The sequence below is a fragment of the Elephas maximus genome, chromosome 3 (assembly GCF_024166365.1).
Source record: "Elephas maximus indicus isolate mEleMax1 chromosome 3, mEleMax1 primary haplotype, whole genome shotgun sequence".
Classification (NCBI taxonomy): Eukaryota; Metazoa; Chordata; class Mammalia; order Proboscidea; family Elephantidae; genus Elephas; species Elephas maximus.
Window position 1 is genome coordinate 166,503,225 of NC_064821.1, and position 144,179 is coordinate 166,647,403.

The following is a 144,179-nucleotide window of genomic DNA, read 5'->3' on the forward strand; positions in this document are numbered from 1 at the left end:
ACCTGTCTTCCTCAGTTGAAATACACTCATTTTAAGGTCAGGATCCTTGTCTATCTGGTTCACAGCTCATTCTCAGGCCCAGGAACAGCTGTGTTTTCTATCACAGACCATGTACCCCTCACTGGGCCTGGAGGTAGGGTGGGTACCCATTCCTCTGTGTCACTTTCAGACTATTTCTTCTCATTCCTCCCTAGAATCCCCTAGCTGCCTTGAAGCACAGACTATATGAGATTTTAGTACCCAACATCTTCCCTTTGTGCAATTACTGTCCTTTTAAACACTCCCCCAATCACTATTTTATCCCCAGGCTTACTGTTTCCTCTTTACTTGTCATGATTCTTGGTGACTTCCATATCCATATACACATCCCTGGCCTTTTAGCTCCTTGACTTGCTCACTGCCCTTGATCCTGTTGTCCTTCCCTTCCTTAGCCACCCATTCCAATTGTCATTAACTATATTACGTACATTTGCCACTAGTATCTTAACTATCTTGCATACATAATCAGAACCTTCAAATCATGACTCTACCAACTTTCCACTCTCCATTGCCCTGCTCCTGTCCTACTGCCTTCCTTAAAAAAAAAAAAAAAAAAAAAAAACTAGTGCCATCGAGTCGTTTCTTCCTTACTCAGTTTAAATTCCTACATCCATCAATAAAATTACTGTTTTGCATCATTATAATCAACCTTCTTGCCCCTATCTCATTCTTGATATTTGCCTAGGAAAATTCCAATCTTGATTAAATTCGACTCTCTGCCTACTCCTCACCTTCAATCCTACCTGCAAAGAAATATAAAACCATGTTGATTTGTCTCATTTTAAATTCATGACCACAAACCTCTAGTGAGCCCTCCATGCTGCAGGGCAGGCCTCCTATGTCCACCTAGTTAATTGTCTCTCCTGCTTTCCAAGAGGACTATGTCATGTTGTCTCCTCTGTCCTCAAACCCCCTACACCTATGCTCTCCTTCTCACTCTCAACTGATAATCTAGCATCTTATCTCACCGGAAAAATAAAAATTCCCACTAATGTATCCGTCAACCTGCCTGCACACTGAATCCATAGAGCCCACCTCCCTCCCGTTACAAGGCATAAACTGGCTATGGCCCCATCCAAGGCCAAACCCTCCACTACACTCCGGATCTCCTTCCTTCTTACCTCAAGGTCGTTGCTCTTGCACTCGCTCCTCTTTCTTCTACATCATCATTTCCCCCCTCCCCAGTGGATCATCCTTAGCAGCATACAAACATGCTGTAATAGGTCTCATCTTAAAAATAATATTTTTCCTTAACCCTGCAATCTTCTCCAGCAACTGCTTCATTTTTTCTGTGCCCCTTTATAGCGAAACTCCTTGAAAATTGTGTCCATTTTTGTTACCTACACAGCCTTACCTACTATTCTCTCTTGAATGCTCTCTGATAATGTTTTTCTCCCAACTCCTCCACTGACAGAGCCATTGGCAACATCTTCAGTGAGTTCCATGTTGCCAAATCCAGTGGTTATCTCTCAGATCAGTGATTAGGCCCTTAGATGATTTGGTGCAGTTGATCCTTCTTAAAACAAATTTTTCACTAGGCTTCTGAGGCTCCTCACTCTCCTGTTCTCCTCTTATCTCACTGAATGCTCCTTCCCAGTTACCTTTGTGAATTCTCCTATTCTTCCCACCATCTAAATGACACATACCCAGGGATCAGTTCTTAGACCTCATCTCTGTGTCTCCACACTTTCCCTGGATGATATCATCCAGTCTTGTGGTTTAGCCCTGACTTCTCCTGCACTCCAAACTTCATTATTTAATTGCTTCGTTGTATCTCTGCATCTATGTCTGTAGGGATCTCCCACTCGACATATGCAAAGTAAATGTGTGATTTCCATACCACTCTCATCCTTACCAAAACTGCTCTGCCTTGGGAATCTCCAGCATATTAAATGATATAGGAAGCATTGAAAGAACACAGAAAGAATACATAGAGTCACTCTACCAAAAAGAATTGGTTGGAGTTCAACAATTTCAAGAGGTAGCATATGATCAAGAACGGATGGTATTGAAGGAAGAAGTCAAAGCTGTACTGAAGGTGAAAAACATGTCTCCAGGAATTGAGAGAATACCAGTTGAGATGTTTCAACAAATAGACATAGTGCTGGACACCCTTGCTTGCATATACCAAGAAATTTGGAAGACAGCTACCTGGCCCATTGACTGGAAGAGATCCATGTTTGTGCTCATTCAAAAGAAAGGTGATCCAACAGAATGTGGAAATTATTGAACAATATCACTAATATCACATGCGTGTAAAATTTTGCTGAAGATAATTCAAAAATGGTTGCAGCAGTCCAACAATAGGGAACAGCCAGAGATTCAAGCCAGATTCAGAAGAGGATGTGGAACCAGGGATATCATAGCGGATGTCAGCTGGATCTTCACTGAAAGCAGAGAATACTGTATTTTCTCTGCTTCATTGACTATGCAAAGGCATTCGACTGTGTGGATAATAATAAGTTATGGATAACATTGCTAAGAACGGGAATTCCAGACCACTTAATTGTGCTCATGTGGAACCTGTACATAGACCAAGAAGCAGTTATTCGAACAGAACAGCGGATACTGAGTGGTTTAAAATCCGGAAAAGCGTGCATTAGTGTTGTATCATTCACCATACTTATTCAATCTGTATGCTGAGTAAATAATCTTAGAAACGGACTATACAAAGAGTGACACAGCATCAGGGTTGGGGGAAGACTCATTAACAACTTGCAATATGCAGATGACACAACCTTGCTTGCTGAAAGTGAAAAGGACTTGAAGCACTTACTGAAGATCAAAGACTACAGCCTTCAGTATGGATTACAACTCAACATAAAGAAAACCAACATCCTCGCAACTGGACCAATAAGCAACATCATGATAAATGGAGAAAAGACTGAAGTCCTCAAGGATTTCGTTTTACTTGGATTCCACGACCAATGCCCATAGAAGCAGCAGTCAAGAAATCGAAAGATGTATTGCACTGGGCAAATCTGCTGCAAAAGATCTCTTTAAAGTGTTGAAAAGCAAAGATATCACTTTGAGGACTAAGGTGCTCCTGATCCAAGCCACGGTATTTTCAATTACCTCATATGCATGGGAAAGCTGGACAATGAATAAGAAAGACCGAAGAAGAACTGATGCCTTTGAATTATGGTGTTGGTGAAGAATATTGAACAAGTCTGTCTTAGAAGTACAGCAAGAGTGCTCCTTGGAAGCAAGGATGGTAAGACTTCATCTCACACATTTTGGACATGTTGTCAGGAGGGACCAGTCCCTGGAGAAGGACATCATGCTTGGTAAAGTAGAGAGTCAGCAAAAAAGAGGGAGACCTTCAACGTGATGGTTAACACAGAGGCTGCAACAATGGCCTCAAGCATAACAACAATTGTGAAGATGGTGCAGGACTGGGCAGTGTTTTGTTGTGTTGTACATAGGATCGCTACGGGTTAGAACCAACTCAACGACACTTAGCAAAAACAACAACCCAATTCTCAGATCAAAAACCTGCAAGTCGTTGTTGATTCCTTTCTCTCCACATATTACAACTAATCCATCAGCAAATTCTTTCAGTTCTACCTTCAAAACATACCCAAAATTCAACTAAGTCTCACCACCTCCACCACTACCATTCTGGTCCAAATCTCCATCTCTGAGCTTATCCACAGCTTCTCCTGGCCCACCCTGTTTAAGACAAACCTCAGCATCGCTCTCCAGGGTCCACTCTCATGAAGCTCTGATTTGGTCGCAATAACATTTTATAAACTGTCTCATTTGTTTCATGTTTCTTTCTGTTTTCTGCACCCTATATGCACCTCATTGCATTTAATTTAAAATCACCCATGATGAGGAGCAGGGAGCCATGTGGACCTTGGATCCAAGTCCCTTCTCCAGTTCAGCTTCACCTGTAATAAAGCAGATATTTGATCCCTGTCTAATCCCCACGTCTTTCCTGGTTCAGAATCAGGAGATGTGAATCATTGGTCCTGTTCAAAATGTCACCTCTTCTGGAAGCCTACCCTGGCTCCCAGAAGGCTCAGTGGCTCCCTCCTGTGGTTCCTGCAGCTCTTTGCCCTCATTTGCCAAGGGGCTTAAGACATTGTTGAGGCTATCTTGCTACCAGACAGTGAGCTCCTGCATCACCCGGACTGTGTCTGTTCCTTGCCTGTTCCCCCAGCTCTTAGTTCAAGAACAGGTGCCCAATCATAGTTCCTTAAATCCGTGAATGTAAGAGACAGTCACACCTTCTGAGATAGAGACAGTATAAGGGCTTTGGCAGAGCCCCAAGCCCTGTAGGAACTTTACTCTGGTTTTATAGTGGTCTTGTGAGTCCTATCCCAGAGGACAGCTATTATCACATGACAAAGGGTTATATTTCTCTACTCAGGACTCTAAGGCACATTGCCAAGAAATTCAAGCTTGACACAAAATTTTCTGGGGCTCAGTACCTGTCTTGAGAAAACGTAGGATTTTCCCTACGTACCCCATATATATATATATATATTTTACTTCATATTTACCCCCACATTACTGACTGCCTGTGCCTGGCTGCTGTTAAGTCATTCCATTGGGTCACCAACCAAACCCAGAACCCAAACCTATTGCTGTCAAGTCATTTCCAACTCATAGCAACCCTGCAGGACAGAGTAGATGGCCCCATGGGGTTTTCAAGGAGCAGTTGATGGATTTGAACTGCTGACATTTTTGTTAGCAGCCAAGCTCTTAGCCACTGTTAGCGGTTATAATATTTACATATGTAAGGTCATATATATTTAGAGCCATATCATCTCACATACATGCAAAAACTGGACAATGAATAAGAAGACCAAGGAAGAATTGATCCCTTTGAATTATGGTGTTGGTGAAGAGTATTGAATATACCATGGACTGTGAGAAGAACAAACAAATCTCTCTTGGAAGAAATACAGCCAGAATGCTCCTTAGAAGCAAGGTTGGTGAGACTTAATCTCACATACTTTAAACATGTTATTAGGGGGGACTAGTCCCTGGAGAAGGACATCATGCTTGGTAAGGTAGAGGGTCAGCAAAAATGAGGAAGACCCTCAACGAGATGGTTGACACAGTGGCTGCAACAATGGGCTCAAGCATAACAACAACTGCGAAGATGGTACAGGACTGGCAGTGTTTTGTTCTGTTGTACCTAGGGTCACTATGCTTTGGAACCAACTTGATGGCACCTAACAACAACAACAATGTACATACAAAATTTTTTAGAAGTACATGCTGAAGAATTGACAGGTGAACAGATACAATGTCTGGGATTTACTTTAAAATACTTCTGGGGAAAAAAGATGGAGTGCGGGGAAGGGATGAAATAAGATTGAGAGAATGTTGATGATTTCTGAAGTTAAAAAAAAAAGGAAGTTAGGTGGGATTAAATGGGATTTCATTTTACTAGTCTCTTTACTACCTGCTTTCGTATATGTTTTGCATATGCTTTTGTATATATTTGATAATTTCTATTAAAAAAAAATCAACCTCTTGGTTTTTCCCCTCATAAGGCTGCCAAATAACCACAGTTCCCTCAGGCCCCAGAAGGCCATGCTTTCATCAAGTGTTCCGTGCTCTAGTTAGCTGGAATGCGTTTGTTTCTACCTATCAACTCACTAAAGAACCCACAGACACATTAGCCTGACAGCTTTACCTATAACCTTCAGGCTCAGTTTTGTAAAAACTGAGCTGGAGATGTTGTCAACAAGCTTAAAAGAAGGAAAAGGTGATTTTGCAAAGGTCAAATGGATTAAGCGAGCCCAAAGGGGCCAGCCCCTAGACTAGGGTGTGACTTTTATCACAGAGAGGGAGAGTTTTCCTGCAGCAGAAATAGCCACATGAACCAGGGCTGATGAAAGCCAAAGCTCTGGGCCCCGGGCTTTGCTGGCTGTGAGCAGAATTTGCCCCCTGGGGCCTAGCACCAGAGCTCAGACCACCCAGCAGTGGGAGTAATTAAGCTAGGAAAGGTCACCAATTCATAATTTATGGCTAAAGAGCTCAGTTTAACCACCAGCCCCCTCCCCAACTAGTGCCTACCTCAGTGTTGAGTGAAAGTGGCTATCTGAAAGTTTCTGGCCCAGCAAAGACACCTGCTTACCTTACCTGGGGACAGATTACTCTGGTTGGAGCAATTTTTATTGTGTGGGCATTACTGTTCTCATGGTTATCTACTTCTGAAAATTAGCCAATAAAAACCTATGGATCACAACAGAACATTGTCCAGCTTGCTTGCTTTGAATGCATGATCAGGAGGGATCAATCATCCTCCACATCATGTTTGGTGTAGAGGACCAACCAGGGTGAGGAAAACTCTCAGTATAATACAATGGACTCAAACATGCCAATGATCGTGAGGACGACACAAGACTGGGCAACATTCCATTCTGTTGCACGTGGGGTCATCATGAGTTGGAGTTGACTCAATGGCAGCTATCAAGCTCTATCTAACAGGGGACCTTATCAAGACCATCCCTTTACATTTGAGGTCACCTAGTAATCACTCACCAATTCCAAATAATAATTAGACCTACCATTTATTGAGCACTTACCCTGGTGGGGTAGTTGTTAAGTGCTACAGCTACTAACTAAAAGGTCAGCAGTTTGAATCTACCAGGCGCTTCTTGAAAATTCTATGGGACAGTTCTACTCTGTCCTATAGGGTTGCTATGAGTTGGAATTGATTCGATAGCAAGGGGTTTGGTTTTATTTGTTTTGCTGTATGTTGGACTTTTTTCAGGCATTATCACATTTAATCCTTCTGACAACCCTGTTGTTGTTATTAGGTGCCGTCAAGTAAAAGACAGACTCATAGTGACCTTATGTACAACAGAATGAAACACTGCCCAGGCCTGTGCCATCCTCACAATCTTGCTATGTTTGAGACTATTTTTGCAGCCTCTGTGTCAATCCATATCATTGAGGGTCTTACTCTTTTTCACTGACCCTCTAACTTTACCAAGCATGATGTACTTGGCCCCTCCTGATAACATGTCCAAAATACATAAGAAGAAGTCTCACCATCCTCCCTTCTAGGAGCATTCTGGCTGTACCTCTTCCAAGACAGACTTGTTTGTCCTTCTGGCAGTCCATGGTATATTCAAAATTCAAAGGCATCAATTCTTCTTCTATCTTCTTTATTCATTGTCCAGCTTTTGAGTATATGTGAGGCCACTGAAAATACCATGACTTGGGTCAGTCACACTTTAGTTCTCAAGGTGACATCTTTGTTTTTTTTAACACTTTAAAGAGATCTCTTGCAGCAGATTTACTCAATGTCTGACAACGCTAATATCCCCCAAAACCCACTGCCGCTGAGTTCATTCCAACTCCTAGTGACATTATAGGACACTGCCCCATAAGATTTCCAAGGCTGTAAATCTTTATGGGGGTAGACTACCACATCTCTCTCCTGTGGAACAGCTGGTGATTTCGAACTGCTCGCAGTTCGCAGCCAAGCACTTAGCCACTGCACCACCAGGGGTTCTGACTACTGACTACCCTAATAGGCGATCATATTATTTCCATTTACAGATGAAGAAACAAAGGTTTTAGAGAGTTATATACATTGGGTAAATGACGTGGCCGAGACTTATATCCATCTCGCTAACTCCAAGTTCCACGCTCTTAACCTCCTTTCATAGTGACCCTATAGGACAGAGTAGAACTGCCCCATAGGGTTTTCAAGGAGCGGCTGGTGGATTCGAACTGCTGACCTTTTGGTTAGCAGCCGGCCTCTTAACCACTGTGCCACCAGGGCTCCTAACCTCCTCTAAAAAAAAAAAAAAATTTTTTTTCTGGATTCTGGCAATTGACCATTGTCTTGGCTTGAAAATAAGGGTCACCCATCTCTCTGGACGACAGTTTACCATGGTCTTCTTATATGTTTTATCTGGAAGGATGGCATGGTTTGAGCAGCTCCAATGATGACTGGCTATGACTAGACGAAAGTAAAGTTTTCTGCCCTGTCTCAAATTCTTTAAATTTGCTCAGGCCACTCAACCATACAGCGCACTACCACCAGCCCATAAAGGCAGGTTTTGAACATTCACAAGTGCTTGTGAATTGCCCTGGGACCTGACCTGCTCTGTGTTGATCCTACCCCTGCTGGCCTCTGGCATTTTCAGTCTGCAGCTGGGATGTCAGCTCCCACCTCCGGTCCTGGGTGGCCTTTAGCCTTGGTCTCTCTGGTGTTGCACAAGTGATCAGCTTGGCTGCTCCTCCAGGACTGTAGTAACTGCCGTTCAACTGGGGACCTCTAAAAACTCAGCTCCAGCCTCTGCCTCACTGGCTGAACCTCGCCAGGCGAGAACACAGGTGAGGCGCCTGTGAAGTGGTACCCGCTCTTTGAGCCAGAGTTTATTGCTCTAGGATCAGAAGGCTGTGCTTTGGGAATCTGAGTACCCAAAAATTATTTATATGGTCTGTAATTCCTTCTTTCTACTTCTGTCTTCCTTTTTCATTATCCACCTGTGCATATGAGGTGATTGAAAAGATCATAGCTTGAGTGAGTTGTGCCCTAGTCATCAAAGTGACTTGTTTGATGTTTAAAACTTTAAAGAGGTCTTTTGCAGCAGACAGAAGAAAAATAGTTGGGTTCACACTGTGGTGTTGGTGAGTAATACTGAATATATCATGGACTGCCAAAAGAACAAACAAATAGTCTTAGAAGTAATACAACCAGGACGTTCCTTAGAAGCAAGGATGGCAAAACTTCGACTCACTTAATTTAGACATGTCATCAAGAAAGACCAATTGCTAGAAAAGGGCATCATGTTTGGTAAAGTAGAGGGCCAAGAAAAATGAGGGAAACCCTCCGTCAGTGGATTGACATAATAGCCAACAATGGCCTCAAAGATACCGATGATCATGAAGATGGTGTAGGACTGGGCAATGTCTTGCTCTATTACATATAAGGCAGCCATGAGTTGGAGCCAACTTGATGGCAACTAACAACAACAATTCCTCCTTAGTAGTTCTTAAGATCCTTTTTCAGCATGCCACCCTGACATTGCATGCTGAGGGGAACCAAGAAAGAGGATTTTGTCTTCATCTGAGTGGGAGCATTACGGAAGGGAGCAACTCCTCCTAGAAGCAGAACATGGAGGCGGCAGCAGGAACCAGAAACAACTCCGAGGGTGAAACTAAGAGGAAGAAATGAGGCCAGTGGCTCAATGAAGAGGATTTCTGGTCACGAAGTCAATCAGTCAGCACTCTGCTGTGAGGTTCTCCTTTGGTGGTACCTGGTGCTTGTGCCAGGGGAGATCAGAGAAAGACACCTAAGACCCACCATGGCCCGGTCCAGACAATTGAGCTCTATAGAAGATCTCAAAGCTTTACTTGGTGGATCTTAAACGGAGTTATTCTTACCATGTGGCACAGTTTTTGGGAATTTCAGGTTCAGGAGAAAGGCAAGGCTCCCGCTCTAGAACTCTGTGGATGGTGAACCTCCCCCTTTGCCTGTAGACACTTCATAGTTATTCTTTCCTCCTCTGGCTAGGAGGAATTGATCAAATTAAAAACAACTCCTTCTCAGACCAGACTTGTTGGCCTGACATAGACTGGAGAAACCCTGAGAGTATGGCCCCGGAAGACCCTTTCAACTCAGTAATGAAGTCACTCCTGAGGTTCACCCCTCAGCTAAAGATTAAACAGGCCCAAGGAACAAAACAAGACTAAAGGGGCCCACTAGTCCTGGGGCAGGGACTGGAAGGCAGGAAGGAACAGCAAAGTTGGTAATAGGGAACCCAGGGTTGAGAAGGGAGAGTGTTGACATGTTGTGGGGTTGTTAACCAATGTCATAGAACTATGTGTGTACTAAATGTTTGATTAGAAACTAGTTTGTTCTGTAACCTTCATCTAAATAAAAATAAAAACAACTTCTTCTCCCATATTTCGAAACTCCTATTGCAGTTAATTGATTTGTCCAATTAAAATTTACTGAGCACCTACCAGGTAATAGATACTGTGCCAACTTGAAAAAAATAAAAATAAACAGATGTAAAATTGCCCTTCCAGTGCCTATAGTCTAGTCCTTGTGTGATCTAGGAGACAGATAATTAAATAAGTAATTACCATAAAGTCTGGAGGCTGTTCAATCAGCAGAAATAGAGGGTTTTATGAGAGCCTATAAGGCATTAGTGACTCAGCAGCAAAATTCTTGCCTTCCATGTGGGAGACCCAGTTTCGACTCCCAGCAAACGCACCTCCTGTGCAGCCCCCATCCATCCATCAGTGGAGGTTCGGGGACTAGGAAGAAAGGCCTGGTAATCTACTTCTGAAAATCAGCCAATGAAATCCCTGTGGATCACAATGGTCTGATCTGCAGCTGATCATGGGGATGGCGCAGGACCAGGCAGTGTTTTGTTCGTTTGTGCATGGGGCTGCCATGGGTTGGGGGCCTACTTGAGGGCAGCTAACAACAACATGGGAGTCTAACCCAGCTTAGGAAGATGGGGCACTCCTCCAAGAGAAGATGCTCAAAACAAGGGAAGGCTCAATGTGTGTGCCTCTAGGCCTAGCCCGGTGGGGAATGAGAGGTAGTCAGGTCTGAGGGATGCTCAAGGAAGATGTTTCTCAGCCAAGGAAGTGTCTTATCAGGGCTTTAAGGTAGCGGAAAGGGACAGAGGAATGCATTCCCCAAGCTTTGCTCACAAACCCAAAGGCAATGTGAAGTCACTCTGGGCCTCCTAGGACAACATCTCACTCACAAGCTCAGTTGACAATTAAAATGACTTTTCAGAGAAAATGACTGATTTCCCTTTGTTGTGCTGTTTGGCTCTAACAGTTTAATCCAATGAATAATGGAACGTCCCCACCGCCCTCCCTGCTACCCCCTACCCCAGGTGAGCACAGCTGTGAGGGAAGTGATTGGTTTGGGGCAATTTTCATACAAGAGAATCATAAAGAATTGGAGGTGAGACAAGCCAGGCCATCCAAGCCACCTCCTGCTGGGGCTGGAAGCAATCTCGCTCTGGGGCTTCCCCAAGCTGTGGCACTGCTGTTGGCTGCCACTCCGAGCCCGCTCTCCCTAGGAGCCTCCCCAGCACCCAGAACCCACTTCTCAGTAACCTCCTGCCCCTGATTCCTCCTCCTTAAGTCATAAGCTTAACCATTTTCCTTGCTCTCCTCCCTTCTGCCTCTTCTGCCTGCCCTCTTCTCCTGGGCAGTAAGGCTGGACCCTATCAACCACTGCTAAGTTCTCCTTGCCAGGTCAGTGGGCGGCTCTCCAGCCCAACATCGAGTAGCCCGCTCAGGAACAGAGGCCTCCAGGGGGCTCTGGGCCTTCTCTCTACCTGATTCTCCCAGCAGCTTTCAAACTTGCTCCTCCACACCCAGCAAAGGCTGCTGAGGTTTCCTGAAAGTGGAGTCGCCACCCAGAGGGAGAACTTGCCAAAGAATCTGTCAGGTGCTTTCAGGAGCATAGCAGAAAAATCCCCCTGGGGCGTGTGTCTGAATGTGGCTTATACTTGTGTCTAAGTGCCTGTGTGTGTGTGTGTGTGTAGGGAAAATAATTGCTCAGAATGAAACAAAATATTTTCCCATCAAGCTTAGCTGCTGCTCCTATCAGCACATAAACAAACACAGCTTCTCCCACCCACAGTCCCATTACCTGGCCTCGGCATTGGCTGTCTCCCTTCTGCCAGGAGCAAATCCCCTTAATACCAGGGCACTCGACGGAGTGTCTAGGGTACAGCTCACTGTCACAGACCCTGGAGAGCAAGTTGCCCTTTCTTTTTAGCTTTACAGATGTTCTCATCCCAGGGCAACCTCTCCTACGTCTTCTTCCTCAATACTTTGTTCTCTGCCACTCCCAGGCCTCTGTGCACTTTGCTAATTTGGGAGGCCTGAGGGTCAAGACCCAATCTCTGACAGCAACCCCCACCACTCCCCGCCATTGCTAGGTCTGGGGCTGGGAAGGAGGGGTCTGAGAAAAATGAGAAGCCTGTGTGAGGAGAGGAAGAACCCAGGGGTAAAAAGGGAGAGAGGCAAAGCGTGGGAAGCAAACTTTGCATTCCCTGTTAGCAGAGCTAATTGCACTGTAATGACTTTGTGTTACTGTCAGAAATTTATCCTGGAAAACAGTTAGCTGTCCCAACAGGCACACGCCGGCTTCACAGCGATGGCGGATGCTTAACAAAAAGGAGCAATTTCTTTCCATAAAGAAACTTTTCTGATCCAAACTCTGGTGTGCTCACAGAGGATTTCTGAGCTGCTTCTTCCCTGCTTCCTGTGGCTTCAACATGATCTTCTCAAGGTCAAGGGTTGGGTCTTCCTCCTCCTTGCCATCTGACTGGCCAGAACAACCTGGGCTCTGGATAAAAATCCAGTTGAGCAAGACCGAGTGTCAGAGCAGTGAATATGTGGAAGGTCTTTGTCCCTACTTGGTGCTCCAAACTGGAATATTTGCTCACTCCTCCTTCCAGGGATATGTTTGTTTTTGCCTAAAAGCCTTGCCACAGGCAGTTCCTGCAGCCTGGAGTGAAGGTGTTTCAGTCCAAGTCTCCTTTCCAAAAGCAACGAACTTAAAACTCTACTCCCCCCCAGGAAGCCTTCCTGATTTGGTCCATTTAACTGAGGCTCAACCCCTATTCTGGGATTCCTCCAGCACTCGCTTTGCACAATGTTACATTCACATATTTACCTCCCTTCAAAGCAAGAGACATTCACTGGATATGGGTCAGGTGGGAGGTGCTGAGGGCATAAGGATGAGTAAGAGACAGATCCCCCAGCTCAAGGATTCTTAATACTGTCTGGTAACAAGCAGGCAGCATGGTTTGCTAAACTCTAGACAAAGCTAAGCATTGGGTGCCATGGGCTGACAAGAAAGGGGCCTTGAAGGCCAGGGAAAGGGCTGTTCTGAGTGCTTCCTGTATATCAACTCATTTAAAGCTGCCAGGAAACTGATGGGAGAGGTGCTACTATTATCATCTCTATTTCATGGGCAAGATAACTGAGGCACAGAGAGGTTTAGTAACTTGCCCAAGGTCACAGAGTTACTAGGTGGCAGAATCATGATTTCAACCCTGGTTCCACAGCTCACATTGTTAACCTCTATGCCCCACCGCGTCCTGTAGGGACCAGCCAGGTGATGACGGAAAGAGAAATGATGTTTACGGAAGAGGGAAAGCCATTGCAAATTTCCAGAATCTAGAGAGTACGCAGGTGGAGGAGAAGGGGACCTGTGGACCATACTGAGCAAAATGTGGAAAGTGGGGTGGGGAGTGAGGAGGAGAGACAGGACTTGTCATTGTGTGACCGCAGCTCAGGCAGCCTGCTGGGGACACCAGGAGTGTCTGAAGAGGAAGTTGGAAAGGTGAATGGAGGCCAGGTCTGGAAGGGTCTTGTATTCCATGCTAGGGAGTGTCAACTTCATCCTGGAGGCCCCAGGGAGTCTATGACATGAATATGATGTAATCATATTGTCCCATAAGGTGACTGCTGTGGTCCAGGAGGGGGATGTTGAGCGCCTGAGTGAAGGCAGTGACAGTGGGTGCAAGGATGGCGGGGAAGATTCAAAACATTTTAGACATAAAAACAAGAGGATTTGCTGACCAATAAGAAGGAAACATCAAGGAAGGATCTGAGATTTTTAGTTTAAGCAACTAGTATGGTTAATTATGTTTAGGAAGGAAATATGAATTCTATCTTGGATGTTTTGGGAATCTGGAGGTGTGAGGTTGAGTGGTTCGGAACAGGAATTTATTAATGCACAAGTGGAACTAAGGGGAGAGAGATGATCCAGAGATAAAGACTTGGAAATCATTAGTGTGGGTTCTGGAGTAAGAATGCCTGGGTTCAAATTCTGGCTCTATCACTTAATACCTGTAAACTGACAGTAATTGTAGGGTTGCTGTGAGCATTAAATGACATCATTCATTTCATCAAGTATATTAGCACCTGGAACAGAGTAAGTGTTCATAAATGTTCAATACTACTGCTATTTTTAAAAATATTTTTTATTGTGGCAAACACATTGGTAACAAAACATTTGCAATTTCAACAATCTTCACAGGTACCACTCAGTGACATTAAATATGTTCACGTTGTTCAACCATCACCATTAACGGTTCCCAAGTTTTTCCATCACCATTAACAGAAGCTCAGTGTCCCCTAGGTGTTGTGTCTTCATTTCCCCCATCCTCCCGCCTGCCCTTGGTAACCACTAATAATCTCTATACACTTGCCTCTTCTAGATATCTCATACAAGTGGGATCACACAATATTTGTCCTTTTGTGACTGACTCTTTTTTTTCCTTTTTAAAAAAATTTATTTTTATTTTTTTATTGTACTTTAGATGAAGGTTTACAGAACAAACTAGTTTCTCATTAAACAGTTAGTACACATTGTTTTATGACACTGGTTAACAACCCCATGACATGTCAACACTCTCCTGTCTCAACCGTGGGTTCCCTATTACCAGCTTTCCTATTCCCTTCTGCCTTCTAGCACTTGCCCCTGGGCTGGTGTGTCCTTTCAGTCTCTTTTTGTTTTATGGGCCTATCCAATGTTTGGCTGAAGGGTGAACGCAGGGGTGGCTTCATTACTGAGCTGAAAGGGTGTCTGGGGACCATACTCCCAGGGTTTCTCCAGTCTCTGTCAAGCCATAAAGTCTGGTCTTTTTTGTGTGTGTGTGCTGTAAGTGAAAGTTTACAAATCAAGTCAGTCTCTCATACAAGAATTTGTATACACCTTGCTATGTACTCCTAGTTGCTCTCCCTCTAACGAGACAACACACTCCTTCTCTCCACCCTGTATTCCCCGTGTCCCTTTAGCCAGCTTCTGTCCCCCTCTGCCTTCTCATCTTCCCTCCAAACAGGAGCTGCCCACATAGTCTCATGTGTCCACTTGAGCTAAGAAGCTCACTCCTCATCGGTATCATTTTCTATCTCACAGTCTAGTCCAATCCCTGTCTGAAGAGTTGGCTTTGTAATGGTTCCAGTCTTGGGCCAACAGAATGCCTGGGAACCATGACCTCCAGGGTCTTCCTAGTTTCGGTCAGACCATTAAGTCTTGTTTTTTTAAGAGAACTTGAGGTCTGCATCCCACTGTTCTCCTGCTCCATCAGGGATTCTTTGTTGTGTTCCCTGTGAGGGCAGTCGTTGGTTGTACCCAAGCACCGTCTAGTTCTTCTGGTCTCAGGCTATTGTAGTCTCTGATTTTTGTGGCCCTTTCTGTCTCTTGTGCTCATAATTACCTTGTGTCTTTGGTGTTCTTCATTCTCCTTTCCTCCAGGTGGGGTGAGACCAATTGATGTATCTTAGATGGCTGCTTGCTTTTTTTATGCCACTCACCAAAGTGGGATGCAGAATGTTTTCTTAGTAGATTTTATTATGCCAATTGACCTAGGTGTCCCCTGAATCCATGGTCCCCAAACTCCCACCCCTGCTACTCTGGCCTTCGAAGCATTCAGTTTACTCAGAATGCTGAGTTTAGTCCGGTTGTGCGGACCTCTCCTGTATATGTGCTGTATTTCCCTTCACCTAAAATAGTTCTTGTCTACTATCTAATTTTCTTTTTTTTTTTTTCCACTATCTAATTAGTGAATACCCCTCTCCCTCCCTCCCTCCTCACCCTGTAACCATCAAAGAGTATTTTCTTCTGTGTTTAAACTATTTCTTGAGTTCTTATAATAGTGGTCTCATACAATATTTGTCCTTCTTGCAGATGCCTAATTTCACTCAGCATAATGCCTTCCAGATTCCTCCATGTTATGAAATGTTTCACGGATTCGTCTTTCTTTATCGACACATAGTATTCCACTATGTGACTATACTATAATTTATTTATTCATTCATCCATTGATGGGCACCTTGGTTGCTTCCATCTTTTTGCCATTGTAACAAGTGCTGCTGTGAACATGGTTGCGCATATATCTGTTTGCATAAAGGCTCTTATTTCTCTAGGATAAATTCCAAGGAGTAGGATTGCTGGATCATATGGTAGTTCTAGCTTTTTAAGGAAGCGCCAAACCTATTTCCAAAATGGTTATACCATTTTTACATTCACACCAGCAATTTATGAGTGTTCCATTCCCTCCACAACCTCTCCAACATTTATTATTTTGTGTTTTTTGGATTAATGCCAGCCTTGTTGGAGTGAGATGGTGTCTCAATGTAGTTTTGATTTGCATTTCTCTAACGGCTAATGATTGTGAGCATTTCCCCATGTATCTGTTAGCTGCCTGAATGTCTTCTTTAGTGAAGTGCCTGTTCATATCCTTTGCCCATTTCTTAACTGGGTTATTTGTCTTTTTGTTGTTGAGTTTTTGCAGTATCATGTAGATTTTAGAGAACAGGCACTGACCGGAAATGTCATAGCTAAAAACTTTTTTCCGGTATGTAGGTAATCTTTTTACTCTTTTGGTGAAGTCTTTGGACAAGCATAGGTGTTTGATTTTTAGGAGCCTACAGTAATCTAGTTTCTCTTCTGGTGTTTGTGCATTGTTACTAATGTTTTGTACACTGTTTATGCTAGGTATTAGGGCTCCTAGCATTGTCCCTATTTTTTCTTCCATGATCTTTATCGTTTTAGATTTTATATTTAGGTCCTTGATCCATTTTGAGTCAGTTTTTCTGCATGGTGTGAGGTATGGGTCTTGTTTCATTTTTTTTGCAGATGGATATTCAGTTATGCCAGCACCGTTTGTTAAAGAGACAGTCTTTTCCCCATTTAACAGACTTTGGGCTTTGTCAAATATCAGCTGCTCACAGGTGGATGAATTTATGTCTGGATTCTCAATTCTGTTCCATTGGCCTATGTGTCTGTTGTTGTACCAGTACCAGGCTCTTTTGACTACTGTGGTAATACAATATGTTCTAAAATCAGGTAGTGTGAAGCCTCCCACTTTGTTCTTCTTTTTCAGTAATGCTTTACTTGTCTGGGGCCTCTTTCCCTTCCATATGAAGCAGGTGACTTGTTTCTCCATCTCATTAAAAAATGTTGTTGGAATTTAGATTGGAATTGCATTGTATCTATAGATCACTTTCCATAAAATAGACATTTTTACAATGTTGAGTCTTCTTATCCATGATCAAGGTATGTTTTTGCACTTATATAGGTCTCTTTTGGTTTCTTGCAGTAGTATCTTGTAGTTGTCTTTGAATAGGTCTTTTACATCTCTGGTTAGATTTATTCCTAAGAATTTTTTTATCTTCTTAGGCGCTATTGTAAATGGTATTAATTCGTTGATTTCCTCTCTGATGTTCTTTTTGGTGTAGAGGAATCCAACTGATTTTTGTATGTTTATCTTGTATCCTGATGCTCTGCTGAACTCTTCTATTAGTTTCAGTAATTTTCTTGAGGATTCCTTTGGGTTTTCTGTGTAGAAGATCACATCATCTGCAAATAGAGACACTTATACTTCTTCCTTACCAATCTGGATGTGCTTTATTTCTTTATCTAGCCTATTTGCTCTGTCCAGGACATCCAGCACGATATTGAGTAAGAGTGGTGATAAAGGACAGCCTTATCTGGTTCCCATTCTCAAGGGGAATGCTTTCAGACTCTCTCCATTTAGGATGATGTTGGCTGTTGGCTTTGTATAAATGCCCTTTATTATGTTGAGGAATTTTCCTTCTATTCCTATTTTGCTGAGAGTTTTTATCCTGAATGGGCTCTGGACTTTGTCACATGCCTTTACTTCATCAATTGATAAGATCATGTGGTTCTTGTCTTTTGTTTTATTTTATTGGTGGATTACATTGGTTGTTTTTCTAATGTTGAACCATCCTTACATACCTGGCATGAATCCCACCTGGTCATGGTGAATTTTTTTTTTTTTGTATGTTATTGAATTCTATTGGCTAGAATTTTGTTGAGTATTTTTGCATCTAAGTTCATGAGGAATATAGGTCTGTAACCAAAAACCCATTCCTGTTGAGTCGATTGTGACTCATAGCAACCCTATAGGACAGAGTAGAACTGCCCCATAGAGTTTCCAAGGAACACCTGGCAGATTTGAACTGCCGACCTTTTGGTTAGCAGCCGTAGCACTTAACCACTACACCACCAGGGCTTTTTGTTGTTGTTTTTGGGAGTTTTTTAATTACCTCTTCAATCTCTTCTTTTGTTATGGATTTATTTAGTTGTATTATCTCTGTTTATTTTATTTTAGGTAGGTGGTGTGTTTCTAGGAATTCACCCATTTCTTCTAGGTTTTCAAATTTGTTAGTGTTTTCTTTTTTGTGGTGTCTTTATCTGGTTTTGGTATCAGGGATATGCTGGCTTCATAGAATGAGTTTGGGAGTGTTCCATCCTTTTCTATGCTCTGAAATACCTTTAGTAGTAGTGGTGTTAACTCTTCTCTGAAAGTTTGGTAGAACTCTGCAGTGAAGCCATCCGGGCTAGTGCTTTTTTTTGTTTGTTGGGAGTTTTTTAATTACCTCTTCAATCTCTTCTTTTGTTATGGGTTTTTTTTAGTTGTATTACCTCTGTTTATGTTAGTTTAGGTAGGCGGTGTGTTTCTAGGAATTCTTCCACTTCTTCTAGGTTTTCGAATTTCTTAAAGCACAATTTTTCTCAGTAATCTGATATGATTCTTTTAATTTCATTTGCGTCTGTTGTGATATCACCCATCTCATTTCTTATTCGTCTTATTTGTTTCCTCTCCTGTTTTTCTTTTGTCAGTTTGGCCAAAGGTTTATCAATTTAGTTAATTTTTTCAAAGAACCAGCTTTTGGTTTTGTTAACTCTTTCAATTGTTTTTCTGTTTTCTATTTCATTTAGTTCTGCTCTAATTTTTATTGTTTGCTTTCTTCTGGTGCCTGAGGGTTTCTTTTGTTGCTCTTTTTCCATTTGTTCAAGTTGTAGGGATAATTCTTTGATTTTGCCCCTGTCTTCTTTTTGGATGTGTGCATTTATTGATATAAATTGACCTCTGAGCACTGCTTTTGCTGTGTCCCAAAGGTTCTGATAGGAAGTGTCTTCATTCTCATTGGATTCTATGAATTTCTTTATTCCATCCATAATTTCTTCTATAACCCAGTCGTTTTTTGAACAGGGTATTTTCCAGTTTCCAAGTGTTTGATTTCTTTTCCCTGTTGTTGATTTCTACTCTTATGGTCACAGAAGATGCTTTGTAATATTTCAGTGTTTTGGATTCTGTTAAGGCTTGCTTTATGACCTAATATGTGGTCTATTCTAGAGAATGTTCCACGTGCGTTGGAAAAGAAAGTATACTTAGCTGCTGTTTGATGGAGTGTTCTGTATGTGCCTATGAGGTCAAGTTGGTTGATTGTGGCATTTAGGTCTTCAGTGTCTTTTTGAACTTAACAACAAAAGTGGTGTGTTGACATCTCCCACTGTAATTGTGGAGCTGTCTATCTCAGTTTTCAGTGCCATTGGAGGTCATTTTATGTATCTTGCAGCCCTGTTATTGGGTGTATAAATATTTAATATGGTTATATCCTTCTGGTATATTGTCCCTTTAATCATTGTACAGTGTCCTTCCTTATCCTTTTTGGTGGATTTAACTTTAAAGTCTATTTTGTCAGAAATTAATATTGCCAGGCCTGCTCTTTTTTGATTGTTGTTTGCTTAACACATTTTTTTCCATCCTTTGAGTGTTAGTTTGTTTGTGTCTTTTAGTCTAAGGCATTTCTCTGCAGGCAGCATATAGACGGATTGTGTTTTTTTATCCATTCTGCCACTCTCTGTCTCTTTATTGGTATATTTAGTCCATTTACATTTGGCATAATTATGGATAGGTATGAGTTTAGTGCTGTCATTTTGATGTCTTTTTTTCGTGTGTTGTTGACAGTTTCTTTTTCCACTTACTTTTTTTGTGCTGAGTAGTTTATCTTTATTTATTGTCTTTTCCTCTTTGTTGTTGATTTTGCTTTTGCTGAGTTGTTATGTATTTCTTGTCTTTTATTTCAATGTATAGGATTGTTAGTCTCCTTTTTGGTTACCTTAATATTACTTCTATTTTTCTAAGTTTAAACCTAACTTTTGTTTCTTTATATTCCCTTGAGTTCCTCTTCATGTGAAACATCTATGACTACATTTTTAGTCCCTTCTTATTGTTTTAATGTTGTCATCTTTTACATAATGACATCACTGTTTCCCTGTTTTGAGTGTTTGTTTTTTTATCTTGATTTATTTTTGTGATTTCCCTGTCTCGGTTGATATCTGGTTGCTCTGTCTCATGTTCTAGTCTTGGGCCGATAACTGATATTATTGATTTTCTAACCAGAGAACTCCCTTTAGTAGTCCTTGTAGTTTTGGTTTGGTGTTTACAAATTCCCTAAACTTCTGTTTATCTGGAAATGTCCTAATTTCACCTTCATATTTGAGAGACAGTTTTGTTGGGTATATGATTCTTGGCTGGCTATTTTTTTCCTTCTGTATTTTTTTTTCTGGATATTTTATATAAGTTATCCCATTGCCTTCTTGCCTGTGTGGTTTCTGCTGAGTAGTCCGAGCTTATTATTGACTCTCCTTTGTAGTGACTTTTCATTTATCCCTAGCCTCTCTTAAAATTCTTTATCTTTGGTTTTGGCAAGTTTGATTATAATATGTCTTGATGAATTTCTTTTGATATCTACCTTAGGTGGAGTTTGATGAGCATCTTGGATAGCTATCTGCTCATCTTTCACAATACCAGGGAAGTTTTCTGCCAACAAACCTTCAACAATTCTCTCTGTATTTTCTGTTATCCCTCCCTGTTCTGGTACTCCAGTCACTTGTAGGTTATTTCTCTTGATAGAATCCCACATGATTCATAGGGTTTCTTCATTTTTTTTAATTCTTTTATCTGATTTTTCTTTTAATATATTGGTGCCAAGTGTTTTACCTTCAGTCTCACTAATTCTGCCTTCCATTTCCTCAATTCTACTCCTCTGACTTTCTATTGAGTTGTCAAATTCCATAATTTTGTTGTTAACCTTCTGAATTTCTGATTGCTATCTCTCTATGGATTCTTGCAACCTATTAAATTTTCGTTATATTCTTAAATAATCTTCTTAATTTCTTCAGCTGCTTTATGTGTGTATTCCTTGTCTTGTTCTGTGTTTTGTCTGATCTCTTGAAGAGTTCTGTATAATAACCTTTTGTATTCTGTATCTGGCAATTCCAGGAAAACATTTTACTGTACCCTAGCTTCTTGTTTTGTTTTGTTTTGATATGCCCAAATAGGCTGCTTGAGTGAGCTAGCTTGATTATTTGTGCCTTTGAAGCTTTATCGTCCTGTCACCAGGTGGCTAGAGTTGTTACCAGGTACATGAGCCTAGGAGTCCATTCACTTTTCTTGTATGGATTCAGATCAGGTGTCAGAGTAGTTGATCATCAAGTGTGTGGTACAGGTTCTGTCCTACAGTCTTACAGGGGCAGGCACGGGTATTTGTGTAGGCATCAGGTATCTGGTTGCAGCAGGGGGTCAAGCTCTGAACAAAGGCAGGGGCTGACAACTGTCCCTTGAGTGTCTGTGAGGAAAGCCCATCCCTGTTCCCTAGAGTGCACAGGTGAGTGGGTTCTGAAGTCAGACCAGGAGCAGCCAATTCTTTGGGTTGTAAGGAGTGGGAGGCACCACTTACCCTTGGGCCCCTGTCATTGGTGACTAGATGACATGGGTGGAGCCACCAGTCTTCAGGCCCCTGATGTGGCTAGGTGGGGACCCTGTTAATAGGTGAAGCAATGTCAAACATCAAAAACCCACCTCTCCACCGCACAGCTGAAACTGTTGATGTCAGATCTCAAGCCCATACACCGTTGCAGTAACAAGAGCCTAATCTCCTGAAATGGGCCCACACGGGTCCATACAGGGGTGAAATGTATCCAAACTCCATGGGCTATTTGTGCCTGGACAGGAGCCGGTTCTGTCCTGAGCTCCCCAGCTTAGTGGAGCTGGAAGATTATCTTTTCCTCCATTTGTTAATTTATTCCTTCTCCAAGGCCAGGCAATGGCTCAGGGCACATAGCAGGACCTATCTCAGGCCCAGGGAAATTGACAGCCGCTGAAGCAGGCTTGGGGGCTGGGGGCATGGTAAAATAAATGCAAATACTTAGCTTTTGCCGAAAGCACTCCTCTTCTCTGATTCTGGAGGTGCGAGTAGACTGTGCAGCTCACTTTCTCTCCCTGAGGAAACCTCCTCCTGAATGCTACCCCCAGCCCTGCCATGGTTGCACCAGGGGGTCATGTCTGGAGGGCACTTTTTCCCACCAAGTCAGGTCCAGCAACTCCTCGCTGCTTCTGAACTGTCTCTCCCTCCCCCTGCCGCTCGTTGTGATTTCCTAACTTTGCCTTTGATGTTCAGGGCTCATAGATTATCATTATATACAATTGTTTCACTTGTTTTTTCAGGTCTTTGTTGCAAGAGGGATCACCAGAAGGGTCTGACTACTCTGCCATCTTGGCCTTGCCTCTTAACTGACTTATTTTACTCAGTATAATGTTTTCAAGGTTCATCCATGTTGTGGCATGTATCCAGCCTTCATTTCTTTTTATGGCTGAGTATATGTATGTCCACATTTTGTTTATTCATTTTTCTGTTGATGGACATTTAGACTGTTTCCACCTTTTGGCTATTGTGAATAATGCTGCAATGAACATGGGTGTACAAGCATATGTTTGCATTTCTGCTTTTATATCCATTGTCATTGAGTCAATTCTGACTCATAGTGACCCAATAGGACAGAGTAGAACTGCCCCATAGGGTTTCCAAGGCTGTAATTTTTGTGGAAGCAGACTGCCACATCTTTCTCCCACAGAGCAGCTGATGGGTTCTAACAACTGATCCTTCAGTTAGTAGCTGAGCATATAACCACTGTACCACCTGTGCTTTTATGCTATTTATTTTTATTTTGTTGTTGTTGTTCGAACTTACCAGTGGCTCTGCTGGAAAAAAAGTCATGGTGATCCGTTCCCCTAAAGATTAAAAAAAAAAAAAAAAAAAGCCTTTGCCATTGAGTCAATTCTGACTCATAGCAACTCAATAGGACATAGTAGAACTGCCCCATAGGGTTTTCAAGACTGTAAATCTTTACAGAAGCAGACTGCCACGTCTTTCTCCCATGCAGCTGATAGGTTCAGGCCTCTGACTTTTCAGTTAGCAGCTGAGTGCTTAACCACTGTATCACCAGGGCTCCTTCCCTAAAGATTATAGCCTAGAAAACCCTATAGGACAGTTCTGCTCCATCCTAAAGGGTCACTATGAATCAGAACCAACTTGACGGCACCTTACAACAGCAAACAACAACTACTAATATTAGCACTTAGTATTTGAAGCCCTAGGAGTGCATTAGATTACTTGGAGAGAGGTGCTGAGACAAAAGAAAGAAGGGACAAGAGCTGTTCTCTGGGGAAATGGAAGGGTTGGAAGCAGGCAGAGGAGAGGGTCAAAGAATCAGGAAGGGTGGGAAATCCAGAGTGACTCATGTCACAGAAGAGAATTTCACAGTTGATGTTGGCGTGAGCAACTATGCAGCACAGAGGTCAAAGAACTCATTTTAAATCAATTTCAAGTGTGGCCTCTCTTCACAACTGGTTATGCCTGCTCCCCAAGGACAGAGGCCCTGTGCTTAGAGCTCTGCCACGGTGTGTGTGGGAAGCAACACAGGACAATGTCCCATGTGCCTAGTACAAATGTGGACCTTTGTAGCATCTCAAGAATGCTGAATGAGTGAGTGAATGAATGAGTGAATGATGTGAAAAGATAGGCTCCAGTTCTGGCTCTGCTACTTGGTAGCTGTGGGAGCCCAAGCCAGTTATTTTTAACCTCTCGGCAACCTCCCCAGTGAAATGAGGATAATCAGATCCACCTCTCAGGTTTGTTGTGAGTGTGAAATGAGATAATATATGTGAGAGTGTTGTGTAAACTGTACCCCACTTTATACACATGCAGGATTATTAACAAAGGTTGGGGACTGACTCACTAAAACCATTTACTGTGCCTCTTCAAACAGCAGAAATGTAGGTAAGGCTCGGGGCTGGGATAGGAAGCAATTTTTATTCTACTAGTTGGATAGGATTCAGTGAACAGATTTGTTCTCTCCACGGGCTCAGCCCCTCAGTTCCACAGGGAGCTCCAGGCCCCTGACCCAAAGCATGCTCTGTTGATTCTTCCTCCTTGAATTCTGTTGAAATCAAGGATTAAGACTTCTTAGTTTTGACAGGGCCTTTTTGGATTTGTCACTTTAATTAGTTTTGGCATTTTATCTGGTTTCTTTTCATTAGTGGAACAGCCAGAGTCCTGAGATTGCAAACTCTCTCTAGGCTCCTGAGCGAGAATTCCAGTCTTTGGGGCCCTGGTCTTACAAGAATCTTGGCTTGGCCCTTTCCTGGGAGTGGGACTCTAATCACAGGACACGACCCAGGCTCAGCCGAGACCCCCCATGCTGTCCTCTGAGGAGTCCTATCTCTGTCAAGAGTGAAGCAAGCAAGCATGTCCTGAGCTGTGAAGCTGTCTGGCCCCAGTCCTGTGTTTTATCAATGACACTGTCTTCCCTCTAAACCAGCAGCTGCCCAAGCTTGGGCCTAAGAGGCAATTGGAATGGCTAAGGCAGAGAAGCACAGGAATAAACCTTTCACTGCTCTGTAATATATTCCCAAATATTTCCTTGTTTACTATAAAGTCAATTTTTAAATATTATAACCTTTTTTTAAGAAAAGAAGAAAAAATTATTAACAGCCTCACCATCCTACCCCAGCATGGTGTGGAAAGAATGTGTACAGACCTGGGATCAGCAGGCCTGTAGGTTCTCCGCTACCTCCTAGCTTGTGTATATGGGCCAGTGACCTAATTTCCACACATACCAAATGGATTCTTCGTATGTACTCATTCTGTCCCTCAGCATTATTTTAAAAAATAAAATAAATTTCCTTTGGCAATCTTCAAGGACTTGCCCCACAGGGGAATACAAGCTAACCTCTGGACAGTGTGCTTGCTGGATGTCCCCGTATGGTCTGAGAGAAGGAAGAAAGGAGATAGGAACTGTTATCTATTTAACACTTGCTATGTTTTTTTTTATGAAGATGGCACAAATGGTTAAGAGCTTGACTACTAGCTAAAAAGTTGGCAGTTCGAACCCACCCAGAGGCACCTCAGAAGACAGGCCTGGCAATCTGCTTCTGAAAGGTTCAAAACAAAAAAAAAAAACAAAACCCGTTGCTGTTGAGTCAATTTCAATGCATAGCAGCCCTATAGGACTGAGTAGAACTGCCCCATAGGGTTTCCAAGGATTTGAACTGCCAGCCTTTTGGTTAGCAGCCGTAGCTCTTAACTACTACACCACCAGGGTTTCTTCTGAAAGGTCATAGCCTTGAAAACCCAATGGAGAAGTTCTACTCTATACACATGGGATTGCCGTGAGTTGGAACTGACTTGATGGCAACTAACAACAACAGCATGTGTCAGTTGCATCCCCGTGTGTTGCAAATGGTTTGCACTCCCTTACTAAACTGAAGGTTGGCAGCTCCAACCCACTCAAGCGGTGCCGTGGAAGAAAGTCCTGGTGACCTGCTTCTGTAAAGATTACAGCCAAGAAAACCCTGTGGAACAATTCTATTCTGTAACACATGAGGTCACCATGAGTCAGAATCAACCCGACAACAACAGATTTAGCTTGGTTTATGAGTCAGTCACAATACATTAGGCATTTCACTTAAGGCATGTAGTCCTTGTACATTGTGAAGCACGTCTTATATTTTCCATTTCACAGATGAGGAAGCTGAGGTTCAGAGAGCTAAATTTCAGCACCTAAAGTGATACAGCTGGTAAGTGCTAGACCCAGGATTTGAGCAGGTGCTCTGCTGGCACAGTACTTAAGTGCTCAGTTGCTAACCGAAAGGACAGTGGTTCAAACCCACCAGCTGCTCTGCAGGAGAAAGATGTGGCAGTCTGCTTCCATAAAGTTTACAGCCTCAGAAACCCGATAGGGAAGTTCTACTCTGTCCCATAGGGGCACTATGAATTGGAGTCAACTCAATGGCAATGGATTTGGGTTTTTTTTTGTTTTGTTTGTTTGGTTTTTTTGGCCTATTTGACTTCAAAACTTGTGCTTTCTTTTACATAAAGTCAGTGAGAAGAGGAGCACACTTGGCTTCCTTCTTAGCTCTTCCCCTCCAATATAATTTTTACTTCTCAAATTATGTAGAGAGAGCCCTGTACCCTACCATGGTTAGGCTGGGCCCTAAAATTATTTCAGGAATTCTGTTGCCTTCTGACCGTGAACCTTTTCTCTGTTCCCTCAGACCCCAGCTTGCTTTAGTTAGCTCACAAAATCCAGCTGGGAGAAGCAAACACTGTCCAGTCTTCCCAAGCCTGATCTGCAACACTGGGCAGAGAGCATAGCAGTGAGATGAGACCTCTGAAATGGGGGAGGAATGGGAGAGGAAACATACCCCTGGCTCAGGAAGTTTGAATGGCCATAAATCTTTCCTGGAATAATAGCAAGACAGAACTCTTTCAGAAAGCACCTGGGCATTGGCTCAGGGCTCTGCTATGTCTTCTGCATCTTCTTGGGCAATGAGGAACCCCTGAAAACTCTTCTGATGGTGTGGAATGACAAAATCACCCAAATTTGGCAAGAGTTGTGGTGTTGGTGTGAGTGTTGAAGGAAGAGGGTAGAGGGTGACAACTGCTAGAAATATTGATAAAGTTGTCTGGTAAAATCCCCATAAGAATTCCATAACAGTTTGTTCCAAATAGTTGTATAAGCCTACCTCCTTCCCATAACCCCACCCCCACCTCACTCTTTGCTCTCCAATATAGTACAATGGCTTCATTATCTACACTCAGTAAAAAAAAAAAAATAGACCAGTTAAATGGATATCTATTTTCTTAGAGCAAGTTTAAAACCTTTGCAGACTGTGGTCACACTCCTCTGTAAGCAGGACCAGGGGAGGCAGAGAGAGGAGATCAGGAGCCCTGAGGTTAGGTCAGCGCCCGTTTGGCTCCAATCCACTTGGCAAAGCAGTGGATCATCTTGTACATGTCTGTTTTTCTGTCTCTTTCTCCCTGCACATCAGACAATCCAGTTATGCACGCCGGATCGCTCCCTTTACATCTCTGCTGGGGGCTTGGTGGGGAGGAGGGAATAGGGAAAGGGCTCCCTATTTAGAAATTGCATTGAAATGGAAAGACAATATGACACATCGGCTCATGTCAAAGGATCTCATTCTTCCGCCTACAGCATTAGCAATTTCCTACTAAGGTTCAATTAAATTTTTTTCTTGGTTTTAATTTATTTTATTTGTAGCACAACTCAACAAGACATTGTTGCCCATAGCAAGATGGGAACCTGCCCAAGGGCTGCCAGGCCTCTGCCTAGGATACTTGGGGTCAGCTGGTGTGCATTTTGCCTGTTTCTGAGGAGGATAGGATGTAGGAGTGGGAGGTCTCTGGATTATTTCTCAGCATCCTCTCATTCAGCCTCTCAGATTCTGAGCAGTCTTGCCTGAGGGGCCTCAGATTCAGAATATTCCAGCCATGACTCTAGATGAGATGAGAGCAGATGGGAAGGGAAGTCATAGGTGAGTCTGGAAATCTGTAACACCACTCCCTTTTTTTGGATGCAGGGAAAACTGCTCCTGAGTTGCCCTCCCTCCTTCCCCCACCCCCCACCTTGGCCTCTTCTTTCCCCTCATACAGAACCCTAGAGTGCTGGTGCTGGAAGGATTCTCCAAGAGCTCCTAATCCAACTTCCTTATCTTGCCGATAAGGAAACTGAGTCTCACAGAGGGGATGTGTCATGCTGACTCTCTGTGCTCCTCCTTCTCCTCCCCATCCCCAAACCCAGGCTCAGAATGATGTTTACCTGAGAAACAGGAATGAGGGGCAACAATTCTATTTCTTTCCACCTTCTTCTCTCTAGGTGTAAGTGGGACCCTGTAAGTCTGAATTTGGTCTCTTCGTATGGGAATAAACATAGATGTGTTTTGAGTATGGGTTTGTGGGGGGAAACTGGCAGTGTAGAGAAAAGTTCCCATCTTTACATAAAGATTTTTCTCTGTCTTGCGGCTGATTGTGTGACCACAACGGTATTGACAATTAATGGAGAGAGTAGGGGGAGTCAATGAAGAGGTCAACCAGGTTGGGGTTTTTTCTTAATGTAAGGAGAAAATACTCTTTTTTCCTCTTTCTTTCTGAATGTGTTTCTCTCTGTCGCTGTGTATGTCTCTCTGTTTCCCTGTGCCTCTTCCTTTGTGTCTCCGATACCTGTCTCTCATGTGTCTCTGTCCTCTGCTTCTGTCTCTGTGTCTTTTGTCTCTTTCTCTCTGTATCATCTCTTTCTGTCTCTCTTATACACATTCATTTACACACTCTGAATAGTTCTTGACTGACCCGGGAGCCCCCCGCCCCTTTCCGCAGCCCTGGCAGCGGAGAACTTCCTGCTAGGCTGAGAAATTCCAGGTCCAGAGCTGCTGCCTGGGCGCCAGAGACGCTGCAGAACCGCCTGCCGAGTGTGGAGGCCTGAGTGTGGAGGCTGAATCCGGGAACAAAGAGAAATTATCTGTTAATTCTCCGCTCCTGCCACCTGCTCTGCTCAGAACAGGCTCCTTTGCTTTCAGTTTAAATGTAAATTCCCCCTCTCGTTGTAAGCAAAATATTGATTTCCCTGCACCACAGTCCTGGGCCCTTGGAACGGTACTGTGTTTTTTCATTCCATGCAAAGGCAAAACAAGGTGCTTTGTTCTGTGAATTCCCTGGGAACTCAGGAAGGGGAGGGAGAAATCGCCGCGGAGTGACAGAGTTGCCATAAACACAGGCAGAGGGCAGTTCGTCTTCGTTTGTATTTTATATAAACACAAACCTGCCACCGCGGAAGCTGCTGATGAGCACGTAGCCCAGGGGACTCCAAGCTCCTGCCTCTCCCAGGTGCTGAGGTCTGCATCGGGTGGTGGAGGGGAAACACATGGGGCCTCTGAGCTCCTCAGGTGGGTTCTAGAAACACCAGGAAGGCAGATGGGGACGATACAACCTCACCTGTGCTTTAAACTGCAACCGAGTACCTCCCGCAAGAAGGTGGCCTGGATTGCATAGTGTCGCAGGTGTCACGCCTGCTTAGTCTCTCCCGCCTGAATTCCTCGCTCCTTCCTCTCAAAAACTCCAGAGGTCAGGGTGGAAGCTGCAAACCTGGCACAATTGCTCCTCCCCGCCCCCTCTTCTGTGCTCACGAGATGTTGCACCAGCCGGGCCTTCAGCACCGTGGACAGAGCCAGAAAGCGAGTCCTAAGCCGAAAAGACGCCTGGCTTGACTATAGTCCTCTCAGGCCTCGGCTTGGCCGGTGGTGCCCGGGGCACTAGCTGCCCAGGGCTAGCAAGTGCAAGGGCCGGCTGGCGCAGATGGCCGGCAGTGGAGACCGCCAGGAGCTGGGGCTCCGATTCTCCTCCCTCTGGAACATGAGTCACCGCCCGAGCCACTTCCAATTAGCTTGTTAATTAGAGGAAAGACCCTCCTCCCCCACCCACTGCCGGGGCTCACACAAGTCCCACGGTTTCCGGAGGCGCCAACTAAAGTTTCCTTCTTAGCTCCGGGAAGGCAAAGGATCTCAAATCCGGAACTTTGGGTGAACCCCCACACAGGAGGGGGGCTCACTCATCGACAGGCCGAGGACATGAGATTCCAGTGGCAGGGTCTCCGCAGGGCCCTGCTCCCCTGGCCCCGCCTAGTGATGGCCCATAGACTCTTCAGGGCTGAGTGAGACGCCTTGGAGCGCCTCAGCCAACCATCTCCTGGGCCTCATGCCACATTTCCCGGAGGGGAGTTCAGCCTATATCTCGCCTCAATCCTCCTGTTTGCTTTTTGGTCTTTCTGGCCCTTGTGCTTAATAAATAGTAAGATACATTATATCTGGTGGTGTTGCACGGATGTGGGGAGGTGGGCTTGGTGCGAACGGAGCGCCCTCTTGAAATGGCCCCCATTCCTATTTGCCAGAAACTTTCCCCTCCCGTTGCCATGGAGAGAGACGGCCGCTGCCTCCCGTCGCCATAGCAACGTGCGGTACCGCGGACCGCAGGATTGCGGGGCTCCGAAAGTCTTCTCGCAGTTCGCGTCGCCTGGCAGTTTTGGGGTCTTCGCTTGCAAAGCCGGGACATGGGGCAAGTCTGACTAACTTCTCCCTTCAGGAACCTCGTCCAAGGTCCTTCTGCGAACTTCTCACCCTCAGCCCAGTCATCCCTTTTCCTTTTACGGGTTTATCTGTTTGGCTGCCACTTGTGTGTCGTGTGGCGGTTTACCCAGTATTTATACAAGCACTATCTTTATACTCCCAGGCAGCCCGTGAAGCACTCGTTATCATTTATACCCCTTTTACAGAAAGGACAATTGAGACTCAGAGAGGCCCAAGGTCGCCTAAGGCATGAATGCTGGAGCCAGACCCCGGGCTCATTTCCCGGCCTTGCACCCTTCAAGATGCTGGACAGCCCGACTTCCTGGCCTCGCACGCGCTGGGGCTTAGGCCGGCCCCTGAACGTAGAGGGGGCGGCCGTGAGGCGCCAGACTTGCCAGCTGCCAAGGGATGCCACGTGAGGGGCGGGGACCCTGCGGAGAAGTGATTAAAAGCCGAACGGAGCCGCAGGGGGCCGCTGCGTGGAGGGTCTTTCTGGGGCCGCCTTGCCCCGCCCCAGTCCCGCTGCGGCGCGGGTTCCGGTGGCTGCTAGGCGGGCGGGGTGTCCGGGCATGAGCGGGGTGTGGGGGGCAGCGGGGCCTCGGTGCCAGGCGGCGCTCGCGGCCCTGGCCTCGCTGTGCCGGGCCCGGCCGCCCCCTCTCGGGCTGGACGTGGAGACTTGTCGGAGCTTCGAGCTGCAGCCCCTGGAGCGGAGTCCGAGCGCGGCCGACCCAGGTAACGGGAGACCCGGAGCCCCCTCCCTTCCTGGAGACTCGCCCTGGCTGTCCCCCTCCCCAAGGAGCCCGGGAACCTAGTGAGAGAACTCTGGCTCGGGATTCTCGATTCCGAGCCAACCCCAGCCCATCACCCGGCCCATCGCCCATAGGGCAATAGGAAAGACAAGAAGGGGACCGCGGAGAGAGAGAATCGTCTTGCCCTCTCCCGTGGGACTACTATAGGGGCCCCCGCGGAAAGCTGGGCCCCCGGGCCGCGGCGCCCCTCGAAGCCTCATTTCCCCTCGCGTCTCTCCGACGCGATCTGCCAAGGGAGGGGTCGGTGGAGCAAGCAGGAGACTAGGGGCATTCCGGCTGAGGATGAAAGCTTGTCTCCGCTGCGGTGTCGAGATCCCAGGGTCCGTCCATCGGTCGGTTTGTCTGTTCCCTCGGGGGAGGTGGCTTGAGCCCCCTGTGTCTCTCAGGAAGAAACTTGAGTCTGCAGCTGGCACGAGGTCTTTGTGTCCGGGTGTCTTTCTGGCTGCTAGTGGCTTTCTGCGTCTCCGCTGGGGGGCGGGGGGCGGGGGGCGGGGTGGGGGAGGGTGTCGTTCGGGCCCCTCCACCCCACCCCCGCCCCCATAACTCGCTCCTTCGGTCTCTCTCTGACTCACTCGGACTCGCGGCCGGTGCGCGTCTGAGTCGGTGCCTCTCGCCGACTTTGCCAAACGGGCGCCTCCTGCCCGAGTGGCGGGGACCCTGCGCCGGACGCAGTCCCGGGCGGCCGCGGAGCCGAGGCGGGAGCCCGAGTCGAGCCGAGATCGCCGGAGCCGGTGAGTCCCGGGCCCGAGCCCCGCGGAGCCGCGGCCCGGAGCGCAGCTGCAGCGTCTCCCGGGAGTCGCGACAGCGGGAATGGCCTGTCGCGCCCTGGCGGCCGGAGCCCCGGGAGCGTGGCGAGTGGCGGCTGGCCGGCCCCTGGTATTTACCTGCGGCACCAGCGCCCTGCGGCCACACTCTCCTGCTGCAGCGGGGCTTCTTTGTCCCCATCCGGACGTCTGGAGGGTCCTGGGCGGGAGGGAGTGCAGAGTCGCGTCCCTTCTGGGAGGGGCTGAGGACAGTGCGAGGCCTCGAGAGAATGCAGGTGGGGGTGGGGAGATCCTGCAGGGGCCAAGGCGCCTCAGACTCCACCCCTACTTAGTCCCCTACCCCTGCCCCGGCGGCACCAGGTCTGGGGGTGTGCGGGAGTCACCCCACAGCTCGGCACCGCGGACGCATGAAGGGTAGGAGGGGGAGGCGAAAGGCGGGAATTTCGTCCCCACGCGCCTCTCCAGGGACGAGAAACGGGTATTGGACCCGCGATTGGGGAAGCAGGTACAGGTGCGGTAAGCCCCTCAGCAGCGGCAGGTTCCAGGGCCCGGTTTTCACGTCAGGTCAAAGGTCGGAGATAGCGGTAGATCCCCAGTTAGGAGCGGGGATGCAGGGAGTGGGCTGAAGAATGGTTGTGTGTGTAAGGGAATTGGGTCCAGCCATGGGGTGACTGGAGCCCACCTTAGCCCTTTGTGAGTAGTAGGGGTCGCTGCTCTGCTTCCAGCCCTGGCAATGTTTAATCAATGGGTTGATTACTGCAGCAGAAGGGACTGAGGTTAGACCCAAGGAAGAACTTTTATAGGATAGTACAATGATGGAGGTTAAGGATGTTGATTCTCCTTCTTGGGTATTCTCAGAATAGATTAGACCTGGCAAGTATTATTAGACCCTGGTTCTCTGGTGCCATCCCCTCCTACACTACCCAATTTCTCATACCCACCAGACAACAATTTCACCCAAGCCAGGGAGTCTCTTCCTGCCTCACCACACTCTCCAGCTCCCTTCCATCCTTCCTTTCAATGATCCATCTACAGTGGGGCCCTTAATGGCGGTCTTGATCCTTTAGACCCTAGGGATCTGAGTTGAAAACACACCTGCACTATTCCACCTGGGATGGAGGCTGCCCCTCCTGCCTGTCCTGGGCAGGAATGTGGGGTGGGAACTGGGGAGAGGGGGGTAGTAGCATATCCTAATGGAGAGAGGCACTGGTGTTCTGGCTTCAGAGAGACACCCTGTAGTCTGGAGTGACAGGTACCTGGACCTACAGGCTGAGGGTGAGAAAGGCTGAGGGGTGAGAGCCAGCCAGCCCCAACAAATCAGTACGCCTTCCCAGCAGGCTGCTTCAGAAGGCGAGTTTGAGTTGTCAGCCCTGGGGAACTTTAACTTTGGCTGCTGAGTCACCAGCCTCAGGAAGACCCAGGGCCAAGCTGGGAAGCTGAAGAGAATGGGGGAGGCAGAGGAGACCCTTGATCATAGCAAAAGAAAGTGGTTTGGGGGCTTTGGGAGTTTAAGTGAACTTGGGGCCTGGGGAACTACTATGGAGCATAAGACCAAGTGTCCCACCTCCCAGCCTGCTCCCTGTATCCCAGAGCCACTGCCTGGGTCCAGATCCTTCAGGCAGAGAAATACTGGATCTTTTCATTTACAATTGCATGAAAAATTCAAGTGGCTAGAGCATGCCCAGTTACCTTTTTTATTTTGTTTTCCCTTGCCTTCCTCCTTCTCTAAGTCTCCAGCTCATGGAATGTCTAGTAATACCCTGAGATTCACCAATTGAGATTCAGACTCTATCATTTACTGAGTCTGTGCTAGAAATTGCATAGGATATCTCAGTTAATCAGACCTTGACTTGGAAACACCTCTACACACTGTCTCAGGTAAAGACAAGTTCCCCTTTTTCTTTAAAATCTCTGAAGACAAAATACTTTCCTCCTTAATCCCCCTCTGCCAAAGTGGACTCTTAACAGGCAGTTCTCTGTGTTTCCTTGTATCATTTACCTTGTGGAGGTGAATGAACTTTTTCCACAGGCCAAGATGCAAAGGGTTGGGGTTTGGTAGCTTTGGTTCTGTACTTGAGAGAGTGAGCAAAGGTCCAGAGATGTCCCAGGAAATGCAGGAACCTGACAGGAGACCCCAAGCTGCACTGCCCCTCCCAGGCTGGCAGCCAGGAATGGTCTGCAGCTTACCTGTGACCATGAGACATACATGATGTCTGTCCATTTCTCAAATGATTCCAGGGATGTTCTGTGACTCAACCACCTGGCTTGGAAGTTGGCCTTTTGCAACATAGTTTTTTTTTTTTTTTCCTTTTCGAGATGGCAAATTAAATGCACATTTCCTAAAAACTCAAAAGTCCTATTTCTATAACTAGTCAGCCACTCCCTCACTCCTTCTTGCCGGAAGGAAGCAGTTATGCAGATTTTGCCCTATGTCAGGATAGGTGCAATGCATGATCCTTTAGAGCCTGTGGCAATGATACTCTGATCCTATAGTATGTTTTGCTACTTAATATCTGAGAACTGGGGCCCAGTAACCAGGAGTAGTAAAGCCTTGGATTTACAATTCTAGAAGTTCTTCTCTCCCTCTGACTATGGGAACTTGAGAAGTGAGGATGGTACATCCAGAATATGCCATCCCTCCAGGCTCTGTGGAAAAGGTGTGTTCTCTTCTAACTGTTCTAGCTTTACTCTGTCTTCACTGCCCACAGAGCTGGGGGCAGAACATAAGGCTGCAAACAATGAGTGCTGGAATTGAGGCAGCTAGGTCAGGCCTGGTTTCTTTAGGGTCTGTGTAGGGTTGTCTGGAGTGGGGGAAAGCATGGTAAGAGAAAGCCGTGACCAAGCCAGGTGGAACCACTGCTGGTCCTGCTTAGGAAGCGTAGCCTTGAAGGACTGAACCGCATTTAGGAACTGAAATCAGAGGGGTCTTTGAAAGGGGAGGTGAGCAGGGCATCCACCTCTGGAGGCTCCCAGGTATAATGGCACTATCTCATCTCTCCCTTCTCTCTCTTGGGGACACTGAGCTGTTTCTTGCTCTGCATGAACCCAGGGAGGCCTCTCCTCTCACTAGGTGCAGGTATGAATAGGAAGAGGAGCATAATGGGACAAGAATCTTCCTGGCTCTCTGTCTACCCCATCCCCTCCATCACCCAGCCTTGATCCCCACAGTCAGAGGGGCCACATGCCCTGACCAATCAGGCAAAAACGTACAGTTGCCATCTGCCAAAAGAATAATCCTAATAATTATGAAATTAGAGTCAATGCTCTGTTCGCCATAAGGCTCCATGTTAGTCTCCAATTTATCCCTGAATACCCTATGGATGGTGGAAGCTGGCACCCAATCAGAAAGCTTGGTGTGGCCATAATTAGCCCAGGACTGTCTCTCAACACAGAGTTTTCAGGAGCATTAGTTCCTTCTCTGTTTGGACTCCGCTAATTATCCCCTCTGGTAGCTCGGTCTGGATCTCTGGAAAAAGGGAAGGAAGCAAAGGCCCTCCGCTCCCCCTCCCCCAGCCCCAAATTTTAATTACACTGGGTTCTCCTAATAAATTTACAAGCCAAACAGCAGAGCTTATTATTAATAACCATGTCTGTGAGCCTCAGAACAGCCTCTGTTTCCCGAACACACACACACACACACGGGTACTTCTCTGGACAAGACTTTTCCAGAGGCTGTTGGTTATTTACCTGGTGGCCGATGGGTAACCTGCAGTGTCATCACTTTCCAGGAAAGAATAAAGAGATGGGTAGGTGTGTGGGTGTGTGTGTTTAAAGGAAACCAACCGAACCAAACCTGTTGCCGCTGAGTCGATTCCAACTCATAGCGACCCTATAGGACAGAGTAGAACTGCCCCAGAGAGTTTCCAAGAAGTGTCTGGTAGATTTGAACTGCTGACCTTTTGGTTAGCAGCCGTAGCTCTTAACCACTATGCCACCAGGGTTTCCATGTTTGAGGTGGACAGTAATAATTCAAGTCTCCAGGATTCTGCCAAGGTTCAGAGGATCTGGCTGCTGAGCCCAGGACTCCCTCCCACCCTCCCCTGCTTATAACTAAGAAATGCCTCCCCAGCTTCTCTGCCCAGCTGTTGCCTTCACAGTTCTGTAGCTCAGCCTCCAAGGCCCTCAGAGATACCGAGATCGAGAGCTTGAACTTTGGCATCAGAGAGTCCTAGGTTCAAATCCCACATAATATACCCTTGAACAAGTTACGTAGCACCTCTAAACTTACCTGTCTGTGAGAGGTGGATACTAATTTCTTAGGGCGGCCATAAAGATTAAATTGTTGACGATAGCTGACATCCAGTTCATCCTGACTCATGGCGACCCCGAGTGTGCTGAATAGAACTATGCTCCTTAGAGTTTCCAGGGCTGTGACCTTTCAGAGGCAGATCACCAGGCCTGTCTTTATAGGAGGATCTGGGTGGGTTCAAACTGCAAATCTTTCAGCTAGTAGTCCAGAGATTAACCATCTGCACCACACAGGGGCCTAAAGATCAAATGATATAAAGGGCACAGTGCTTATCATATAGAAATAAATGGCAAATAATATTGCTAGTATTAATATTAATGGTTGTGCTTGGAGTCTCTTCCATTCTAAGATGGGGCATTGTTCCTTCTAGACTCTTGGACCTGTGTGTCTCTGGTCTCTGGGCTGTGCTTTGTCTATGTCTCTGTGTCTGGACGAGAGCTCCTCGCCAGAGGCAGCTCCTACTCTGCACAATCGGAGCACTTGCCATTTCTGAGGGTCCACTAGCACCCCCAGGCCCTGAAGCCAAGCTTTTTCCAGCTTTGGGGTGAGCACAGAAAAGTGGTCCTTTCTTTTTGGCGTCCTTTCCCCAGTTTATCTTTTCAATTACAATCTGTTAGCAAGAATGCCTGTTACTGTTACAAAATGGATTTTCCTGACATGGGAGCCCATTAGAAAAATGAGAACAATAGCAAGTGATAAGAACCGCTGATGAATCCTAACACTATGGGTGGAGAGACGGCGGGGGCAGCAGGGCTCTGTCTTTCGAGAAAGAAGTGTCAGTGGGGGAGATAACAAAGCCCTGGGCTGCTAATTCATTACCCAGCATTTTCTAGGGAGAGGAAAGGCCCAAGGAGCCATCACCCCAGCCAGACAGTTTCACTTAGGGTGACAAGAAGGTCCTGTCCTGTTGGCCTTCAGGAGGATCTTAACTTCCTGGGAGAAGGGAGGAGACCGAGGTCTCTCATATGGTTTGCCCTCTGGTCTGGTAGCCTGAGAATTTACAGCATCCTCCTTCCCTGCCTCAGCGGGCCTAGCTTTGGGTCTGTTCTGTGTATAGTAAACTATTATCGCCACTAAAAAACAAAACATGAAGAATAACAGAAGCTTACATTTGGGGGGAGTTCTCCATGGACCAGACACTGTGCTCAAAGTCTTAGCTAATTTAATATTCACAATGATAATGTGAAGTAAGAGATAATTAGACTTGCCATTAAATAAGAAGAAACCAAAGTTTGGAGAGGTTAAGTAACTTACTCAAGGTCACACAAGTAGCAAGCAATGTGACTGGAATGTGCTCTGTGGTCATTCTGGAGCTGGTGCTCACCTGAGATGTATGCTCAGGGTCTGAGCACCTGGCGAAGTTCAATTCCCTGACCAGATCTAGAAGCCACGCACCCCTGTGCAGGTCACTAAGGTGTGTTTCCAAAGCCTTGTTCCGTAGCTCTTTCTCTCCCACAGGCTGCAGAGTAGTTGGTTACTGTCATTTCCCAAACCAGGTTTCCATGGGATACCGGATTCCTCTGACGCCTGGATAAGGGTGTTTCATGCCTAATATTGAGTAGCGGGCTTCTTTTCCACCAATTTTCAAGAAAGATCTGCAAGAGCACAGGATTTTCTCAATTGTAGATTTTCTCCCCTGATTTTCATCTTACTCCTTGGGAGCTCGACACGGTTGACCAGCTAGCTGGTGATGGAACCAACCAAACAAATGTATTCAATGCAAACAAGTGAATATGAATATGAAATAGTCATATTATTTCTACTAGTAAGATTGTTTCTGGTTTGTAATGATAAAAATTATTTCCATTTAGTAGTGTTCATGGCTTACAAGTGTTCTGCCCACTAAACAAATTTTGAAACTAGGCGTAGGTACCTGGGCATAGGTAATTCTAATAAAACCCCAAACCCGTCTCCATCGAGTTGATTCTAACTCATAGAAACCCTATAGGGCATAGTAAAACTGCCCCATAGGGTTTCCAAGGACCAGGTGGTGGATTTGAACTGCTGACCTTTTGGTTAGCAGCTGAACTCTTAACCACTGTGCCGTCAGGGCTCCAATTATAATAAAATTAGCTAATATTTATTATATTGCTTACTACATTCTGAGCAGGCTCTTCAGTATTTTTGATACATGTCTGGTCCCATTTAAACCTCACAATGACCTTATGAGGCAGATGCTATTATTACCCCATTTTACAGATGAGGAAAAGGAGGCCTAGAGAGCTTGCCAAAGTCACACAATGCTGATGAGTATTGAATGAGCCCAGTCTGATGAGGACAATGCTCCTTTCTTTCCAGGCTAAAGGGGAAATAAAGAAGGAAGAAGAGGACAGAAGAATGCAAATACTTAGGAACGCTTTCTCTTTTTCAGTGCTGTGCCAAGGGCTTTCTCCCTTACTGGAGGTTGACCTCTTTCTTGTCCTGAAGCTAGTTCATGGTATGGCTATAAAACCAAAACACACAACCCACTGCCGTCGAGTCGATTCCGACTCATAGTGACCCTATAGGACAGACTAGAACTGCCCCATAGAGTTTCCAAGGAGCGCCTGGTAGATTTGAGCTGCCAGCCTCTTGGTTAACAGCTGTACCACTTAACCACTACACCGCCAGGGTTTCCTCGTATGGCTACGAAAAGCCCAAAATCACTCAAGGTGGTAGCTGAGTTGCCCATCAATATTCTATTTGTCTCATAGGGTAGAGGTTTCAACAAGACGTGAGTGGGAAAATGGCTTTGAAGGCTTCTTGTGCACCTGTGATTTCCTATGGGAACAAAGGATCTCGGTGGGTTGGTACCAGCAGGCCTGGGGTGAGAGGGGGCCCATTTCTTAGGTAATTGGGGCCTTTGCCTAGCCCTTAGGTCTGATAGGTCCTTGCGTGGTAGGTTCCTGCTGGTGCAAAAGGTTAATGTGCTCAGCTTCTAACCTAAAGTTTGGGGGTTCAAGTCCATTCAGAGGCTCCTTGGAAGAAAGGCCTTGTGATCTGTTTCTGAAAACTAGCCACTGAAAACCCTATGGAGTACAGTTCTGCTCTGACACACATGGGTTCACGGGGAGTCACAATCGACTCAATAACGGCTAGGTGTTTTTTTTTTTTTTAGGCCACACAGGAGCTACGGCTCTTCCTAGCCTCAATGTACATTTAACCAGGTTATGAGGAAAGGGCTGGCTGAGTTCAAGGCCACATATTAGTGATCTTAAAGGGGCTAAATCCTCTACGATCATCCCCACCGACCTGAGTCTGGTCGTACCAGCCTCGCTCACTGCTGTGCATACCCTGTGGGGGTGAACCTGCTCAGCATTCAGGACCTAATTCTTTTACGTTGCCTGCCTGTGCGATGTCAAAAGCCCCAGTTCTCCTAACCCTGGAAGGAAGCTCCCCAGGCATAGGAAGGGCCTCCTGGTGTTATATAACCAGTATTGAGTGTTGGGTGCTGATTCCCAATAATCCATACCCTCTGCCTTCCCTAATCACAGATCAGAGGGAGCAGCAGCAGGGCTCACGTGGAGAAGCAATCAAAATAGCAACCACACCAAGGAAAAATTGATTTCCCCAGCCCACCCTCTCCCCCCACCTCTCATTTCAATTCTGAATTCCATTTTTTTTGTCAAGCTGAACATTTAAATGCACTCAATGCTCTCTGGATTCTCCCCATTCTACCCACCCTGCTCTTCTCATTAAAATTCTATTATTACCAGAACAAATAAGATGTACGATCAAAGGAAAGCAGAGCCCTAGAAGTTCCTTTTGTTTTAATGTGGCTCATATTGCAAAGAATGCGTTTAGAACAGCTGTAACAGGAAACAGATGTGAAGGGTCTAGAGAAGGTCAGGTACTTCGAATAAGGACGCATATACCTGTGATAGCTTTCCTGGTGAACCCCTGCAGGCAAGGGCCTAAAGAGACAGCTTCCAAGCCTTTTCAATCATGACCTAAGAGTAAAACAAAATTCGATTGAGTACCTCTGATACATGTATATTGTTCCCAAGCTATATACATGTTCTACAGAGGTGGTATTGCACAGCCAGACTGCCTGGGTTGCATCCCAGTTCCACCATTTACTAGCTGTGTGGCCCGGGCAGTTTATTTAACCCTCTGTGCCTCAGTCTTCAGGTCTGTAAAATGGGGTTAATAATTGTACCAATTTCACTGGGAAGGATTGAGTTAATACATTAAAAAAAAAAAAAAACAGAAAACCTTGTTTCTTCGACACAGAAGTGTTCAATGAATTGACAATTGACTGAATTCAATAACTGTCAGGTGCCGTTGAGTCAATTTCAGCTCATAGTAACTATCAACTTATATATTAAAATTTCAATTTCTTATTTTTAAGATAATAAATAAGTATTAAAAAGGCCTGACATTTTTTTTCCCTTGTGCTCCCTGGTGCGCAGGCACACCATATTGGAGATTTTAGTCTAGAAGTTACTTAGAATCAGCTTTACTGATCCCTGGCAGTCTCTGGGTAGAGGACTGATCCTGCTCCTTTAGCCGGGGAAAGGGTACAATGTCTCTATGCAGGGGACTGGGGAGGGTGGCTAAGGACTTGATTCCCTGCTGTTTTTCCCTAGTTGATGGAGGTGGTAGCTGATCAAGGCGAGTACCCCATTGTGAGGGAGTCAATGCTGGCTCCCCAGAGAGAACGGCTGTTGTGCTCCTTCTCAGATCCCTCTGGACATAGGACAGCTTCCCCTGGGGTCTGTGTGCTATGAGAGTACCTTGGGTCCCCCTGGGCATCTTTGTAGCCCAAGCCTAGCACAGAACCTGGCACATGACAAAAAATGACAAGTGCTCAGTAAATGTTGTTTGAACTTAATTGAGACGAGACATAATTACACCCCTCTTATCTGCCATCCATCCCTTCATTCATTCTTCCCATGTGCCAGTTCCTATGATAGGCCCTGAGTCATACAAATACGAAAAACACATTTTCACAGTCTCCTGTAGTTTGATTAGGGATAAGTGGTTGGGACAGTGGAAAGAGAGCTAGGCTGGGCAAGTGGACATCTGGACCCTGCCCCAGTCCCTGCCTCTGACTAACCATGTGACCTTGGGCAAGTCCCTTCTCTGGACCACTGTCCCCATCTGTAAAAGGACAGCTCAGATTCAGTGCTTCTGAAGTCATTTCTCACCTTGAATCCTAACACTATTAAAGCATTGGGACAGGCTAGCCCAGAGGCTGCAAACTCATACGCCTGCAGGGCCAGGCATCAGGGAGGGGAGGGCAGAGCTGGTGAGGACACACTCCTGCAAAGGGGGTGGCCACCTCCCAGCATGCGGGAGCACAGGTCTAGTTACCAAGTCATCAGCTTTTTCAAGAGAAGCCAGCAATCTGTTATGATGATGATGAGTGATGATGATGATGATGACAATGGAATTTCTCAGCTTTTCTATCGTCATGCAAGCCAAACAAAACTCTTCTGCTGGCTTGTCCACAAGGGGCCATTTTGCAAAGCTGGCCCAGTGTGCCATTGGTTCAGCACCATCTGACCTCTACCCAGAGCAAGAAGGGGCCTTGGGCTCAAAGGTTCATTCCCAGATTTGGGGAGCAAAAGGGGGAAGAAGTTCTGCTTAATAATTTCTCCAAAAAGGGGACATTCCTCACAGCTCTTCGGGGATAGCGGGGGCAGGGGTGGGCTGGGGTGGGGCGATGAGTGCTTGCCTTCAAGATCAGAGCCCCCCATTCACCAAACATAACATTCGACAAAGCTCTCGAATATCCACTGGAGTGGAAAAGATGGCAGCTATAAGAATCGTTGGTATTTAGCTTCGAAACATATCATGTGGAACAGATTCCCACTTAATGCAAGAGTTTATTGAACCTACTATGTGCGGAGATCTGGGAGTACTAGAGAAGTAGAGACCTAATTCCTGCTTTCAAGGAGACCGTGCTCTACCTCACTCATTTCACATCAACTTACTGATTGAGTTCCTGCTTGAGGCTCCTTTGGGGGTGGGGTGGGGTGAGGAAGTGAGGAGGATGAGTTAGTGGAGCCTCTGCTTTCCAGGGCCTCACAGCCTGTTGCGAAAGAGAGCTGTATACAAAAATGACTCTGTTATAAGTCTGGCCGTAGTAACAGCCCTAATAGAAATTCAAACAACATCCGAATGTGGAATGCTTCACAAATTTGCACATTTTGCTCAGGCCGCTACTTCAATTACTTTCGTTTCCACGTGCATATACCAACAGGCAGGAGGGAAGGCAGCCCAGGTGGTCCCCAAGCTGAGGGTGATGGGGGACAGGAGGAGTCAGCCTGAGGTGCTTACGCGCTGCAGATTTTTCACAACGTGGACAATCGAGAGTCAACCGTAAAACCATCTCTCCCTCTGACCTGGCAGCTTTCTCATGACCACTCTTCTCTCTTCTTCCGTCTCTGTCCCTCCCGTGTGCCCCCTCCTCTGACACCCTCACCCGCTTCTCCCCCCTTGTCTGTCTCTGTCCCCCCTCCCCCTGCCTGGCTCCTGCCGAGGGCAGGCACCTCTGTCAGCCTCCTCACAGTGGTAGTGATTGTGTGTGGCGTGGCCCTGGTGGCAGTTTTTCTCTTTCTCTTTTGGAAGCTGAGCTGGATACCCTGGAGGAGCAAGGAGGCCTCCAGTCCCTCTTCTGTTAACCCCCCCTTGGAGGTCCTCCAGAGCCCCAGCTCCAGAAGCAACATGGCGGACAAGATGAAGGACCCCAACACCCTGGGCTTCCTTGAGGCGGCCGTGAAGATCAGCCACACGTCCCCAGATATCCCGGCGGAGGTACAGATGTCGGTCAAAGAGCACATCATGCGTCATACACGGCTGCAGCGGCAGACCACAGAGCCAGCGTCATCTACCAGGTAAGGCCAACCCTTCCCTGCTCTAACCTCCATGGTCCACATTCCCTTATTCCTTCCATACCTTAATGAGATTCCAGCCTGTGCAGGATACCAAAAAAACCAAACCCACTGCTGTCGAGTGGATTCCAACTCATAGCGACCCTGTAGCGACCCTATAGGACAGAGTAGAACTGCCTGGTACAGTTTCCAAGGAGATCCTGGCAGATTTGAACTGCCAACCTCTTGGTTAGCAGCTGTAGCATTTAACCACTACGCCACCAAGGTTTCCTGTGCAGGATAGACACCAGAAATATGACTCATGTGCTTGGATACGGGACTATATAAGATGCTGTACTTCAGGGGAAAGAGAGGACCAACAAGAAGGTGGGCACAAGGAAAGACTTCAGGAAAGGGGTACCTTTGAGGTGGGGCAGTGTGCATGTGATGTGCATTTGGGATGTGGGTAGGTGTGGGGGGAGTGTGGGGGTGTGCAGGGAGTTCTGGGGGAAGGAAAGGCTTCAGGCAGAGAGAAGAGAAAATGCAAAGGCCCAGAGGCATAAAACTTCCTGGTGTGTTTAGGGATATGTCAGTAAAGCAGAAACACTTTTAAAAGACATGGTACACAAAGTCACAAGGAAAATAAGAGCCCAAGAGACAGAAAGGCCCACATAAACCAGAGACTCCGTCAGCCTGATACCAGAAGAACAGGATAGTGCCTGGCTACCACCAATGACTGCCCTGACAGGGAACACAACAGAGAACCCTGATGGAACAGGAGAAAAGTGGGATGCAGAACTCAAATTCTAGTAAAAAGACCAGACTTAATGGTCTGTCTGAACCTGGAGGGACCCCAGAGGAGATGACCCTTGGACTCTCTGTTAGCCCAAAACAAAAACCTTCCCTGTAGCCAACTCTTCAGAGTCTACTCAGAGTTTCCAAGGAGCACCTGGTGGATTTGAACCACCGACCCTTTGGTTAGCAGCCATAGCACTTAACCACTACGCCACCAGGGTTTCCATTTTATAGCACAGAGAGGTTAAATAACTTACCCAAGGGCACATATCTAGAAAGTGGCCGAACCAAGATGAACCTACAGGATCTGGCTCCAGAGCCATGACCTTAACCACTCCAGTGCATGGCATATACTTAACACTCAGTAAGTGTTAACTACGGAGCCCTGGGCATAGTGGTTAAGAGTTCCAGCTGCTAACCAAAACGTCAGCAGCTCAGGTCCACCACCGGCTCCTTAAATATCCTATGGGACAGTTCTACTCTGTCCTATAGGGTTGCTATGAGTCGGAATCGACCCTACAGCAATGGATTTGGTTTGGCTTTTATGTAGCCCTTGTGGTATAGTGGTTAAGCATTGAGGCTGTTAACCAAGGTCACCAGTTCAAATCCACCAGCCACACTTTGGAAACCCTGTTGGGCAGTTCTACTCTGTCCTATAGGGTTGCTGTGAGTCAGAATTGACTTGACGGCAATGGGAGTCCCTGGATAGTACAAATGGTTAGTGTACTCAACTGTTAACTGAAAGCTTGAAGGTTCATGTCCACCCAGAGGTACTCAGGAAGAAAACCCTGGTGATCTACTTACCAAAAATCAGTCATTGAAAACCCTGTGGAGCACATGGGCTCGCCATGAGCTGGAGTTGATTGAACAGCAACTGGTAATGGTAGTGGTGGTGATGACAATGGTGATATTGATAATAATGAAGAGAGCACCACACTGAGGTTGAAAAGGAGATCCTTCTAAGGATTTAGGAGGGAAGCTGAGTCATGACTACTAGGAAAGAAACCTAGAAAGCAGGTACCAGAAGTAATAATGACAACGGCTAACATTTATTGGGAGTCCTGGTGACACAGTGGTTAAGAGCTACAGCTGCTGACCAAAAAGTCGGCAGTTGAAATCCACCAGCCACTTGTTGGAAACCCTATGGGGCAGTTGTATTCTGTCCTATAGGGTCGTTATGAGTCAGAATTGACTCGACAGCAACAGGTATGTTTGTTTGTTTTAACAGTAATTGAGCTTCCCATATACCAGGTACCATTCCAAGTACTTTACAAATATTAAGACATGTAATCCTCACAACAAAGATCGCTGGTGGTGCAATGGTTAAATGCTTGATAGCTAACGGAAATGTTGATGGTTTGAACCCACCAGCCACTCCATGGGAGAAAAGACCTGATGATCTGTTCCCGTAAAGATTACAGCCTAGGAGACCCTATGGGTCAGTTCTACCGTCATATAGGGTCACTATGGGTGGAGTCAGCTCCACAGCACTTAACAACAACAATCCTCACAATGACCCCTATGCACAGGGTATGTGTACAGGAAAAGTGGGGTCAACAAGAGGGAAGACAAGCAGTCTCCACAAGAGGAAGGATGAGCCCCAGCCGCCAATGGTGTGTCTGCACGCATCCCCTTTCCCCTGAGCCCTGACCACACTCTTTCTGCTGCCTTCCACCCACTGCCAGGCACACCTCCTTCAAGCGCCACCTGCCACGGCAGATGCATGTCTCCAGTGTTGACTATGGCAATGAGCTGCCGCCCGCGGCTGAGCAGCCCACCAGCATTGGCCGCATCAAGCCCGAGCTCTATAAGCAGAAGTCAGTGGACGGGGATGATGCCAAGTCCGAGGCCGCTAAGAGCTGTGGGAAGATCAACTTCAGCTTACGCTACGACTACGAGAGTGAGACCCTGATCGTGCGCATCTTGAAGGCCTTCGACCTCCCTGCCAAGGACTTTTGCGGCAGCTCCGACCCTTATGTCAAGATCTACCTCCTGCCTGACCGCAAATGCAAGCTGCAGACACGGGTGCACCGCAAGACCCTAAACCCCACCTTCGATGAGAACTTCCACTTCCCCGTGCCCTACGAGGAGCTGGCTGACCGCAAGTTGCATCTCAGTGTCTTCGACTTCGATCGTTTCTCCCGCCATGACATGATTGGGGAGGTCATCCTGGACAACCTCTTTGAGGCCTCTGATCTCTCCCGGGAAACCTCCATCTGGAAGGACATCCAGTATGCCACAAGCGTGAGTACAGCCTTGCTCCCCAACTTCTCAAGGATTTGCAGTTCAGGGTTGGGCAGGGCATGTCCCCAACTCCCTCACCCCTCTGGAGACAAATGGACCTTTGCTGTTCAGGCTGTGAAAGGGACTCTGGAAACTGCCCAGTGGCCCAGCCCATCCTGGGGAAATCCTTGCACTGTGCTCCAAGTTGAGGGGGGGACAGTAGAGCCCCCATGTGGATAGAAAGGGAAGTGAATTCTTACCCATTGCTTCTGATCACATGTCGTGGGGTAGTTCTCTCTACCTACTAGGCCTCAGGTCTACCACCTATAAAATAATGTTATATGTCCCTTTGATCATGAATAAGGTTTGGGCCAGGCCCACAGACTGACTTAGACAGCAGAATCTACTGAGGGCATCGGTGTGTATTAGGAGTTTAGAATGTGCAATCAAGAACAGGCTATATTAATCAGGATGAATCAGGTTATGCTGCAGTAACAACCAATCCAAGGATTCTAGTGGCTTAAGACAGCTTTGCGCCTTGGCCAGGGCCTCTACCCTTGTTACTCAGGGATCACAGCTGGCAATGGCTTCATCGGGACATGGACTCCCACAGTTATTGCATCAGAAGAGGATATAGCAAATCATTCACTATTTCTTTTTGTGTGTGCTTTAGATGAAAGTTCACAGAGCAAGTTAGTTTCTCCTTAAACAATTAATATACATGTTGTTTTGTGACATTGCTTGCTGACCCCACAACTTGTCAACGCTCTCCCCTTCTCGACCATGGGTTCCCCATTACCAGCTTTCCTGTCCCTTCCTGCTTTCTCATCCTTGACCCTGGGCTGGTGTGTCCATTTAGTCTCGTTTTGTTTTACGGGCCTCTCTACCTTTGGCTTAAGGGTTAACCTCAGGAGTGACTCCAGTACTGAGTTAAAAGGGTATCCAGGGGCCATACTCTTGGGGTTTCTCCAGTCTCTGTCAGGCCAGTAAGTCTGGTCTTTTTTTGTGAGTTAGAATTTTATTCTACATTTGTATCCAGCTCTGTCTGGGACCCTCTATTGTGATTCCTGTCAGAGCAGTCAGTGGTGTTACCTGGGCACCATCTAATTGTGCTGGACTCAGTCTGTGGTGATTGTGGTCCATTAGTCCATTAGACTAATCTTTCCCTTGTGTCTTTGGTTTGCTTTATTCTCCCATGCTCCAGATGGGGTGAGACCAATAGAGTATTTTAGATGGCTTTTCAGACCCCAGACACTACTTACCAGAGTAGGATGTAGAACATTTTCTTTATGAACTATGTTATGCCAATTGAGCTAGATGTCCCCCGAGATCATGGTCCCCAGCCCTTAGCCCAGTAATTTGGTCCCTCAGAGAGTTTGGATGTGTCTATGAAGCTTCCAGACCTGGCCTTGGTCAAATTGTGCTGACTTCCCCAGTATTGTGCACTATCTCATTCATTGTTTCTTAACGCTTCCACACAGAAGTGGCATGAGTCACTTGCACTCACATTTCATTAGCTAAAGCAAGACACATGGCAACTCATAACATCAAAGGGACAGGGCAAAGCAATCCTACCATGTTCCCAGAAGGAGAACTAGAGATGCTTAATGAAAACAATTAATGACTACCACACAGCATCATCCTGTCTCTTGGGCAGTGTCTTCCCAGTCCAGCCTGGGAAGGCAGGCCTGAAAGAAGACCTGGCTAGCCCACACATCAGGGAAGAGGGGCTAGGCTGTTCACAATCAACTGGAATTAACCAGAGTAGGTGTCAAGGAGCTGATGCTCAAGGAGGCTTTAAGAGAAGGAAGGACAAAGTTTGGCACAGAAAATGAGAGAGGGCATATTCAGAGCCCTTTGGTCCCATGTAGATGGTGTGTCTCCAGGTCACTGGAGTAGGGTATGGAGGAAACTGTGTAATTGCAGCCTGAAGGTATAGGTGGTATGCCTTTCTCTAAGCCCACCTGGGCAGCTGAGTGGCCAGCAGGGGCATTTCCACCAAACCCCAATGGCTTTGGATCTGATGTCTTGAGTGGTAACTGGCCCAGTGTCTTTCTGGGTATTTCTTGCACCACAACTCTTGGGCAGGGGTGACCCCACTTCGTCGGTAGCCTCTCACTTTGGCAATCAATATCTCTACATTGAATACGTGAGAAAGGAAACTGGAACAATCAGGCTCTCTCTGGTGAGAAAATGGTAGGAATTCTGATCTGTTAAAGTAAATAAATAAATAAATAAAGGGAACACTGGGTAGGCTCTGTGGCTGCCCCCGAGACGGCCTCTGGGACACCCCATTCTCATAGCTGGTGCTGACTCTGACGAATCCAGCCAAATGTCCCAATGCTTTCCCCCAATTTCCCTTCCTGAAATATCATCCCCAAGAACGGCACAAGCGGAGGGGCCGGCAGACAGAGTGGACAGACAGAGCGGGCCGGAACAGCAGCTGTGTGCTGGCCCCAGACCCGGGTGTTCTGATCTATAAATCCCTCTGAAGTTTACATCTGGCACGGCTCTTCTCTTGCGGTCTCCTAAGGATAGCGGCTTCATTATGGTGACCGGTGGAGAAAAGCAGCTCAGTCCTCCCCACAGTGAGGCCAAATATAAGCCCTGCCTCGCTCCTTGCACTTGTATCAGAGAATGAGATTCAGCTCTGGTCGGTGGAACCAAGCAGGTCCCTTGCTTTAGTCCCTGCACCAGTGCTTGAGTTGCTTTGCAGTAGCAAAACCTGGGACATCTGCGTCTTTTCCTCACAGCCAATGGACACCAATCTGCAATGCTAGTAAAGGGTAAGGGCACATCAGATTTCTCAACCAGCTGCCGCCAAGTTGACTCCAACTCATGGCAGCCCCGTGTGTGTCAGAGTGGAACTATGCGCCATAGGGTTTTCAGTGGCTGATTTTTCAGAAGTAGATCACCAGGTCTTTCCTCCACGGTGCCTCTGGGTGGACTCAAACCACCAACCTTCTGGTTAGCGGTCATGCACGTTACCCATTTGCACCACCCAGGAACTCCTCCTGGGTTTCTAGCTCTTCTTTAATTGCAGATCTTGAGCCACAAGAAGCAACCACTCCCTGGTTGTTATGAACTGGATGCCTGGGCAGCATAGTGGCTAATATAGACCTGTACACCCCTCCCGCCACCGCATGTCCCCCTATATCCCCTCACCACACTAACTGCTGGGCTGGGTGAGAACAGCAAACTGGACCTGCTAGGGTAGTCGGAGCCCTCTAGTGTGGCACTGAATCAAGAAACTCAGGCTTGCGAAGGAAATCATGGGAGTTCATCAGATCCATTCTAGCCCTGGGCAGGGCAGCCCCTGGGCATCCTGCCGCCCTTGCACCTGCCTGGCCTGACTGAGGTCCCCTGGTGGCCTGCTGGGCATTCCTGGGAGTTTGCTACTTTCCCTCCACCCAGAAATTTGGTTGGCTGAAATCACACTCCTCATCTCTCCCCCCACCCAACCTAGCCTCATTATTTCTATATAAAGCTGTAGATTTATCATTATAATAGAGCTGCCTTCACCAGGGTTTGCTCACATCTCTGTAATCTTGTAGTTATTGCTACAGCGGCCTCAGACCCCACTGCACACACTGTTCCTGTTGCTATTCCCGTGCCTTTGTGGCGGTGGCAGAAGGTGAAGGCTTGTAATTGGGGCCATAAATATGTGCTGTGCTTGATGGTGCTAATGGACGCGGCCATCTCCCTGCCTTACCAGCTCCCTGGCAGACCAGGGTGTGCATACAAGAGTGCATGTGTGCATGTGTGTGTGTGTGTGTGTGTGTGTGTGTGCGTGCATGTGCATGGGTATTATTTTAGGGGTGGTTAGGCATTCCATTTTTTTTTTTTTAGGCATTCCATATACTTCCAGGGACCCTAGACCCATGGCCTGAAGGAAAGAAGGGAGGCCTTGGGGAGTGCAACAGCTTCTACCATGGGAATTAGCAGAGCTGTACAGAAGGAGCTCAGGCTCGGATGCCAAACAAACCTGTGTTGGATTCTAGCTTCCCCACTTTTTAGCTTTGAGAACCTGAGAACAGTATCAAACCTGTGTTACAGTTTCCTCATCATTAAAATGGGAACAATAATAGTATATAGTTCATAGTGATATTATATGAATTATCAAAATAAAATACACAAGATGCCTTGGACACCATGGGCACAGAGCAGCCTTCTGAGCCCTGTCCCCATGGTGCCTTTCCTCTGGCTCAATCTATGGGTCGCTGTTTGTTTCATTCCCCAGACCCAACCTTCCACTTCGATCCAGACTACCTGATCTGACTGGTTGGTGGTCATTACTGTTCCTATCTTATTTCTCATATGGTGGTGCAAACAGTTAATGCACTCGGCTTTTAACTAAAAGATTGGAGTTTTGAGTATACCCAGAGGCAACTGGGAGGAAAGCGTTGGTAATCTACTTCTGAAAAATCAACCATTGAAAACCCTGTGGAGCCTGCCCTGACAGGGAACACAACAAAGAACCCCTGAGGGTGCGGGAGAGCAGTGGAATGCAGACCCCAAATTCTCATAAAAAGACCAGACTTAATGGTCAGACTGAGACTAGGACCCCGGAGGTCATGGTCCCCAGACCTTTTGTTAGCCCAAGACAGGAACCATTCCCAAAGCCAACTCTTCAGACAGGGATTGGACTGGACTAGGGGGTGGAAAATGATAATGGTGAAGAATGAGCCTCTTGGGTCACGTAGACACATGAGACTATGTTGGCATCTCCTGTCTGGAGGGGAGATGAGAGGGCAGAGGGAGTCAGAAGGTGGATGAATGGACACGAGGAGAGCGAGTAGAGGAAAGGAGTGTGCTGTCTCATTAGGAGGAGAGCAATTAGGAGTGTATGTTGTTGTTGTTGTTAGGCGCTGTAGAGTCGGCTCCGACTCATAGCGACCCTATGCACAACAGAATGAAACACTGCCCAGTCCTGTGCCATTCTTACAATCGTTGTTATGCTTGAGCTCATTGTTGCAGCCACTGTGTTAATCCACCTCGTTGAGGGTCTTCCTCTTTTCCGCTGACCCTCTTCTTTGCCAAGCGTGGTGTCCTTCTCCAGGGACTGGTCCCTCCTGACAACATGTCCAAAGTATGTAAGACGCAGTCTCGCCATCCTTGCTTCTAAGGAGCACTCTGGTTGTATTTCTTCTAAGACAGATTTGTTTGTTCTTTTGGCAGTCCATGGTATATTCAATGTTCTTCACCAACACCACAATTCAAAGGCGTCAACTCTTCTTCGCTCTTCCTTATTTATTGTCCAGCTTTCACATGCGTATGATGTGATTGAAAATACCATGGCTTGGGTCAGGCGCACCTTAGTCTTCAGGGTGACATCTTTGCTCTTCAACACTTTAAAGAGGTCCTTTGCAGCAGATTTGCCCAATGCAATGCGTCTTTTGATTTCTTGACTGCTGCTTCCATGGCTGTTGATTGTAGATCCAAGTAAAATGAAATCCTTGACAACTTCAATCTTTTCTCCATTTATCATGATGTTGCTCATTGGTCCATTTGTGAGGATTTTTGTTTTCCTTATGTTGAAGTGTAATCCATACTGAAGGCTGTGGTCTTTGATCTTCATTAGTAAGTGCTTCGAGTCCTCTTCACTTTCAGCAAGCAAGGTTCTGTCATCTGCATAACGCAGGTTGTTAATGAGTCTTCCTGCAATCCTGATGCCCTGTTCTTCTTCATATAGTCCAGCTTCTCGTATTATTTGTTCAGCATACAGATTAAATAGGTATGGTGAAAGAATACAACCCTGCTGCACACCTTTCCTGACTTTAAACCAATCAGTATCCCCTTGTTCTGTCCGAACAACTGCCTCTTGATCTATGTAAAGGTTCCTCATGAGCACAATTAAGTGTTCTGGAATTCCCATTCTTCTCAGTGTTATCCATAGTTTGTTACGATCCACACAGTCAAATGCCTTTGCATAATCAATAAAACACAGGTAAACATCCTTCTGGTATTCTCTGCTTTCAGCCCGGGTCCATCTGCCATCAGCAATGATATCCCTGGTTCCACGTCCTCTTCTGAAACCGGCCTGAATTTCTGGCAGTTCCCTGTCGATATACTGCTGCAGCCGTTTTTGAATGATCTTCAGCAGAATTTTTGCTTGCGTGTGATATTAATGATATTGTTCTATAATTTCCACATTTGGTTGGATCACCTTTCTTGGGAATAGGCATAAATATGGATCTCTTCCAATCAGTTGGCCAGGAAGCTGTCTTCCATATTTCTTGGCATAGACAAATGAGCACCTCCAGCGCTGCATCTGTTTGTTGAAACATCCCATTTGATATTCCATCAATTCCTGGAGTCTTGTTTTTCGCCAATGCCTTCAGAGCAGCTTGGACTTCTTCCTTCGGTACCATCGGTTCCTGATCATATGCCACCTCCTGAAATGGTTGAATATCGACTAATTGTTTTTGGTATAATGACTCTGTGTATTCCTTCCATCTTCTTTTGATGCTTCCTTCATCATTTAATATTTTCCCCATGGAATCCTTCACTATTGCAACTCGAGGCTTGAGTTTTTTCTTCAGTTCTTTCAGCTTGAGAAATGCCGAGTGTGTTCTTCCCTTTCTGTTTTCCATCTCCAGCTCTTTGCACATGTCACTATAATACTTTATTTTGTCTTCTCGAGAGGCCCTTTGAAATCTTCTGTTCAGTTCTTTTACTTCATGAATTCTTCCTTTTGCTTTAGTTGCTTGACACTCAAAAGCAAGTTTCAGAGTCTCCTCTGACATCCACCTTGCTCTTTTCTTTCTTTCCTGTCTTTTCAGTGACCTCTCGCTTTCTTCATGGATGATGTTCTTGATGTCATTCCACAACTCGTCTGGTCTTCGATCACTAGTGTTCAATGCGTCAAATCTATTTTTGAGATGGTCTCTAAATTCAGGTGGGATAGACTCAAGGTCATATCTTGGCCCTCGTGCACTTGCTCTGATTTCCTTCAGTTTCAGCTTGAACTTGCCTATGAGCAATTGATGGTCTGTTCCACAGTCGGCCCCTGGCCTCATTCTGACTGATGATATTGAACTTTTCCATCATCTCTTTCCACAGATGTAGTCAATATGATTTCTGTGTGTTCCATCTGGTGAGGTCCATGTGTATAGTCACTGTTTATGTTGGTGAAAGAAGGTATTTGCAATGAAGAAGTCGTTGGTCTTGCAAAATTCTATCATTTGATCTCCGGCATTGTTTCTGTCACCAAGGCCATATTTTCCAACGACTGATCCTTCTTCTTTGTTTCCAACTTTCGCATTCCAATCGCCAGTGATTATCAATGCATCTTGATTGCATGTTCGATGAATTTCAGACTGCAGCAGCTGATAAAAATCTTCTATTTCTTCATCTTTGGCCCTAGTGGTTGGTGCATAAATTTGAATAATAGTCATATTAACTGGTCTTCCTTGTAGACGTATGGATATTATCCTATCGCTGGCAGCGTTGTACTTCAGGATAGATCTTGAAATGTTCTTTTTGACGATGAATGCAACACCATTCCTCTTCGAGTTATCATTCCCAGCATAGTAGACTATATGACTGTCCGATTCAAAATGGCCAAGACCAGTCCATTTCAGCTCACTAATGCCTAGGATGTCGATGTTTATGCATTCCATTTCATTTTTGACAATTTCCAATTTTCCTAGATTCATACTTCGTACATTCCAGGTTCCAATTATTAATGGATGTTTGCAGCTGTTTCTTCTCATTTTGAGTCGTGCCACATCAGCAAATGAAGGTCCCGAAAGCTTTACTCCATCCACATCATTAAGGTTGACTCTACTTTGAGGAGGCAGCATTTCCCCAGTCATCTTTTGAGTGCCTTCCAACCTGGGGGGCTCATCTTCCAGCACTATATCAGACAATGTTGCGCTGCTATTCATAAAGTTTTCACTGGCTAATGCTTTTCAAAAGTAGACTGCCAGGTCCTTCTTCCTAGTCTGTCTTAGTCTGGAAGCTCAGCTGAAACCTGTCCTCCATGGGTGACCCTGCTGGTATCTGAATACCGGTGGCATAGCTTCCAGCATCATAGCCGCACACAAGTCCCCACAGTACGACAAACTGTGGGGGTAGGAGTGTATAGCAAAGTGTATATAAATTTTTGTATGAGAGACTGACATGATTTGTAAAGTATAATTTTTTAAAGCACAAAAAAAATTTAATAAAAAAAAGAAAATCCTATGGAGCACAGTTCTGTTCTAACACAGATGGGGGCACCATGAGTTGAATCAACTTGACAGCAACTGATATATATATATATATATATACACACACACACACATACATACACACATGTAAAGAAACAAAGTTTCTGAGGGTAAGTGACTAACCCAGTGTCACACAGAGAGAACGTAGTAGAGTCAGAATTTGAACTCAGGTCTTCAACAGAGCACATGATCCTTGTATGGGCAGAGGAGAATGTGGTTTCATCCCTCTTTGGAGCAGAAAATAGATCCTGACGCTGTGTAGCTCGTAAAGAGATGAGGAAGAGTGATGGTTTTTGGTTTTTTCTTTGTTTTTCCTTTGGGGTCTGGTTAAGTTCTCTCATTCCTCTCAAAATACGGTCATTTGGGGGGAAGCCTTTGTGCTGTTGGGAAAGACCCTCAACGAGATGGATTGACACAGTGGCTGCAACAATGGGATCAAACATAGCTATGATTGTGGGATGCCACAGGTCCGGGTAGTGTTTCCTTCTGTTGTACATAGGGTAGCTATGAGTTGGAACCAACTCAATGGCACCCAACAACAACTTTGTGCTAGCACTAGATACCTTTGTCTGCTTCCCAGTATTGCTTTCTATGGGGATTGGGTTTGACATTCACTCTTCTTTCCTTCAGCACACATTTATTGAATGTCAACCAGGGGCTGCTCAATTGCATCACTGAACACTTGTTGGGTACAGGAATTTGCACTGGGCTATGGAGAAAGAAAGGATGGCTAAGAAAGCACCCTCCACCTTAGAGAGCATAAGCTAATGAGGAATCTAGACATTGCCCCGTCCCCTCGACACACACACATAAGAAAACAAAAAAACAGTTGCCGTCAAGTCAATTCCAACTCGTAGGACAGAGTAGAACTGCCCCATAAAATTTCCAAGGCTATAAATCTTTTCAGAAGCAGACTGCCACATCTTTCTCCCACGGAGTTGCTGGTGGGTTCGAACCGCCGACCTTTCAGTTAGCAGCCAAGCCCTTAACCACTGTGCCACCAGGGCTTCTTTCCACACACATATACAGGACACATACTTGGAGACAGATCAGTTCAGGATACTTACAATAAAATTATGCAAGCTGCTGTACTACAAGCCGTGTGCAGAACTGTTGAAGAGAGATGGAGAAAATAAGTCAGAGTTGGATGAGATTGATCTGGAAAAATTTCTAGGAAAGGAAAGCTTTAGGCCAGGCTTTGATGGCAGTGGAGACCAGAGAGTGATTTAAGAGGGGATCAGAGGCAGAGGAGTGTGTTTTTTGATTGGGGCGGGGAGAGGGGGAAGAGTCTAGAAAGAACTGGTCAGGAACTTCTCTCACATAAGATTGAGTTTCTTTTCTTTGTTCAACAATTTTATTGTTGTTGTTAGCTGCCATCAAGTCAGCTCCAACTCAGGACGACCTTATTATACCAGAATAACATGTTGCCTGGTCCTGCACCATACGTATGATCGATGGTATGTTTGAGTTCATTTCAACATTACATCAGACAATATTCTGTTGTGATCCATAGGGTTTTCATTGGTTAATTTTTGGAAGTAAATTGCCAAGTCCCTCTTCCTAGTCTGTCTTAGTCTGAAAGCTCTAACAAAACCTGTTCACCATGGATGACCCTGCAGGTATTTGATATACCGGGTGCATGGCTTTCAGCATCCTAGCAATACGCAAGCCACCATGGTATGACAAACTGACAAATGAGTGGTGGATTCAATAACTACTTGTAGTGCAATTACTATGGATCAGGCACCAGGCTAGCCTTGGGAATGCAGACGACTTCAACTCCAGCCCTATCCTCAAAGCTTCATAGTGTAATGGGGGAAGCAGCTCTATGCTGTCCTGGGCTATGCACAGGTCCTCACTAGCCCAGTTTGTGTGAGGGAAGGCTGGCCTCCTGTGATGAACCTACCTTCCTTGCCAGAAAAAAGTTCAGTGGCATCCCTTCCTTTCTCATCCCTCCACACTCAAGTTGAATGAGATCCAAGAGTGGCCATGAAGGCTTTCGCATGTAGAGCCAAATAATCGGCTAATTGATCCACTGTGACTCATTAAGTCACCCTGGGATGAAGCCTTCCAAAGGCTTATTTGATCACAGCTTGATGCAACACCTTCCAAGTGCCTGCTTGGATCTAAGGCTCCCAGGTATATCCTCGCCCAGAGGCAGGCAGGAGCAAGAGGGAGGCGTAATCAATCTCCATCCACTCAACACATCTTCAGTGAGCCCTCAAAGAACATACTTGGGTCCTAGAACAATTGTGCATCAAAGATACAAACATAGTCCTTGCTTTCAAGGAGCTTACAGTTTAGCAGGGGTGTCAGAGCAAGTAAAGATGTAATCACAGGAACACAATTATTTAAACTATATTAAAAGGATAGATAAAAGCAATTGCTGAAGCTGGAACAGTGAGTGATTAGGATGGGGAATATAGATGGCAGAGAGAGAACTTGGGAACGAGAAGCGAACTTTGGAAACACCTATAGTCAGAAAGAAGGAGAAAGAGGACCAGCAAAGAGTACCAGCAGGAGAAGATCCAAGAGAAAAGAGAACTGAGAAAGTAAAAGGAGGAATGGTTCAGGAACTATTCATTTAACAATTATATTTTGAGCATTTGCCAGATACCAAGCACAGACCTGGGCACTGGGAATGCAGTAGTTAAAAAAAGTCCCCACTCCTGGAAGCTTGTGCCTGTTTTATCGTAGACTTTGCCCCATATGCCTTTTCCTTCTACTGATTTTAATATGTATCCTTTCTCTGTAATAAACCTTAACCATGAGTATAAACAAAACAAAAAAGCCCCTGCTCTTATGAAGCTTACACTGTAGTGGGAGAGACATACAGCAAGCAAATGAGTAAGCAAGATAAGTAGTATATTAAAAAAAAAAAAAAAATGTAGTGCTAAATGGAAACAAGCAGGGAAGTATTATAGGTAGTTGTGTGGTTGGAAATGGTGTGCAAGGTATAACAGTGTAGTCAAAGGAGATCAGGGGGTTCAGTCATGGTTATCTAGGGCTGCCATAACAGAAATACCACAAGTGGATGGCTTTAACAAAGAGAAATTTATTTTCTCACAGCCTAGTAGGTTACAAGTCCAAATTCAGGGCATGGGCTCCAGGGGAAGGCTTTCTCTCTGTCGGCTCTGGAGGAAGGTCCTCGTCCTCAGTCTTCCTCTGGTTGAGGAGCTTCTCAGGCACAGGGGCCCCGTGTCCAACGGACGCACTCTGCTCCTGGTGCTGCTTTCTTGGTATGAGGTCCCCAACTCTCTGCTAGCTTCTCTTTCCTCTTATCTCTTAAGAGGCCACACCGCAGGGAGACTCCTTTTACATCGGATCAGGGAGGTGACCTGGGTACGGGTGGTGATACAATCCCACCCTAATCCTCTTAACATAAGATTACAACCACAAAATGGAGGACAACCACGCAATACTGGGAATCATGGCCTAACCAAGTTGATACACACATTTTTTGGGGGACATAAGTCAATCTAGGAAACTCTGGTGGCTTAGTGGTTAAAGTGCTATGGCTGCTAACCAAAAGATCAGCAATTCGAATCCGCCAGGCACTCCTTGGAAACTCTATGGGGCAGTTCTCCTCTGTGCTATAGGGTCGCTTTGAGTTGGAATAGACTCAATAGCAGTGGGTTTGGTTTTTTTTTTTTTTAATTCAATCCATGACAGGTGTCATTTGAGCAGACCTGAAAGATGGAAAGGAGGGAGCCATGCAAATATTTAGAGGAAGAGAGTTCCAGGTAGAGAGAAAAGTAAATGCAAAGATCCTGAGGTGGGAGGGTGCCTGGCTTATTCAAAGAACAGCAAGGAGGTCAGTGTGAGTAAGGCAGAAATGAGGCTCTGGGGGAGGGGGCAGGTAGAAGATGAAGTGAGAAAGGTAAGGGGGCAGGAAAGGTTAATGAGATATTACAAGCTCACAGCTTGAGAATAGACTATATAACAAGGGCAAAGGCAAGGAAATCAGTTGGGAGGCTATGGCAAATTCTTAAAAAGATAATGAACAGGATGATGGTAGAGATGTAAGATGTGGGTAGATTCTGGATATATTTTGAAAGTAGTACCAGCAATAATCACAGAGTGTAGAGTCTAGGTGGTAGAGAAATAGAAGAATCAAGATTTTCAGCCCAAGCAACTGAAGATGGAGTTGCCATTCACTGAGTTGGGAAATCCTGGAGGAAGAACCAGTTTGCAGAGAAAGGCCAGGAATTCAGGTCTGGACATGTTATATTTGAGATGCTTTTTTAAAAAATAATTTTTATTGTGCTTTAAGTGAAAGTTTACAAATCAAGGCAGTCTCTCACATATAAACTTATGTATACCTTACTACATACTCCCATTTACTCTTCCCCTAATGAGTCAGCCTGCTCCCTCCTTCCAGTCTCTCCTTTCGTGACCATTTTGCCAGTTTCTAACCCTCTCTACTATCCCATCTCCCCTCCAGTCTGAGATGCTTTTTAGACATCCAATGAAGATGTTAAGTAGAAAGTTCCTCATGGCTCCCATGTCTAAACATTAGAATGTCCCATGGCTCTATCGTTGGATATAGAGTCTGGAGTCCTGGAGAAGGGTCATGGCTAAAGATATAAATATGGGAGATGTCAGCATATAAATGATATTAAAGACCATGAGGCTAGCTAAGATCTCAAAGGGAGCAAGTTCAGATAGAGGAAAGAAGAGGATGGAGGATAGAACCACGGAAAACCCTAATGATTGGACATGGGGAACATGAAGAAAAATCAGCAAAGGAGACTAAAAAGTAGCAACCAGTGAAACAGGGTGGAAATCAGGAGAATGTAGTCTCCTGGAAAACAAAGAAAGTGTTCCAGGAGGAGAGGGAAAGGATTAGCAAGGACTGAGAATTAGCCGTTTCATTCAGCAGCATAGAGATCATCATCAGCCTTGACAAGAGCCCTCTTGGTGGAGCCTGATTGGGGTAGAAGATCATTTGTGGAAGATTGGGGCACGGGTTTTATTATTTTAGGGAAACTTTCTGGAGGGGGTTGGCCTTGAAATGGGATTTAAAGGGCTAGGAAGGTTGGTTTGGGAGTCCCTAGGTGGTACAATCAGTTAAAGTGCTTAGCTGCTAACTGAAAGGTTCAAGGTTCAAGTCTACCCAGAGGCACCTCAGAAGAAAGGTCTGCTGATCTAATTCCCCGAAAAATCAGCTATTGAAAACCCTATGGAGCATAGTTCTACTCTGACACACATGGGATCACCATGAGTTGGAATCAACTCGACGGCAACTGGTTACGGTTGGTTTTGCTGTAACCCAGCAGGCTCTGGTCCCATGTGTGGGACATACCTTGCAGGGAAAGCTAAGGATGTGGTAGGGAGTGGAGTGAGAGCCCCAGACTACTCAAACACCTCAGCCCAAGACAACACATTCCAATAGGAATTTGCAGCAAGGGTCCAGCATCCCAAGAATTTGGCCTTAAATTCCCTGGTGTCGGGCTTCTGGCATGCAGGACCAAGCCAGGTTTGAAGCAGAGAGGGAGAGCTTTCCCAAAGAGGCCTGTAGGGAAAATCAAGGGGCACTCAGCAGCCCCAGGAGGTATGAAGGGAACAGGGCTGGCAGGGACTGGGCTGCCTGCCCAAACCTGCGAAGATGGCTCTTGAAGCCCTGCAGCCGGAGCTGCTCTGAATAATGTATGAAGCCTTCAGCCCTGCTCTGAACTTTGAGCAGCCCAAGTGAGCCTCGGCTGTGGCCCTGCAGACTGCCTGACCCCTGGCTGCCTGAGTCAGAAGCTGCCTGGGTAGTCGGGGGCAGCAATGCTCCTGTGTTTACTTGCTGCCCAGCAGGGGCTGCATCACCACCTGATTGTCTTTGCTGGTTGTTCATTTACCGCACACTCCCTCGGGCCTGGCCTCATTATCATTATTCTCTGGATTGTCGAGCTCTGCTCCGGCATTCCCTCTCTGAGGTTGGTGGGTAGAAATGCCTGGTCAACCACACTCCCATTTATTCTTTGGGCCCTGCCACTGCAGAGGGCAGCTGTGTGGGACCACTTCTTTGCTCTCCTCCCTGGAAGGATTTCTTTTTCAGATGAGAACGTTAAAGCCAGGGGTGGATTTTCCTGCCAGAATGAATCATAATTGCAGTCCAGCCCTCAGAGCTCATATTATAGGGACTGTAAGAAAATTGGGAGGGATACACTCAGGGCCTCCCTCCATGGTCAAAGCTCAGGCCCTGAGAATGTGGCTGTTGCTATCGGGGCCCAAGCTCTGAAACAAGGGACCAAACCTCCTCTAGAAAATTCTGCTGACATCCATCAAGAACCCAGAAAGGGAAAACCAAGGCGTGTGGGATCCAGGCTCCACCCTATGGGCAGCAGTTACCAGGGCCCTCTGTGGTCAGTCCAGGAGAGAGGCCACATCCTCCCAGAGGGGCCATATGGCCCCTCCATCGATGATGAGGTCGCCAAGTCTGCAAGTTCTTCCTGCCGAGGGGATGGATATGCACCAACCCTTCCACACCCTCTCACATGGGCCAGTTGGAACCAATAGCCGTTCTTGGGTACATGGGGTGAAAGGCTTCCCATGCGGTGCTGCAAAACAAAGCTAATTGGTCTAGACAGGGCTCTGACCTAGCTGAAAGCAGGGTTGCTCAATAACCACTCCACTTGCCTTGGGTGTTCTCATTTAAGTTGTTTCTAAACCCACCTTTCACAATAGGTCCTTCCATGCAGCCTCAGACCAAGTGGCCTCAGGAAGCTTCAGAGGCTCAGGACAGTGAAGACAGTTCTGCTCTCACACTTGATAAATTCCCCAGCATCCAGACAGCCCTGCTGCCCACTCTGGCGAGCTGCCTGAAGAGCCAGCTCCCACTGGCAACCAGACCATGGCCCAGCCTCCCCGCCCTCCTCCACTCGTGCACCACTTCACAGAGCGGAACTGGCTGGCGGCCAAGCCGACCCTGCCCTGCCCCTGGCCCAACATGCCCCTCATTAGTATGCTGTGCTTCTTGGTGGTATAAATATCTAATCTTTCCCTCGCAAGAGAATGAGTGGGAAAACATTTGGCAACAAGCTCAGGCAACAGCGACAATCCATTCCTTTCAGTCCCTGGTGGACTTCACGTGCTTCCCCCACCTTGCCGGGCAGAGCAGATGCACTTGTCTTCCATTACCTGAAAACCCACAGTGACATTTTCTCCTGGAGAGAGATTATTGAGTTGCAAGGGAAGCAGCAGCCAAACATCCCCTCTGGACGCTGTCACGAACATACCAACTCCAGGGCTCATTTGGAAGGAAGGGACCACACTGGGTTCTCTGGGTCAGCAGCAATTCAGAGAGACTGGGGTCACAGAGGTGAGGAGGAGTGAGTTAAGTATGACCAGAATAGCAAGAGCTTGGGAGAACTGGGGCAGCCTTGGAGAGCTTTGTCATTTTCCACAGACCACAGTGTCATGGCTCTATGCTCTCATGGACTTGGGGAAGGTCAGAGCTGGAAAGGGCTTTGGAGATGTCCTGGCTCATCCTCTCCTTCCACAGAAGAGTAAGTTAGACCAGAGAGTCACACAGCTTGTCCCGGGTGGCTCAGTGAGCCCATGCAAATCTGGACCCAGAACCCAGGTCTCATGAGAGCCAGTCCTGTGCTCTTCCTCCTGCCTTCCTTGTCTCTAGGTTTTTGTTTTGTTTTATTGTGGTGAAAATATACTTAAAACATACACCATCTCAACAATTTCTACAATTCAGTGACCTCGATTACATTCTTCAAGTTGTGCAACCACTGTCGCTATCCTTTTCCAAATCATTCCACCGTCTCTAAGATTTTATGTGGAATTCTCTTTTCCTGTTATTTTTATTTTATTTTATTTTATTTTATTTTATTTTATTTTATTTTATTTTATTTTATTTTATTTTATTTTATTTTATTTTATTTTATTTTATTTTATTTTATTTTATTTTATTTTATTTTATTTTATTTTATTTTATTTTATTTTATTTTATTTTATTTTATTTTATTTTATTTTATTTTATTTTATTTTATTTTATTTTATTTTATTTTATTTTATTTTATTTTATTTTATTTTATTTTATTTTATTTTATTTTATTTTATTTTATTTTATTTTATTTTATTTTATTTTATTTTATTTTATTTTATTTTATTTTATTTTATTTTATTTTATTTTATTTTATTTTATTTTATTTTATTTTATTTTATTTTATTTTATTTTATTTTATTTTATTTTATTTTATTTTATTTTATTTTATTTTATTTTATTTTATTTTATTTTATTTTATTTTATTTTATTTTATTTTATTTTATTTTATTTTATTTTATTTTATTTTATTTTATTTTATTTTATTTTATTTTATTTTATTTTATTTTATTTTATTTTATTTTATTTTATTTTATTTTATTTTATTTTATTTTATTTTATTTTATTTTATTTTATTTTATTTTATTTTATTTTATTTTATTTTATTTTATTTTATTTTATTTTATTTTATTTTATTTTATTTTATTTTATTTTATTTTATTTTATTTTATTTTATTTTATTTTATTTTATTTTATTTTATTTTATTTTATTTTATTTTATTTTATTTTATTTTATTTTATTTTATTTTATTTTATTTTATTTTATTTTATTTTATTTTATTTTATTTTATTTTATTTTATTTTATTTTATTTTATTTTATTTTATTTTATTTTATTTTATTTTATTTTATTTTATTTTATTTTATTTTATTTTATTTTATTTTATTTTATTTTATTTTATTTTATTTTATTTTATTTTATTTTATTTTATTTTATTTTATTTTATTTTATTTTATTTTATTTTATTTTATTTTATTTTATTTTATTTTATTTTATTTTATTTTATTTTATTTTATTTTATTTTATTTTATTTTATTTTATTTTATTTTATTTTATTTTATTTTATTTTATTTTATTTTATTTTATTTTATTTTATTTTATTTTATTTTATTTTATTTTATTTTATTTTATTTTATTTTATTTTATTTTATTTTATTTTATTTTATTTTATTTTATTTTATTTTATTTTATTTTATTTTATTTTATTTTATTTTATTTTATTTTATTTTATTTTATTTTATTTTATTTTATTTTATTTTATTTTATTTTATTTTATTTTATTTTATTTTATTTTATTTTATTTTATTTTATTTTATTTTATTTTATTTTATTTTATTTTATTTTATTTTATTTTATTTTATTTTATTTTATTTTATTTTATTTTATTTTATTTTATTTTATTTTATTTTATTTTATTTTATTTTATTTTATTTTATTTTATTTTATTTTATTTTATTTTATTTTATTTTATTTTATTTTATTTTATTTTATTTTATTTTATTTTATTTTATTTTATTTTATTTTATTTTATTTTATTTTATTTTATTTTATTTTATTTTATTTTATTTTATTTTATTTTATTTTATTTTATTTTATTTTATTTTATTTTATTTTATTTTATTTTATTTTATTTTATTTTATTTTATTTTATTTTATTTTATTTTATTTTATTTTATTTTATTTTATTTTATTTTATTTTATTTTATTTTATTTTATTTTATTTTATTTTATTTTATTTTATTTTATTTTATTTTATTTTATTTTATTTTATTTTATTTTATTTTATTTTATTTTATTTTATTTTATTTTATTTTATTTTATTTTATTTTATTTTATTTTATTTTATTTTATTTTATTTTATTTTATTTTATTTTATTTTATTTTATTTTATTTTATTTTATTTTATTTTATTTTATTTTATTTTATTTTATTTTATTTTATTTTATTTTATTTTATTTTATTTTATTTTATTTTATTTTATTTTATTTTATTTTATTTTATTTTATTTTATTTTATTTTATTTTATTTTATTTTATTTTATTTTATTTTATTTTATTTTATTTTATTTTATTTTATTTTATTTTATTTTATTTTATTTTATTTTATTTTATTTTATTTTATTTTATTTTATTTTATTTTATTTTATTTTATTTTATTTTATTTTATTTTATTTTATTTTATTTTATTTTATTTTATTTGCCTTCTCCCTTCACCTCCCCAGCCCCTACCCTCTGCCTTCATTCTGGGCATCTGAGCCTCTATCCTGTGGGGAGATGGCGGTAGAAGGAGAGGATCCAGAGTCCAAGGTATGAAGTATCAAAAGGCACAGAACAAAGACTATATGCCCTTCTGCCAATAGTCTCTTCCTTGCAAGAAAGATCTAGTTAGTAGGAAAACTAACAAACAATGTCAGTAGGAAAACCAAGGAGGAAAGAGAGGCCATTTATCTAAGTGCCTTGAACCCTGAGCCAACTAACCAAAGCCATAAATATTTATACCCAGGAGGAAGAGGGAGGCAGGGTGAGCTGTAGGGTCTAGGTCAACCCTTGTCCAGTTGCTAGCATATTTTTATGGTGTTTTAGTGTCAGCAACAATGTAGAAAAATGTGTCTAGTACAGCAGCCAGCTCCCTTCCCACCCCTGCCCATCTGGCCCTCATTCATCCTCATCAGTCATCCTCTGTAGTCACGTTTTCCTCTCCTGTCTGAATTGACACCTACTCATTCTCCATGAATATTTAATGCCTTCCATTCTGGACAAAGTCCCCGAGAACATGAGGGTCTCTTGTGGGCTGTATTAGGACCTGGGATGGAGAGATTTCCAGGGAGTTCTCTTGGCCTTGGGATGAAGAAACAGGGGACCTCTGGGATGGAGGGGCTGGGTCAGCGCAGGCTGGTGTTGTCCTCCATTTTGTTGGCCTGAGAAACACCAATGATTGCTTCTGAAATTTTCCATGTCTGTCATTTTAAAGTTCTACCCTGCTGATAGGTCCGTGGGTAGCACAAACAGTTTGCATGTTGTTACCAACCAAAAGGTTGGCGGTTCGAACCCACCCCACCCACACCCCTCACCCCCGCCTCACTGGCACTGGGGAAGAAAGGCCTAGTGACCTTCCATAAAGATTACACCCAAGAAAACCCCGTGGAGCAGTTCTCCTCTGTAACATGAGTAGAAATTGACTCAGTGGAAATGGAAACTCTGCTGATGGTCTGAATTTATCACAGCTTGTAAAAAAAAAAAAAAAAAAAATTTTTTTTTTTTGTAGTTCAGGGACTCTGGGACTGGTTTCCCTAGTAAAAAAAAAAAAAAATAGTAGCTGTTGTATATTGTCATCAGAAAGCATGTGTCTGAGTGTGCATGGGGTGGAAGAGAGTAGGGGTGAGGTAGGGAAGGAGTGAGAGAATAAAACTCCGGTTACTATTTATGTACAGAATCCCTGTTACAGGTGTAAGCGGGGTATCAGCTGCTTCTCCACCTCCTATGTTCCAGGCTCTGTTCTGAGTGCCTGAGCTTATATTAATCCTCACAACCACCCTGCAGGAGAGGTACCACTCTTATTGCCAGCTTATAGATGAGGAAACACAGGCAACCTGCTCCAGGTCACAAGGCTGGTGAAGCACAGATCTAGGAGTCAAGCCCAGGCAAGATAGTTCCACAGCGAGCGCTCCTGACCTTCCTTTCTACTGCATCTCAAGAGCTGGCTAACAAGTACTCTCCCCCAAGCTTCCTGCCTATTCCTGAGGTACGGAGAGCAAATATATTTATGGTCCCCTTTGGCTTCAATTGTCTGCCTTTCCTGAAATGTTGTTTTCCTCTCTGCTCCTGATGACTCTTCTTTCATTGATTCAATCAGAGGACACAACTCAGGGTCCACCCCACCCCTAGCAACACAAAGTACACAGGAGCACTTCAACGGAAGACTTGTTGTCACTGGTCAGGGAAAATGGGTATTTACCCTGCCACCGCACCTGGACAGCTTCAGATGGCACATAGATGTGCTTGGCCTTGAAAACCCTTGGCGCCTACACCAGGGGTCATCCCTGGCCACACCCTCCATGCAGTGCCTGCTTCTATCATCTTATTGACTCCTCTCCATCATCCCTCTGGGTTCCATGCTGCAAAACACAATAAATAAATAAACAAGGCCTTTCTGTTGTGCCAGACAACTTAGTTCTCTCCAGCCCCTAAGCCCAGGCTCAGTTCCAGCCCCATCCTTGTACATTGGAAACCAACAAGATACTCAAATGAACAACCTGGCCATCTTCCCCAGGACCAGCTTCAATGCTGAGATTGTCATATTGCCTTTAACAGGATCCGCCCACCATGGAAGGCCATTGTGGTTTTAAATGGCATTTGTTTTCTCCTATTACCTTTTTTATTACCTTAGAATCTTATGACTGCTCACATTGTGTGAGCCCGTAATGGGGGTATGTAGGGCTGTGTGCCTGTGTATGAGTATATAGGAGTTGCTATATCAGATGGTGTCTTAGTAATCTAGTGCTGCCATAACAGAAATACCACAAGTGGATGGCCTTAACAAAGAGAAATTTATTTCTCACAGTCTAGTAGGTTACAAGTCCAAATTCAGGGCGTTTGCTCCAGGGGAAGGCTTCCTCTTTCTGTCCGCTCTGGAGGAAGGTCCTTGTCCTCAATCTTTCCATGGTTGAAGAGCTTCTCAGGCACAGGGACCCCAGGTCCAAAGGACATGCTCTGCTCCTGGTGCTGTTTCCTTGGTGGTATGAGGTCCCTACTCTCTGTTTGCTTCCCTTTCATTTTATCTCTTGAGAGATAAAAGGTGGTACAGGCCATACCCCAGGGAAACTCCCTTTACCTTGGATCAGAGAGGTGACCTGACGGAGGGTGGTGTTACAATCCCACTCTAATCCTCTCAACATAAAATTACAATCACAAAATGAAGGACAACCATACAATACTGGGAATCATGGCCTAACCAAGTTGATACACACATTTTTTGGGGACATTAATTGAATCCATGACAGATGGGAAGGGGGAAGTCACTTTCCATCTCAACCCCTTCCCCCCCTGCCCCCCCCCCCCAGTTCTGACAGTCTGCTGAGAATAAGCCAGCCCTTCACATCAAAATGAGGCCTGAGAGGGAGGCCCCAGTGGAGTATGAGGATTGGATGGGGTCTTAGCCAGGAAGGGGATTGGCTGCTTAGGAGATCACAGATGTATGTTGAGAAAAGAGAGGATGCCATTCCACCGAAGTGGGCAAAGAACTGCCAGGGCAAGAACTCAGGGAGGAGCCTGTGACATTTTCCCAGCCATTTGGGACTGGAGCCCAATGATGGAAAAATCTTATGGCTTTCTACCTATGTGCCATTTGCATTGCCTGTGGTTATTCCTTTTGGTCACCCTTAGTATTTCCAGAAGATTTTTTTTTTTTTAATTACCAGGCTATTTCAAGGGTCTCTATGAGTGGGAATCAACTCAACAGCAAAGGGTTTGACAGGAAGCAGGAGTAGAATTTGGGTCTACACTTGGGTTGGAGTTTTGAAGAAGGTGCAGGAACAGAGTGTGGTGGGCAGCTAGAACCAAAGAGAAAAACCAGAAGGAAAAAAAGAAGAAATTCAGAGGGGTGAAGGGGAAGAAATAGAGCCACTGCTTTAACCCCCCTCCCCAACTGGTGTGCCTTCTCTGGAGCCCTCTCAGCTGTCCCAGGAAGTTCTCCACACTTTGTTTGAATAAGGGAGTTCACTCCTTTTGTGAGGTGGCCTCAGGGAGAGGTTGCTCCCCCTACCCTAGAACAGCACTGGCTTGGGGCTCTCTTCCTGCGGGGCTGAGCGCGTCCACTCCCTCCCCGAGCCTTTGGCTGACTCACACCTCTGTAGTGACACATCTGACTGTGCGCTGGGAACAGCCCAACTTCCAGAGAGAAAAACAGCGCTGGTGGTGTGTCATGAAAATATGACTTAATTCGGAGACAAGCATTTCCCTTCTTGAGAATCTGGGGACAAGCCTGCCTTGGTGGCTTGAGACACCTGCTCAAAAATGCCTCCCCCACATTGTCAGAAAGATTCTCCAGCTGAGTCACCCTCAAAGGGCCCTGCTGGAGTGACACTTTAACTAAAAAAAAAAAAAAAACTAGCCCTACCCAATACCTTCCCAGGATCAATACATCAAATCAACTAGCTGCAAGTTAGTTGCAAAGTGAGAAAGCAGGAGTTCTAGAGGAAGAGACTTAGACCAGCTAAGTTTTGAGCACCCAGAAGGCAGTGGGGAGGGGAAGTGTATTCAGGAGAATTCTGGAGCTGGCAAGCAGTCCTAGGAAAGGCGTTTTGAAGGTGTGTGTGGGGTGGTAAGTTGGGGGAGTCTCAGGTGGCTTTCAGAAGGAAACATGGGGACCAGTTTCCTGTCGCTTTTAGGCCATTTTGGTAGATCTGGTTGAAAAAGAGGCCGAGGAAAAAGGCAGGCAGCAAGTGCCTTTGTAACTCCAATTCCTGCTGACGGGGCTTTTTTTTTTTTTTATTAGTAAATCCTATCCAAGACTGGGCAGACGCCCAGCTCTCTTTAGGGAATGAGTATTCCCTAAGGAAAAATATTCCCCCAGCCGTATTTAAGAAATGTTTACAAGAGAAACTGGCTGAGCTGTTTTCTCTCTGATGAGACAGAACGGAAACTCTCAGCAGGGTCCCCTGCTGCCCACCTGGAGCTTGGCAGGCCGGAGCCCCCTCACCCCTGGGGGGTAGCAGCGTGGGGCTTGGCTCCCTTTCAAGCTTACTTGAGTGGCTTTTTGTTTTCCCCCTAAGAGGACTCTAGCCCTGCGGAGAGGGACATTTTTTGGTTGACCTAAGAAGCTGCACGTGGAAATGAAGGATTTCAGGGAGACCTTGTGTTCTAAAGATTCTGCAGCTTATTATAAACCTATATGGATAGTTGGTATAAGGCAGTAACTGCTTCTGCATCAGGTTCTGTCCTGAGCATTGAGAAAGGAGGATAAAGATTTTCTCTTCAGTTCACTCACAGGGAAGCTGAGACGCTGATAAGGGAGCAGCGCTGTTCAAGGCCACAAAGTCAGCTCTTGTCTGTCCGTCACGATGCACAAAGGCTGTGTGAGGGATATAGACCCAAGGGCCCCCTGGGTCCCAGTCCTCAAGAAACCTGCAGATAAGCAGGACTTGGATTCCAGAGACCAAGGCTTGAATCCCACAACTGCTGTGTGCTCTCACACAAATCACATCACCTCTTTGTTTCCTCATTAGTAAAATGTGAAGAATAACCTCTGTTTCATGGGGCTATGGTGAGGTTGTAATAAAATTTCAACAAGAAAGGGCCTTGTAAGATTCTTGGCACAGTTTATTCCCCCCTGAATGTAACAATAATAATAAAGCCCAACCTGTTGCCATCCAGTTGATTCCAACTCATGGATGACCCCCCCTGTGTCAGAGTAGAACTGTGCTCCACAGAGTTTTCAGTGGCTGATCTTATGGAGGTAGACCCACAGGCTTTCTTCTGCAGAGCTGCTGGGTGGATTCAAGCTGTCAACATTTCAGTTAGTAGCTGAGTGCAACCTGTTTGCATCACCGAGGGACTCCCAACAATAATATCTAACATATTTATAAGGAGCTCTGGTGGCGCAGTGGTTAAGAACTTGGCTGCTAACCAAAAGGTTGGCAGTTCGAATCCACCAGCTGTTCCTTGGAAACCCTATGGAGTAGTTCTACTCTGTCTTATAGGGTCGCTATGAGTTAGAATCAACTCAACAGCAACTGGTTAACATATTTATAAAGCACTTTCCTGGTACATGATCTCATTTAACCCCCTTGACACAGTGATGAATCAGTATCTCCATTTTATAGATGAGGAAAGCAGAGGAAATTTCCCAGAGTCATACAGTTTAAACTGATAGAGCAAAGAACCCAAACTAAAATCCTTTTCTTTGAATGTGGCGTAACTGTAATATATTTTACCCTCCCTGGCCTGAAGGCAAAGTATAACATTCTTGTTTTAGGTATTTTGGAAAATACAGAAAGCCACAAAAAAGAAATACAATTCACCATAAACCCACTGTCCCTAGATAGCTACCATTAACATTTTGATGAAACCCAGAGTTCTCCTACTGTTTAGAAGGTCACACAAATGCACTGAGGGGCAGGAGTGAGCTGGAGACCATGAGAGGGTTGATGGATTGGTTAGGTTAGTCCTGCATGTTTACAGGATTAAGTGATTCTGGAAGAATGCTAGAAAGAAGAGACGGATGTGGTATGGAGAACAGGAGGAAGGCAGACTGTTAGGTGTGCAGAGCCAAGGCTCAGAGGTGGGGTAGTGAAGACAGGCTCTCTGGCCTGGCCAGCCCCAGCCTGCCTTCTCACCACAGACCACAACTGCTACTCAGCTGTTACCAGTGAACTTCTGGAGTTCCCTCAGGTGGAGGAAGGGAAGGGGCTGCTGGTCTGATGAGGCTGAGACACCTGGAAGACTCTCTGGAGAGACCCCAACCTCACAGGGAACTGTCAACTTTCGCCAGGGGCCTGTGGTAGCCCTGGAAACACCACCTATTCCTCTTTGGCAGTTATCCCCCAGTGGGCAGAGAGCAGGGACAGCTTCAATTAAGAACCCTGCCTTATGGGACGTGTGAGGTTTGGTCCAGCTCTGTTTCCCCACCAGAGCGATCTTGGACTGCCCCCAAAATCCTATCGGCAGCACCTCCTTCAGGTTGCACAATCCTGGGTGTGTCTTCCCAGTGATGTAGGGCTGGGTTCCAGCCAGGTCCCGCTTACCCATCCCTGGGCCCAAACCACTCCTGATACAGTGTTGTCGTCATGGGCTGTCAAGGCAATTCTGACTCGTAGTGACCCTACATGACAGAGTAGAACTGCCCCATAGGGTTTCCTAGGCTGTGTCTTTACTGGAGCAGGTTACCAGGTTTTCTCTCCCGCTGAGTGGCTGGTTCAAACTGCCGACCTTTTGGATAGCAGCCAGGTGCTAAATGTTGCACCACCAGGGCTCCTTGCCTTTATATACCAAAACCAAGCCCGTTGGCGTTGAGTTGATTCCGACTAAAAGCAACCCTATAGGACAGAGTAGAGCTGCCCTTTAAGGTTTCCAAGGAGGGCCTGGTGGATTCAAACTGCTGACCTTTTGGTTAGCAGCTGAATGCTTAACCACTGCTCCACCAGGGCTCTTGCCTTTCTATAGCACTATTAGATTTACAGTGTATTTTTGCACACATTGTCGTATTTAATCCTTGTCCTAGTTATCTAGTGCTGCTATAACAGAAATACCACAAGGGGATGGCTTTAACAAAGAGAAATTTATTTCCCCACAGTAAAGTAGGCTAAAAGTCCAAATTCAAGGCGTCAGCTCTAGGGGGAGGCTTCCTCTTTCTGTCCACTCTGGAGGAAGGTCCTTGTCCTCAATCTTTCCATGGTCTAGGAGCTTCTCAGGCACAGGAACCCCGTGTCCAAAGGACGAGCTCTGCTCCTGGTGCTGCTTTCTTGGTGGTATGAGGTCCCCAACTCTCTGCTTGCTTCCCTTTCCTTTTATCTCTTAAGAGATAAAAAGTTATGCAGGCCACACCCCAGGGAAACTCCTTTTACATTGGATCAGGGAGGTGACCTGAGTAAGGGTGGTGTTACAACCCCAACCTAATCCTCTTAACATAAAATTACAATCACAAAATGGAGGACAACCATACAATACTGGCAATCAAGTTGATACACACATTTTGTGGGGGAAATAATTCAATCCATGACAATACTCAACAAGCCTTTGTAGAGGGTATTATCCTAATTCTGCAGATAGAGGAAATTAAGCCAAGAGAGCTCAAGTGAATTACCTGAGGTTACACAGCAAGTAATAAAAAAAGCTCATATATTCATTTGTCACCTTGTGCTATCCCAAAACAGGTTTAAGCGAGGTTACAAGACACATAACAAGATTAAAAATAACTTCAAAACATCATACAAATGTAACAAAAGGAAAAGTGAAAGAATGCAAAATGGAGTCCACGGAGACCACTAGATGAAATGCATGCCCCGCGAGAGGCGAGCCACACGTCTACCTTGAAGCATTCTAGCAGCTGATGCAAAAGAGGAAACATAGTCACTGGGTTGCTGGTGTCCATAAAGTAAAAGGAGTTCCTGGGCATTTGCAAATGTTAACATGCTTGGCTGCAACCCCCAAAAGATTGGAGGTTTAAGCCCACCCAGAGATGCCTGGAAGGAAAGATCTGGTGACCTACTTTTGAAAAATCAGCCATAGAAAACCCTACGGAGCATAGCTCTCTACCTGACGCACATGGGGTCACCATGAGTCGGAGTCAACTCGATGAAAACGGGAAAATTCCAATAACATACAAGCAAACCAAAAACTTAGGAGCCTAAGCTAGTTCTGGTCCTAGGATCCTTTGAAAACCTGTTCCTGTTGAGTAGATTCCGACTCATAGCAACCCTATAAGGCAAAGTAGAACTGCCCCATGGGGTTTCCAAGGAGCAGTTGGTAGATTCGAACTGCTGACCTTTTTGGTTAGCAGCGTAGCTCTTAACCACTGCACTACCAGGGCTCCTATCCTAAGGCAGAAGAGGGTTTTCTACCAAGGGCCTCACAGAGAAAGCACAGCATAAATGAACAACGTCATGGAGGCAGTTCAGATTATGGTCTTCAAATTCTGAAATCTTATTAACACATTTAAGCCTCCATTAGGTGTGCTGGTGACACAGTGGTTAAGCGCTCAGCTGCAAACTGAGCGGTTCAAACAGTTCAAACCCACCAGCCATTCTGCGGGAGAAAGATGGGACAAACGCAGTAGCTGCCCCATGGGAGAAAGATGGGATAGTCTGCTTCCGTAAACATCACTGCCTTGGAAAACCTGTGGGGCAATTCTACTCTGTCCTCTTGGGTCACTACGAGTTGAAATTGACTCGAAGGCAACGGGTTTAAGCCTCAATTTCTTCATCTATAAAGTGAAGGTAATAATAAGACCTAGCTCATAAATTTGCCGTGACAATAAGTGAGATTTTTAAGTGAGTAACTGAGATAACATCTGTAAAGCACCATCACAGACTACTTAGTCAGGGCTCCAGAAGCATTAGGAAAACGAAAACATAGAGCCATAATTAACATAAATCTGATTCTCAATGACAGCCTTTCAGAAAACCAAGCTGGTTTGGAATGGTTGGTTAAGAGGGTAGGCACTGGGGTCTGACTGCCTGGGTTTGAGCCATTTTTTCCGACTCTTTCGTGAAGTAGGTTGGTTAATTTAACATCTCTGTGTTTGTCTCCTCATTCGTAAGACTTGAGTGAGGATAATCCCTACCCCTTAAAGTTGCTGTGAGGATTGAAGGAGACAATCCACACAGAGGTCTTAGCCATGTGCCTGGCACATGGCAAGTGCTCAATGAATGCTAGCTGCTAATAGTATCCTTAAGGTGCTTCCTGACAGTCACCGCTATTGTGTTAGAGGTAGATGGTCCCCGGAATCCAGAGCTTCCAACTTCCCACTGCGACGCATTGGCCTTGGTTTATATATCCTCTGAAGCCCTGAACTCTGGCCTTGTGTCTACTACGTACTCAATTTTATATGTGGAGTTTATTTGAATTGAGGAAAGAAAGAAAGGGATTCCAGGGTAGACTACCCAGCCCAGTGCCGTCGAGTCGAGGAGGTGGGAAAACTCCATTTAGCATTAACTGGGCCACATAGCCTTTCAAACCTCAGTTTTCTGACCTGTAAAATGGGAGGAGATCTTTGTAATCTCTGAGGATGGCTGAGCTCTAACACTGATTACTGTAGTGAGGTCTTTACTCTGAAACTACTAACTGCAGAAGGTGCTTAGTTGGGAAATTGTTACAAAGAAGCTTTAGGCAGACCCAGCTTTGCCCCAAACCCTCACAGCCCCAAGGATTCCAGGAAGGGTGTGGGTGGGGCTAGAACAGGGCTGCCAGGTGCTTTGCAGAGGCTGTGGGTTATGTGGACAGGTTGACAGGAGACATGCCAGATCTAAGAATTTCCCATTTTAGGGAGCTTCCCATTACTGGACCTGGTATGAGAAGGGGCTTGGGAAAGGCTGAGACCCTACACCCTTGAGGAAGAGTTGCCTCAGCTGACACAGACAGGAGATGGCTCGGTCTGCTGTGGGAGGAGAGGCAGCTGGGGGTGATGGAGGAAGGAAGAGGTGAGAAGAAATGCTGGCTCCTGTGTGGGAGGGCAGGCAAAGCTGGGCACCAACTTGGAGAAGGAGCCTCAGACATGGTGAGATCCGGGAGCAGCAGGCCCCCTTCTCAGCGGCAGCAGGAATTCTGGGAACACCCTGCTGGAGGGGCAAGGCTGGGCTCTGCCAGGATGTGGCCTGTGGGGCCAGGGCTTGCCTTGGCACCAGGCTGGGCTATTTCTGAGTTGGAGATTTTCCAATGTTTGAGAAGATGCATTCAGTGCGAAGAGCCAGTTTTGGCCACTCAGTCCCTTTAGGAGAGGGAAGGAAGGTCAAGCATAGAAGAATCTGAAAGAAGTTCTGCCGTCCAGCTCAGGCATCCCTCCTCACTGTGGCTCTGGTAACAGGGCAGACAGGATCCTGAGCTTCTCTGTGGACGCCCCCCTCTCCATCCCAAGGCTGCCTCCCAGCCTGAGCTCACTCCAGTTTCTGCCATTCTGCACTTGGTGCCTGGATGGGAGGAAATAACCATTAGTGTCACCTGCTCACCAGTGGGAGACATTAGCTGGCTCTGGCAGAACACACAGCCTTTAATTTTTGGAGGAGTTACAGTAATGGAGCTAAATTGGTGTTTCATCATTGTGTTTCAGGGTGAGCAGAGGGCGAAGGGAGGCCTGAGGCTTCGTTCAGAACAACCTCCCAGCAAAGATCTCTGTACTAGTACTTTTCTAACAAGTTCCCAGGAAGTTGTACCTAAGAATCACCTGGGGCTCTTGTTAAAATGTAGATTCTAATTCAGTATACCTGGGGTTGAAATACAAATTCTCAGCAGGGAACTTGTTAGAAATGGAAATTCTCAGCAGGGGTTTGAACCAGAACCAATCAGGTCGAAGCCCTGATTTAAATGAGCAGGAGGTGGATCCTCTCACAATCTGTAATGCAGGCTGACACCATCCACTTGTCTCCTGTCAAGAGGAGGCAAGCAGGGGCAGGCAGAAGGGACGTAAAGCCTCTAAGTGCCAGGTGTTTCCCCTCCAGTGCTTCTCGCTTCTAGAACATCAAGAAGTTTCGCCTTCAGAATCCACAGGAGTCCTCAGTAAACTTGATCACCAATAACCAGGGACAGGGAGTAGGATGGAGAGGGCATAGAGCATGGATTATTTCGGAGGAGGCTGGGTGGGATATCCGGAGAAGAGCAAGGCCTTTAGAATCAACAGATCTGAGTTCAAATCCAAACTTGGTTAATCACTATGAGGCCTTAGTGTCATAGATTGAATCATGTCCCCCCAAAATATGTGTCAACTCAGTTAGGCCATGATTCCCAGTATTGTGTAGTTGTCCTCCATTTCCTGATTCTCCTATGTGTTATAAATCATAATCTCTGTCTGTGGTTAAAGAGGATTAGGGTGGGATGTAACACCCTTGCTCAGGTCACATCCCTGATCCAATGTAAAGGGAGTTTCCCTGTGGTATGACCTGCACCACCTTTTATCTTAAAAGAGATGAAAGGGAAGCAAGCAGAGACCTCATACCACCAAGAAAGCAGTGCTGGGGGCAGAGCATGTCCTTTGGAACTAGGGTTCCTGGGTGGAGAAGCTCCTAGTCCAGGGGAAGATTGATGACAAGGACCTCCCTCCGAGCTGACACGGAAAGCCTTCCCCTGGAGCTGATGCCCTGAAGTTGGACTTCTAGCCTACTAGACTGTGAGAAAATAAATTTCTCTTTGTTAAAGCCATCCGCTTGTAGTATTTCTGTTATAGCAGCACTAGATGACTAAGACACTCAGGCAAGTTACTTAATCTCTTTGACCTTTAGTTCTTTTATCCATAAATGGCAATGATTTGGGTTCCTCCGAGGAATTTCAAAGGGAGCTCGAGAAGACAAAATAAAGTGTTACAATAAAATGTACAGAGACCTGGTGTTAGAAAACCAAAAAGGAAGAACAGGCTTAGCATTACTCATGCTGAGAGAACTGAAGAAACAATTCAAGACTCTAGTTGCACAATTGAAAGATTCTATGAGCAAAACACTGAACTATGCAGGAAGCATCAAAAGAAGATGAAAGGAGTATAGTCACTGTACCAAAATAATTGGTCAATGTTCCACCATTTCAGGAGGTAGCATATGATCAAGAACTGATGGTATTGAAGGAAGAAGTCCAAGCTGCACTGAAGGCATTGGTGAAAAACAAGGCTCCAGGAATCAATGGAATACCAACTGAAATGTTTCAACACTGGAAGCGCTCACTCCTCTATGCCAAGAAATTTGGAAGACAGCTACCTGGCCAACCAGCTGAAAGAGATCCATATATGTGCCCATTTCAAAGAAAGGTGATCCAACAGAAGGTGGAAATTATGGAACAAAATCATTAATATCACATGCAAGTAAAATTTTGCTGAAGATAATTCAAAAACAGTCGCATCAGTACATCAACAGGGAACTTCGAGGAACTCAAGCTGGATTCAGAAGCGGATGTGGAATGAGAGGTATCATTGCTGATGTCAGATGGATCTTGGCTGAAAGTGGAGAATACCAGAATGATACTGTGTTTTATTGACTGTGCAAAGGCATTCAACTATGGGATCATAACAAATTATGGATAACATTGTGAAGAATGGGGATTCCAGAGCATTTGATTGTGCTTATGTGAAAGCTGTACTTAGACCAAGAGGCAGTTGTTCATAAGGGGATACTCTGGTTTAAAGTCAGGAAAAGAGTATATCACAGTTGTATTCTTTCACCGTAAGTCTTAGTCATCTAGTGCTGCTAAAACAGAAGTACCACAAGTGGATGGCTTTAACAAAGAGATAGTTATTCTCTCATAGTCTAGTAGGCTACAAGTCCAAATTCAGATTGTCAGCTCCAGAGAAAGGCTTTCTCTTTCTGTCAGCTCTGGAGGAAGGTCCTTGTCATCAATCTTCCCCTGGACTAGGAGCTTCTCCACGAAGGAACCCCAGGTCCAAAGGACATGCTCTGCTCCTGGCACTGCTTTCTTAGTGGTATGAGGTCCCTCACTCTCTGCTCACTTCTCTATCCTTTTATCTCTTGTAAGATAAAAGGCAGTGCAGGCCACACCCCAGGGAAACTCCCTTTATATTGTATCAGGGATGTGACCTGAGTAAGGGTGTTTCATCCCACCCTAATTCTCTTTAACATAACCCAGCTTGCCTCATTAACCACAGGCAGAGATTAGGGTTTACAACACACAGGAAAATTATGTCAATCACAAAATGGAGGACGACCACACAATACTGGGAATCATGGCCTAACCAAGCTGACACATATTTTTGGAGGACACAATTCAATCCATAACACCATTATTTACTTAATTAATATGTTGAGCAAATAATTCAAGAAGCTGGACTATATGAAGAAGATCAGGGCATTAGAATTGGAGGAAGACTGATTAACAACCTGCGATATGCAAATGACACAATCTTGCTTGCTGAAAGTGAAGAGGACTTGAAGCACTTATGATGAAGATCAAAGACCTCAGCCTTCAGCATGGATTATACCTCAACATAAAGAAAATAAAAGTACTCACAACTGAACCAATAAGCAAAATCATGAGAAATGGAGAAAAGACTGAAATTGTCAAGAATTTCATTTTACTTGGATCCACAATCAACACCCATGGAAGCAATAGTCAAGAAATCAAACGACACTTTGCATTGGGCAAATCTGCCACAAAAGACCTCTTTAAAGTGTTAAAAAGCAAAGATGTCACTTTGAGGACTAAGGTGTGCTTGACCCAAGCCATGATATTTTCAATCACATTATATGCATGCAAAAGTTGAACAATGAATATGGAAGACTGAAGAATTGATGCCTTTGAATTATGGTGTTGGCAAAGAATATTGAGTATACCATGGACTGCCAAAATAACAAACATGTCTGTCTTGGAAGAAATACAGCCAGAGTGCTCCTTGGAAGTGAGGATGGTGAGAATACGTCCCACATAATTTGGACATGTTATCAGGAGGGATCAGTCCCTGGAGAAGGACATCATGCTTGGTAAGGTAGAGTGTCAGTGATAAAGAGGAAGACCCTCAATCAGGTGGATTGATACGGTGACTGCAACAATGGGCTCAAACACAGCAATGATTATGAGGATGGCGCAAGACCAGGCAGTGTTTTGTTCTGTTGTACATAGGGTTGCTATGAACTGGAACCAACTTGATGGGCCATAACAACAACTGAGGGATGTTGTACAGGTGGAATGAATTTAATGCATATTAAGTGCCCAGCGTGGTCCCTACCAACCACTAGTTTCTCCATAACTGTTAGTCCTCTTCTCTTGAATTTGACTCTGATCACCAAATTAAGTAGGTCCAAAGAGGTGAAAGAAACTTCTAGATCCTGGCTACTAGCCACAATGTGCTCGCTCAGTTGGTTCTTCTAACTCAGTAAAGGAGTGGTTCTCTATGCCTGTCAGTTCGCCTGGAGAGCTTGTTAAGACACAGATTGGGTTTCTAATTCAGGTCTGGGGTGGGACCCAATAATTTGCATTTCCAACAAACTCCAAGTGATATTGATGCTGTTGGTCAGGGAACCACACTTGGAGAACTACTTAAATAAGGGATATTTACAGAATGGTGTGAGACATCTCTAAGACATCATAAAATACTATCACTGCTTGTTATGCAGTTCTTTTAAACCCTCTAAATCTGGGTGCAGCACTTCTTGCTGAAATTGAGCTATCTAGTGTACCTTGTGGTGCACAGGAAAAAAAAAAGGTGATGATGAACAAGCTGCTCCACGAGAGCCAGGAGCCAGCCCAGGATCCTGCATGGCACTGATCCATCAGAACCCTTGTTAGCAACTAACAAAGGGGAAGAGGCTCTTTTATGATCATCACTTTCACTTGGCAACCCTGATATTTAACGACTATTAGGATACGTTCCATGTCATACAGATTCTAATAGGGTCTGACCCACGGAAGCCTCAGAGTCTTCTCTTTTGCCTTACGCTTTAAACTTGAGGATACACAAGAATCACTAGAGGAGCTTGTCAACAGAATTGACAGGGCTTGATGATAACCTAAGGAGCCGTGGTGGTGCAGTGGTTAACCTTTGGCTGCTAACCAAAAGGTCAGTGGTTTGAACCCATCAGCTGCTCTTTGGGAAAAAGATGGGACAATCTCCTTCCCTAAGGATTCCAGCCTTGGAAGCTCTGTGGGGCAGTCAGTCAGAATCAACTCAATGGCAACTGGCTTGGCTTTTGGTTTTTTCAGGTGAAGAACTCGATGTGAAGGAGAGAGGGAGGCAAGTGTCAACAGTGAGGTCTTGTTTCTAGCTTGAGCAACTGGTTGGATGGAAGGACCGTTTGCTGAGTTGGGGAAAATGAGAGGAGAATGTAAATGGATGATCAAAAGTTCACTTCTGAGCACCTGAGAAGTTAGAGATTTCTGTGGGACAGCCACACAGAGATATCATGTTGGATATCTGAGTCTGGAGCCCAGAAGAGCGGTTGCGAAGGGCCATAAATTTGGAAGTCTTGAGCAAGGAGACGAGCATCAACATTAACGGAAGGTGGGAGAGAAGAGGGCCCAGACCTGCATCCTGACCACCTTCACTGTTGAGAGGCAAGGATGGGAAAAGAATTCAGCAGAGGAGACTGAGAAGGAGCAGAGGAAAGGTGGGAGGAGACCCCAAAAGAAGGGGGCGATTCAAGAACAGAAATGGTCCACTCTGTTAAAGGTTGTGAGGAGGCTCTTCACAGAACAGCCTCACCATGAAAAGACTGAGATTCCGGAGTGTCTGGAGCAGGAGCTGGGTGATGATGTAAAACTTCAGGGTGCCTCTGTCAGCAAAGAGACAAGGAAGCTAAAGCCACCCTTGCTGGTAGTTCAAGCGTGTGCTCTCGGCTGAGACCAAAGCTCTGCCTGTTTGGCCTCCACCAGGACAGCATCTGTTTGCAGAAGCATTCCTCAGCTGTCCCGGGAGACCACCCCACTGGGACCAAGGCATCTTCCCTCCCGTGAGAGCCCCTGCCACCACAGACCTGAGGGGCAGAGCTCTGCTACCTCACCACTGAGATGCCCACCCTCTGGAAACTGTTTGACAGCCACACGGCAGGACAACTGTAGGCAAGAAATGAAGACAGATTTCATCGTTAGCTTCATTAACGTGCCATTTACTCCCCTCTTCCTCTCTCTGTCACTAATGAAGATACGGAGTAGAAGGGCCTGGTCTGAGATAGGACAAGTACCCCATGGCGCCAGGTCCCCTGGCTGACCAGGCACTGTCTCCATCTCTTCTAAAACTTCTCCACACTCAGCTCCCCTCAAGCTCCTTTCCACCCCCTCTTTGCCCCTCTCCCTCTCCACCCACCTTTTTAAAAGTCATTAAGAAGCCAGTACCTCCCAGTGTGATCGTGACTCACTGATATTTGCCCAAAAGTAATGGTGTGTGTGAAGCACCAAACCTCTTTTCAAGGGCAGGTTCACAAAGGAGAGGCTGAGAACAAGTTTCCTAAATAAAACCATCTGTTTCCCTGAAGATGCTCAGATACAGACACATTTGCCTACCGCTGGGTGATTTAGTCTCTCCACAGCCCCCTGGGACCAAACCCGGCCACAGATCTTGCCCTCTTCCTTCCTGCAGGTCTGCTCTGCACAGGCCGAGGGTCTCCCTCTCATCCACGCAGGACTGGTCCTGAACTCCCAGCGTCCACATTGCAGGTTGCAGCTGGAGTCTATTAGAGTTCGTTTCGGGTGCCTCAATTCTGGTCGATCATTTATTCATAACGCTACAAAGCCTTTGGGGCAGAAAAGCACCTGAGAGAAAAAAGCAGGCGTGGAACTCAAAACAAATACAACCTGCCCCAGCACCCAGCAGGCAGCCCCGAGCGTCACAGCAGACACACGCCACCCTTCCAGCTCCATCGCTCCCAGGGTTCTTGCCTAAGCCCCGGAGGCCCAGGCCTGAGGAGGAAGCAAGCCACGTCACCGGGTGGGTACTCACAGCAGGAGCCCACTCTTGCACCACGGGAAGGCACGCCCGCCCCACAGCTCTCCTCTCCCAGTAGAGGACTGAGCCAGCCCTGGGGTGCAGGCCAGGGCAGAGCGTCAGTCGCAGCGCTCCTCCACCGCAGCGCCCACGTCCGATGGGTCACCGGGTCCTGCCCATATCGTCTCAGAAAGGTACCCCCTTTGCTACTCTGTAACACATGGGGTCACCATGACTTGGAATCAGCTGGCCAGCAACGGGTTTGGGGTTTCTTTGCTTTTCTAATTTCCCTGGAGTCGGTTCCCATCTGGCGGTGATCCCATGGGTATCAGCGTGGAACTGCGCTCCGCAGAGTTTTCAATGACTGATTTTTCAGAAATAGATCACCAAGTCTTTCTTCCGAGGCACCTGTGGGTGGACTTGAACCTGCAACTTTTCGGTTAGTAGCTGAGCACAGTTAACTGTTTCCACCACCCAGGGCATTTGTAATACTAGTCCCTAGACCTTAATGACCCAGGGAGTTTGGGGCGCATTCCCCTCCCTCCTCCGAGTCAGACCAAGAGGTCCAAGAGGTGGCCTGGGAAGCCCTGGTCCCAGTGGGTTGGTCTCCTGAGACAGTGAAAAACGTTCCTGCAAAAAGGCAAGGCTTTGGTCTCAGCCCAGGGTACTCTTGAAGAACCAGGGAGAGTGGCTTTAGCTTCATTGCCTCCTTGCTGACAAGCACCTGAAAGTTTAGGCCTTCGCCCATCTCCCGCTCCAGATGCTGGCCTAGAAAGATGAGATTGTCCGGGATTGTTAGAGGTAAGGAGAGGTTATTTCAGGCAGTGGAAAGAACAGAGGCAAAGGCATGGAGATGCAAAAGAACCCCAAGAGTTTGGAGAAGGTGGAGTCATAGAGAGGGTGGTGTAGTGGTTAAAAGTATGGGCCCTCCAGCCTGGCTGCCTGGGTTCACATCCCAGCTGTACCATTTAATAGCTGTGTATCCTTGGACCAGGTGCATAACCTCTCTGTACGTCAGTCTCCACATGTGAAAAACGGGGATAATGATAGTACCTACCTCCTAAGGCTTTTGTGAGGGTTATGTGGCTGAACATGTCTAAGCACTTAGGACAGGATAGCACATACTACACACATTCGATAAATGTTAAGGGTTGTTAACGGATGGTTATTTGGGGGACCTGGGGCAGAATGAAAGTTCCCTGGGTATGTGGCGGAAACAGTTTGCGCTTGACTACAGACCTAAAGGGTGACGATGCGACCCCTCGAGCGGCACTACAGAAGAAAGTCCTGTTGCTCTGCTTTTGTAAATATTACAGCCAAGAAAACTGTATGGAGTAGTTCTACTCTGTAACACATGGGGTCACCACAAGTTGGAATCAGATGATGGCAATGGGTTTCGGTTTGGGGGCAGAACGCTGGAAGGGGAGACTGTTGAGAAAGGTGAGGGCCAAGTCATGAAGATTCTTGAATACCACACTAAGAAGCTTGGATTTGATTCTGTGGATAAGTGATTTTCAAACTAAATCCTAGAATTCAAAGGAGGTGGGCTGAGGGGTTGAATGTAGGAGCTCTGGGTGCCCTGTCTCTGAGCTACTTTTCATCTGTTGTACATATCAGGGCTTCCAAATAATATTTTATTTGAAGAAGGATTTTTTTCCAACTACAGAATAAATGTGAAATGGGGAGGCATGGAGGAATTTTGAGCGGGAGAGCAACCTCCTGGTTCTAGCGAAGAAAGACAGATTGGAGAACGGTGAGCAGAGAGAAGTTAGGAAGCTGTGGTGGTCCAGGAGAGAGATGGTGTGGGTCAGAGCTATGCTAGTACAGTGGGGAAGGAGAGGAGAGGCCTCAGAGTCTGGGGACACAGAAGGAAAAATCAGCACAGCTGGGTAACTGACTAGATGAGGATGCTGAAGGAGAGAGAAATCTAGGCTAATTTGCTTTTACTCTTCCCCCTGCCACCCATCCTTTACAAGCCAGCTGCAGGCTCCAAAACCACTTTACATCCTCTGACAGCTCTGCTCGCACTTGGAAAGGCATCTGCCTTTCAAGGCCTGGAGTATTTGGGTGGTACAAATGGTTAACGCACTCAGCTGCTAACCAAAGGGTTGGAGGTTCGAGTCCACCCAAAGGATCCTTGGAAGAAAGGCCTGGTAATGTACTTCCAAAAAATCCCTATGGAGCACAGTTCTGTTCTGACACACTTGGGATCGCTGTGAGTCAGAATCAACCCTATGGCAACTGGGAAAAAAACAAAAGTGACTTCAAGACCTATGAGATCTGGCCCTGCCTCCCTTACCCTCCCTGTGACCCTTCCCCTCACCCCTTTTCTTACTACTCTCCAGACCCGGCAGCCTCCTTTCAGTCCTTCGGGGACCAGGCCAGTTTCCCGACTGCTCCAGTACTTTTCCTCAGCTCTGGTGTGGCTTATCTTCCAGGTCTCAAGTACCCTTCCCCGACCACTCTGTCTAAAGTAGTTCCCTACCCCACTCAGTACCCTTTATCTAGTCACTGGCTCACATACAACACTCAGATATCACCTTGCTTAGAAAACCTGGTGGCGTAGTGGTTAAGTTCTACGGCTGCTAAACAAAGGGTCAGCAGTTCGAATCCGCCAGGTGCTCCTTGGAAATACTATGGGGCAGTTCTACTCTGTTCTATAGGGTCACTATGAATCGGAATCAACTCGACGGCACTAGGTTTAGTTTATTTTTGTCTCCCTCCCCTAGAATACAAGTTCCTGCAGGGCTGGATCTTTGTCTATCTTATTTGCCATTCCTTCTCCATATTCACAAACACTTAGTAAGTGCCTAATGAGTGAACTGACACATGTGAAAATAGTGTCTGGTGTGGGCGTCTGGGTGGGAGGTAGGACCATGGACTGGTTAGGGAAGGAAAAGCAGGTGTAGAGATGGTCTCCCATGGTCTGCAGAGTCAAGGTCACAAGGCAGTCAAGATCGGGCTCTGCCCGTTCCCAGCCTCATCTGTGCTGCTGTCACTCCCCCCATGCCCTCTAGTTAACCAGCACCTCCCCACCCCCACCCCCGAACAGCCCATGCCCCTTCTTCCTCTCTGGAAAGCCTGCCCTGAAATCCCTGCAGTTTATTGTTCCTACCTCTGTTCTGCCACATCTTGTCTACGATTCTATTATGTTGTTAGCTGCTATCAAGTTGGCCCCTGCCTCATGGCGACCCCATGCGCCATTGTCTTCCAGGCTGATTTTTGGAAGCAGGTCATTAGGCTTTTCTTCCTAGTCTATCTTAGTCTGGAAGCTCCACTGAAAACTGTTCAGCATCATAGCAACACACAAGCCTCCACTGATAGAAGGGCACAGGAGGTGCATTGGCAAGAAATCAAACGAGGGTCTCCTGCCTGTAAGGCAAGAATTCTACCACTAAGCCACTATTGCCCCTATTATAGCACTGATCAAACTGGACCATATTACTTATATGCCTTTCTCTCCCCTTCCCCTGCTCCAAGACTATGAACTCTTAATAATGATGATAATAATAATAATAATAGCAGCTAATACTTACTGAGGAAACCCTGGTGGCATAGTGGTTAAGTTCTACAGCTGCTAACCAAAAGGTCGAAAGTTCGAATCCACCAGGCGCTCCTTGGAAACTCTATGGGGCAATTCTACTCTGTCCTATAGGGTCACTATGAGTTGGAATCGACTCAACAGCAACGGGTTTGGTTTTTTTGGCTTTTTAATACTTATTGAGAGCTTACTCTGTGCCAGGCACTACTGCTAATCTTATTTAATCCTTGAGACAGCCCTGTGAGGTAGTGCTATTATTAGCCTCATTCTATAGTTTAGGAAACTGAGATTATGAAAGGTTAAGTAACATACCCAAGTCACAATACTCGTAAGTGTCAGAGTTGGAGCTTGGACCCAGGGCTCCCTGATCCAAAATCCATATTCTCAACCATTTGCTCATCAGCAAGTATTTACTGAGCACTTACCATCCATAAGGCACTGGGCTAGACATCAGAGCTCTAATGGTGAGTAAAAGCAGACCAGATCCCATCCCTGCCCTCAAAGAGCCCACGCTCTAGTGAGGAGCACAAACATCAATCATGGTTGTTGTTAGGTCCTATCGAGTGGGGACCCTGTGTACAACAGAAAGAAACACTGCCCAGTCCTGCGCCATGCTCACAATCATTGCTATGCTTGAGCCCATTGTTGCAGCCACTGTGCCAGTCCATCTCATTGAGGGTCTTCCTCTTTTTTGCTGACCCTCTACTTTACCATATGTTTCCTTGGTAAACATCAATCATGGAACTCCAAAACCAGCATAAAAGTGGTGATTGGGCTGTGCGGTATGAAGAGGTGTGCGAGCAGAGTTGGTCTAGCCCCAGGCATCAGGTCTCCGCATTTGACTCAGCTCTGTACCCCAATAGTGAGACATGGGCTTCCACAGAGGTGCTGCTCATTGGATGTCTCTTTACCCAGTGGAGCCAAACTGACTTCGATCCCACCTTGCTCCAGGCCCCCCTGTCCCGGGGTAACTTAACAGCACTTCCTGACCAGTGCTTCAGAGATCCTTTTAGGTCCCTGTGGCTTTCCTGAAAGTGTAGCCCAGCCACTGCTTCTCTGCTGATGATGAGAGATTCAGACAAGCCATTTAATTACTAAGAGACCAGAAGTGTTCTCTAAGCAAGCATCGTTCTTGCCTCGCTCAGCCTGGATTCCCAAGATGGATGCAGAGGAATTGATGCCACTCGTTGCCTATCTAGGAGGATGCATGGCTGGCCCTGGAGAAGAACAAAACATTTTGGGGGCAGCTGAGGGGATGGGAGCATTTGCATTTCAAAACAAAATTGCTAGATTCCTTGAGGAGGGCAGTAGACATCAGTCAATCATCCCCGGCCATCTCAGTGGGCAATGGCTGATGATGGACTTTCCCATTTGCATCCTATGTTCTTAAGGCTCATCGTCTAGAACAACTCCCACACTGGACAAACTGAAGTTCAGAGATGTGAAATGACTAGCTCAAGGTCTCACAGCTGGTCAGCGGCAGAGGGCCTAAAGTCTGGGTCACCTGCTCATGGCTCACTGCTCTTTCCTGGGCAGCCCACAGATAGGAATATTTTTTCTAAGCCCAGGGCTATGTGAGTGCATCATCCAGAGAGAAGTGCCTTAATGAGCTGTTGCAGATGGGCCACTGGAGAGCCGGGGCGAGCAATGATGTGCAATGGATGAGCCCTCAAGAATCTCACTGCCCAGACTCCTGGGCACTGCAGCCAGGGGAGAGTGCTACTGTTATGGGCAGCAATGGCAAGTGGACAGGTTGCACTTGAGGGCAGATTTATCCAGGAACCAACGTCTGGCTTCCCCTTTCCTGACTGTAGGCTCACCTTCTTGTAGCACTAGCCAGTTGCCACAGAGCTTGTATCCACTTTCTCAGCCCCTGGCTAGAAGGAGTTGAGAGTGTTAGGCTGGTTTTCTCCACTTTCTGGACAGCAGTGACCTCTCCAGCACAGGGAAGCTCATTACCAGGCAGGGGCCCTAAGGCAGCCTCTCCCAACAGCAGGTGAAGATGAAAACAATAACGGGCCACAGCTCTGCAGCCCTTGGTCACCCCTGGTTTTTTAAAACTCAGAATCTCAGACATCCCAAATGAAGATCAAAGCCTAGCAAGGCATGCGAGACCTGGTCTGAAACCTCCTCAGCAAGAGGGCAGTGTAGGGACAGGACCTGCCAAGGCGGCCAGGGGGCCAAGCTGGGGCTGGGTTTTCTGGAAAGGGAGGGAAGGTAGCTACCAGGAGATGTTGACTGTCTCTGTTTGTTTAGCTCCTGTCTCTCTGTTTACTCAAAATTAACCTATTTATTTTCCTTTATCAAATAACCCAGTCCTCTGCTGCCTACGTGTGCAGGGTAACAATATCCTTCTCTATCCTCTGAACCAACAGCAGCTAACTTGCTGGTAGGCCTGGTGTGGCCCAGTCACCCACAGCAGAAAGAACTGGATTGGGGCTTCAGGCCCCCTGGCCCCTGTTTCCTTTCTGCCTTCAAGTCATGGTGGGATATTGGATGAGTCCCTTCGCCTTTCTGGGCCCATGAGTGGAAGAGTGGAGTTCATTGTCAGGTGCAGGGGCTAGGGGGCTCCACATCGCCCTGCAGACTCACCCCCTTCAGGCCCCCTAGCCTGCTACAGTCCTGTCGAGAAAGAGCAGCCCTGTAAGTCCATGCTTTCCCTGGAAGGAGCAGTACTTGAGAGCACTTCATAGAGCCCCAGGGGGTTCAGTTTACTTGGTGGTATCCCTCATATTAGAGGCCTCTGGGTGGTGCAAATGGCTAATGCACTTGGCAGCTAATTGAAAAGTTAGGGGTTCGAGTCCACCCAGAAGCACATCGGAGGAAAGGTCTGATGATCTACTTCCAAAAAATGAGCCACTGAATGCTCAGTGGAGTGCAGTTCTATTCTAACAAACGTGAGGTCGCCGTGAGTCAGAGTCAACTCGATGACAGCTGGTTTTTATCCCTCGTATCCCCAGGCTAGTCTCCCAAGCCCATAAACAAATCAACTCAGACTTCCCCCGCAAAAGACAGCCTTTGAAAGCTCAGCTCTCTGCCTGTAGGAAGCATTGGTGGAGAAAAGGTGACAGCAGCCTTTTTTTCCAATGTCCTCTGGGCTACAATGTAGTCATCCCTTTCCGCAGGCATTTGTGTAGTTCCCGCTGTGTGCCCCGGGCTGCTCTGAAGCGCAAGTACATGTAAGGCAAAGTCCCTGGCTTAAAGGAGCCTCTGGTCTTGTGACTGGACTCTGGTGGGCGGCACAACTGCAAAGCACAAGGGGCACTTGGTAAATGCTGTGAGCAGTGCAGGGGCAAAAAATGCTGCAGGGATGTGGGGAGACATGCTTGCTGTGGGCTGGGCCCTGGGCAAGGGGTCCTGCCGAGGGACATGGCCCTGGCCCTACAGGGTGTGTGGGATTCCCAAGCAAAGAGATAGGGAGCTATATTAGTTTCCTCAGGCTGTCGTAACACATTACCACTAACTGGGTGGCTTTAAACAACAGCAATTTATTCTCTCACAGTTCTGGAGGCCAGCAGTCTGAAATCTAGTGTGTTGACAGGGCTGACCTCCCTCCAAAGCCTCTAGAGAAGGATCCTTCCTTGCTTCTTCCAACTTCTTGTGGCCCCAGGAATTCCTTGGTTTGTGGCAGCAAACCTCCAATCTCTGTCTTTGTCTGTATCTCTCCTTCTCTTCTTACAAGGACCCCAGTCACTTTGGAGTAGGACCCACCCTAATTTCATCTTGATTACACCAGCAAAGAACCCATTTCCAATTTCATAGGTACCAAGGTTAGGAGTTCAACATATCTTTTGCGGGGGACACAATTCAACCCTTAACAGGAGGCATTTTGGCAAAAGAAACCAAAGATACAACAGCCCATGTGGAGCAGAGGGTTGGCATAGAGAGATGATCAGGTGAGAATGTAAAATGGAACCTGATTGTGGAGGGCTCTGGATTCAAGCTAAGAAGACGGGCCTTGATCCAGAGGCCAAGCAGGGAGAGCCACTGAGGGTGTCTGAGCACTGTTGAGCACAATAATTTCAACATGTACAGTTCGGTGACTGATAGATAAAAGTCTAGCACCAGACTGATTGTGGTCGTGGGCTGGCCTCCCCACTCACTGGTTATGCGGCTTTGGGCAAGTTACTTAACTTACTAACCATTCATTTTCTCTGGAGTACAGTGGGGACAGTAAGAGCACCTACGTCATGAAGCTGTGGTAAGACTGACTGGGATAACTTAGCAAAGGACCTAGCAGTGTGCCAGGCACATAGAAGTTCAGTAAGGGGTAGTTCTTATTACTATGCTTATTCAGTCTGAAAAGAGTTTCAGCTTTGGGCATGACTGAACCTTGGAGGGTTATTAAGGAAAATAATGAGAGTTGAGACTTCTTGTACCCTGTGAGTCTGTCAGAGATAGAAAGTTCAGCTAATGCACATTGATCTGATCCCTGTTGAGTGAGGGGACAGTTACATCCCACAATGCCACATCCGGGGGCAGTTTCCTCTGTCTCTTTCCCTTGACATCCCCCAGGGAGACAGGAGATGCACCAGAGGGAGCTGGGGACCCTAGTGCCTGCCACTTCTTGTTGTTCTTGCTTGTTTTAACTGGCTGTGACCCCACTAGACTGTCTGTGTGTTGAGGGGAGAAACTGTATACTCTCCACAAAGTACAGAGTCCCTAGTAGACACTCAGTGAACATGAACGCATGAACAGATAAACAAATGGATGAAGTTGTGGTCTTGAAGTTGTGGTAATCCTAGAGGAGCTAGGATTACCTCGAGATGTGTCCTAAGTGAGCTGGGAGGGGCTGCTGCTCACAGATGGAGTGCAAGGGGCATTCTCCTAAGAGCCCAGACTCCAGCTGTGTCTCCTGCCAGCTGTTTATGCCTGGGCAGGGCTTTTAAACTTGTGTCTCAAGTTCTTCATGTGTGAAATGGAGGAAACAATGACCATCATCTTTGCCCTGCCCAGTTGCCGTGAGCCTCAAAGGTGCAGATGCTGTCCATGGAAGAGCTTTGCCGAGCACAGGAGCTCTGCAGATGTTGGTCTTCACTCGCTGGCTCTGTGGTGACCTCAAGATTCTACGTGCTGGAGGGTGTGGCTGCCTCTACAGTGTCAAACTTTGGTCCCAGCCAGGCCCCCTCATGGGAAGCTGGGGGTGGGGGTGTTCCACCTTTTGTTGCCCCTGGGGTTCGAAGGGGGGTGGGGCAGGGAGAAAAAAAAGACAAATCTAGGGGTAGGGAAAGGGTGGGTGTTAACGCCACCTAGAGGAGATCGAGACCACATGCTCTGGGATGGGGGAGGGGGGGAGTTGGATTATTCTCCCGGTGGGACCAAACCAAACATCCAGCATCTCTAGGAACCTCCAGCAGTGGGTGACTCTTTTTGAAGAGAATGAAAAAAAAAAAAAAAAAAAAACTCTGGCATCACTCTTGGCTCCTTTCTTTCTCGGATGTCACCTCAGGGAGGCCTTCCCTGACCATCCTATCTAAAACGTCAACACTTATAGCCTCCCCCATGGGCATTTCATATCCCCGTTCCCAGTCATATTTTTTTCTTCTTGGCACCTTTTACTAACATTTTATTTGTTTATCCTTTTATCGTCCATTGCCCTTAAAACGTAAGCTCCATGAAGGCAGAGCTTTGTGTCTGTTTTGTTCTCCCCTATATTCTCGAGGAAGCCCTGGTGGTATAGCGGTTAAGTGTTACAGATACTAACCAAACCTAGATCAACACCTAGCACATAACAGGTGCTCAATAGATATTTGTTGGTTGACTGATTGAATAAGTGAGTGGATGAATGAAAGGATGGCCCAATCGGAAACCAGTCTCTCCAAACCCTGACCTCTTTCTCCTCAATCCTTTGTCTGGGAGCCCTAACTGAGGAAACACCTCCATACCTTGGAACCCCAAGCCAGCCTCAAAGCCTACAGGGGGGCGAGGGGGTAGGGGAGCTCACAGTGACAATACTCTGCTTCATCAAGTGGGGGGCAGGAAGCAGGAAGAGGAAGCATTTTGGCAAGGCACTATTTAATACAACAGACTAGCATCCTTACCATCTTTGACAGTTTCCACTCTTGATCAGCAGCTTCTGGGATTTGGAATCCCACAGTGATTCTGGAGCAGGAGAGGCAGTACAATGGGTGCTCTTTGTCGGTTTATTTTACTTTTTTGGTGAGAATATACACAGTAGTACACCGATTCAGCATTTTCTACATTTATAATTCAGTGACATTGATTACATTCTTCAAGTTGTGCAACATTCCCACCCTCCTTTTCCAAATTGTTCCTCCCCCGTTAACATAAACTGACTGCCCCCTAAGTTTCCCATCTAATCTTTCGAGTTGCTGTTGTCAATTTGATTCCGTACAGATAGTTCTAAAAAGAGCACAATGCTCAGCACAGACATTCTTTACTAGTAAACTGAACTATTTTTTGGTTTTAAGACGACTTTGGGGGTACTTTTGGTTTACCAGGTTTATTTTTAAAGGATGATCATGTTTAAGGACAAAGACAACACAGATCCAAGGCCTGGCTTCAAACATGGGATGGAATTGTATGCCCCCTTGGGTGGCAGCATGTCCTGACCAGGGTACCAGATTCCTTGTGCTTCCGCCCTGAGGACAGGAAGTTGGAGTGTTAGGTGTGTTTTGGTAGAGGCAAGGAAGTTCCAAGACAGAGGGACTGACAGAAAAATGACTGAGTTGAGGGGCAGAAGCAGAAAAGGGCTGCAGATCTGCTGCAAGAGGGCACACCTGGTGGCTGAAGCGTGTATCTTAGATAGGACTTGGTCATGATCCGCGTGCAGGAACAGGGTAGGGATGTGAAAGGGGTCAGTGATGAGAAGGGTGACCTGGAGGAGAACAGAAATGGGTCACAAAGCAGCTGGTGGGCTGGAGGCTACAGCCAAGGGGTGCATGTAGGGCAAGCCAGGCCAAAGCAGAATTGCAAGAGTTAGGACCAGAATCTGATCAAAACTGCGAGGGAATATTGTTGGAGGCCAGGACAGTGGTGGTTCAGTGGTAGAATTCTTGCTTCCCATATAGGAGACTCAGGTTCAATTCCCAGTAAATTCTCCTAAAGCATAGCCACCACCCTTCCATCAGTGGAGGCTTACATGTTGCTGATGTGGAAGCAGATTTCAGCAGAGCTTCCAGAGTAAGATGGACTAGGGAGAAACCAGCCAATGAAAACCCTGCGGACCCACAAGCCATCATGGGGATGGTGCAGGACTGACAGAGCAGCATTTCTTTCCGTTGTCCATAGGCTCACCGTGAGTTGGGGCCAACTCAATGGCAATTAACAACAACATTGTTGGAGAAAAATTCTCCTGAAAAGACAATATTGCTTGTCTTAGTTATCTAGTGCTGCTGTAGCAGAAATTCCACAAGTGGGTGACTTTAACAAATAGAAATTTATTTTCTCGAAACTTAGAAAGCTAGAAGTGTGAATTCAGGGCACTGGCTCTAGGGGAAGGCTTTCTCTCACTGTCGGTTCTGGGGGAAGGTCCTTGTTTTTCAGCTCTGTTTCCTGGTTTCTGGGAAATCTCCATGTGGCTTGGCATCTATCTTCCCCCATCTCTGCTTGCTCCTTTTATCTCTTGCAAGAGATTGACTTAAGACGCACTCTGTACTAATCCTGTGTTATTAACATAAAACTCATTCCTGATGGAGATTATAACTACAGGCATAGAGGTTAGGATTTACAACACATATTTTGGGGGGACATGATTCAATCCATAACATTGCTATCATTGCCTTTTATACCCAGTTACTCCCAGCATGGAAGCCAAACCCTTGGGTCTTGAAGACATGGTACTCTGTTTCAAAGAACCTTCTCTGGGGGCCTGGAGCACCCCACAGCAGCTGCTCAGGGAGCAAGGCCCAGGTCCTGCATGCCCCTCATCCGCCCTCTTGTCTGCTTCTTTGTAGGAAAGTGTGGATCTGGGAGAGATCATGTTCTCCCTCTGCTACTTGCCCACAGCAGGCAGGCTCACCCTCACCGTGATCAAGTGTCGGAACCTCAAGGCGATGGACATCACAGGCTATTCAGGTACCTCCCTTACCCAGCCTCCCTGCCACCTGGCCTCCCACAAGCCCGGACAATGGGATCTGGAAGGGTATTCAGAAAGAGGGGGAAAGAATTGTCACTATTCTTAGGATAGAAGCACCAGCTCTGGAGGCAAACTACCTGCATTTGAATTCCAGCTCTGCCATTGCCTTGTTGTCTAAAGGCTTTGGTGTCCTAATCTGAAAAGTGGGAATGATAAAAACTCACTTACATGGGTTACTTCAAGGATAAACAAGCTAATTCATGTAACGTGCTTAGAATTGTGCTGACTTTTTTTTTAGACATTAGCTATTATTATCATTTGTTCTCTTAGAGCAGGGAGAGGCTGAAAAGTAAATACATAGGAGCAAAGAGGTAAGGAAAATCTTCATAGTCTCTATGAGGCCCCAGGACTTTCAGAAGGGTTATGCTGCGTTTGAATGTGTAAACGTTTGTGGGTCCACACAGGCCTACTGCAGCCCTGCGTACTGAGTCATAGGAACAAACCCACTGAAAAGCAAAGGGCATTTCTATTTGAGTTTTTCCTGCAGGACTCCCGGCCTGGGCCTCAGCACCAGGAGAGCTGCTGGGTAGAGAAGGAGACATTGAGTGCTATTCTAGCAACAGAGGAAATGCTTGTGTGGGGGCAGCTGTGGGACCTGCAGGCTGGACGTGATATCAGAGGTTTGATCCTTGCCCCCCACGATTCTGCAAGTGATTGTAGGAGAAGACATTTGAGTTTGGAAATAACAGAGAGGTATTTTGAGTCCTGGGAGCCTCCTCCCCCTGTTGACTCAAACAGCCCTGAGAGGTGAATTGGGGTGAGACCTCCCAAAGAACAGGCACATGGAACAGCCTAGGCTGCACTCAGAATAGCAAAGGCAGGGAGAGGCTGGGTTTGTTTCCTTAGACTCCCCTCTCCCCAGGAGCCCCTGCGGGTGACTCAGATCGCTAATATAAAACGGCTCAGGAGGGGCCTCTGAGCTCGGGTGGGAATCTGTGGAAGATTTTTCATTTTCTTTCTTCTTTGTTTCCCGGGGAATTCCTTAGTATAACCACAGTTGCCATATAGAGGTGATGGTCCCGCTGAAAACATCTGGGCCCAGGCACTACCTGGTGTACTTGGAAGAAGACAAGGTCGTAGGCCTTGAAAATTGTGGATCCAGAGAAAGGTGGCTGGGAGACGCTGAAGTGCTGTGTGCTTATGGCAGCTTTGAACCCCTGGGAGCAGAGGCTCCATTGTCTGTCTGCAGCGCTCACCTCTTCGAGCCAGAAGCTCCCCCAGATAGCGGCACCCTGGTGCTTCTTCTTTCCCTGGAGCTGCCTGACGCACAGCCCACACGGTGAAGAGCTCAGAGAGCCTCTTCTGACCAGAGAAAGGCTCTTAGGCAGCACCAAGTCTGCTCCCCCCAAAATAGAGCCAAGGTAGATGGCATTTTAATATCAAAATAAGTGTGTACCAGGGACGGAAATTCACTGAGGACTCTCAAGGCTGCTGAGGGAAGTAGGATTTTGCTGCCCAAGTCTCCACACTATCTTCCCTGATGTAATTAAATTGGCGTGCTAGAGAGTGAGCTTACGGCGAAGTCACGGAGGTAATCGGCAGGGCTGCTCCAAGGCAGAGGGATTGGGAGGAGGGCTGTTGCCACGCCGAGTTCTAAACCCCTCTTTTCTACCTGAGTTTGGAAGCTGGTGTTACATCTCAGCTTGGTTCCGGAAATGCAGGGGGCTTCCTTTCATTAGGGATTTTTTTCTGTGTTGTTCACTGATGTAAGCAAGTTCCTGGAGCAGTGAGTGGCCATTAATGGACACTGAATAAATAAGTACTAAATGACTGAATGATGAGTTTGTAGCATGAGAAACCTGGTCAGAGAGTGATCCAGTGGGGTGTACACGCCATGGCCTCTCTAAGTGGATCTTCTGTTTTTGAGAATGAGTTTGAGGTTATCTCCAGCCCAGACGGGTTTGGGCTTGGACTGAACAAGAGTGAATAAACTAAGATCAAAGCTTTTGCCATCAAGTTGGTTCTGACTTATGATGACGCCGTGTGTAACAGAGTAGAAGTGCTCCACATGGTTTTCTTGGCTGTAATCTTTATAGAAGCAGGTCACCAGGCCTTTCTCCTGTGGCTCCACTGCATGGGTTTTAACCACCAACCTTTAGATTAGCAGTCGAGTGCAAACCATTTGTGCCACACAGGGACCTGGAGAGCAAACGGAGTTTATTAATTGTCTGTTCTTGATTTGTATGCTGTTGACTTCTAAAAACACGGACCTTCATGTTCTTCTTGACCTAAACTCGCCCTGAGTCAATTTTCTAAGCCTATCTGCTGGAACATACCAGTAAAAATATATGAAATAATAAGGACCAAGATGCTACAAAAAGGTGACGAGTGAGTAACCCACCCATCTCTGCCACATCTGGTGTGCACTGCCTTGAGTCTAGTGGATTAAAAGGTGAGCTTTGGGGTCAGACAAACCTGGTTCAAATCTTAGGCAAGTTTCTTGATCTCTCTATGTCCCACTTTCCCCATCTATAAATTGAAGATGATGATAATTAATAGCTCATAGAGTTGATATAGTTTAAATGACACAATGTATGTATATCTCAGCACAGTGCCTGATACATACCAGAGGCTGAATTTTGGTGGCTTTCATGACAATGAGGCTGAAATACACTGCTGGTCTTTGTGTCCCCTTCCTCAGTTGCATAGAGCATCATAGTCTGTTAGGGAGGGAAGGACCTCAGAGGTCAACTGGGGCCACCTTCTACTAGATGCCACAGACTGTTGCCCCAGAGAACTATAGGGAACAGTCATCTGTCTGCTTAGCCACTTGTAGGATGGTGAGGTGTTTATTTCTGGCAAGGGCTGCATGATGCATACCCACTGAATTTTACAAATTGGATCTGCCTTGCAGGGGTAGATGGAGTTGGGGGAAGGAAGGGGCCCAGTGGCCCATGGCACAGGTGACTCTGCCTATCTTTTTCCAAGCCTGGGGACGTGGAAATTTGCTCTGATGTGAAAGTGCACGGAAACAGGCGTGGCAGGGAACAAGACAGCACTTGAGCCATCTTAAGCCTGAAGACACTTTCCAAGGCAACATATGCCCTTAAGGGGTTTAGAAGTCACCATGTTAAAGACAGGTTTTGGGGCTAATTCTTCCCACCTGTCTGCTTGGACTTGAACGATGCCCTGCAACCTGTCTCTCCCGGCTCTCAAAAATCTTCCCTTTTTATTCAAAATTGTCTTTTTATTGAAAATCCTCCCAAGAAAGGGCCCTTTCAAATGTGTAGAGGCAGCCGGTTGATTAAACACTTCATGGTCTCCCCAGTTCCCCCATAAACTCAGGTGTCCCCATGGTTAAGGCACTGCTGCTCCTGTCACACCGGTTAGTTGGCAGCTCATTTAGATGTCTACAGAAATGCCTTTAAGCTTGGAGTTTCCGATCAGTGTCGCAATTCTCTTTAGTTTCCACCATAGCTTTGCACTTCGTCTCCCACCTGAATGATACGCGGGGAGTGTGAGGGGCTGGTGGGTGTTCAGATGCCCAGGAAATAGAACCGTTAACAGGCTAGAGCCTGTGAATGGCAGAGCTGGCGGGGGGGGAGGGTGCTGCTTTGGTCTGCACTTCTTGACAGCATCACATGAACCTTGGCTTCTGGGCAAGAAGGCACCTCAGAACATCAGCGTCTCAAAAGCTATTATTACCTGTGAGTCGCCCTCCCATTTCTTCAACTGCACAGCATAAATAACAATTATGATGGTGATCCAGACACCCATGCTATGAGGTACAATAGGTATCACTTCATGTGGATGAGTAGAAAATTTCAGGGTAGAAAGATGACCATGAAATAGCCATTCAAAAAACTAAAAGACAAATAAGGATGGGAGGCAGAGGGGAGTTGAATGAAGAGGCATCTCCTACTTAGAGTGTCTGTCTGGGTTGAGAGCATCCAAGATCCCGCTGAGAAATAAAATGTCAACCAGGTGCCCTGAATCTCAGGAGATCTGCCTCACTCCTCCTGGCTACAGCTCCTTCCTCCTCCACTGCCCAGAAGGAAGCAGGAAATGGCTTTCAGGGAAGCATCGAGCCAGGGCCACTACTCCCCTTCCTGATGCCAAATGAAAATGAATTTTCTGGGACAATGGGACCCATAATCATGTTGTCAGGTGGGGAGGACATGAACAGCATTGTGGTGTCACCATTCATTTTACTCTGGCACATTGCTACTCCTTGGGCATCATTGAGTTCTATTTTTACCTACCCCTCCACTTACCCTTTGGTTAACAAGACTCCCAGAGAAAAAGACTCAAAGTAGGTGAAAGAAACAGAGTAGCTTTTTTGAGATTCACCACCCTCTGGAGCCAACTGGCCAGCTTGGGGACAAGATTTAAGGCTGTGAACTGCATGCCCATGGGCAGGTGCCCTGTGTGATTTGGGGCCAGCTTCCCCATTAGCGAAAGCCCATTAAGCACTCTCCCAAGAATACTGAGGTTGCTAAAGACTCTGTGTTTATTAAGCACCAAGTGTCCTCAGAGATAGGTGTGCTACATAAATACAAGGTGGTTTAATTATTTTAACAACCCACTGATACCATCTAAAGAGCAGCAGTAGGCCCAGGGCTTTCAGTCCCTCTATTCCAAATGATGTTCGAGGGCATCTGTTTAACACGCTCCCTTCCCTTCCCACCACCCCCATTGGCCCAGATCCGTACGTCAAAGTATCCCTGCTTTGTGACGGGCGGAGGCTGAAGAAGAAGAAAACAACCATAAAGAAGAACACTCTCAATCCCATCTACAACGAGGCCATCATCTTTGACATTCCCCCGGAGAACATGGATCAAGTCAGCCTGCTCATCTCAGTTATGGATTATGATCGGTAGGTACGGGTCCCAGAGGGGCATGATTTGCCACCCCTCACTCCCACTCCAACACAGCACAGGGCTTCTTGACCTTGGACCTTGTGGTTCAGGGCTCAGGCGCACATTGGCCTCAAGTGTGGCTCCACCCAAGACGCCGGAGTTTGAGGAAGAGCATGGATGACCCCAACCAGAGGGCTTAAGCTTCACTTCCCACCTGACCCATTTCCGTCAGCTCCACCTACCAGTCTCCATGGATTCACTGCCGACTATTCCCATCCCTCCACCTGACACTGAGTCCTATCATCTGTCCTTTAAAATATCTCCCTATCCTCTTGGTTTCTGCTGCTGCTGCTGTTCTCACTCTGGGATGGCTATGCAGCCCCCTAGCTGACTCCTCCCTCCAGTAACTCCCTGCCTTAATCCAGCCACATACTAAGGGCATATCAAAAGACCACATTCTTCTTGGCTCTGCCCTTCTCAAGAACCATCATTGGCTCCTGTTGTCCAGGTGCTTCCCCCAGACTCTCAAAGCCTTCTTCCATAATCTGTACCCAGCATATCCACGCAACTTGACTTCCCTTCCTCAGATATACTTCCTCTCTTCCACTTATTCAAATCCTGCTCTTCCATCAAGGCTGGCTCAAGAATATTTTCCAACTATTCCAGCCCCCATGGCTTCTTCTCTCTAGTTGTCACTCTAGGTAAAGGAGAAAGAAACCATGCAGTAAAGCCTCAATCCAGGATTTTTAGCACAAGTTCTCGGGCATAGTAGGAGCTGGATGAACATGCTTGAGTGATGATTGATGTTGTTACCAAGTGAATAAATCACAACCCAGCCACTGGGGGTATGGAGCGGTGGTGCTCAAGACAGGCTGATTTATTTCCAAAGGCTGATGGCTCAAGCCAGGCTGTGATGTGCTGGCTGAGTCAAATAAGGGAAGAGACTTAAATGCTCCCAGCCCCACAACATCAGGCTATCTACCCACCATTTCCAGAGATTCCAAACAAGTTCATTTTTGCTCATCTGTCTGTGTTCAATGTCCACCCAAGGAGTCTGGGCAAAGCTCCACTGCCGTTGGTACTCCGAGGCTCTGCTGACCATTTTTCAGAGCTAAGAGTCCTGAGTTAGACCTGCTGGGCAGAGTCCCAGGCTCCAGGAGCCCCTTTTCTGAGAGCATGTCTGGTCACCAATGCCAGGCCTTTTGTTTCTCCCTCAGCGTGGGCCACAATGAGATCATAGGAGTCTGTCGTGTGGGGATCACTGCTGAAGGCCTGGGCAGGGACCACTGGAATGAGATGCTGGCGTACCCACGGAAGCCCATCGCACACTGGCACTCCTTGGTGGAGGTAAAGAAATCCTTCAAAGAGGTGGGTGAGGTGGTGCTCAGCCTCTGGCATGTTTGCTGCATGGCTGCGTTGGCTGGAGAATGGCAATCAGCTTCAGTGAGACCCTCAGTCTTTCATGGGGAGGGGACATGGGGGCCATATGCTTCCCACCCAATGTGTAACCTCCAGGAAGAAGACGGAGGAAGAAGGTGGGAAGCTGCCTGGCAAAGAGCCCCTGGTGTTGGGCATTATTGAAAGCAAACTGAGTTCTTAATGGAAAGTAAGAACTTTGAGGAAGCCTTCTCAGCAGCTGTACTGTGCCAGGCCCGGAATGCTTTCACAAAACCCCTGGGCCAAGTTCCTCCTGTAAGAGAAAGCTCCAAGGGTGTGAGATCAGAACTTGGCAAGAAATTCTATCCCTGTCTAGCAGTAAGTTCTCTGAGGTTCGGATCAGTCAGTCAGCTTAGATGGTGATCACTGTTGGGGGGAAGATAGCATGGCCTCAAGGTGCCAGATCTTATACAGACATAATGGAAAGAGCACTGACTTGGGAGTCCTGAGACTTGGGCTGTGATCCCGGCCCCACCTGACTTGCTGTATAACCTTGAGCCAGTCACTTCCCTCTCAACTGCAAAAAAAAAAAAACCCTTCAAATGACATTTACAGTCTGCCCTACCCTCTGTCAAACCCTACCGATTTCCAGGTCCTGTGATTTCTCACCTGAGTGGTCCCCAGGCCTGCTTTTTCTCAAATGGTCAGAATGGGAGTGAGTGGCCAGGCAAGCCTTAGACCCCATTTTCCTCAGTCTCATCCTTCCCAGTCTACAACCTAGAAATCCGGGTGATTATTTACTCGTCTTAACAGCCTTCAAGCCTAGGAAGCCTAGGTAGCTGTATAATACTGGGAAATCTACTAATAAAAATAAAGCATCATCCCTTCCCCTCAGTTTAAAAGCAGAGTCATCCCTCCCCTCACTGTGTGGTGCAAAAAAGTGGGCGGTAAACCCAGAGGACCTGTAGCTCCTGCCTCCTCAGGTGGACAAGGCCATTCCACCTGTTCCCAGCAGTGTGAGGTGTCTCAGGAAACGCTGAGAGCTGAGGGGATTGGACATGTGGAATCCTGTGAGACAGAGAGGAGCTTAGGGAGAGCCAGGCTAATTGACCTACCTCCTAGGTGTGCGTGTGCTTTGCAAAGCCGTCTTACACTGCGACCTTTGTGGCCAGCCTCAAGGAGTAAAGCAGAAATGCAAAGTTCCCCTCAACCTGAGCCTCACGTTTCTGCCTGTGGTTGCCTTGATTTTACCACAGCTGTGGGGTTTTATGCACGAGACCAATCTCAGATCTCCAGCTGGCTCCCTCAAGAGAGCCTCTGCCCACATGTAGGAAAGTCTCTTTTCCAGAACGCCTTTCTTCAGGGTGTGGATGAGGTACCATTCTCCACCTACATAGGAGGCAGCTACTGGGCAGGACTCAGATGACCTGGAGCCAACATCTGACCCCTCATTGACCAGAGGGTAGATTCAACCCAGGGTGGGTGTAGTGTGCCCCTCTTCCCCCACCCCTCTTTTTTTTTTAGTCCTTTGGATATATTTAAGAGTAGGATAAATATACTAAACCTTTCAGGATGGTTTAGGAACGCAGGCATGGAATAGAAGCTGGTGTGCCATGGGGCACACTGGTCCACTCTGGTCTTCAGTTTCCTCATTGGCAAAATGAAGGGGTGGGTGAGATGATCTCTAAGGCCCCTCCCATCTCTGCTTTTCTATAAATCTCTGACCTAAATGACAACTGGGCCCATGAGCCAGCGTCTTGTGCTGTGACTGACTTTCTGATCTGGAATCTGCAAAAACCCACCCCTGTTGCCAGGCTGGGCCTGTCCGTGGCAAACTGGAAATAACCACCAGAGCAGCAGCTGAAGTCGTGGGTGGGGGCGCTGGGTAACAGGAAGATATTGAGACTTGGCTCCAGAGTCACTTTCTTTCGTCATGAATGTAACCTAATTAAGTCAAATAATTGATTTTAAGTCTTGTTTCTTTGAGGACTCCAACTCACTAGTCCAGACTACAAAAGAAAGAAAGAAAAAGTTGAATCGAGCCTTTGGAAATGAATATTTGATGAGACAGTAAAGAGAGTAACGGTGTATGAAAAATGAAAAGAGAATAAATTGTTTCATGTCCTCTGGGCTTACTTGCTTCTTGACCTCTTACACCAGGCTCCTGAGACCATCCCACCCCTACTCACTACCCTACCATTTTTTGCTCTGTATCAAGAAGCTGAAAATGACATTTGCCTTGGCAACTTAGGATTTCATCAGCTCAAATTTGTATAAATTTTTGCCTACACCTTTAGCGCCCACAGTTCAAGTAGCTTCATAAAAATGCATTTAAATACCGTCAGGCTAATATTAAGTCAGTACTCTTTGTATTTACGGGATGCATGGTATTTGAGCATGTATCCATCCCCTTTAGAGCCGACATCTGCCTTCCTTTCAGCCCTGTTCTGGACGTTGAGCAAGAGCCTTGCTCCTGGAACTTGTTTCTCTCACTTGTATAATATAGAAATCTTATTCTCCAGCTCCCCGGAAGATAAATAGCATCGTATCTGTAAAGCTCTCTGTATTTATATTGCATCTTTCTTAGAGGAGGATCCCTGGTGGCACAGCAGTTAAAGCTCTTGGCTGTGAACCAAAAGTTTGGCAGTTCAAACCCACCAGCTGCTCTGGGGGAGAAAGATGGGGCAGTCTGCTTCCATAACGGTTACAGCCTTAAAAATCCTATGGGGCAGTTCTACTCTGTCCTGTAGGGTTGCTATGAGTCAAAATCAGCTGCACGGCGATGGGTTTTGGCTTCTTAAAGGAGTTTCAAGTGCTGTGATCATTTCTTTTTTATTAATGAGAACAGAGGGCACCCTACTTGCTTGCTTGTTTTGGGTTTAAAACAAGGTTATGGGGAACAAATGAACTGAAAAGACTTTTTTTTTCCTTGCTTGGGTTGTTTTCATGAATAAAAATTAATTAAGCCATAGTGGGTGCCCTTCTCCTGGCAGAAGCTTCAGTCCCCTCCCCTCTCAGCACTCTTGCCCAGTTCTGTGTGTCATTGGCATTGCCACACTCAGAGCCCAGGTTGACCAGCAACTTTCTCTAGAGATTTCAGATCTCTGTCGGAATGTGACTGATTTCAGAACAACAAAAAACCTTACTGGAACACAGCCACCCTGGAACAATAGTCCTCTGCGTGCTGGGGACAAGTTCTCTGCTCTTTCAGAGCCCCCGTGACAACGACCCTCCTGGAATCATTCATCTTCCCATTGTCCATAATGAACCCCATCTCCTTCCTTTATTTATCTTCATAGGAAAAGGCAGGGACCAGCTGGGGAGCCAGTGGTCCCTCTTCATTCGGCCTGGGTAAACAATTAAGCTCCGTATGACTACCTTTTAGGTTGTTCCATAAAGAAAAAAAAAAAAAAGATAACCTGTGAAGCCATTTCATTTTTTCTTCTCTGACCTGGCTCATCAGTCAGGCTGCGTAAGTGGCATGCTTGCCCAGGGGACAAGCCAGTAATTACCATGTACGTGGCACCAACATTAAAGGTTGTAACAGAAAAAGTAGAGCTCCTAAAATGAGTATCTGTTAAATGAAAGCGTTAGTAATCGTCTTGTGTCACCTTCTGGTTAAAAAACACTTGAGTCGGGAGTCACAGTGGGTTCAGCAACCAGGCATTTATTTATCTAAAATATTTCACCAGGGAAACCCTCGGTTGTGATATCATTCAAGTGGATGCTGCGAGCAGAGAGACTGCCACCCGGAGTTAGGAGTAAGTACCTGGTGTGGACCCAAAGAGGTTAGGTTTCTTCTTACATTCTGTGTCCCTTTCTTCCCCCAGTGTGGCCACAGGCTGAGGTAGCAGCAGAATGGAGTGGAAAGAGCACAGAAAGGAAAGTTAGGAGATCTAGTTTCAGGTCCTGGCTCTGCCCCTGACTAGTGTCTTGACTTTTCTCTGTTTTTCTTTTCTCATCTGCAAGAAGAAGAGAGTTCAGCTGGATGATCTCCCAGGCCTGCCTCCAGCTTTAGCGTGCCAAGATTGCTCAGAGCTCTAGTGATGCAGTGGTTAAGAGCTATGGCTGCTTAACCAAAAGGTCCAGCCATTTCTTGGAAACCATATAGGGCTGTTCTACTCTGTCCCACAGAGTTGCTATGAGTCAGTTTTGTTTTGTTTTTTGTTTGTTTTGTTTAGGTCACATAAGGAGTCCCCGGGTGGTACAAATGGTTAACATGCTCAGCTGCTAACTGAAAGGCTGGAGGTTTCAGTCCACCCAGAGGGGCCTTTGAAGAAAGGCCTGGTGATCTATTTCCAAAAAATCAGTCATTGAAAACCCTATGGGTAACAGTCATACTCTGAAACACACGGGGTCACCATGAGTCGGAGTCGACTTGACAGCAACTGGCCAGTGGTTAGTCAGGTCACATAATGGTGGTCATTGATACCTGATTGACCTTCAGATGGCCTATACAAGGAGTACTGAAGAGCCCAGGGAAGGATAACAGCAGCTCTCCTTAGAACTGAGAGATCAAACCAGTTCAGTAGGTCTGGGTCTCTACTCGGCTTTGTGGGTTTCCCACCTATTCCACAGGTAATGCTGGGTGGCAAATGGTCTTTTCCTTAGGTGACTCAGCACCATCTAGATGTGGCTGTGTTGAGGGGGAATCTACACCCTCCCCATCCCACCTAATGCACAGATACATTGTTGCAACTTCTCAATCCCATCACTCCACAGTGGAGACCCCTAAGCACAGGAGAAGCAGAAAGGGCTGCACTTCAGGCTTAGGAAAGCCATCTTGACCACCCACCTCATCTCTCCCTCCCTTTCTGGTGCCCTGTCCTTTTGGTATCTGGGAGGGCACAAGTCTCAGCCAATGAAAAGGATGGGGTGAGCAGTGGACACTGACTCACTTTGAAGTTATACAACCTCAGACAGGTCAAGAATACTCACTGGGTCAGACGCTTGCCCAGAAGACGTGGTGTAGCCATGACTGGCTTTCAGTTTAAAGAAGGGTTGTGTTTCTCAAGGCCAAGTCCATCCATCCATCCTCAGCCCCCTCCTTCACTCCACCAGGCCTCATTACATCACCACTTTCACAGAGGGGTTAGAGGAGGGCCAGGGGAGGCAGTCTCTGAGACAGGAGATCAGGAGAGAAAAATGGGGTTGGAGGTGCCAGAGAGAGAAAGGGGCTGCCACCTCCTCGCATCTCCTGCCTCTTCACAAGTGGGGTGCAGAGGCCCATAGGAAGCATTAAGGCCGAAGAAGAGAGTCCAGAGCTAAAACAATATCAAGTTTTTAGCTGTACTAACAGCTCCCAGACAAATTGCTAATAATTCATGATCGAGGGTTCTTGGCAGGAAGGGCACACTCTGCAGAATGCCTCTTTTGCTGCTAACAGAATCTGATTTTCAGTGCGAAAAATGGCTGAAGCAGTCAGAGATGGTCCAGTCGTAGCGCCTCATTAACACACACACACATGCACACGCATGCTGTACACAGTGAAGAAAGCTTTACTTATCTCTGCAGTAGGTCTTTTTTTAAAAAAATCAGGTATTCCAAACTGGAAATTCTAAAGCTGTTTTCCTTATGTTTTTGCATGGCTGACAGCAAAACACAAGAAAGCTTACAAAGAAGCTGGGAAAGGTGAATTCAGTGCATGGGCCAGATAAGTTTTGGAAGTTGCAGTAGAAATCCCCTTGGCCATCAATGACCACGTCTTTTTCCTCCCCGCAGTGGCAGGGCCGAGCTGCCAGCTTCGACAGCGAGAGCTCGTGCCCATCTCCGAAACCACCTCCGACACCATGAGCGGCACAGCCGAGCGACACAAACGGGGCTCAGCGATGTTCTTTTTGCACTTGTTCAACAGTCTAAACACAGTGTTGTGCAGTAGCATCGGCAGCGAGTGTCTCACTCCAGAGTTTTACCTGCTCCTGTGTAGGTTAAGGCTGAGACACTTGTCGTGTGGTCAGATCTGTCTTAGTCTTTTCTGTCTCCCAAGGTGATGTCTTTGTGGTTTTCACTTTGTATGGATCTTCTGTCAAGAAAAGAAGAGAAAAAAGTGGGGGAAAATAAAGGGCCAAGAGCCCAATAGTTGGTTCTATAAAATACAATGTAAAATAGTGTTTTCCGTGGAGGTGGATCCAGTTTCTGAAATTTTCTGTCTCCACCAAGCTTCCCAACCCTGAAGAAGAAGGAAGTGGGATGGAGCTATGGCTGCATTTTCAGTGTCCTGCAAAAATGGTGCAAATCCAAGAGCCTTTATGAGGCTAAATACGACTCCTTGAAGCTCTTTGCTGGTGTGATATAAACCGAGATGTGGACTCCTGGTGCCATATTGAATTAGAATTCTGAGGTGTTTATGAACCTTCATCTGGTTGTGCAGGTTCCTTGCTCTCCTTCCTCCTTTGCTTTCCTCATGAATTGAAACTATTGATTCCTCATGGGAACTTAGTCACTTTCTTTAGGAATGATTCTGCAGAAACTAAACATGCCATATGTTTTCTGATGCTCCGCAGTTAATGATCACATTTGTTTGAAAAACAGGATCTTTGTTCTCAAAAGTAATCTTTGTTATAAAGAAAGAGAGGCACATATGTTCCAGAATGGTTTCTGCATTATACATAGCTTTATAATTCCATGAAGTATCAAGCACCTGTTTAAAATGCCTAAACAGATCAAAGAAAAACCAAGATAAACTGTTTCTTTCTGAATGGGTCATTTTGAAGTCCAAGTAACCATTGGGGCCATCTTGCTCTGAAGAGTATCTTCTTGATTGAAACCAGACCTATTTCAGCCCCACTGACTCTGCAAATAGACTATGGAATATTCATCTTAAACTTTAGTTCTATAAATTACTTAAGTACTTCGGTGTTGTTTGTTTCAGTGGTAGTGAGGGTTTTCCTTTAGATCTCTACTTTAGGTCAAATTCAGTTTAGGAAAAAAAAAAGTTTAAACTATTCTGTATTGTAAGAGCACATTTCTGTTGAGTTAATAGCGTCCTTCCCCTCTATACCCAATAACTAAATTGATTTGCTCATCTTAGTCTGTGTAGCCCTGGTAAACACACGAAGGTGAGTTTCCACTTCAACTTGTGACTCAGCAAAGCCAGTTTCCAGAGCTGTGTGTGTGACTTACAAGAGGCGAGTCTGCTGAAGAACCCCTTCTTTCAATAATGGAAGGTCAAGAACCTAAATGCTCTTCACCAACCTTGTGTCTTATTCTTTATATATGTCAGATGCTGTAGGAGCAGCAACTTAATAAAATAATCCTCATTTTAAGCCAAATTATCAAGTTTCTCCGCTGATATAACTTTGGATTGTGTCTTCTAGCCCCCAGAATGACCAGATAGGACATGATGTAAAGGGGCATTGGGGAAAAAGATGTGTTTGGCTTAGAAAATTAAATGTGTCAATGATGTGAAGATAAATTTTCTCCTGACTCCTCCTAGTCAGGCAGTCCTGGAGCTGTAGGCTCCCTTGAGAATGAGAAAAAAACCAAGGTCATGACAACGCTCCCAGCAGATGATAAACTTCATTCTGTTTCTTGACTCTGGATTGACTCCATCAAGATAGCCAACTTAATCACTGAGCAGTCGCTGTGGGTCCTGCAACTATGAAGGGGACAATTCAGTTACTGGGGTCACGAGGAGCCTAGAAATTAGTGAGGGGAACCTTCTAGAAGCAAGCTCAAAATGCAGGTCCATCTGTCACCTTTAAACCCTTAGGCAGTTGAGGATAATCCATTCTAACCTTCTGGAGAAAGGAGTGCTATCAGTGTGAATCATGGGATAGGTACTGCTCTCAGACATTCCTTTTATACCCAAACAGCTATCTCGCATGAGTGAGCTGCCCAAGTGGTTTCAGAAAATCATTTTCTGAGCAGATTATGGTCAGCGTCACACCACCTAACCAACTGCTACCATTTCAGCTCCAGAAGTCTCAGTAAATTCCTACAGGCTTGGGAGCCTGCCCCAGGGAGGCTTTTAGTTCCTAGAACCTCACCCCAGAACCCTCAGGGGAGACTCGTTCTCATCCTGAAACATGAATGAAACCTGAATGTCTGCCAGCTTCATTATCTAACCCAATATCTCTCCCTCACAGATGAGAATGAAAGGAAATACAAGTTTCAGGATAAAATGAAATACAAACGATTTATTTGTTAGCTTCCTTGGCACGAGAAATCTCTTGGGTGGTTGTTGTGAGCTTTGCTGAAGTTACGATAACCAGGGCCATTTGTACATAGATGTGTTTTTAAAAAATGCAAAATCCCCATCTCCTTTACTTGGCTGTTTCTGGGCTGAAAAATGCCTTCCTCACACCCTGCTTACCCAGGATGTTAATTAATTACATCGTCATTTTAAAATTATGTTGTTAATTACTGCTTCGTGTCTTTCCACCCCTGTCACAGCCTGTAGTTTTTATTCAATTAAATCTCTGTCTCTGGCCCATTTCTCTTGTCATTTTATGTTCCTGAGGTTTAGCTGCAAACACCAGTGCGGGACAGTGCAAAGCTTTTATTTTTAATCTTTGATTCACACAGATAACCACTTCCCTTATCAGAGGTTCAGCAGAAGGGCTTGTTGATTTTTTTATTCTGTCTGAGGGACACCTGCATGCCCCCATAGGGCTGGGAATCCACCTGTGTTTTGTCAGGCTTGGGCTCACAGAGCAGTTGGTATGGGGGGGCTCGGCTATCTCCTCAGCTGTTCAGCTCAACCGGCAGCCCCTCCAGATGCTGAAGCTTCTCTGGGGAAGTGGGTCACACACACTCCTGTCTGGAAAATATGACGCTCTCACCCACCGGGAGAGGAATCCTGTTAACTCTCATAAAACAAAACTTGGCACAGGATTAGCAAAATCCTATCGCAAAATGGAAAATTAAAAAAAAGAGCATTCTAACTTAATAGAATATTCTCTCTGCTCACCCCTGGCTTTTAATTAATTTAGAAGGCAACCCGTAGAGAGGTGAATAGAAGGTACCATCCGTTTCTGCACATCTGCATCTAAATTACTGATGCTCCGCAGTGAGGCTGCTGAAAGAAGCACTCTGCTGCCTAAAGATGCAGCTTCCCCACTCGAGAGCCTTCCGTCAGGGTACTGACCAGCAGCAGGATTCAGGGTGTGCTGGTTGTAGCTAGAGATGATGAGCCTTCAGGGTAGATGTGTGTCTGTCAGGATGGGCTGGGTTAGGCTGCAATAACAGCCTTCAGATTTCAGCAGCTGAGAACAACAAGGCCTTATTTCTTACACATGCTAGGTGCCCATCACAGATCAGCAGAAGGACTTAGGAAGATGAAGCAGCCAACATTTCAAATGGCTGGTTGCCATGGCTGAGGTCGGGGGGTGGGGAGAGCACTCTGAAGGGTCTTATACTGGCATAAATGTTCTGGCCTGGGAGTAACACACATTACTTTCCTTCAAAATGCATTGTCCAGAAATACACGTCCTTGCACACATAAGGGAGCCCTGGTGGCACAGTGGCTAAGGGTTCAACTGCTAACAAAAATGTCGGCAGTTCAAATCCACCAGCCAGTCAAAAACCGCAGTCATACCATGTGCCCACCCAAGGGTACAGCTGCTGTGAAAAACACTTTGGTGGTTCCTCCCAAAAAAAAAAACATAGAATTACCATATGACCCAACAATTCCATTCCTGGATATATACGCAGACGAATTGAAAGCAGGGACTCCAACAGATACTTGTACACCAATGTTCGTTGCAGCACCATTCACAACAGCCAAAAGGTGGAAATAATCCAAATGTCCATCAACAGATGGATGGACAAACAAAAGTGGCATATCCATACAATGGAATATTGAACATTCAGCCATAAAAGGAAATGACGTTCTGATAACATGCTGTCTTAGTTATCTAGTGCTGCTATAACAGAAATACCACAAGTGGATGGCTTTAACAAACAGAAGTTTGTTCTCTCACAGTCTAGTAGGCTGGAAGTCCAAATTCAGGCATCAGCTCCAGGGGAAGGTTTCTCTTTCTGCTCTGGAGGAAGGTCCTTGTCATCAATCTTCCCCTGAACTAGGAGTTTCTCTGAACAGGAACCCCAGGTCCAAAGGATGGGCTCTGCTCCCAGCGCTGCTTTCTTGGTGGTACGAGGTCCCCCGTCTCTCTGCTCACTTCTCTCTTTTATATCTCAAAAGAGATTGGCTTAAGACACTATCTAATTTTGTAGATCTCATCAACGTAACTCCTGCTAATCCATCTCAGCAACATCATAGTGATAGGATTTACAACACATAGGAAAATCACATCAGATGATAAAACAGTGGACAATCACACAATACTGGGAATCATGGCCCAGCCAAATTGATACACATTGTTTTGAGGAACACAATTCAATCCATGACACGTGCTACAAGATGGATGAACCTAGAAACATTATGCTAACACAAAAGGACAAATATTGTGTGTTCCCACTGGTATAAAATATCCAAAATAGCCAAATGCGTAGAGATGAACATTTATTAGTAGTTACCAGAGGTGGGTGGAAGGGGGAAATAGGGAGGGGAAATAAGGGGTACTGAGTTTCTGTTGGGTGATGAAAAATTTGCAAATGGACAGTGATGATGGTTGTACAACATGTTGAATGTAATTAATGAATGGAACTGTATCATACACGTAAAAATGATTGAAACGGTATGTGCTTTTGTTATATATATTTCACCACAATAAAAATCTAAAAAACAAAGAGGGGATGAAGGCCTGAGCCAGGCACAGGCACACAGAGACAAGGTCACCTGTGATTACAGAGGGAGAGGGCTGACATCTGATCAGACCTGGAAGGCAGAGAGAGGGAAGGAATATTCAGAAATATTGTATGTTTTACGCTCAAGGAACCTTCCATAGAAACCAGGAACTCAGTATAACAAGGAAAAATGATGAGTCCAGTTTGGGACAAATTGAGTTTGAGATGCTGAAGAGATGTCTATCAGACAGCTGCAATTCAAGCTGCAGCTTGGCAGAGAGGTCAGGCTTGAGATGTTAATTTGTAGAAAGTTGCACACAAAAATGAGATGCAAAGACAGGAGGCTGACACTGCTAAGTGAGTATAAGTAGACAAAGAGAGTCTCAAAGAGAGGCTCTTCAGAAACCATCAACATTTGGAGGTTAAGGAAAAAGAAAGTGATGTGAATAATTATAGAGATGTGCCCAAGCAAAGCTGATTGATAAAAACGCTGATGAACAAAAACAGATCAATCAAGGGCTTCATCAAATGATTCTTCATAACAAGCTAATTCAAGGTGATGAAATATGACTTGATTTACAAAAGACTATTTGCACCCAAGTTTGCAGGGGCCCAACTCTTAAGGATACTATAATTACCCCACAAGGTACCATTTGCTAACATTCTGTCCACAAATCCATCCTCATCTTGGAGGCCCTACTGATTAACACGTATTAGTAGTCCTTGGAGCCCTGGTGGCACAGTGGTTAAGAGCTAAGCTGCTAACCAGAAGGTCAGCAGTTCGAATTCACCAGCCACTCCTTGGAAACCCTATGGGGCAGCTCTACTCTGTCCTATAGGGTTGACTCAATGGCAATGGGTTTTGTTTTTGTTAGTGATCTTTAGCGCAGGACCAAGCACAGATGGAGGGGTCAAAGCTAGCCAACCAGACCTTTTATGCTAAACTCAACTTTTACCAGCCTCCTAGAGAAGTCATCTCTCACAACTGCAAATTCTCTGGCCAACTCCCAACCTATCCACAAAACTCAACCCTACAACCCATCTTCTCTCTCTTGCCCTTTCTCAGCCCCAGAACACTCAAAAACTTCAACTGGACTTATTCTCATAAATGCAAACTCCTCTCTTTTCTTTAGTACACATTCATTCATTTACTCATTCAATAAGCATGTATTGAGCACCTAGTTTATACCAGGGCTGAGGATACACAAATTAATAATAATAACTAGCATATACTAAGCATTTTATGCCAGGCACAGTTCTAAGTGTTTTATATGCACCATTTTGTTTGATTCAAGAGGTTAAGGAATCTGCCTAAGGTCACATACCTGAAGACAGGTAATTAGATCTCAGAACTCACACACTTACCTACCATGTTAAAAACCAAACAAAAAAACCCAAACCCGTCACCGTCTAGTTGATTTTGACTCATAGCGACCCTATAGGACAGGGTAGAACTGCCCCGTAGGATTTCCAAGGAGTGCCTGGTGGATTCGAGCTCCCAAGTTTTGGTTAGCAGCCGTAAATCTTAACCACTACACCACCAGGGTTTCCACCATGCTAAAGAAGAAGACAGATATGTAAGTAGGAAATTACAATGTGATAAAGACAATGCCAGAGATATGTCAGAGATTTAGGCATCCTTTAGAGAAGGGTTGGAAACCCTGGTGGTGTAGTAGTTACGTGCTGGGCTGCTAACCAAAAGGTCGGCAGTTCGAATCCACCAGGTGCTCTTTTGAAACTCTATGGGGCAGTTCTACTCTGTCCTAAAGGGTCACTATGAGTTGGAGTTGACTCGACGCCAACGGGTTTGGTTTTTTTTTTTTTAGAGAAGGGTTACCTAGCCCACTCATCTATGCATATACCCTTCCTCGTGCACCTCTAAATGTGCCCCCTGATACCCTGACTCCCTCCCTTTCCAGAGAGGGCTCTGCGATGGCCTCTTTGTGAGCCATTGGTCTTGTATCCTAATCTGATTCCCCCACTTGAGTTACTCCTCCAGAAAGAGCTAAAAAGTATGGAGTCCACCTGTTGCACCTGATCCCAGCCAGTTACCCCAGAAACATGTCCTATGATGGACAACACAAGGAAGAGTGGAGGTCTTGGTGTAACTGAGTAGCTCCACTGGAGAGCCAGTGTTGAACTCAGTGCAGGCTGGGGGCTCATCACTTTCCAACATGCAGCTTCGAACAAAGCCTGTGCTGTTAGACCTGTTGGAAAAGGAAATGTGATGATGAGCTGCCAGGGACAGGGCAGAGAGAAGAATTCAGAGAGTTCAGAGGAATCCTGAAAACTCAGGAACTCACACAGGCTGGCTCGGCCCTCTCCTTCTTGCATCTCTTTCCTTTCAGTACCAGAGTGGTAACCCACTTCCTGCAAGGATCGCAGCTGCGGGCAACTAACTCACAGCAAATGAGTACTGGCGAGGTGGGGTGGAGGGACAGTGACTCTTTCCCTGAGGTGGCTCTTTTTTCCTGCACAGATTGGGGAAATTCAATGACATCTCAGGAATTATCCTGAGACACGGAGCACCAACGTGGGCAGGCGCCTCAGGCTTTCCTAAGACATGTGGCATTTTTTCTTACCTCAGCCTTTTTTTTTTTTTTTTTTCAGCCATGTCACCTTGCAGCCTGTGACTGAGCCAAGTTTGTGGGGATCCTTCAGGCTAGGGCAATAAGGAATGAAAACCTGTGGGTAGAAATTCTAAGAGTTTTTTGAAAATGTTAGCCCTGTGATGACAGAGGACTTGCTAATCACATTTGAAAGGGCTACGGCCCTTTGTACCATGGTCGCTCATCTCCTTGGACAAATTACTGACAATGATACACAGTGGTTAAAATGGATTGTGAAATCAAAGAGCCAGACAAGCTTCAGATACTGTCCTCCTTAAATTACCAAGAAATTTCTTTTCCCAATGATCCCCATATGCCTGACTTAATATGCAGAGAGTTTCCTCACTTCCCTCCTGGATTCTAACCGGCAGCTGCCCTGATCCTCCTGGCTGATCTCTCCCTGGCAACGAGGCTGAGGGGTGGGATTGTATTTGCCAGCTTATTTAACCCCAGTGGCTGCCTGACCTGGATGCTGTTTCCTGCCAGATTTGCCACATGAGGATGGATTTATTTCTTCAACACCAACACATTTGGTAAACCCAAGAGCTGGGAGCCAGAAGAGCTGGATTTATGCACTGGCTCCCCACACTTCCCCGGTCCATCCTGGACAGATCACTTTACCTCTCTGAACCTCATTTCCCTCACCCGTAGATCAGGGACATAATAGCTTTTATGGAGCCCTAGTGGTGCAGTGGTTAAGAGCTCGGCTGCTAACCAAAAGCTCGGCAGTTCGAATCCACCAGCTGCTCCTCAGAAACACTATGGGGCAGTCCTATTCTGTCCTCCTATAGGGTCACTATGAGTCAAAACTGACTCAACAGCAACAGGTCTGTTGTTTTTTGTTTTGTAATAGCTTTGATAGGAGTCTCTGGGTGGTGCAGACAGTTAAGTGCTCAGCTACTAGCTGAAAGGTTGATGGTTTGAACCCACCCAGAGGCTGCCTCAGAAGATAGGCCTTGAAAATCCGATGGGGCAGTTCTATTCTGCACACACGGGGTCGCCATGAGCCAGAATCAACTCAACAGCACCTCACAACAACACTAGCTTTGAAGGTAGTAGCCAGACTTAGCTTCTGACCTGCACCCTGAGAAGGTATTGCAACACAGCTGCCTGGATGGCTCCTCTTTCCTAGAAGGCCCCTGCTCACCTTTCACACCTGGGTGACTGGAGAACAAAGTAGAAGAAGCTGCTCTTAAGCCTGGAGAGGGTGGCAGAGAGGGCGACATAAGGAATAAATCAAGCGGCAGTGTAATTAATTTAGAATAACTTAAGCACTGAATGCTGAAGAGAAACAAAAGTGGTGACATTTCGTAAATGTGTCAGTTGATATCTCACTCATTCCAGCTGTCTTTTTAAATGTCAAATATCTCGCAATTCCTTTTCCTTGCAGCTGGAAGGCTTGTGCTAACAACAACCACCAATTCTGGTTTCTGCCCAGTGGGTTAGCACAGGCACATGATTTCTGAAGCGGGAGGTGCTAGAGGCCGCGTGAACAGGAGGCAACGGGCTTCCTGGCCTGCCTGCCCATCACCCTCAGAGACTCCAAACGCCGCAGCTGCTCTTCCAGCATCGCCCCGTGGATCCTTCCTCCTTGCCCTTCAACCACCTTCTTACCATTAACTATAACAAGGCATCCACACCAAGAGAAAGACAGTCAGTGTGTTTTCATTTCGATCCCCCATTGGTGCCTCTTCAAACTTCTCAGAGATTGAAAGTCTTCCAGAGAAAACCTTAGCCGAACTCCAGGGAGAAAAAAGCCAAGAGATGGTCGCTCCGGAGAACTCCGGGCTCAGTTTTCATTCTGAGCTGATTGGCCCTTAGTTCAGCCCTCTATAAATACCAGATACTGTTTCAGAGACCAACTCGGGGAACAGACCAGCTGGATTTTCACTTCTGGAAATAGTGTGAAGCCAAGCAGCACCAGAACAATTTTCATCCTGAACTCCAATCCCTACCCCCTAACATGAGCTTCCCTGCTTTCAGCCACAACTGAGTGGCTAGTCTCTTCAGCTTTACAGGGTGCCAAGAAACAGCTAATGCCCAGATGGAAAGCTGGCTTGTATTCAACCAACCTGAATGTTTAAGAGGCCAAAGCAGGCTTAAAAGTTCAGCAACTCCAGCTCATTTACCCAAGTGTAGCCTTTGGCTTGAGTTACTGAGAAGGGCCATGGTGTTCTGGGATGCCTGGGGAGAGGGGCAGGGTGAGTCAGCTCAGGACAAATGGTAACAGCTCAGCCTTGTCCAGGCACAGCTGCTTATGGAGGACACGGTGACATGTCACAGGGGAGTTTATCCTCCCCCTGTCCAATTCATAGCCAGGTTGTGCAGAGAGCCCTGTGCTGGTCCTTCAAGTGATGCTCTACCACGCAAGTGTACCCCCGTTTAGGGAGCAGAGCCAAACCACATGAACACTCACCACTCGCACCCCCCGCCCGCCTTCCCACCAGCACCCAAAACCTACAGCTTATTAAACTACAGACTACGAGTTCCCAGTCGGTTTTCTTCATCGCTCTGGAGTGCCTCCAGCAGTTAATCAGCCCCTCCTTCAAGCTCTCTCCTAACGTGACTCTAGTCTCCTTCACTGGACCCACTTTTTTTTTTTTTTAATTTACTGTGCTTTAAGTGAAAGTTTACAATTCAAGTCAGTTTCTCATACAAAAACTTACACACATTGTCATATGACCCTAGTTGCTCTCCCTACAATGTGATAGCACACTCCTCTCCACCCTGTATTTGCCGTGTCCGTTCAACCAGCTCCTGTCCCCCTCTGCCTTCTCATCTCATCTCTAGACAGGAGTTACCCACATAGTCTCATGTGTCTACTTGAGCTAAGAAGCACACTCCTCACCAGTATTATTTTATGTCTTATAGTCCAGTCTAATCTTTGTCTGAAGAGTTGGCTTCGGGTATTGTTTTAGTTTTGGGCGAGCAGAGAGTTCGGGGGCCATGATCTCTAGGGTCCCTCCAGGCTCAGTCAGACCATTAAGTCTGGTCTTTTTACTAGAATTTGAGTTCTACATCCCACTTTTCTCCTGCTCCATCAGGGATTCTCTGTTGTGTTCCCTGACAGGGCAGTCATTGGTGGTAGCCAGGCACCATCTTGCTCTTCTGGTCTCAGGCTGATGGGGTCTCTGGTTTATGTATTCCTTTCTTTGTCTTGGGCTCATATTTTCCTTGTATCTCTGGTGTTCTTCATTCTCCTTTGCTCTAGGTGGGTTGAGACCAATTGATGCATCTTAGATGGCCACTTGCTAGCTTTTAAGACCCCAGACGCTACTCACCAAAATGGGGTGCAGAACGTTTTAATACACTTTGTTATGCCAATTGACCTAGATGTCCCCTGAAACCATGGTCCTCAGACCCCCACCCCTGCTACTCTGTCCCTTGAGGTGTTTGGTTGCATTCAGGAAACTTCTTAGCTTTTGGATTAGTCCTCACTGGATCCACTTTTGCTGAATCCCAACTCTTACACTATTGCTCCTAGAAGTGAGAAGGCCCCAACACCCATCTTTGGCCTCTCCCTAGTTTTCCATCCTCTCCTGGACAATCTCACCTACCACCACCAGCACCACATCACCCCCCACCTCACTGCTGATGCTGGTTCATGCCACCAGCTGCCATTGCTCTCCTGTGCACCAGGCCCAAGTTGCCAACTGCTGGTAGGCAAGGCCCTTTGACCTCCTGCAGCAACCTAAACCCAACACATCCAAAAGTGGTATTTTCTCAGAGCCAGCTCCCTCAGCCATCTGTGAGCTTCAGTGTCATTGTTCCATGGGCTTACTCCCTGACTCCCCTCTCTCCCTCAATATGTCACATTTATTTATTCTTCTTTTGCTTTGTCTTCTTATATAACCACTCCTTTCTTGGTCTAAAACCAAACAAAAAAACCAAACCAGTCACCATCTATTCAATTCCGACTCACGGCAACCCCATGTGTGTCAGAGTAGAACCATGTTCCACAGGATTTTCAATGACTGATTTTCCAGAAGTAGATTGCCAGGCTTTTCTTCTGAGGCACCTCTGGGTGGATTTGAACCACCAACCTTTTGGATGGTTGCTGAGCACTTAACCACTTGTACCACCCATTTTCCTCCTGGACTACTGCTGTAGTCTCCCCCACTTGGAATATCTGCTGGTCACCCTCCTCTATGCCAATCCAGAAGTTGGAAATTCTAATACTTTCAGAGGCCAAGCAGGGAGCATAAACATGTGAGACTGTAAAACAAAAGTAGAGTGCAGACTATGGGAACCGGAGATGCAAATTACCTAAAGACATTCAAAAAATTGCATTAAGGGTAGGGTCGCACAGCCAATTATTGTAATTGCTGTCAATAAATCGTACACCCGTAAAAAGTTGAAAGCAATTTAAAGATATTAAAATTAAAAAAAAAAAATGTGCTGGGCAAATCAGACTTGGCCCCTGAACAAACTACCTTGCAACCCCTAAAAAGCTGTTCTCCACTTCCCTGGTAGTTTAATCAACCTAATACCTTTGGTCAAGAGCTCGGCTGCTAACCAAAAGGTCAGCAGTTTGAATCCACCAGCTGCTCCTCGGAAACCCTATGGAGCAGTTCTACTCTGCCCTAAAGGGTTGCTATGAGTCAGAATCGACTCCATGGCAACGGGTTTGGTTTTTTGTTTCGTTTTGTTTTAATATCTTTCGTATGCATACTACCATTACTCAAACAGTGGTACTTCCTCTCCTTTTGCCCACGGTGTGGGGGTAAAAGAATAATGAATGCTTTCATAGAGCTTTAAAAATTACCAAGGGCTTTCCCCTCATATGAAACTGGCTATGCATTAGTTTAGCATTCAAGACACCCCAGTACTGGGCTCTCCCGTACATCTCTACCCCAATTACTATTGCCACTTCTCCCACTCTGCTTCACTTATGCGGATTCTCTACCTCCGGGAAGCCCTCCCCACCCCCTGGGAAACCTAAATCCTATCCATTTTCAAGGGCCCAACTCAAGCCTCCTCCCCTGGAAAAACCTTCCCAGACCCCTGCAGGGGAGAGGAATCACCCTCCCCGTATTCCTGAATCAGGCTATTGAGGCACACTTCCTGATTAGATGCTGGGGTGCGCTGCCTTGTCTTGTTATTTTTCTTTTCATGCATGCACTGTGTCTTCCCCCAGCGATCATGGTAGGGCCCTTTTTACTGTCTGGCTCTCTCCCACTGCCCTGTGTATACAGATGGCCATCGTGGTGAGTTGGCCAAAGAGGGTGCCATCTACTGCCAGGGCTGAGGAGGACACAGGAGCCAAGACCAGAGGCAAGAGCCCAGGTTCACGATACCAAACGTCGGGTTCAGAAAGCAGTCTCTAGAGAACCAAGTGTATTGGTGAGGGCCATCTCCCACAGTGGCTCTCAAACTTACTGTGCATTTGAACCATCTGGAAAGCTTGTTGAAAATGTAAATTCCTACCTGCAGAGATTCTTAGGCACTACATCTGGATTGGAGCCCAGGAATCTGTGTTTCAACAACTTGGCAGATGATTCTGATGCACGGTCAAGTCCAGGTCCATACACTGAAAATATTTGGTCCCAGAATTAGAGATTTGGCTTTACCGAGGCTTTACTTTGGTGGGAGAGTCCCTGGATGGTGCAAATGGTTAAGTGCTCAACTACTAGCTGAAAGGTTGGCAGTTTTAATCCACCAGTGGTACCTTGGAAGAAAGGCCTGGTGATCTACTTCTGAAACACCAGCCATTGAAAACCCTACAGAGCACAGTTCTACCCCACACACATAGGGTCACCACAAGTCAGAATCGACTTGACAGTAACTAGTTTGGTTTTGGGGCCTTGGTGGGACAATTTTCGTAAGTAGAGAAGGCCCTGACATGGTTTCAGATCACAGGGTGATTGTATTCTGAATTCTACATAGCAGGAATTGTGTCTATCCCAATCTGTGCATAGACAGTCTTAAATAAAAAATAACCCGGTTGCTCTTAAGTCGACTCTGACTCATGACAACCCCATGTGCGTCCGAGTACAACTGTGCTCCATTGATATTTCTGGAAGTAGATTGGCAGAGCTTTCTTCCAAGGATGTTCTGGATGGACTTGAACCTTCAACCTTTCAGTTAGCAGCTGAGTGTGTTAAACATTTGTACCACCCAGGGACTCCATGGAGAGCCTTGGGGTGGGATTATTTCCCCCGAGAATACCTGGGCATCCACCTAGCAGCTCCACGAGCAATGTGCTGTTGACTGGAACGGGAGGGGCTGTTAGCAGCGAAGGCATCCATTCTGGAAACTCTGTCCAGTGCCCTGAAGGTCACCCCCAACCAATGCTATTGCAGTTCAGTCCCCACTACAGCAGGATGAGCCATCTGCTTCCCGGTACCACATCCCTGCCTCTGTCTCCACAGAGCAACAGCAGACACAGGTTGATAATGACTGAGAGCATCTGCTCTCAACCTGGCAGACCTCAAACCGGGGACAAGCAGGAGCAGGAGACAGGATGGAGTGCTGCCCTGGGCACCTCTTCCTGGGCCCTCCACACACCCTCTTCCTAACCCAATCTTCTTCTTCTTATAGTCAACAAGAATTGCCCAGGCTCTGAGGCACCAGTACAGGAGAATTTTAGGAAGTACAGAATATACAATTGGGACTGATTGGAACAGGAGGTAAGAAGAGAGAAGGTAGATAGATACCTGGGAGGGTGCTAGTCTTATCCACTAGTCCTATCCACAGAGTCTAAGGATGGGAGGTTAAGTGAGCCTCGGTTTCTCTACCTGTGAGAAACTGTCTTGAAATGCTCTCCCAAGCTCCCAACACCCTGTGGGAGAACTCCATGTACACAGCTACTGTTACAGATTGAATTGTGTCCCCCCAAAATATGTGTTGTAAATCCTAACCTCTATGCCTGTGGTTATAATCCCATTAGGGAATGCGTTGTCTTTGTTATGTTAACGAAGCAGGATTAGGGTAGCGTGTGTCTTGAGTCAATCTCTTTTGAGATAGGTTAAACAAGCAAGCGAGTGAGCAGAGATGGGGGAAGATAGATGCCAAGACACATGGAGATCTCCAAGGAACCAGTAAACAGAAGCTGAAAAGACAAGGACCTTCCTCTAGAGCCAACAGAGAGAGAAAGCCTTCCCTTAGAGCTGGCACCCTTAACTGGGACTTCTAGCCTGTTAAACTGTGAGAAAATAAATTTGTTAAAACCATTCACTTGTGGTATTTCTGTTATAGCAGCACTAGATAACTAAGACAGCTACCAAAAAAACCAAACCAGTTGCCATCAAGTCAACTCCAATTAATGGTGACCCGGTGTGTGTCAGAGTAGAACTGTACTCCACAGGGTTTTCAGTGGCTGATTTTTTGGAAGTAGATTCCAGGCCATTCTTCCAAGGCCCCTTTGGGTGGACTTTTTTTAACCCCAATCTTTTGGTTAGCAGCCAAGTATATTAATCATTTGCACCACCCAGGGTCTCCTATAGATGGCCACAGGGGCTTCAAACTCAGAGCATCCTACTCTTCACTGACTCTCCTCCCTCCAGACCATAAGTCCTCCTAAGTCCACTCTCTTGGTTACGGCACCATTAATGTTCTTGTCCCCAGGCCCAGAGCCTCTGAATCATCTTTGATTCCTCCCTCTCTTCAGCCCCCACATCTAATCAGTCACCAAGTTTTGTCCATTCCACCCACAGAATGTCTCATCCCTGTCATCTCCTCTCCAAAACTGACCCCGGCCTTAGTTCAGGACTCATCATTTCTGGCCCAGATGACTGCTCTCTTACTCATCTTCCCCCTTGGTTCCCAACCTGGCACTCTCCAGGGGTCTTCAGTATTTAAAAGAACTACTGGAAACTATGCATTCACCTTAACAAAGCCTCGTGAGCTAGTAATGAATGTAATTTGTTAAATAGCTGAAGTCTAACTGTGACGTCTGTGGGGAGAAATAAACGAAAGGGGTTTCCTGGTAGAGAAAGGATCCAAGCTACCTTCGCATGGACCAAGTTAGCTACCTTTCTGAAACAAAGTTCGGATGCCAGTTCTCCTAGGGCCCCCCATTCCTTCAGGTTCCTTCCCGTGGCATTCAAATCCTGCTGCTATTTGGCCCCACATTTTCACATCCTCTCTCCACACAGACTACATTTCCTAAACACCCATGCATTTCTACTTTCCCATGACTTTGCTAAGCTGTTCCCTTGTCCTGGAATGTTCTCCCAGGCCACAATAGACAGACCACTGGCTGATTTCCCTGCCCTGGCCAAAGTGCAGGCTGCCATACATTGCCCAGGGCCATTGGGGGAAGAGCCCTGGTGACTCAAAGGTTAAGTACTCAGCTGCTAACTGGGAGGTTGTCAGTTTGAATCCACCAGCAACTGTACAGGAGAAAAGGCCTGGAGATCTCCTTCCGTGAATATTATAGCCTAGGAAACCCTATGGGACAGTTCTAGTCTGCCCCATAGGATAGCTATGAGTGGGAGTCCACCTGACAGCACACAACAACAAAAACAGAACTTGTCTCTTCCTTTCTGCTCTAAAAACCTGGGCCCATGCCACCAAATGTCACCAGATTGAAAGAGCTGCTTCTGCCCCTCGCCAGCCTTCTCCTCTGCTGGGTGGGGGCAGGGGGTGTCTAGTGCCTCTAATGGATTTTTTCAATATTTTGTCCAGTCCCACTAAGAAGTCTTAAATATAAACTGCGCCAGCAGGGAAAGGTAATTAGGCAGCGGTTTCTGATGAGGTGGGAGGACCAGCAGGTGTAAGATCAGGGATCTGAGTCCTGATGTGCATTTAATTAAGCAGTGCTGTTCTGTTCCCATATTGTAGGGCAAAGCTTTAAAAAATCCCAATCAACCTTGTCTTAGTTATCTAGTGCTGCTATAACAGAAATACCACAAGTGGATGGCTTTAACAAACAGAAATTTATTCTCTCACAGTCTAGGAGGCTAGAAGTCCAAACTAAGGGTGCCAGCTCCAGGGCAAGGTTGTCTCTCTCTTTCGGCTCTGCAGGAAAGCCCTTATCATCAATCTTCCCCTGGTCTAGGAGATTCTCAGTGCAGGGACCCCAGGTCCAAAGGACATGCTCTGCTTCCAGCTCTTCTTTCTTGGTGGTATGAGGTCCCTCTCCTCTCTGCTCACTTCTCTGTTACATATAGCAAAAGAGATTGAGTCAAGATAAAACCTAATCTTGTAGATTGAGTCCTGCCTCATTAACACAACTGCCTCTAATCCTGCCCTGTTAATGTCATAGAGGTTAGGATTTACAACATGTAGGATAATTATATCAGATTACAAAGTAGATGACAACCACACAATACTGGGAATCATGGCCTAGCCAAGTTGACACACATTTTTGGGGGACACAATTCAATCCATAAAAAACCTCTTCCCTTGTAACTCTGGGTTGGGGTGGAGGAAGCAAGCCAAGGATGCCAAAAAAAATCAACAAAACAGAACCAAAACACAAAATAGAGCAGCCAGAATCCCAAGCCATCTTCCTCTTGATTACGAAAAGAATAACCAAAAAAGAACAGAGAATCCTGGGGAGACAGGGCTATAGACAACCCTACGGCAAACAAAAGGGTTGGAGGAAGGGGAAGGAATATTTAAAAATCAGTTAGGCAAGAGCTGCAAGTCATGCCATTTAAATTCTAACAAGGACGGTATTCTTCGATAACAAAGGCCACTGTGTTTAATTAAGGGTATAAATGGTAGAAATATGAGACAGGAGCTTTTACGAGCTGTTAATGAGGTGGATGGGAAACCTCTAAAAATAAACCATGGTGTGAGTTGAAAGGGTAATTAGGAGTGTAAAAATAAACAGAGGGTGTCAATTTGAGAGAAATTCGCAGCAAAGCTTCCTCCAACATGTCCTCAAGGTGTTGGGCGGGCCAAAGGGAGAAAGCCTCCCCTAGCCCCGCAGAAGTCCAGAAGTCGGGACCAGGAGCAAGGGCGTCAGTATCCTCTTAACTTTCCTTTTCTTCTTCCTAGAGTTTTAAGAATGATAATATGCTCCATACCCCACACTTCCCAGCCTCCAACCAGCTAGAGGAGTGTGAGGCAGGCTATGCCTTCTTTAACAGGGAGTTCCCAAAGACACCTGAGCAAATATTAACGAATCAGAGGCCTTATGAGCTAAGCAATAAAAATCAATCTGGTCCTTGCCTTTGAGCTGATAGAAATTGTGCCGTCATGTGTGGGTGCATGAACACACACAAACACGTGGTTTCTCATACGCACACTCACAAACACACACGTGCTCTCTTTCTTTCTCCCTCCCTATCTTTCATACACACACACAAGCCCTCCTTAGAGAGTTGCAGTCAAGGCCAATTACTCAGGAATATAGAATAGGTGGCTGCTAGCTTTTAAGGTCGACTCGAAATGTTCTCATAAGCCTACCCCTTCCTGCCTACCACCACCATAATATCTTTCCACCCTTCCCCGGTGTTGCTTAAAACATTACCACATAAGGAAGTTGTTATGTGATCAAGTAAGTCTGGGAAATTCTGCCCATAATTGTCCCCTCTGGGAGATGCACATTAACACAATTTGATGCTCTGAGAATGGCAATAAAATGCTATGATGAAGTCTCTCTGTGTTTAACCCAACATTTCCCAAAGTAATTTGACCATTGTTCTGGATTGAATTTGTGTGTCCCCAAAATATGTGTTGTAAATTCTAACCTCTATGCCTGTGGTTATAAACCCGTTTGGGAATGGGATGTCTATGTTAATGAAGCAGGATTAGTGTAGGGTGTGTCTTGAGTCAACCTCTTTTGAGATATAAAAGGGGTTTAACAAGCAAGCAAGTAAGCAGACATGGAGGAAGAGAGATGCCAAGCCACATGAAGATTGCCCAGGAGCAGAAGCTAAAAGAGACAAGGACCTTCCTTCAGAGCCAACAGAGAAAGGCTTCCTCTAGAGCTGGCACCTTGAATTTGGACTTGTAGCCTCCTAAACTGTGAGAAAATTAATTTCTGTTTATTAAAGCCACCCATTTGTGGTATTTCTGATAAAGCAGCACAACATAACTAAGACAACTATGTAACTTTTTTTCCCCATAATACCATTTACCACTCCTTCCCACACCCTACCCCCAACTGGTAAAATCCAGGGACATTAAACACAGCCCTGAGCAGCAGGGAACTGGGCTGGAGGGATGACTTCCCTGCCCATGGACAGTGAGATCCTGTTTGAATGTGACTCCTAGCCTTCCTACAATCTGTGAACTAAATAGTAAATTTAGCTTCTGCCATGCTCCTAATAAGATGCCCTAGTGGAACAACTGATAAGTGCTTGGTTGCTAGCTGAAAGGTTGTCAGTTCAAACCCACACAGTGGCTCCGCAGGAGAAAGACCTGGAGATCTGCCTCTGTAAAGATTGCAGCCTAGAAAAAAAAACTCTATGGGACATTTCTGCTCTACCACATGTGGTCACCACGAGTTGGAATCAACTGGACAATACTGAACAATAACAACAGCATACCTCCAACATTTAACAAAGTAACAAAAAACAGGGCAGCAGCAGAAAAAGAAAATCATGTACCTAGAAAAATAGAGCAAAGAAAGAGCTCTCTAGGACGAGGCTGTACTGTGTGGTTCCTTGTTCAAGCATATATAAAATCCCGAAGCAACAGGGGACAGGCCAATGTGATTGGGAGGCCTCCCTACTATTAACAGCTGCAGCTAATCCTGAGGACCAGATCCACAAACCTTCTATTGTTTAGAACCCAGGATTTGCTTCTTCAGTCTTTGTCCTGATGGTACAAAAGGAACTTAGCCACCTAGTACTAGGTGCATCTTTTCCTTATCTCTTTCCTAGCTCTGAGAGCTGCCCCTCACTGGAAAGGACTTCCTCGTTTCCTGGGGAAGACAGAGTGAGAAATGCCTTGAGGAGCTTGTGGGGGTGTCATGTTCCTCAGTTACGCCTCCTTCTCCCAAATAATCCTTTTCCAGTGGCCTAAATATCCATCTTTGTCAATCAAAGCCTTACTTTTGGCACTAGAAACTCAGTGAGACAGAAAATTAAGACTAGTCCACAGTTTGGCAAGGACCATCCGTTTCTGGATTTGGCTCTAAGTAATTAGAGAGCTCCAGCTACAGGCAAAATGGGCTTCCTGCACCAGAGTTACATAATAACCCCGCCTTTCTTATTTGCTTATAGGCTGGAAATTCTGGATAGAAACCGATCTCTTTGCTCCTGGCCTTTATCTGAGGTTATAAGCAATAAATAATCTGCTTTATTATCTTTATATCTGACCACCAAGCCTCCTACAGCCTCCACTTTGGGATGCCTGTGGCCCCGATCTCAAGTAATAGCAATGTATTCACTACTTAATTAGTTTTGTTTTGTTTTTCTAATCAAAATCACAGCCTGCAAGCTTCCCATCCTATAAAGCAATTTAAAAAAATGATATCTCATCCCAGTGATCCCATCATTAGCCTCATGTTTTAGGGCTCTATGACTTAAAACCCCATTCCTGGTACCAATTTTTCTTCTAATTGAGTTTTCTCATTACACACTCAAAATAAATAAAGTAAAAAAAGTTAAATATAAGCATATAATATAGTCCCTGGGTGGTGCAAATAGTTACCACACTTGGCTACAAACCAAAAGGTTAGAAGAGCCTAAGAAGGAAGACCTGATGATCTATCTCCAAAAAAATAGGCCATTAAAAACCTTATAGAGCACAGTTTTACTCTGACACATGAGGTCACCAAGAATTGGGATTGACTCAATGGCAAATGGCTCATGGGAACTGAAACTGAAAATTTTAGGAAAAAGAAACCAGGCATCTTCACTTTTTCTCTCTGTCTGTGTGTCTTCTCTCAAAGGTGGTTATAACATAGTCTCCTAGTTCTTCATCAATCTATTTTTACTCTATACTCCTCTCTTTTCAGGCCTTTTAACAAGACAATGGGGGACTGATTCACTGCCCTGTCCACAACTAACATATCATCTCAATGGCTACCACAGCTCTTGAGTCTATAATACCCAAAATGCCAATGTCTATTACTTACTGGCAGTACTCAATGGATTGGTTGAAACTCTTCAGAGACAGAATCTGATTGGCAATACATTTGTCTGAACCAGACCACGCATGAAAAGTCACTGGCCACCAATGTATTCACTACCTTGTGTCAGACGTCTATTCTAGGTCTAGTCAGTATCAGCAGTCAAGTGGGAATCATATAGTCTGTCATTCTGTCCCTCCCTGGGGCTGTAAGTAGTCAAGCATTATAAAACATAAATGGCAGCATATCCAATTACTATATATATCTCTAAATGGAATCCATAGCCCTGGAAAATTAGTCACAACCCAAACTGAAATTATTTCTATACCCCAACCCTTCTCCTTCCATGGTCCTGACCTCAGTGACTGGCACCACCATCTGTTTAGTTCTCTATGCTAAGACTGAGAGTTGTTGCCCTTGGCTTTTCTTCTTCATCCCCCATGCCCAATTAAATATCAAATTTAATCAATTTTGCTTACTAATATATCTCTTCAATCTATGCACTTTCTTCAATTCTCAAGCACTATCTTTGATCATGGAATTATAATCTCTTGACTAGTTTAGCTCAGTAGCCTTCTAATTGATTTCCCTCATCCAGGCTTTTCTCCTTCCGAAACATTCCCCCACATGACAGACAAATCTGATCACGTCATCCTCTACTTAAAACGTTCAGAATCCTTAGAAATCTGGCTGCTGCCTACCTCCCCAACCTTACCACTTGTGATGATTAATATGGTCCTTGTCATCAATCTTCCTCTGGTCCAGGAGCTTCTCAGTGCAGGGACCTCGGGTCCAAAGATGTACTTCACTCCAGCTCTTCTTTCTTGGTGGTAGAAGGTCCCCCTCCTCTCTGCTTGCTTCTTTCTTTCATATCTCAAAAGAGATTGACTCAAGATACAACCTGATCCTGCAGACTGAGTCCTGCCTCATTAACATAACTGCCTCTAATCCTGCCTCATTAACATCATAGTGGTTAGAATTTACAACACATAGGATAATTACATCAGGTCACAAAATGGTGGACAACCACATAATACTGGGAATCATGGCCTAGTCAAGTTAACACAGTTTTGGGGGGACACAATTCAATCCATAACAATCATTCTGTGTTGTAAATGCCTGTTTTCTTATCTGTACATACCGTAGACTTTAAGCTTCTTAAAAGCAAGAACCATGTCTTATTTATCATTGCGCTTGGCACATATTCAGTACAGGTTTGCTGAATAAAAAAGACACATTTACATGTTGCTGTATATACATCTCCCTATCTCTTATAGACACTTGTTTGTTACTACAGTGTATCCTAGCTTTTTTGTAAAAGACATTCACACATCTTATCTCATTGCAATATCCTAACAAAAATCCCCAAAATTATTCCCAGCACCTGGCACGATACTAGGAAAGAAGGCATTATCTACCTAAGAAGAAAATATAATTCAAGGCAAGTAGCTGGAGCTGATTCCTACTGGGGAATTCTGTAAGTGGCAGCTGGGGAGCAGGTGCTGGTCTCTGATAGCAGAGAAAGCACAAGAAAGAGCATGTTCTAAAGAAAAATGTGCTATGAATACTGAGACTTGAGACCCTAAACTCAGGAGATACTGAAGCTTTCAGGAGGACAATGGGGGGACCTATTGCAGGAGCTTGCACCTGTCACTTGGGCACAAGGGAGGGGGTGACTTTGTGTTCCAACTGTTACAGTGACTATTACGGTCCTCATTAAGGAGCCCTGGTGGTTAAGCAGGGAATTCTGATGGTGTCGTGGTTAACAGCTACTGCTGCTAACCAAAGGGTTGGCAGTTTGGATTTACCAACTGCTCCTTAAAAACCCTGTGGGACACTTCTACTCTATCCGATCGGGTCGCTATGAGTTGAAATCAACTCCATGGCAATGGGTTTCCTGGTTTTTTGGTGGTTAAGCACTCAGCTGCTAACCAAAACATCGGCAGTTCGAACCCACCAGGCACTCCCTGGGAGAAAGAGGTGGCAATCTGCTTGCATAAAGATTACAGCCTCAGAAACCCTATGGGGGCAGTTCTACTCTATTCTGGAGGGTCGCTGTCAGTTGGAATTAACTCGACAGCGACAGGTTTGGTTTGGTTTAAGTGATGATTTATGATGTTTCCTAATGGCAGTCAGAAACTCTGGTGGCTTAGTGGTTAAGTGCTATGGCTGCTAACCAAAAGGTCAGCAGTTCAAATCCACCAGGTGCTCCTTGGAAACTCTATGACGTAGTTTTACTCTGCCCTATAGGGTCACTATGAGTTGGAATCGACTTGACGGCAGCAGGTTTTTTTTTTTTTTCTAATGGCAGTACACATGGCTGGGCCAAGCAAGGATTAGGTACAACACAATAAGCTTCAGTAAGCTGCTAAAAACCATTGGCCAGAGAACAGTTAGGTACAGGGTGACCAGATTTTCTGGAGAGCATGGCAAGATAAGCCAAACAGAGGGAAGAAATCAAGGGTCAGGAAGGATGATAGGATACAGAACAGGCTGAGCAGCTGCTGCCGATGAGGGCTGAGGTATGTCCATCACACATGGTACAGTCCCAGCTGTACTCCAGTACCATTCACAGCCTTCCTTCCTGATGATCAATATGGGCACTTTGCTATTGTTATTGATTTTTTAATATTTTACTGCCAGGTCATTGGAGCACTCTGGCAACAACAACAACAAAAAAAAATGCTTCACACATAGAGAAAAAATTCAGGCAAAAAAAGACCTAGATCCATAAAACACGATCATATCTGGAATAATCCAAGCCACTGATAGGTCCACAGTGACAGCTGCACATCTCCATTTGCATCACCAGTTGCACGGAAAGACAAAGAAAAGAGCTGCACCAGAAAAAATAGCTATCAACAAACAGCATGGCCCCTGGGCAGATCTCAAAAAGCCAAAAAACCAAACCCATTGCCATTGAGTCAATTCCGACTCATAGCAACCCTACAGGACAGAAGAGAACTCCCCCATAGGGTTTCCAAGGAGCAGCTGGTGGATTCTAACTGCTGATCTTTCAGTTAGCAGCTGAGCTCTTAATCACTGCACCACCAGGGCTCCAGGAATTCCTTTGCTGGGCCAGTACAGATGGCTGAATTAAAAGCCCCTTAAAGGCTGACATGGAAACCCTGGTGGCGTAGTGGTTAAGTGCTACAGCTGCTAACCAAAGGGTTGGCAGTTCAAATCCACCAGGTGCTCCTTGGAAACTCTATGGGGCAGTTCTACTCTGACCTATAGAGTCGCTATGTGTCGGAATCGACTCAATGGCACTGGGGTGGGTAAAGGCTGACATTAGAGTCCCTGGGTGAAACAAACGGTTAAGTGCTTGATTACTAGCTGAAAGGTTGGCGTTTGAACCCACCCAGAGGTGCCTCAAAAGACAGGCCTGGCAATCTGCATCGAAAAGGTCGCAGCCTGGAAAACCCTATGGAGAACAGTTCTCCTGGGGTCACCAGTGAGTTGGAATCAACTCAACAGCAACTAACAACGACAAATGCTGAGACAGTGGTTCTCACAGCTAAATGGGTATTTGCGTAATTAATTTAACCTGTAGGAAATTCAAGATCTGTGTTTCCGGACTCCACTGCTGAAATGTGCTGTGGTATGGCCAAGTATGGAAAAAACAAGGATTTCACCTGAAGATGGGGAACTACAATTCCTAATAGGAACTGATTTCCTTCAGTTGTTCACCTTGTATAATAACAGAATTCTGTCTTTTCCAAACTCTTTAGCAAACTCCCCACAGCCCCAGTCCCAGTTCCAAGAACATCAGTTTGACTTGAGACGTAAATAATTTGAAAAGCCTTAGCTAACTAACCTGGCAGGAACTAATTTGAGGATGCAAGCCCTGGTGTGGAAAAGTGGGCTCCCCACGTATTAGTCGATTTCCTATTAGTCTTACCTGGGATGCTACATCCCTCATATCCAATCAGCAAGCTCCGCTGGCTCTCTCTCTCTATTTCTCCCTCTTTATTTTCATCTCCGCGGCCTCACTATTTCTACCTTACTGTAAACTCCCATCACCTCTCTCCTCTCTGGATTACTGCAAAGGCCTCCTCACTAGTCTCTGCTTCCACTGTTGCCACTGCAATCCATTCTGTATGTACACAACAGCCAGATTAATCTTTGCCTTCTAACTTGTGATGTGTACTTTTTAAGACATACGCAGAAGTAGAGACCTGAGTACTAATGAAACCCCAGTCATTTTTTTCTGGAATATCTTAGGCAAATCCTAGACATCATGACATATCACCCATAAACACTCCTGCAGGATGCAACTCTAATGAACGCAGACTTTCTTTTAGCCTAAGAATAACATGCTATTATCACACTTAACAATATTAACAATAATTATTTCATATCATCTAATACCAAGTCAGAGTCCCTGGGTCTCTGAAGTTAAGAAGCCATTAACTATAGGCCTTAACTCAGAGCAGCTAATGCAGCCTTTGAATGAAATTGAATGATTTGATCATTATCTTGCACCAGGCATGCTAGTTTTTTTAAATTGAGGCTGTTTTTACAACTTAAAGTGGCCAGAAGATTTGTCTGTAACCTAGGAGTGGGCAGAAAAACCAGGAGATCTGTCTACATTTCCATTGTAGTGCCAGGGAAAGATCACCACAACTGAACACATCTCCAATGGGCAATGGAAGATAAAAGCTAGGTTATGTTTTGATCTTGTAAGTCATGCATTTAGCATATCAGTTTGTTACCTGTCTCCCCCACCTGGCACTTAAGCCTCACAAGACTGTGGACTTTATCATCCTAGCAATGCATCCCCAGCACTGAGAAGCGAGGCTGGCATGTAGTAGGCACCCCATCAAATATTTTTAAATAAATATCATCCGAGACTTAGCAGTATAGGTTGCCCAAATCACAGTTCCCTCAATAACTGAACTTCGGCTTTGGTGCTCATTGGAAGTTTCTAGATAGTCATATTAGATCCAAGAAAAAAAAAAATCAGTTGCCGTCGAGTGGATCCCGACTCATAGCGACCCTACAGGACAGAGTAGAACTGCCCCATATTGTTTCCAAGGAGGGCCTGGTGGATTTGAGCTGACAACCTTTTGGTTAGCAGCTGTAGCTCTTAACCACTACGCCATCAGGGTTTCTTCATATCAGATAGAATAAGCTAATTGCAATGACAACAACCCCATAATCAGAGTGCATTAACACAGTGTATTCAAGTTTATCTCTTGCTCATGAAAAGTCCAGTAAGAAATGTTCTGGGAAACTCTCTTCCAAGCAGTGACTCAGGGATTCAAGCTCCTTCTATCTTGTAATGCTGCCATCTTTAACAGGCAGCCTCCAAGATTGCCGTAGGAGGGGAAGAGAATGGGGAATGAAACAGCTAATAATTAATTTCCTCAATACGGAAATGACACATATCATTTCTGCTTGCATTCATTTGGCTGGAGCTAGAGGTAAGTGGACAGGGAACTACGGTCCCCATCTAGACAGCCACACCCTGATGATACCTCTAAACTGTGGAAGGACAGCTTGAATCTTTGGTGGTCACTTAACATGGCTGCTACAGTAGCCACCTAGAAGGACAGACTAAAGTCCTCCTCCTGGCAAAATGGAGCCCAGACCTTGAACCCCAGCTAGATATCTGGATCCGGCTAACCCCAGGCTCACCTCTCTGGTGCCACCTATTTCTTTTCCAACTTCCCTTCAGGGTTCTATACTACCTGTGAAAACTATTTCATGAGACGTCCTTAAACTGAGTACCTGCCCACCTATCAGTAAAGATGTTCACTCCTTGTCCTGTGAAGATGAATAGACCATTTCGGCCCCCTGTAGCTGGATCAGCTGCTGAGCACTAGTTTCGCCTTGTGAGGCCCATTTTCTCTGGCCCATTCTGTTCTGAGTTAACACCCAAGCCTCCTAAGCCCATTGCCATCGAGTTGATTCCAACTCATAGCAACCCTGTAGGACCCAGTAGAACTGCCCCGTAGGGTTTCCAAGTTGAGGCTGGTGGATTCGAAATACCAAGCTTTGGTTAGCAGTCGAGCTCTTAGCCTCTGTGTCCCCAGGGCTCCAAGAGCCCTGAAAAATTTCCTTCACCTTATAGATGAAAAACTGGGACCTGGAGCAGCTTGATGACTTGCTCAAGGTCACATACCTGGTGACTGGCAAAGCTGGGATCTGTGCCCAGACTCCTGCCCACTCTTTCCATCACACCACACTGTCTTCAAAACCCCCACTAACTGACCTTTAAAGACTGTCATCTCTGCTCAGGCTCCAAATCACCTACTGTTCTACTCAAATTGAGTTTTCATTGTTCCTCACATTCTGACAGCCTTCCCACGTCTTCTACCCTCAGCCTATCTCCTTCACCTTGACTCCCAAGACACACCTTCCCCAGGAAGCCTTCTTCCACCTGTTAGTTTGGTTCCTGACCCATCCTTTCTCCTCAGGTCACATTTGGAAGTTTTGTTCTAGACAAAATGTCAGAACCAAAAGATACAAGCATGAATTTACTGCTCCCTCATCGCCCCTGCTCCCCACCTTTATGAGTGAGGACGCTAAAGCTCTGGGGGCCAAAACAACCTGCCCAAGCTCATACGGCTGCTTGTGTGGCAATTTGAAGAAGGTGGGTATTGCATGCTGTATTAGTTTCCTGGAAACCCTAGTGGTATAGTGGTTAAGAGCTACAGCTGCTAACCAGAAGGTCAGCAGTTTGAATCCACCAGGCACTCCTTGGAAATTCTATGTTGCAGTTCTACTCTGTGTTATAGGGTCGTTATGAGTTGGAATCTTTTGGGTTGGTTTTTATTAATTTCCTAGGGCTGCCATAACAAGGTACCACAAACTAGGTGGCATAAAACAACACAAACTTATTCTCTCAAAATTCTGGAGGCTAGAAGTTGGAAATAAAGGTGTTAGCAGGGTCAGTTCCCTCTGAAGGTTCTGAGGGGGAAATTGTTCCATGCCTCTCTCCTAGCTTCTGGTGGTGGCCAGCAGTCCTTGGCTTATAGACGCGTTGCTCCAGTGTCTGCCTTCATCTTCACATAGCCTTCTCCTCTGTATGTCTGTGTCTCTGTGTCCAAATTTCCCTCTTCTTATAAGGACTTTAATCATATTGATTATCAGGAAGGACAAGCCCCTGCAGAAGGTGACACAGTGGCTGCAACAATGGGCTCAAGCATAGCAACGATTGTGAGGATGGCGCAGGACTGGGCACTGTTTCATTCTATTGTACACAGGGTCACTATGAATCAGAACCAACTCGATGGCACCTAACCACAACAACAATTATATTGAATTTAGGGCCCAATCTAATACAGTATGACTTCATCTCAAGTTGATTATATCTGCAAAGACCTTGTTTCCAAATAAGGTCACATTCATACATTCTGGGGACATGAATTTTGTTATTAGGTGAATTTTAGGGAGACATTATTTAGCCTGGTATACATGCATACCTCTTAATGTACCTCTTCAGATATTCTCAGCCTTACCTCTGTCTTTCAGGCAGTGATCAGTTCTCAGGGAGCTTAGACCATCTTCATGCTGTTAAGCCTGACAGCCATCACCTCAGCATTTCTTGATTCCCAACCAGGGCTTCTCTGACTACGTGGAGGGGGCTTGGGGGTGCTGGGGAGTAACATTTGACCACTTGGTGGAGGTACAAGTCTTTGTCCAAATAGGAAATGAGCTGATGGATAAATACTCCCCCTTTCTTTCCCCCAGATAGACAGTTCAGAGTTGCATGTCAAGCAGCTACTCAGGTAGTCCCACACAACCTAGCAGCCAGTAAGTAGCCACTTGATAATGTGTCTTTGAAGCTACTCTCTCTCTGTCCCTGCCCACACTCTCTGACTCTCACTCATGCTCCATGTTTCCAACTGTCCAATAGAATCCTCATGTTTAAGCCTTTGTCTCAGGCTCTTCTTTCTGGGGAACCCACACTCAAACAGAGACAGGGAGTAATCCTTGGGGCTGCCAGGACGCCCAGGTGGGTTCTATGAGGGGGTGTTGGCCTTGGTTAATTCACCATCCCCCTTGTCTGGTCCTCAGGCTTGTCAGCTCAGAAACTTGACTTTTTCTGAGCCAGACAGGGGATCTCTCTCAGGGGAAGCTCAAGTTACCCAAGCTTACAAGATGTCAGTCTATTTAGTTACCATGTAAAATTACAACAGTCCGATAGGTCAGAGTCTTGAGTCCACCTAACCAATACATCTTCTCCCTGTATGTAAGAAACCCGAGAGCAGTGAATTCTCTAGCAATTGTAAAAGATTTTCATCATCTTGGAACATATCCTTCAGCTAAGTAACTTGAGGACCTCTCACAGCAACAGAAGTAGCCTTGTCAAGGAAATCTTAGCAGTTGAGTCTGCCTGGCCAAGAACTCCTCTCCCAAAACAGTCTTCTTAGACAGGCACCATCCATGTTTGCCCCTGAGGCATTCCTATTTGCATGCTTCTGTATTATTATTGGAAAACCTGGTGGCATAGTGGTTAAGAGCTACGTCTGCTAACCAAACGGTCGGCAGTTCAAATCCACCAGACATTCCTTGGAAACTCTATGGGGCAGTTCTATTATGTCCTATAGGGTCACTATGAGTCGGAATCGACTCGAAGGGCACAGTTGTTTTCTTTTTTTGGTATCGTTATTGGAGCTCTGGTGGCATAGTGGTTAAGAGCTATGGCTGCTAATCAAAAAGTCAGCAGTTCAAATCCACCAGCCACTCTTTGGAAACCATATGGGGCAGTTCTACTCTGTCCTGTAGGGTCACTATGAGCCAGAATCGACTCAACAGCAACGGCTTTGGGGTTTTTTATTTGTTTGTTTATATTATTGTTGAATCCCTGGTGCAAATGGCTAATGCACTCAACTGCTTACCGAAATCTGGAAATTTAAATCTACCCAGAGGCACCTCGAAAGAAAGGCCTGGTAAGCCACTTCCAAAAAACCAGCCATTGAAAACCCTGTGGAGCACAGTTCTATTCTGACACACATGGGTCTCCATGACTAGAAATCCACTCAACAGCAACTGGCTAGTATATCATTATTATTTTTCCTTGTCGATATCGTTATTGTAAAGAGGGTAATATTTTGAAAAATTGTTAATGCACTTCCGTCTTTCAGAGTATATGATTATTCTTAGCACTCATCTGCCTGGGGAGAGATTATATTGTTACAGAAGAAAACAAAAAGAAAGAGTTAATATTCTGCTATCGACATTTAAAATTAGATTTCTCAGAAAGACTCTAATCTTGAGATCCAGGCTATTGCCTTGAGAGAGGTAAAATAGCCAATTAGCTAAAATGACAGACTCAGGCAGAATATATGGGCTCAAACCTAGGTTCCGCCATTGATCTTGGGCAGTTACTGAATTTCTCTGTGACTTACACTCCTTATCTGTAAAATGAGAGTGATAATAGTATCCACCTCAGAGAACTGTTGAGAGAATTTAATGAACTAATATATCTAAAACATGCATTCAGCGAATACTTACTCAACACCTTCTACATATCGACCACTATAACACTTAGAAGTAGTTAGAAAGTGTCTGGAACATAATAAATGTTCAATAAACACAGGGTATCATTTTCAAATTCCTTTACCTTCCCCCTTAGTGTATCAAGAACCAGATCTGGGGGACCCAGGTCTTAGGGTGCCAAGCCATGAAGCGCCCTCTGTGGTAGAAGAGGAGTATTACCCAGAGAAAGGAATGAAAGCCTTTCCTCTCAGTTCTGAGGTGTTATAGGAAAAAGAGGTGACAAAGAGAAAGGGAAAGAAAGAAACCACCCTCGACCTCATCACACACACAGAGGACTGAGTTTCTGAAACATCCAGATAATGGGACAACACTAAGGACAGAGAGACCTCAATGACAAAGGATAGACATAGAGGCCTAGTCTATCCATATCAGGCAGAATGAGGGTCTAATTTGCTTTCCTGAGTCTCTCAGTTCCAGAGTCTTCCTGGAGTTTCACATAAATAAGACTGTGAGCAGGCCACCAGAGGTGGGGAGCCAGAAACTCAGCGGGATCTCCACCTTGCCAAGAACCCTACAGGGTGACTGAGTTAGCTAGGGAGCAATGTGGGGCCCTGACCAGGCCAAGAAGCCAAATCACAAATCATGCTAGCTGCAGGCTTCAGAAGTACAAGCAGTGACCAGCACAAGGGAGAAGAGATATAGCCCTGGAGACCCCAGGAACCAGGAACCACCACACAATTTCAAGGGGGCGGTGAGGAGGGGAGGCGGTAAATGAACAGAAAATTGGGAAAGCTGGGAGACCAAGCATTTTAACACAGAGAAATTGAGTATTACCTAGAGGTATTAGTTTACATGAAGGAGCCCTGGTGGCACAATTGTCAAGGACTTGGCTGCTAACCGAAAGCGGCTCTGCAGGAGAAAGACCTGGCAATCTGTTCCTGTAAAGATTACAGTCTAGAAAACCCTATGGGGCACTTCTACTTGTCACATGGGGTTGCTATGAGTTAAAATCGACTCGACGGCACCCAACAACAATAGTTTACATCATTACCTTGGATTAAACTGAATGCAGATTTTTTTTCCACTTACCTAGAGGTTGGAGACAAGATAAAGATTTCAGCTTCCTCTGGATGTCCAGTTGTGGTGTAAATTTTCCAACCCTGATACAGTATTTATTGCTGTTGTTATGGCTTTAGTGGAACCCTTTTTTCTCCGGGAATTGCCCTCTTCATCTACCACCATCTTCCATATGGATAATTGGTCCAAGGCAGGCATCTAGCTCAAGCTGGGTTAATCAGAATTTCTGCCTTGGGATTTGGAAATTTTGATCTGAGAAAGATGAGGAGTTGTGAGTTGTTAAGACAGAATCACAATGTATTTCTAGAGCCGAGACTCCCAAAGCCCTATGGGAGCTCCCTGGTAAGCCTCAAACTGACCCCAAATGCAAGTCCTTGCTTCTATTCTTACGTGCAAATGGCACATGGTGCTGTAGGTTTTTGTATATAATAAGGGACTGCTTTTCTGGAACCACCATCTGTCATACTGTGGTGGCTTGCATGTTGCTATGCTACTGGAAGCTATGCCACCTGTATTTCAAATACCAGCAGGGTCGCCCATGGTGGACAGATTTCAGTGGAGCTTCTTTTTTTTTCAAGACTAAGAAACACAAGAAGAAAGGCAGGCCTGGTGATCTACATCCAAAAATTACCCAGTGAAGACCTATGGATCACAACAGAATGTTATCTGACTTTCTTGCTTCGGATATGTCATCAGAAGGGATCGATCATCACGTTTGATGACGTCTATAGCGAGCCAGCAAGGGTGAGGAAGACCCCGGTGAAATGGACTGGCACAGTAACCAGAATGATGGATTTGAACATGCCAGTGATCATGAGGATGATGCAGGACTTGGCAATGTTCCATTCTGTTGTATTTAAGGGCACCGCGAGTCCAAGCCAACTCAACGGCAGCTACTTATCTCTATTTTCTGGTAAAGGAGTCCTGGTGGCACAGGGGTTAAGCACTCAGCTGCTAATCCAAAAGGTTGGAGGGTCAAACCCACCAGCCACTCCACTGGAGAAAAATGTCGTAGTCTGCTTCCATAAAGATTACAGCCTTGGAAATCCTATGGGGCAGTTCTACCCTGTCCTGTAGGGTCACTGTGAGTCGGAATCGACTCCACGGCAACAGGTTTGCGTTTTTTGGTTTATCATCTAGTATTCTACTGAGTAGGTCATTATGAGTTACTAAAATTTAGGGTTCAGAAACTAACTGTTACATAAATGTCCTGAGAACTCTAATCCGGTATCCTGCTAAGGGGCTGTCGCAATGCCGAGGTTGGCAATGACACAGCACTCTCACAGTGTGCGTACACACAGATAGCTGGAATTCCTGCAATTTGGGATAATGACATTTCATTGTCAGTGCTTCATCAGTGTTGCTTTGAATTGACTGTGAATTTTGATAGCTTAATTACACTGAGCATTAATTATAAATTATATTAACTATAAATTACTGTAAATTTGGCTTCATGATCATTTAACTTCGTAATGATAAGTTTAGTTTTTTGTGATTTTTTATTGTGCATAGTGATCTTTTGAGCCTGTAATTACACTTAAAAAGTATGGATTATACTTCAAATAAGGATCACCCATGCCCCTATATATACATACGCATACTTTTGTAAAGTTAACTTTTATATTATCTAAAAATAAACACACATATTTTTACAATTTTATTAGTACAGTGATAATTCATGTAAAATGGACTTTTATACATTGGAAATTGGGAACCCTTGAAAGGTTTCAAGGTCTTTGCCCCTCCTCACTGGGTCACAATGAAAAATTTGAGACCTCTATTCTAAAGGAGGAGCCCTGGTGGCGCAGTGGTTAAGGGCTACGGCTGCTAACCAAAAGGTCGGCAGTTTGAATCCACAAACCACTCCTAAGGCAACCTGGGTGGCACAGATGGTTAAGCACTAGTCCACTAACCAAAAGGTTGGTAATTCAAACCCACCCAAAGGTGCCTTGGTGGTCTGGTGATCTGCTTCTGAAAGGTCACATTCTTGAAAACCCTGTGGAACAGTTCTACTCTGTACACTGGGTCTCCATGATTCTGAATCGACAGCAACTAACAACAATTCTAGAGGAGGAGGCAGTTCCTGGGTGGTGCAAACAGTTAATATGCTTGACTCCTAGCTGAACGGTTGAAGGTTCAAGTCCACCCAGGGGCACCTCAGAAGAAAGACTTAGCGATCTAGCTCCGAAAAATCAGCTGTGATTTACGGAGCACCATTCTACTCTGACATACATGGGGTCATCAAGAGTTAGAATCAACTCACTGGCAACTGGTTTTTATTCTAGAGGAAGGACCCACACAGAGCTGATGCTGAAGTCCCCAGAGCTGCCCTGAATCTCACGCTTTCAGACACCTCATTTGTCAACTCCTTTTTTGATTCCATGAATACATACAATAAGTTCTCCTTTGACTTAAACTGGCTTGAGCTGGTTTTGATTACCTGTATCAAAAGAACGTTAACTAATAAAGAAGTCCTTGTATTTTAGACAGGAAAAAAACATTAATATTCACAGTCTTACCCCTCTCTCTGCTTTCTAAGGAAAATTCTGAATTCCTGCTCAACTTCCCTACCCTTTACTTTTTGGATTAGGATATGGGTGGAATGGAGAAGGTAAAAGCTAATCATATGTATGTTACAAGAAATTTATGTTACAAGAGGCATGCCCCAAGGGAAAAAAGAGACCCACAAGGCAAGAGGAGGGTGATGAGATAGATAGGAGTGGAGAAGGAGCCAGGTGGGATGGAGGATTTTGGAAAGAGGGAGCAGAGCTTTCTGAAGAACAGATACACAATGAATAGGGAAGTACATAGGTAACGAGGACACGTAGTACATTTTTACTGTATATTATGCAAAATAATTTCCACTTTCCTTTTTTAAGGATTGCATGAAATATTTGCATCACTTTACAAGTTGTTTTTTGGAGTTCGAATTACATTGTTTTCTATGTAACATTTGAATGAAAAAATGTGTGCAGAGACCACGTAAAAGTGGCCACTGTGACCAGTCTTCTTCAGTATACATAGATTTTTTTTTAAATGGGTACAATGCAACTAATTAGAATCTAATCATTAGATTCCCAGACCCAGTGCCGTCAAGTTGATTCTGATTTTTTTTTTTTTTTAATTACAGTCACTTTTTAGTCCTTTTTCTCTGAGATTCCTCCCCTAACACCTTCACTGGAGTTTGGGTGTTCTCAAATTCTTCAAACCCATGTTATAGACAATCTCTTCATTTATCCCCACAGACATACAACCACATCCATTGAAGGTTGTTTTTATTCGTTTATCTCTAAGGGCAAACTTAAGGAGCCCTGGTGGGGCAATGGTTAAGCACTCAGATGCTAACAGAAAACAGCAGCTCCACAGGAGAAAGACCTGGCAATCTGCTTTCATGAAGATTATAGCCAAGAAAACCTATGGGACAGTTCTACTCTGTCACACGGGTCACATGAATTGAAATTGACTCGATGACACCCAGCAACAACAAAGGGCAATCTTAACTCCAAGTTGTTAGAGGGCTGCTCAGTCCTGCTGAGCTGAGACTAGACCTGGTTTTCTGACTCCAATCCTGGTGCTCTTTCCACTAACCACGTGGCCTCCCTACTTTTCTGCTGATGACCTATGTCCGTTTTATCTACCCAGTCAAATAGACAGCACCAGGGAGCCAAAATCTATCAGTTCCACTCTTCTTATTTATGAGTGGCACTTCAGAATTAATTGGGGGGCTTTTTAAGAGCATATATTCCTAGGCCTTGTCTCAAACTTGCCAAATATGAACTTTCTTGGGAGATGTTCAGTCATTTGAAACAAACAAACAAAAAACTTCCTTGGACCATTCCCGAAGCCAACTCTTCAAACAGGGATTGGACTGAACTATAAGACAGAAAATGATCCTGGTGAGGAGTGAGCTTCTTGGCTCAAGGACACATGAGACTATGTGGGAAGCTTGTCTGGAGGGGAGATGAGAAGACAGAGGGGCACAGGAGCTGGTTGAATGGACATGGGGAAAACAGGGTGGAGAGGAGGAGGGTGCTGTCTCATTATAGGGAGATCAGCTAGGAGAGCATAGCAAGGTGTGTGTAAGTTTTTATGTGAAAGACTGACTCGATTTGTAAAGTTTCACTTAAAGCATGACAAAAAAAAAAAAAAAGAAAACTTCTTTGGTGATACTGATATGTACTCCTGACTTTAAAATGCTACTGAATTGTGATATATTGTTTACTAATGTTTCAGGGTCTATGGTGTCATATATCCTGTCTGCAAATCTTGGAATATTAGGCATATTAAAGAGTCAGCTAAATAAACTCTCATTTGTTTGACTAAATAGCCTTTACATGAATACATACTTCTTTAACTTAGTAAATATTTGTTTACTACCTTATCTAGAAAAGTACAGGTCCTTGTGAAGGTGAAATTTGTGCAGAATTACCACATCAACAAATACTTATAGTGGCATCATGAGGAAGACAAAAATCAGCATCCTTAGTTGCAAACAACAGACTCCACTTTGATTAGTTTAAACAGAAGAAGAGTTACTAAAGAACACTGGATGAGTCACAGAATCTCCAGAAAAGCCAGAGAGTCAGGCTTAGCAGCTACACAGTCAGGAACATGCCCAAGCCATTCTGCAGGGGGCTCCTGTGAAGACCCCACCGTCCCTGCCACTGGCCATACATAGTTCAGCTCTCACCGATAATGCTGAGGGCCCAATACAAGAAGCTCCAACACCACTTACCCTGAAAAGCAAAAATCTGCACCACCACTGTCATCAGAAGGTAGTTTCTGCTGGCTCCTGTGGTTCACTTCTGAATTAAAGCCTCACATGGGTCCAGCGGGAGTCCCTGGGGCGCGCAAATGGTTAAGCCCTCGGCTACTAACTGAAAGGTTGGCGATTCAAACCCACCCAGAGACACGTCAGAAGAAAGGCCTGGTAAACTGCTAAACAGCCTTGAAAACCCTATGGAGTGCAGTTCTACTCTGCAACAAATGGGGTTGCATGAGTCAGAATTGACTCAACAGTACCTGGTGTTTTGGGGTTTATGGGTTCAGCTGGTTGGCAGAATCACATATCATGCCCTAGCTACAAGGGAGGCTGAAAAAGGGAGTTGGATTTCTAGAAAATGGAGCCTGAGTGGGGTAAGGAAGGAGGGCACCCATGCAGGAGGAGTGCCAGAGCCCAGGGAGTGAGGGGAGGATACTCCAACGCAGGGTATTGAATCCTGGGTGGAATAAGGACATTGTCATAAAAAGGTGACATGGGGAAGGTTGTCAGAGAGGAATGAGGAGGCTGTCCACATGCAGGAGGGGGTTTATCCAACAAGGGTATCAGGCCTGAGAGAGACCCTGAGGATGTCAGTGTAAGGGGGCACTGTGCAGAGATGTGGAGCCCCGGCAGGGTGAAGAGGACATCTGTGCAAGGGTTGTTGCAGTGACTCAGCATTGGGTATCAGAGCCCAAGAGGATGAGGAGGGGATGCTTACTGGTGAGGGGAGTGGCCATGGCAGATTGGTTACATATAAGGAAATTGATCAAATAAGTAAATTTATATTCAGAAAAACGAAGTTAGGTTTCTGGCTGTTGGAGATGGGAGTTACAAATATGGAAAGGGATAAAACTAGAATGAACACTGTGATTTTGGATTGGAATTGGGGGTGTTGGTGTGAATTCAGTTTTCAGTGTAAATAGAGATAGAAATGAATACAAATGTAAATGTGTGTACGTACACACACATGCGCATGCACGTATGTATTCTCCAGCTGTCGCAGAGCTAGAGGACCCAGAACAGCAACACCTTCAATTGTAATGAGCATGCCCAGTGCCCAGGTCATGGCTTCTAAATACCATTGTCCAGTGAAAGCAACCAGGACTTCTTAGAGAAATGGCTAATCCCATCACTGGGGCAGGGAAAGTACAAGATGAGCCTGAAACATCTTGTTTTGCCAAAAATTAAGGAAGTGCTCAAACAATGATGAAGATATGTCAAAAAGACACAAAAGCCAGCATGAAGGGGATCACAATGGCCAAATCTGGAAACAAAATTGAACATGAAAATAAAGAATAGTAGTAATATTGTAACCCTTTGAATAAAATAGAAACACATGAGTCACTACTGATATTAATTAATTAAAAGTTTGGTAGTCTCCAAGTACCTCCTCAAAAAATACCTGTTAGTTACAAATGAAAAAAGAGAAACTTTATATTACTTCTGTGACATACCTGCCAAAGATGTTTAACCTGGATCTAATCATGAGGAAACATGAGACAAATCTAAAATGAAGGACTTTGTACAAAGTAACTGCCTGTAACCTTTGAAAGTGTCAAGGTCATAAAAATCAAGGAAATACTGAGGGTCTGCTGATTGAGTAGACTAAAAAGACATAACTGAGAGCAATATGTGATTCTGAACTGGCTTCTTAGGCTGTAAAGGATATTATTTGGGACAATTGGTGAAAATTCAATGGGGTTTGATGATTAGATGGTAATAAAGTATCGAGGTTAATTTCTTGGTTTCTATGGTTTTATTGTGATTGTGTAAGGAATGTCCTGGTTTATAGGAAAAAGAACACTTAAATATTCAAGGGTGATGGGGCATCATGTCAGCAACTTGCTCTCAAATGGTTCAAGAGAAAAAGTGTTTTGTGCTACTCAGCTTTTCTGTATGTTTGAAATTGTTACAAAATTAAATTTAAACTGTATAGTGGAAAGGACTGATAGACATCCCATTAAGTAATCAAAGTTAACATCAGTAATGGGACAAATAGAAATTATGTCCCACTGGATAGGATGCAGGGGGAAGAACATAGCATCATTCCTGTAATATTTGTGTCAAGAAAGAAACAATAAACCCAAGCTGAAAATTGTTCTACAAAATAACTGGTCTGTAGTCCTCAGAAGTGCCAGAGTCATGCAAATCAAAGGAAGACTGAGGAAAACTATTCCAGATAAAGAGACTAGCAATGCATGACAAATGATGCTATGTGTCAGCCTGGACTGAACCTTTTTGCTCTAATGGACGTGACTGGAACAACTGGTGAAACTTGAATAGGGTTTGAGGATTAAATGGTAGCAATGTATTTACCTGAATTTCCCTATTTTGATGGTTTTGTTGTGGTGATGTGGGAGAATATTCTTGTTTGTAGAAAATTCACACTTAGTCTTCAGGAGTGGTGGGGATGCCATGTCAGCAACTTATTCTCAAATAATTCAGAAAAAAAAAATTCTTTGTATTGTACTTGAGACTTTTCTGTGTGAGATTGGAAGAAAGAAGGAATGAAGGAAAGGAAAGGAAAAGAAAAAGAGAAGGGAAGGGGAGGGGAGGGGAGGGGAGGGGAGGGGAGGGGAGGGGAGGGGAGGGGAGGGGAGGGGAGCCCAGGATCCAGAATATGATAAAAGTCTACTCTACCTTCTACGTCATCACCTTTCTCTCACCTCCTTCTCAACAGAGACTACAGAGGCCATCACGATTGACTTACTCCACCCACCTCCTGCCCACCACCACACAGTTTACCTTCCTTCATTTCCAACATTACTGCCTACCCTCTGGGCTCAGTGAAAGTGGTGTCCTCCACCTTTCCAAAGTCACTCATACCACATCCACCCTGGATCCCGTCTTGTCCCCATTCCTCCTCAAGAACATTGTTCCCTCGATCAGTCCTTCTCCACACTTTATCTTCAACATTTCTCTATCTGCTGGCTTTTTCCCTTCAACAACAAGACACACTCAATTATCTTCCATTATTAAAATATTTTTTCATAGCCCTCTCCCTTTCTCCAAGGTCCCTAGGTGGTACAGACAGCTTGCACTCAACTGCTAACCTAAAGGTTGGCGAGTTCAAACCCACCAAGCAGTACTATGGAAGAAAAAGACTGGTGATCTGCTTCCATTAAGATTATAGCCAGTAACTAAGGTCTTCTAAAAATTAAACATTTATGTTCATCAAAAGACTTCACCAAAAGAGTAAAAAGAGAACCTACACACTGGGAAAAAAATTTTGGCTGTTACAAATCGGACAAAGATTATAGCCAGAACTCTATGGAGCAGTTCTACTCTGTAATACCTGGGGTCGCCATGAGTCAGAATCAACTCAACAGCTACTAACCACTCCTTTTCTCCACAACTGTTTCAGATTTTCATCACTTTCCTTCAGCTCACTCTCTTACCAAGGATTCTTAATTAGTGGCAACAGACCCTACTCTAATAGTTGACTAAAAAAGAAATATATTGTCAGATATTATTAGGTAACTTCCAGTATTTCTGGGGCGACCGGAGAGTTAGACCCAAAAGGTTTGTGACCAGAAACAACTCCTGCATTCCTCTCCATCTTCTCTCCTTCACGTCACAATCAATGTTTTTGCAAAAGTAAGTCACACTTAATGCCTGCATTGCCTTTCTTCCCCTTCACTCTCTGCCCCCACATTCCATTAAAACTGTCCTGGCCAAAATCACTTGTAAGCTCCTAGTTGCCAAGTACATGAACTCTTTTCCACTCTTATCTCTCCTGACCTCTCCATGGCATCTGAGACTGTTTTTCTCAGCCTCCTTCTTGATGCTGTCCTCATTTGACCTCCCTAATCCACTCATCCCTCTAGTTTTCCTCCTCTCTCTCTGGCAGACCCTTCTTATTCTCCTCCACAGGATATTCTTATTCATTGTAATGGGTTGAATGGTGGCCCCCCAAAAGATATATCCACCCAAAACCTCAAAATGTTACCTTGTTTGGAATAAGGATTTTTCCAGATATAATTA

The 144,179-nt window shown here is 45.3% G+C and overlaps 1 protein-coding gene across 3 annotated transcripts; it reads left to right on the forward strand.

The window, feature by feature from the left end:
* Window positions 1-30,655: 30,655 nt before the first annotated feature.
* SYT6 (synaptotagmin 6) lies at window positions 30,656-104,428 on the forward strand. Of its 3 annotated transcripts, none has more exons than XM_049875993.1 (7): window positions 30,656-30,818; window positions 42,381-42,729; window positions 45,186-45,744; window positions 92,278-92,398; window positions 97,104-97,275; window positions 98,476-98,626; window positions 104,357-104,428. In XM_049875993.1, exons 1-7 carry the CDS (start codon window positions 30,656-30,658, stop codon window positions 104,426-104,428), a joined length of 1,587 nt encoding a protein of 528 aa, XP_049731950.1. The 3 variants fall into 3 exon arrangements, with proteins under 3 accessions (XP_049731950.1, XP_049731952.1, XP_049731951.1); XM_049875995.1 differs by lacking the exon at window positions 104,357-104,428 and adding an exon at window positions 102,328-102,390 and having other exon boundaries at window positions 98,476-98,605; XM_049875994.1 differs by lacking the exon at window positions 104,357-104,428 and adding an exon at window positions 102,328-102,345.
* Window positions 104,429-144,179: the final 39,751 nt, after the last annotated feature.

Bases quoted from the DNA above. Each gene is read 5' to 3' on its own strand.
- SYT6 (XM_049875993.1), top strand. From the start codon at position 30,656: ATGAGCGGGGTGTGGGGGGCAGCGGGGCCTCGGTGCCAGGCGGCGCTC. The intron at 30,819-42,380 runs GTAACGGGAGAC...TGCCGAGGGCAG, and splicing joins TCCGAGCGCGGCCGACCCAG to GCACCTCTGTCAGCCTCCTC. The intron at 45,745-92,277 runs GTGAGTACAGCC...GCTTCTTTGTAG, and splicing joins ACATCCAGTATGCCACAAGC to GAAAGTGTGGATCTGGGAGA.